General features: G+C 31.9%; 3 protein-coding genes across 4 annotated transcripts; 1 reads left to right on the plus strand and 2 right to left on the minus strand.

The window, feature by feature from the left end:
* Nucleotides 1-14,599: 14,599 nt before the first annotated feature.
* Nucleotides 14,600-91,547, plus strand: LOC125072488 (gamma-aminobutyric acid type B receptor subunit 1). The gene is made up of 14 exons (XM_047683145.1): nt 14,600-15,217; nt 19,197-19,331; nt 25,086-25,256; nt 37,398-37,614; nt 64,541-64,709; nt 65,772-65,887; nt 65,965-66,092; nt 67,225-67,366; nt 70,014-70,164; nt 71,021-71,261; nt 74,865-75,072; nt 82,868-83,133; nt 87,030-87,167; nt 91,350-91,547. Exons 1-14 carry the CDS (start codon nt 14,600-14,602, stop codon nt 91,545-91,547), a joined length of 2,898 nt encoding a protein of 965 aa, XP_047539101.1.
* Nucleotides 91,548-119,849: 28,302 nt separating this feature from the next.
* Nucleotides 119,850-127,376, minus strand: LOC125072833 (1-acyl-sn-glycerol-3-phosphate acyltransferase beta-like). 2 transcript variants are annotated; one of them, XM_047683558.1, is made up of 5 exons: nt 127,267-127,376; nt 121,140-121,273; nt 120,890-121,071; nt 120,231-120,399; nt 119,850-120,149 (listed from the first exon to the last, which is right to left on the minus strand). In XM_047683558.1, exons 2-5 carry the CDS (start codon nt 121,267-121,269, stop codon nt 119,977-119,979), a joined length of 654 nt encoding a protein of 217 aa, XP_047539514.1. In that variant the 5' UTR covers nt 121,270-121,273; nt 127,267-127,376; the 3' UTR covers nt 119,850-119,976. The 2 variants fall into 2 exon arrangements, with proteins under 2 accessions (XP_047539514.1, XP_047539506.1); XM_047683550.1 differs by lacking the exon at nt 127,267-127,376 and adding an exon at nt 124,923-125,297.
* Nucleotides 127,377-132,604: 5,228 nt separating this feature from the next.
* LOC125074872 (1-acyl-sn-glycerol-3-phosphate acyltransferase alpha-like) lies at nt 132,605-133,663 on the minus strand. The gene is made up of 4 exons (XM_047686334.1): nt 133,632-133,663; nt 133,374-133,555; nt 132,863-133,031; nt 132,605-132,779 (listed from the first exon to the last, which is right to left on the minus strand). The coding sequence occupies exons 2-4, from the start codon at nt 133,458-133,460 to the stop codon at nt 132,607-132,609; spliced, it is 429 nt and encodes a 142-aa protein (XP_047542290.1). The 5' UTR covers nt 133,461-133,555; nt 133,632-133,663; the 3' UTR covers nt 132,605-132,606.
* Nucleotides 133,664-144,179: the final 10,516 nt, after the last annotated feature.

Genomic DNA, 144,179 nt, shown 5'->3' on the forward strand with positions numbered 1-144,179 from the left:
TTACATTTATAACAATGTGACCGCCTTGTGTTCAACTTTTATTCTGTATTTTATGTGATTTTTATTTTTGTTTTCGAAGTCATACATAATAAATTAACTTATTTATCAGACACAGATGCTTTCTTGAATGATAAAGTAAGTTTATAACAAATTCAAATGTTCTCTGTCTCGCTGATCCACCAGTTAGCTTATAAGAAGATCCCGAAGTTCTAGGTTCAAACCTCGGGTGCGGATAAAAACAAGTAATAGGATTTTTAGCAAACAATTTTCAATAGCAGGCCGGAAATTGGACTTTAATGTTTACATATTGCCTCGGAAAGTAAATGAAACCGTTGGTTTCGCCCCTGAGTTCTTTCTCTTCGTGTCGAATTTGCCGACCCATAAGAGTGTTCTTGCGTTTGTAAACAGACTAGAACACTTTAATACGTATTGTGTAATTGAATAGTATAATTTAAGCATGGCCGCCATTGTCGAAATCGGTCGAGAGGACTATACCAATTACTTAACATGTTAATATATTTATGAAAATTGTCAATTAATATAATTAAAAATATATATTCATTGTATCTGTTTGTAATATTACATCGTTATGCTCTACAATAAGCAATGTGGTGAGGATAACGTAATGACGGCACCCTTATTCCCTCTGCTAACAGAGTATTGTGGTTGAGTCTCGGTTAAGCACTAACATTGAATTTTCAACACTGCTTCCGAACATAATCGAGTCGTAAATACAATTTTTACGACTAGGCTTACGACTTCTATACACATTTTATTTTATACTTTGTAACAGAAATACAAACTCAGCTTAGATGTTTTAAATTGATTATACAATTACACAAGAGATACAATGTTTTATAAACGATTACCAATTACGTTTAATAATTGATCTTAAGGCGGGAGGAAGAAGGCTTTTATGTTGCAGGATATTTATGGGTCGTTACTTATATTTATAATATTTTTTTTTATGATATCAGTAGGCGGACGAGCAAATGGGCCACCAGATGGTAAGTGTTCACCACCGCCCGTAGATAATGGCGCTGTAAGAAATATTAACCATTCCTTACATCACTAATGCGCCACCGACCTTGGAAACCAAGATGTTATGTCCCTTGTGACTGTAATTCAACCAGACGGGCTTGCACAAAGCCCTAACACCAAGTAAAATACTAAGTATTTGTACATATACATACTAATAAAGTAAAAATAAGGTATTGAAAATCTAATATTGCTTTCACTGGTAACTACTGTCTTGTTAAAATAATTATGGTATTGATCATTTATTAATATTGTTAGACATTATATGTTACATATCTGTACTAATATTGTAAATGCGAAAGTCTGTCTGTTGCACTTTCACGGCCAAACGACAGAACCGAATTTGATAAAACTATTTTGGAGCAAGATTGAATTTCAACAAAGGACATTGCTACTTTTTATACCTATTTACTTACTTGACCACCTTAAATGCGAGCTAAGCCGCGGACGACAACTAGTATAATATATATGACATACTTAATGTATAATTTGAAATTGCGTAACATTATGTAAGTAATGATTGAATACATATTATACTAGATATTAATCATATTTAAAAAAAAAACTTTTGTAATAGAGTTGTGGTCTCAAGCAAAATAAGAAATGAATTTAGTTCGAAACTTAACTAAACTTAGTCTTGGTACAACCGAAACTATTAAGAAATTACCACATCTGTCTTAAGTTATTATTAATACGACCGTTATTGAATACGTGAGTATATTAAACTTTCTAAGTTAGGGTAAGGGCCGCTCCTATGAGACTTAGAATTTTGCGGTTGTTGATTAATTTATTATACCTACTACGTAATATGTATTAAATTTGTAATTATTTGATTATATTTAACAATTGTGTATTGGCTTATAATACAAATTTCCTATCTTTATGAATATCTTCAGTGCGTTTTTTTAGAAACTTCTTCGATTTTGAGTTTACTTTGTCTTTAGTCCAGTTGCTATATTAAATAAATGATTCGTTTTGCTTACGTACAGTAGAATCGCCTTCGATACTTTATTCGAAAACTCGAAACAATTCGAAACCGTTATAATAAAAATAAAACAAGAAACGGCAACATATTAAAAAGCTAACTATTATAAAAAAAAAAAAAAAAACTAGTTACTCGGACACCTAGGCAATAGGTGCCCGCTTAAAATAAAAATTTCAATGACCTATCGATCTCAGTGCCACCTACTGGGTTTAATTTAAACCATCAAGAGACACATATGTATTGAAGATTTAAATACAAGTAGTTACAATCTGGACTCAATAATAGAGTAATATTTACTCTAAGTTTTTTTCAAGTTTCATTTACCCTGTACAAATAAAATAGCACGATATGAATTGGATAAAGTCTTTACAATGGAGAATATGATCAAAATTTATTCGTCTTCACAGCAGGCCACTGGCGTTGGCACCGCGAACTATTTCCTAGAACTCATTTTGTTTTTATTACAATTTTGTTCCGTCACTATTATATATTGGCAAAAATTCCATGGACACATCTTGGGTCATCCAACGATATATCCAGCGTAATGAGGAATGCATTCGTATATACATATATATATATATATGTATTAGATATACATTATAATCATGATCATAATGTTAAGGAACTGTTACATATTAGTTAAATTTAAACGTCACTAGCACCACGCTACTCTGTGCATCTTTTGTGTATAAAAATATACAATAAGTATAAGTTACTATATAAGCTCTATGCTTATAATATAGAGTAGATAGAGTAAAACAAGTAAGCCCGGCTTAACCTTTACGGTTACTTAGATACATAATGTAGAGGGTAATACGCACCTGTTAGCTGAGAAAAACGGATGAGAAAATTGGAAAATTGTTTCGTAGACACGAATATAATTATAGTGTCTTTCGTACACACAGATTATTTTTTTCATTTTTATGAGAAATATTTAACATATACGTATACGTAACTTGACTTACAGTTAAGAGTCGGATGCAGTTTTAGACTTTTAAATATTTTGACATTTTGATTACTTTCATTTTCATTATTTTAGTATTTTTATTGTCATTGATTTACTTGTGGGAAATTATAAGCAGATCAGTTAAAAAAACTGCTTTTGAAAAATCTATTTTACGATGTTTTTTTGTTTATGGCAATCGTTTTGTCAGAATTCAATTTTTATGGTTTCAATTTAATATAAAATTGAGTTTACTTGATCAAACTATTAAAACTATCTACAAAACAGTGTATAATATGATAACATTTGTTCGTTAAGGTAATATTAGCATAAACGATACACATTATAAGATTTCACGCAATACTTGTGATAATTGCGTAATTTAATAAACACATTCTCGAGCAGAAATGTAACGTAATGTGTAGTTAATTAGCGCTAATAAATTAACGCTTTACATGGAACGGTTTTCACTGAGATACTCATGTATGTTAGAAATAATTAATTAATGGAAAAAAATGGTTGACATGAGATAGGATCTGTCATCAGGCATGGTGAGCCGTAGCCTCAGTCATGGTCTAGAAAGCTAATCCTGACAAATGTTTCATCTTTGCCCTCCCACAGCCATGACGCCTGGGTTTCAAAAATAGGACGTAAGCCTTGGCCCATGGATGCTTGTAGCCTCACATCTCATATTTATGACGGCCCCGAAGAGGACAAAAGCTGGGTTGGCCTCAGAATAACGTATATACTAGCAAGGATTGCGGGAGGGTAAGATTACCCTCGACCCCAGAGGAGAGCTCCGCCGAGCGAGGAGCGGAGCGAAGCACGGGAGGGACCGCGGATGCTTTATATCAATTCGATCCCACAGCCTCTCCGATTTATGTCGATACTATTCGACTCTACTCACGTCACGCTTAAGATATATAACTATAATTAATTTATTGATTTTACTATTGCTTATGAAAAAAAAATGTTTACTTAACTTTTAGTTTGTTTACTTTTAATAGAGGCCTTGCGATTAGCAAGTTAATTCGAAGAATTATTTCTCCTTGAAGTTTTATTATCATTGCGCCTAATGTAGAATATCCGCACGTAAAAAATCCAACAGAATCTTGACGTACCTTTAAAAATAACGAACACATCTATTTTCATCGAAGTAACGGAACTGCGTTATTCGATCGTTAAAGGACATATTAATATTCAAACATCTTTTGAATATGTATACTAAAGTTATATGAATATCAAGCGTGCCCGCGCTAGTGTTATACTTGCACGTTGTTATAATATTAATATTGAAAATAGCAGTCAGTCTCGGATATGGTATAATTTATAGTATCATAATTTAATTCCCACTAAATATACTACTTTATGAAGTATATTATAAAGTATACTAATCTTATATTTATGGTGATTACGATGACGCTTTCATCTTGAGCCATCTTGAGCCAAGATGGCCCGTTGCTTAGAACGCGTGCATCTTAACCGATGATTGCGGGTTCAAACCCAGGCAAGCATCACTGAATTTTCATGTGTTTAATTTGTGTTTATAATTCATCTCGTGCTCGGCAGTGAAGAAAAACATCGTGAGGAAACCTGCATGTGTCTAATTTCAAAGAAATTATGCCACATGTGTATCCACCAACCCAAATGTGCTCCAAACCTTCTCCTCAAAAGTAGAGGAGGTCATAGCCCAGCAGTGGGAAATTTACAGACTGTTAATGTAAAAAATGTAATGTTTCATCTTGATAGATTTTGGTCGCCATCCTCAGCAGACTGAAATATAAGAGTGTGTATGTATATGTGCTTTCCGAGAAGACTGATGATGATGCTGAGGATTGACTGAGAATGTATTGTCAGAAAAATCAATGGTACTTTTTCAGTAGCCCGTCCCGTAGTTCCATACCAAAGGGACACTTAACAACTTAATTATTTTAATAATATAATATCTCCAGAAATAATAACAGAAAACCTTAAAAATATTAATTTGAAAATTAAAAACAGGTTATCAACGTTTTTAAGGTTAGCGATCTTGTCTATGGTAGCATTGTTGAAAAGGTTTTATTGAGCATGACAAGGCAGAAGATGATTTGATCGCCTTCAGGCTCTTTCATATAAAATCGAAAACACCTCTTCACCGCAACTTCAACTACAAGTCCTTTACCCAAAAATCGTCAGGAAGAGATCGCTATTTAATCGATAATACCGCCTTTTATACATACGTATGTAAAAAATATCTTAAGTTTATCGCTGTTTTATATATTTTAGTGAGAAATAAAACATATTTGTAATTGAAAACATCGCACTATATTAATTCTTACATTTCAGAAACGACATTGTGATTGAAGTCAAACTTCATACATTTTATGCTGAGCTAAATATGCTCTATTTTAAAATATGACTAGAAGTCTACACGTAATGTGTTGTCTCATAAAATGTGTTGTTTTTGCAACATATTGTTATTACTAACACGTACGTATTAAAGATACACTGTCGCGTGCATATTAAAGATAAATTTTTGATCTTGCACTTTAGGGACTCTTCAATTCCGACGGATTTTATTTTTTACTATAAGTTTAAACGTCGGTAATACATACATACTGAATATAATTGTTATATAGTGATATCAAAACGTTTCTGTCGTGATGTATGCTTTATGCTTAAACTAGATATACCATATATGTAAATAAACAATAAGTAAATTGGTCAATGCCATTTTTTTTAAACATATTCTTTTTGCCTTTTGTTCAAAACAAACTGAATGCTGAATATGGACATAATTTATATTTAAATGTTTAAAGTTAAGCCTTTATGAGCAGAACAATAAAAATACATTTAGGATTTCAACACAGAGGTGGAACGAATGTTCCTTTGTGTACTGAAAATAGACTTTAAAGTCGTCCTTATTGCTTTAGTCGTTGGATCTATCACCTAACCTTTGTATACTGAAAATAGCCTTAAAGTCGTCCTCAATGCATTAGTCCTTGGATCTTCAAGTGCTCGGAATCGACTTAATGTCCGATGTGACTTTTTACGGCGCTATTAAAGATTCTAGCTGAATGAACATTTAAAGGGTGATCTGAGTGAGAATGTTTGCTATCTTTTTATTTGATTTCTCCATTTTTGAGGTCCCTGAAGTTCGATTTTATAAAAGTAGCCCAATGCTTGTATGAATATAATAATTCTCGTGTTTTTAATTTCGTTAATGTCCTTTTGATAGATATGAGATCGGGTTCAATTATGTGTAAATATAAGTCTTCCTTTTCGGTCACATAGGAGTGTCATCAATATTAATAAGAAAATCTTATTTACAGAAATTACGTCTGCTACATTTCATGACGAGACTTGCAAAAAAAACAGATCCTGATTTTCTTTTATAAGATAGGTACATAGGTAGATAGGTTGGGACACATAATGGTAAATGGTCACCGTTGCTCATAGACATTGAAGCCTTTTGAAATTTTTACTAATCCTTACATCCTGAATGCTCTACACGGAACCCAATTAAAAAAATTATGAAACATACGACACAATTTTTTTTTTTTTTCAAAAAACCAAAGAACTTACGTTAATATTTTAAACGCATTGAGTTTATTTCTTAAAATAATTCACAGTTATGACATTATAATAAAGGAAAAACGTTTATATCAAAGGCAGTGATTTCATAAATAAAAAAGATAAACTAAATCGAATATTCATTGAAATTTATGAAGACAAAGTAACAGTAACGATGAGGATCTGTGACGGTCCTACGATCACGATTCATCATCCCCACCCCACGCTTTATCACGGAAAATTGAAACCTTTTGACCTTCTCTGAAATATTACCTCGAAGGAAACAAATATATTTTAGATACATTTATTTAAAATTACTGAAATTCAATTGATGCTCTGATAATTGATGTTATTGAAAATCTGTATCTGCAAAATCTGTAGACAATATTTGGTATCCGCTTTTTTAATTAAAATTATTTTATTTTAATGGTACGTAGTTTTAATATTATATAAGGTACGATCACCTAAACTATCTGCACTAAACTGTTCAAACTAAATTTTTAACCTTACCCGCACCTCAAACAAAAGTCAATAAAATACTTAACTAATATCGATTGTAATCACTTCATCGCAGAATTAGTTAACTTGTTCGTCTATTTACCATTTAAAATTGAAAAATTGAATTTATTTAAAGAAAATCGGCTTATTAATAAACATTTCAGATAACAGGAACTTCATTGATGTATATTTTGAGTAATTGGAAAACTTTTCATGTATTTTAATACGGTTTTGATATTGAAAATAATTTCGTGTATATTTGGAATTCTATTTAGTTTTCTTTATGATATAAGTAGGTGGACATCCTGATGGTATGTGGTCACCACCACTCATAAGTCCTACCACCGTTACATTAACTTACGTTATGTTAGCTAACTGGCTCGTTGGTCTAGTAAGTAGTCTTTAAGCTTATAAGTTTATAGGTTCTGAGTGCTTCGTTGGTCATTGATTCGAGTTTCAAACGAATAAGCTATTGAGTTTATTTGTTAAGAAATTCTTAGTTGCAATTAGGATAGTTGCTGTATTACACTCCCAGATGTAACGACTCCTGTGCTTATCTTTTTTTCTCGCTAGAAAAACATATTACGCGTTTCCCTCACGTGGAGCGAGGTATGTGGGACTTGCCGGTGTCCAGGACGCCTAGTGCGCCCTAGTACAACGGAATACCCACTAAAAAAACCAGCGGTATCCTCTTCGTCTCTTCGGCGGATGCCACGAGACCGCTTTCGCATGATACCTGCGCCTATCATCCTTCAACTCTGTAGATAATTTAAATTGCAGCTTGAACTTATTATTATAAATTATTAATTCTGAAACCGTTAAATCTACCTAAATTCAACTGAAAATTATATTTAACATATATAATATCTCCCTAGATTTAGGTTTCTGGATGCCATAAAGGCACAGTTTATAGAGATTATGAAGATCATCTGAAGGGTCACAGAAGGGTGTTATCATTCGCCTCGTTTTATTAGCCCGTTTGCTTAGGATTTACGCAGAGTTCTTTTCTATTTATTTACCTCATCTCTAATTATATCCTCAATTACTCCTTTCCAGCCCATTTCTTGTCTACGGCTTAATGTTAATATAAAGACGAAGATTTTTTTTTGTTTGTTTAAACGCGCTTATACAAACGACCAGTTAGTTCGTTTTTTTTTTGTTGGAGATAACTCTTTTATGATTAAACCTATACAGCATTACGTAATGCTGACGAAAACGAAACAACGCTGTAGCAGTAATGTTTGTCACAAGTGATACCAAGTGATTTCGTGTAATCCCATCTGGTTACCGCTCATCAGACATTTTATTCTTATTTAAGGAATTGTTAATTTTGAAGTGTAGCGCAATGGTTTACCGGTTTACCTAGAGATGTTATTGTCGTCCCCAATCCTAACACAAGTGATAAGCTTAAAAGTAGGGGTAAATAGGAATATTAGTAATTCTTCAATTAATTTGGGGATATTCTTTTAATTAATAAAAATTGATGATGATATTCTTTTTAAAAAATAAAATATTTACGGCGCAAATTTATATTGGTGGTAGATAATACTTACCAAAAAGTGGTCCATTTGCCCAACAATATTATAAAAAAATAAATTAAACACCGGTGTAATATACTCCCAAATACCCCCGAATACGCCCGACTGAAGGGTTGCTAAAACAATTTTGCAAACATTAAAAACTTCAAGAAGAACTTAATAAGTAAACCTTGCCATTAAATGTAATAAAATAAAGTTCACTTTCAATAATGAAAGTAAAAGAACAAACAGCCCTGTCTATGGAAAAGAGTATCGTAAGCTGATTTCTTTGAATTGAATAAGTCAAATTATGGACAAACCACGCTTGAACAGGTTTCTTTTATATATTTTTTACCCTTTCAATAAATTCGTTCGAAGAAACGGTTCTGGTGGTTTTTTTTATAATTTCCTTTTATTCCCATATTCTAGGGGCATAACTTGTCGTAAATTTCTTAAGCCCTTTGTGGTTTTAATGCTTTTTGTCTGATTCGAGTGGATGTTTCGGGTGAGTGAGCTAAGTGCCCTTTCGATAGTTGAGCCGCAATTGGTTCCTGATCGAGCTGTAAAGTGGTTTTGATGAACAAATTCAAGCAAAATGCAGTACGATACTATTATATTATAACCACCTATGTCTACATACATTCAAATTTAATATTTAAATTTAATCCGCAGTGTATAAAATAATACGCTTATTTTATACAGTTATGATAAACTATGATAAAGTCGAGATGGCCGAATTGTTCGAACACGAGAATCTTAATGGAAGACCGGAGATACAGTCCCAAACAAGCATCTCTGAATTATCATGTGCTTAGTTTGTGTTCTCGGTTCATCTTGTTCCTGATGCGCTCTACCACACCGGAATAGTCACTAAAAACCAGCGGTAAGCTGCTGTACTCCGTCACTTAGGTGGGCATTACGGGATCGCTTGTGCATACTTACTTACATATTCCCGGTGATGGGATTATGCTCTTGCACCACCTTGATATCCGAAAATCTTCAATAGCGCGATTTTTAAGCGCTCGCACAGCCACTCTTAGGGACCAGCTTTCGCCGGCGCCTTTTCCGAACTGATACGACTTGAAAACCTTCAAGAAAAGAGCTCTCATTTTTCATTTAGAGCAAGCCCCTCGGTGTTGCAGATATCCACTGGGCGGTGGTAGTCACTTTCCACCAGGCGAACCTCCCGCTCGCTATGCGACCTATATAATTAAAATTTAAAGTAAAAGTTTTTATAATGAAAATAACTTTTTATATTAATTTAGGTTATAATTATATTTGCTTTACTTAACGCAAACGTTTCATTGCTGAACAAAAACTATGTCAATTAATTAACATTAAATATTAAATTTACCATTATCATTAAATCAACTTCTGATGTTGGATTAATTTGCTATATTATTTTAAGAACCGCTATAATATTATTGAAAATTGCTTTGCTAATATTTCATTATGAACTGGCGCGATGTTTACTTTGCATAAATACGAGGGACCCTTAAAATTGATAGTAAACTAGTCGTTGCCCGCGGCCTCGCTACCGTTTCAGGGGTTCATTGTCAGCTTGGATTGTTCCTTGTTTTTCAAACTTGATTATACCAAATTTAATCAATTGCGATTCACTAGTTTGGTTGTGCAAGAGCAACAGAAACCTTATTAGATATTTTCACTTTTTTTTAAGATTCACCAACATTTGCTTCTACCAAATAATAATCTATTAGGCAAATTTAATTATACTTACTTACTTATAGGGAAACTTCGCAATCATATGAATCAATAAAAACAGATAAAACATTTCAAAACACACAGTATTTTTGTACAATATACGTAATAACAAAAATATAAATAAATATTTAAGAAGAATCAACAAAAAAATACAATACAAACAAACACAAAACAAATGAATATTAATTTATTCATCAATCTTCTGTGACGCATTTAGGAATGAATTTGTACAACGAAACCGGTAAATCAAAAAGTTAATACTTTCACTACAGGTATTGATGAATTTAGGAAATCCTCCATAATGAATCCTAGTATTCAACAGAATATTGAATAAAATATTTAATAAATAGTAAATATAATTTTTCTTTTATTTATAATCTGTGTAATTATTATTATTGGGCTATTGTTGTTTTAAAAAAAAAGCTATTATTATTATTAACAATATTCTTACTTTAAATAATTTAATTTATTTTTATAAAATAATAATATCACACTACATTAGGACTTAACAATTTAAAATATATCTATCGTAAAGACGAAACAGGAAGCTTTCAGAGAATTTGCGCCTATTACAATGCAATTTACCTGAATTTGCTGTCATTTTATTTTTCAACTTTATATCCGAAGCGAACTGCATAGTAGTAAAATATTTTCAAGATGAGTTGCATGGATATCTACTTTATTATAATATAGCAATATGACATATAAGTAAAGTAACTAACTGTAAAAGTCACACTGCTGGGCTAACGCCGCCTCTTTTATTGGAGACGTTTTGAATATCTCCACCACGCTGCTCCAATTTGGGTTGGAAGACAAGTGGCGGACTTTTATCTGACCCATGTGTATACAACCATATTGATAATGAATTATATACGCTAATTAAAAACATGAAAATTTGTTACGTGTTTGATCTAATACGTTTTGGTTTAGTACTGGGCCATATGTAACATAAATATATCTAGTTATAAATATTTTGAATACTAGCTTACAAATACAGTATCACCCACATTGTGATATTTTTTTTCCACTGGTTCGTTTTGAAGTCACATTAGCTCATAATTAAATAAGTAAAATTTATTCATTACCTTTGTTTTATAATATGTATATCACTTGGTACTTCATATTACAAATATATTATCCATATAACGAGTTAATTTATTTTCTATAAATTAAGAAAAAAATGTATAAATAAACTTACATTTCAAGTATGAAATGACAGTGTTTTTCAAAGGTTTTACATAAATAGTATTCCAAGGTTCCACATAATACAAAATTGTATTATGATAATTTTAATCGATTATAATATTATTAATTACTGTGAATCAATTACAATTAAACTAAATGTTATTTGATTATCTGATAAAAACAAAAACTATGTTTAAACTATGAAAATTTATAGTCATATTCTGAACTTGAATCACCCTGTCAATATTTTCTGCAACTATTGTTGTACAATTAACATTCTTTCGAATTGTCTCTCAATCAGTTAATAAACGTCTCGATATATTTATTACAACACGTGTAAATTGAATGCTAATATTTTATAATAATTCACTAAAATAAATCTCATTATCTAACTGAGCAATATTTGTAATGAAAACTTGCACAAGTTGTCATATAGTTTTAAGTAGTTGTTTATAGTTTGTTCTGTTCTAATTTATTTTTCTACTAAGGCTTTTTTTATATTAATATTGATTACATCATACAGTATAAAAATGTTTAAAAATATTACCATTATATTCAAATCCATTATATTTTTAGCCGCGTAATTATCAATACGTTATTAATAGAGTAAACTCGTTTTCATTTCATTAAGTAAAACCCTGAACAGGGATAAGTATTAAGGGATATAATCTACGAATCATTAGGCGCTCATTTCATTACAACCGATGCCCTAGAGGGACTATTATCGGCCCTTTGTTCTCGTTGGAAATTCCTTTTGATACTTCATTCTTCTTGTAGTATTTAATGTATTGATGTATTTTATTTGCACGAGTAAATACGATAAAGTCTTCAAAGATTTAGAAGAAAATTATTTTCTACGTAATGCTTTAATTAATAAGCAATCCATTAATACCGTTTCATATGTAGACCAATTATCCGAAAGAATTGAGGTTTCACTAGTTAAATTGTTTTAAATAATATTTTAACATTAACGAGACGAGTGGTCTATTCGCTCGTCACTGTGCTAAAATATTTTACTACCAGTTGGTATGTCTCTCTCAAAATTCGCTGCATCCCTGCCTTCTGTTTATGGCTTAATAAATCGATCATCAGTCAATTACAATCCATTACTAGAAGATCTCTTCAAGCCGCGCTAAAGCTTTCGGTCTCCGCCTCCCTCAAGCAATCCTAGCACCTCTTTAGGTCATCGGTCCACGCCGCTAAAGGGTTCAAAGCTGCGTTAACCGATCCACGGTCTCCAGTTTTGGACTCGTCTATTAATCGGGTCTTCAATTGTTTTTATTCATGTAGTACACCAGCAATCCTTATTTTCCAATCAATCATAAGTTGAGTTTCTTTACAAGACTTTAATATAATCGTAACACAAATTAATACACGTCTTTGATATAAAAAGAGATATATAAAACAAACGAACTTAACTCAAGGGGAAACTAAATGAGGAAAGAAATTGTGATGTAGATGCAGATATGCTTTGCAGCGTAAAAATATCTTATAAAATTGTACTTGAGGGACTTTTTAGTGATCGTTTTTCTTGTCTCAGTGAGAAATACTCGTAAGTTCAAAAGGCTTACGGCGTCACAGTCGAAGGACTTCGTAAGAAACCCAGTATTTCAAAGAGCCACGAATGAGCTATCAGCAGCACGGAGTTGGCAGTTATAGGAGCTAATTATGGTTAATCTAAATTTTTAGATAATTAGAGGCTGCTGGATCTTATAAAATAGAATGTAGTGTACTTAAGATTCGCAATTTTCTACGTTTTAATAAGAAGCCGGTATTATTATAATTCACCTTGCTTTAATATTATACTAAATAATTTTCTATTTTCTCATCACCGCACTTCGTTTTTAATTTATTACAGTAATATTATTTTACAATTTCCTATCAGACATACTCGTTAATTGTAGCAGATTTTTAATAACGCGTTCAGCAATTTTGGCGTTACCGAGTTGAACATTTAACTGAGATTATATTCGGGTTTTAACCTTGATCATACGTTTTAATATTATTTAGGTCGACATTTCGATAGTACCTGTCGTGATAACGTGTTGGGAAGATATAATCACGGTTCAAGATCTGCTATAATGTATTCAATGGATAATATATGTGCATTGTGAATGTTTTAAATATGCAAACATATAACAATATTGACATTATTGCAATTAAACTAAACTAATGTTGTCGTTTGTTTTGCCTCTTTTTTTTTTTAAACATAGAAATAGTTACTGAAACCTACTCATTCGTTACCCTATTGTAAACCATAAGTATTATGTGTGAAAAGGACAAACACCCGATGGTTTTCTTTCGCCGGTTATTCTCAGGCATTTCTTTAAGATTGATAGAAAAGTTTTTTATGCGAACATACATATTACTTATTATTTTTACCATTTCTACACAGACAACAATATAAAGATTAGCTAATATTACAAATTATATAGCGACTGGAATCCCTTATAGAACTAAGCTCTCTTTTGTAATACATTTTTTGTTACACATTTTTGAAACCATTATTTGTAAAAACAAAACATTAAAAATGATATATACTGTTTCTTTGTAATGTATGTTGACACGAAAACTAACAATAGAGTTGTTATCTAATAGCACATCTACGTTAAGCCCCTTTATTGCCGGAGTAGAATATCTTCAGACTTCTGTTTGACCAAATATCTTGTTATTGCCGAACATAGATATTATCGAAGTCGCTTCGTGATTGTTCTCTTTGACAATGGGTGAACTTTGTCAATATAGGGGGAATGTTAACTCAACTCAAATCCAGTTTCAGTTTGAACGAACATATATATCTATATTTGGTTTAAGCTAAAAGTACCGTGTTATTTTGAGACAGAACTTGCGGGCCGCCTGAATTATTTAAAGGGAAACCGAATGCGACTGGTACAAATACGTCAATTCACATGAACCCATTTCCGACACTCGACACATAAAGTTCATCTTCATGTTAAATTAAATATTAGTTTATTTTGAGGTGTGTTCGTATTAATTCTAAACCAAATAATAATTAACCTAACGCGGTGACTTTATTGGTGGTGGAGCTAGCTACCTATATTTAAGCTGAATATATTTGATAAAAGACAATGTTTGTTATAACAAAGTTTTAACTTTTAAAGTTATCAACGTCACTTGTTACAGGACAGAGGATGGAAAATGAGAAAGGTGAACAATGACAGCATGTCCCCGCCGCGAGCGATGACCCTGCAGGGCGCCGGGGGTCGCGAGCCGCCGGCGGGGCCCGCCCGGCACCACACGCCCCTCGACCCGCCCTCGATACCACGTTTTATAAAAAATTTCACGCTTATTAGGCTATATCTACTATTTCTACGGGTGATATCATATTTACACGAAGCCTCACTCCCGCGGGCGCGTGCGAACTTTAATTTTCCAAAGCGTCCGCTAGTCAAATTAAAAGCGACTGTGAATGTGTTTGAATTTCGAACTAGTAAATTGTTTCGCGATATTAAGTCGTTATTAGTAAATGCTGTAGTGCAATTATTCGTTGTTGCCAAGTGTGTTGTGAGCGTGACGCGTGTTCGAGGCTGCGGCTGTGCGGTCTTGCTGCTTCTATTGAGTGGACTCTGTAAATACAGCGAAGGGAAGCGTGATGATGACTTGCATATTGGAGGTATATTTCCCATGGAGGGCGAGGGGGGATGGCAGGGCGGGCAAGCGTGTAAGCCAGCCGCTGAATTGGCGTTAGCTGATGTCAACGCAAGATCGGACCTTCTGTCGGGCTTCAAATTACTTCTTCACAGCAACGATAGCAAGGTAAGCATAAAACTTATTCCCAAGAAAATTTATTATTGACGGTTCCGTTTTCAATTCCTCTCACAAATCTTTACTATAATTATAATCAACGTAACTCACGTCCACAGTCATGTCAGTCGTTTGAATGACGAGCCTAATCCATTAAACTTAACGATATCCTGGGATACGCCACTCAACAGATTGCTAAAACGGCGAATGTCGACCGTGTTTTAGACGAATTTATTTCACGCTAAAGAACTACAATATTGGTTCATGATATAGCAAGGGTGAGCTTGACATTCGATTTAATTATTGAAAATTTATGAATCGCTCGCGGAAGAAATTTTATTGGATAGAATTTCAGATCCGATTCGAAGTGATTTCCCAATTTATACATTTTAACTTCGGGACAAAATTGACGATTTCATTCGTTTAATATTGAATATCGAGGGTGAAATGCTAATAGGGGTAACGAGTACTTGAAGCTTCAATAGATTTGCCTCTTAATTTTCTTAATTTCAATTTTTAATTATAATGAATAAGAAATATATGTATGTTTTGTTAACACAGTTAACAAACATGTTGGGCCTTTTTATATACATAATCTAATTGTCCTAACTTCGCCTGGGAAAAATAATTTATATCCCAGTTCCAGCGACAGTTTCCAATTGAATCCATGTAGGGACCTACTAATACACACATAAAAAAATCGAAAAAGAAAAATAAAAATATTATTTTTTATGAATTACTTTCCAAAATTTTATTACGTTTTGTATAAACAGACTTATGTCGTCCGTCATTCTTTTATAATAAGCCTACATTAATTATTTAAGCCGGCCCTTTCAAAGGCTTGACGGCTCATTCTGACAAGCTAAACTGAATTTTTAATATCCAATTAATACAGGTTGAAGTAAAAAGGTTTTTTTAATTAAAACATCTTTTCAATTCCCTTACGACGTGGAATTAATTGAAGTGTGTTTTTTTTATAATTTATCAGTCGTTATAGCATAGATTGTGATTTGACAAAATATTCGTTTTTAAATGTGCGATCGATCTATCTTACCGAGGGCATTACATCATACTGTTTTTTTTTTCACTTGTTCCTTGGCTATTCCATCCTTCGGAATTTATATGGTCAATAAAAATTAATACATTTTATATTATTGTATGTTTCCTGAGCATTATAATCCAAATATTTTTAATACAAGAGTGAATAGGCACGTTCTTCTTTGACTGCATCACATCAGGCATGACTGTGGAGAAGAAATGGACGTGAGTTATAAAAAAGTGACCTTGACCACTTATTGACCAATTTTGGTCATCAGCCTTACTGAAATTTAAATTTAAATTTATACACAAACATATATGATCGATATAATTTTGTAGAACAAGGCTAATTAATCATCCGGATAATCCATCTTACTTCACGGTTAAGTCGCCAACCGAATTTAATATATGATGCGCAGACAGATGGATACCCTGGACACTGGAAACAAGCCAATAAAAAAAAAACAAAACAAAAGAGGAAAATATAAAATAACAATTCAAATTTTTAAACTAAACTAAACAAAAAACTAACAAGTATATTTATTACGCAGATCTAACATTTCAGAGTTGGAACTAAAATGAACTCCCCAATTTTTGGTTCTCATCCGCAGCGGAACCCCTTTAATAAAGCTCCATTGTCTGTTTTTTCGCTGTTCTGTGCAAAATTCGAAAACCATTCAATCTATCTAGGTCAGGCGATAAATAGTAGTTTAGTTTTTTTGAATACTTTAAAGTCTTTTGGAATCTTGTAAAAAAATAATAAGATATTAGCCGCCGTGATTATTATCATTCGTTGAATTTTAATAATTTTTTTATTGTGATTGTCTACGTCATTGGAACAAATCATTTCCATAACCATATGTTGTATAAACTATAGTTTATTATCGTTATTGGCATATGTCTTTAATATGACAAATATTTCGTACAAAAAGTCAGTAAGGATCATGATTAGAATGTTAATGAAATCTTCCTAATGATAAAAAGTATGTAAAACGGTCATGCACGTGATCTCTATGCCGAATTGCTGTTACATGATATTGTGAAAGTGTTGGAATTGAGAGTGTAGGTGTAGATACAGAATATATACACGCGCACACACTTGCGCACCTTAGTATCTTCAGCGCAGTTGGCTAGTCCTCGAGGATTGGACGTCGTGGCATGAATATTTACATTTATGTCGAACATGCAAGTTAACAAGATATTTTCGAGTATATTTTGTGAAGTTAAAATGAATCATTCATTCTTTCCTCGACGATAAATCGTTATTTTTATTTTAAAAAAATCCGATAAGTTTTGGTTTTATTTTTCCTAAGGCATTACATATATTAATCATTCGTATCAATAACGTATCTTTGACGTCTCCATTCAAAATCAAAATCAAAATAAAAAATTTACTTTATTCAAGTAGACTTTTACAAGCACTTTTGTATCGTCATTTAACAAACTATAGTAAGTCAAGATACCACCGGTTCGAAATGCAAATTCTACCGAGAAGAACCGGCAAGAAACTCTGTAGTTACTCTTTTTCAACATTTAAAAATACAAAGTCATCTTAGTTAATACAATTATACTATATTCGTTACACTGTAGTTTAATAAAGAATATTTATGAGTCTCTTTATTATATTTTATTTAAGAACTCAAATTACAGTAAAATTTCATAAATAATTATATATTTAGTTAGTCATTAAAAAAAGTCAAGTTATCACGCGAATAAAATTAGCAGAAAGTATATCGTGTAAGCAATTCGCTGACACCAGAATAAAAACTTCAAATGTGAGGATTAATCAACAGTTTTATCTCGAGTCAATTACTACTGACTAGTAAATTATTTATCCGATTATATAATTGGGAGAAAGAACAGTTTAAACACAAGATAACAGGAAAATTACATAGGATATGCCGAGAAATTCTGGTAACAGACCTTAATTCGTCATTTATTACGTATAGTATGTACTTAACATTATATTCAAAATAATATGTGATTATAGATTGTAATGGTAAAATATTGGATTTTTCATCTTAATATGAAATTATTGAGGGACTAAATGAAGGAAATATAAAACGGAAACGTTTCTAACATTCCATTTACATTACATATGAATATAAATGGAATGATACTGGACTGAGGAGCCGAGATGTGGTTAGAACGCGTGCATCTTAACTGATGTTTGCGGGTTCAAGCCCAGGCAAGCATGCCTGGGTTTGCCGTTGAATTTTCATGTGCTTAATTTGTGTTTAAAATTCATACCGTGCTCGGCAAAGAAGGAAAGCATCGTGAGGAAACCTGCAGGTGAATAGTCTGATTCGTCAGAAAACGAAATTCTGTCACATGTGTATCCATCAACCCGCATTGGAGCAGCGTGGTGGAATAAGCTAGAGGAGAGCTAACTACCTATAAGGGAGAGGAGATCTTAGCCCAGCAGTGGAAAATTTACAGACTGTATTACATACCTTTTTCTTTTCATGAACTCTATAAGAGTAATATACAACTAAAACATAGATAGGTATTTAATTTCGTCGAATCATTCAAAAGACTAGGCACCAAACGAAATATCTGCTCAATTATTTACAAATTGTAATTAGCAGTTAGTGTCTGTGTGGTGGCACTGGTGTGAATAATTAACAGGAATCGTGATCAACTGTGACTATCGCTAGAACGTCCTAACTACGCATTATTAATCAAAGCCATTTAACGCTGGACATGACATGAAGACGTGGACACATAAACATTATTAAATAAACAAATACACGCACACTGCGTTGTTACTAAATAATCGAATACATAATCCAACTGAAGTGTAATTTTTTTCAAGTTTATAAACATAAATTAATTAAAACTTAAAGTATACGTACATAATACACATGTGAGTCATATCAAAAGTTAATTTACAAAAGCAAATAAAATATGTGTATTAATTATATATTATGCTAATTTTAAACCTTTTCAACAGTGTGAACCCGGTCTCGGTGCGAGTGTTATGTACAATTTACTGTACAATCCGCCGCAGAAGTTGTTGCTACTCGCGGGATGTTCCACCGTCTGCACGACAGTTGCAGAGGCAGCCAAAATGTGGAACCTCATGGTTGTAAGTATTTTATTCATAGATAGTGAAAAAAAACTCTAATTTATTTATTTTTCTATCTGTACTCATTTCTATATACACTTACAGGAAATTAATTCTGAGTAATAACAATACAAATCATACTAAAAACAACTAAAAACGTCCAGTTGTATCCCTTTCCTGACTTCATCGTGTAATCAGTTCGATGGTAACAATTATAATATTGTCATTTGAATAAAGTACCTAAATACTTTGAACGCAGCAAGTCGATGTGCTAATAGAAGTAAATTAAAATCAAGGAGGTCAAGTACTTTTATAATTAAAGTACTAAATAATAATAAGCTGAACATACAAAAACAAAATACTGTGGGTCAATGAACTAATATTAAAAAATCCACCAAGAACTTTGGTGTTTATTATAATTGGACTACCAGTATTGAAATAAATTCAATCATCAACAATTATTTACAAAAAAATAATTACAAATTCGCTTTAAAAATTTCAATCGCGAATGATCTTTTTGTACTTAATAATGAAATAGATGAAAATAATAATTTCACTAAAATAGAATTACTTCCTCGAGTAATATTATTTTCAATACTCAAAAGCCAGCTATTATCTGGATGTCGAACAAAGAAAACTTGAAACTTTGTTGGATTTCACTCTACTTATTTGAATGACAATAGCTTTATAATTGCTTTCCAGACAGATATACCTCGATAAATATGTTTTAGAATTATTCAATGAAGTCTAAGAATTATTAATAATTAATTTATGCGGGAATGTTAAAATTGTTTGAAACTCATTTAACTTAAGCTGGGTTTTCTTTTCGTTCAATATTTTAAGTTATACCACGAAGTCGCCATCTGTAACGAATTTAATATTTTTTGAGAAAAACTCGTCTAGTAAACTGAAATGATAATAATATGAGAATAATAGCGACTTTTCTTTTCACTCTTTCGTAAATGAAATAACTTTTATTTATACTGTGCAGCGTGGAAGCTAAAGTGAAATAAAATTCTGCCTACCACCGACGAACTCCTATAAATAGATGTTCGAATTTTAAGCCTAACGTTTTTAATTATAAGCACGGGTTGTCAAAAAGTCGTAAATATTTATAATTATAGATATTTAAATTAACGAAATGTACTTTTTGTTAACAGTTTCGTTAGTACACTTTTTATTAACATAGCAGTGATAATCTTTACGTAAAATAATATAACTTTACATTTTTTTTTTTTTCTAAAATCTCTAACAAAATAAGTACCCGTTTTAACGTACGGACCCAAACCTCTTCGCTGAAATTGGTCGTTGCCAGAAAAGGTAAATAAGTATGGGCTATTAACGATACCTTTTTAGCTAAAATTGCGTCTTTGATGTTCTATTAAAGTATTAACCTTTATGAATATGTAATTATGGTCTTATATAAAATACGAAAGGAATATTATATAATTTACTTGTGAACGTGCACGCTAAGCTTGAATAACGTTTTAAAATATAACTACTGAAGTAACTGTAAATATTATACTTATAAGCTATTACGGTTTCGCTAACATTATTTTTCTAAGAATATAGTACTCTATATTTAAATATATCTTTAACATAATTCATAGATAACGAAGATTTATATAATTATAGCACATACTTCTATAATAACTAGGTAACATTTATAATTTATTTTTACACGCCTTAGAATTTCAAGTGTGTGTTATTTCAAAAAGTGGATTATTTATGCAGAGATCAAATAAACATGATTTTTATAAGGCTGTATGATACATTATTATTTAGTTAAATGTATTAAATAATTAGTATATATAAATATTATGTATGTATTTATTATTGATAAGTAGAATGTGACGTCATTAAACGATCAATCATAAGGAAACTTATAAAACACTGATACCAATCATCATCATTACACAGTATAGAACAAAGTCGCCTACCGCTGTCTGTCCCTATGTATGCTTAGATTACACAACGGATTTTGATGCGGTTTTTTTAACAGATAGATTGATTCAAGAGGAAGGTTTATATGTATAATAAATGCACAATATAGTAGAGAAACACTGATAATTCTAAAGGTTTCTGAAGTAATGTCATAAATAAACACATTTTTTAATAATAATAATAAACCCTGCGAGATAGATCAAAGTAATGTACTATTTGTATATATACTCTACACCTTAAAAGATCTTCAAAGAAGTACGCGATGGTATATGTCTATCTGTTAGGGATAACCCACACTAACCATTTTTTATCCCTTACTTTTTACGATAAATAATGGCTTATTTTCGATTTCAAGCAATACAGCATTAATTCTTATCCAATTAAGTGCTTTAAATTCACTGTGAATTTAATATAAATCAATATGGCCTTTTACAGCATGTAATTTAAATAAATATTTTCGAAGATATTACAGATTTAAAACGCAGGGACATAGCGGTTTGTATTGTCTAATGAGTGAAAAACTGTGAACATTCTGTAGTATAGAATATTCTGTAGTAGTATTAGCACTGCACACGTGCGAAGCCGGTGCGGGTCGCTAGTTTATAATAAACAAGCTGTCACCCGCGGCTTTACTTGCGTTTTAGGGATTGATTATCAAGTGTTAGATATAAAAGTCAAATATGTCTTTAATTGGGGTTCAACCTTGCTTAATACCAAATTTCATCAAAGTCTGTTCAGGGGTTTGGCCGTGATAGAGCAACAGATTTACTTTCACGATTATAACATTATTATAAATAATTTCTACACTAAAACTACTATTATTACTAATACTATTGGTCAGTTGTTTAATTGTTTTTAGATTGTATTCCTCTGATTGGATGATAGAGATTTTAAATTCTTAACATGTCTATGGTATAAAGAGCTCTGGATTTTTCACCAGACAAGTTATTTATAAGATTAGTTATAAGGGATTTGGTCGACGTACGCTTAATACCCTCCAGTCGTCTTAAATGAAGTGAGTATTTTACATACGAAGTTGCGGATGCTTAAACTTTACTAATATATAAAATAAAATACTCTGATAGTGTTGTTGAGTTCGGGTTTTGGCTCACTCACCCTGAGCCGGTGTAACTACAGACACACCGGATATAACACCTTAGCTGCCAAGGTTGATAACGCATTCGTGATGTCGGGAATGGTTAACATTTCTTACAACACCAATGTCCATAGGTTATGGTGACCATTTACCATCAGGTGGCCTATGTCCCGTCCGCCTACTGGTTACATAAAAAATACTAATATAATATAATTATTAGTTTATGTCTTTATTAAGACTAACCTCAGAACTAATTAATAGTCAAATTTTAATTATCAAACAATTTTAATCTTTTTATGTTGTAGCACGTGAAGGTACATTGAATTATAAAAATAAAATCTTTCAAATAACCCTCTCCCTGATAGCTCATTGGACAGACTACGGATATTAAACTAAGATAAAGGATTCATATCTGAGAAGTCACACAAATCTATATCAAGCTGAAGGTCAAGGGAAACCTCGTCAGGAAACCTGCAAGTTTTGCCTAAAAATCTAGCTCATATTTATCCAACAAACTTGCACAGGAACAGCTAGCTGGTAAGAGTTAAGTTATTCAGCAAAACAGCTTACTACTGAGTTGTTGCTTTAACTTTTGATCCCATTTTTCTGTGAATATTTTTAAAACTTGTACGTAAATAAGTTTCTAAGATATATTCTACAGAAACAACATTGGATCATCTGTCTTTATAAAGCCCGAAAAGATGTTCTGAAAATCTCCTTTCACAATATAAATATAAAAGACACAAGCGTTTCATTTATCAATGCCTAGTCTAAGCTTGTCCTTAAATAGTAAGCTGACAGAACTCACTTGTGACGTAGATGAAAGACAAGAATGGTTTTTAAAGTATTTTATAAGATTAATAAATACACTGTGAACTACAATTCGTGGACTTCTTATAGTAATCGTTGCCCAAATATAATTTAGCAAATCTTTACTGAAATTATTAGCAAAGATTATATTGTTAAATTGTCCGTTTGTTATGTAATAAAAATAATATAAATTAATTAAAACCACCGGATATAAAAGCAAGAAGAATGCTAAGAAAAAAAAAGGAAACTATTGTATTTATTTAAAAAAAAAAAATATTTTGTACGTAAGTTCCAACTCACTATAAAAACCCCCAATATAATATTATGCATTTCTATCTAGACAATACAAAAGTATTTTTAGTATAATATAAAATCTGGTCTCAGCAGAAACTACTTAATTGATAGCGTATACGTAGACTTTATCAATGATAACAATTATTAAACTAAAGTTAACTAGCCAAAAATCATTTTATATTTTATATTGAGAAAATTACTTACACTAACTTACTATAACTAATAACAGATATACACAACATGATAGTGTAACATACAATTATTTACAAAATATAAACTGTGCTTTATGACATAAATCCATATTAATATTATAAATGCGAAAGCAACTCTGACTGTCTGTTTCGCTTTCACGCCAAAACTACTGGACCGATTTTAATTAAATTTGGTACACAAATAGCCTAGGGCCTGAGAAAGGACATAGGCTATTTTATTTGGAAAAAAGGGCTGTAAAGAGTTGAAAAATGAGTCGATTCGCATTTAAGCGTTTCTGGATATTCTACCCTAAGGGCTGCAATACACACCAATGTGGTTCACCAAGAGGTCTTACATTAACGTAATATTTTAAGTTAATTTGTTAATATATTCATATTCTAGGCGAGCGAAGCCGCGGGTAAGAGCTAGTAATTATATAAACCAAAAAAGAACAACCAAATGTCAAACAATGTGTATATCGTAATAATTACTTTTTATACATATATATATGAGAAAAAATTAAGTTTCACAAAATACTGCAACAACTTTTAGCATAGCACGTTTCAAAAACTATCTCAAATAACGTGTAAATTTAACTTATATAAAATAATATTTTATAGATTTAAAGTGAGAAAAATGCTCTAAGCTGCTGATTTAACTACTTATGAAGTACCTTGAGCATCTGGGGGAGATTAACTCCACTTTACAAGTCAAGAGATAGTGGTTTAGACAGGATGAGTAATGTACATATACGTCCCACAATCCAGCAGACAAAGCGATCGTGGTGCACTTTCATTGAAATAAAATTCGCTCTAAATTAAATATAATCCTTATACCTGTTGTATTTCAATTAAAATTATATTTAACATATTACATAATACTTTTTTATTCTTCTACATGTTGTTAACAAATTATGCTAGATAATTTAATATTTAATCTAGCTAAGATTAGTTTGCATTTCTTTGTGTTTACCCTGTGGATAGAAAATGTAGACCTTTATCCAAGATCATAGTTTATAATCTTGGTAGAGTCAATGAGTTTTTATCTGCTTAGTTAAATGGCGAAGGAAGATATAGTTTGGTAACTTTCAGCGTGATAGAAATGTTGCCACGTGTAACCAATTCGCATTAAAGCAGCGTTTTGAAATAAGATCAAAATCTTTTCCTTAAGAAGACTGTATTGATGAATTTACACAGATGTGGGTGTCATTTAAAGGCTGAAACTTAAGCTTTTTTTTTTAATTTCTTCGAATAACGGTCGAAGGTGAAATGAGAAAGTTATATCAATAATATTATGTAATGATATAACAACAACCTCTATGAAAAATAATCTTGACCAAAATTAATTGAGTACAATACAATAAACTGTTTTGATTTCCACTTATAACCTTCGACCCTTTTATAATATCGAATTATTAATCGGTGCTCTTGTTTTCGCAGCTCTGTTACGGCGCGTCGTCGCCAGCTCTATCGGACCGTGCGCGTTTTCCTACGCTCTTCCGAACACATCCTTCTGCAACCGTTCATAACCCCACAAGGATTAAACTCATGCAGAAGTTCGGCTGGTCACGCATCGCTATATTGCAACAAGCTGAAGAGGTTTTCATATCGGTGAGTATTAAGTTAACGCTTTCAAATACATATTTTTACACACACACACACGCAATCTTAAATTTTTTCTATTATATTCAAATTCTAAAGGCAAACGTGTCACTGTCATAACTATTGTTATTTTTTAATAAATTGTTTATTTAAAATCCTCGTTTATTTATTTGACATTGCACAATTAGAAAGAGACATTCAAGTAGCGGGCTACCCAAAAAAAAATTTTTTTTTCTTTTAAAATAGGTAAAAATGTTTTTTAAAATCATTACAAAATTGAAAAAAAAATACCGATCAATTCACGGTTGTTCTTTCTTGTTTAACGGAAACAGGTGGTACACCAGAAATCGTACTATTAAGTCCTATTAGAAATATCCTATTCTATTAGCTAAGATTAGTTTTGCATTTCTTTGTAATTACTCTGTGGGTAGAAAATGTAGACCTTTATCCAAGATCACAGGTTATAATCTTAGTAACGTCAATGAGTTTTTATATGCTTAATTAACTCTATACGCATTAATTATAAATAAAATACACAAACTTTTAAAATAACCTTTAAGTTATGACTTATCTCTATAAAAACCATATTATAAATTATTCAATACATTGTTGTACCATAGGAAGCTAATTTTGAAACATTTGTTGAATCGAATATCATAAACATTTATTAACCTACAATTAATATAAAGTAAACATGAAAACTTCGTACAATGGAACGCACAGGGGATTGTACTTGAATAAACGTATTAAATTACGCGACGAGACTTCAATGAAAATGTTTAATATTAAAATAGACGTGAGTACATGCGAACGTATGTACAATTTTATAATTAATCATATGACCTTCAAAGATAGACTGCAATGTTATTAATTTTATTTGTCATTTATATATTATAGTTTATAATGTACATATCTATCAAGATGTGTAGTTATATTTTTTTAATTTTAATATACTTCTTACACATGTTTTTTTATTAAAATAGAAAATAATAATTTGAAATGCTCTTATTCAATGAGCCGAGATGGCCCAATGGTTAGAAGTACCACTGAAATTTCATGTGCTTAATTTGTGTTTATAATTCATCTAGTGCTCGGCGGTGAAGGAAAACAGCGTCAGGAAATCTGCATGTGTCTAATTTCAACGAAATTCTGTCACATGTGAATCCACCAACCTTATTAGAGCAGCGTATTGGAATATGCTCCTAACCTTCTCCTAAAAGGAAGGGGAGACCTTACCCCAGCAGCGGGAAATTTACATTTTGTACATGTTGTGAAATTATACGACTTTTGATATTTTAGTATTATGTGCGTCTATCCAATAAGAGCCAATAAAAGGCTAAACGTTTTCCACGAAACTTATATGCTCATTACATTTTAACTACGCCTACATCGATAAGGCGCTGAAACTAATAAAAACCCAATAATATTGTAGTATGGCAGCGTATATAGGTCGCACCGATCTTGCATGTCTCGTGTACTCGATTTGCCGTTAGATACTTATTTGTATCGACATCAAGTGGGATTTGACACGCTACGAACTTTACCTATAAATATTCTAACCTACATTTATCGAGTTAAATTATAGAGTGTGAACGGCTGTTTATATTTTTACTAGCTGCCAGTCGCGAACGGATAGAATAAGGATCGAGTACATTAAACACTCGTAATTCTTATTGGTAAATTTAGTAGTCGAGCCAGCACACGCCAGTAAAGCTTAGTTGACACGTTCATACTACAATAATCATCGTCATATTTCAGCCAATTTACACTAAACTGTAATTAATTATTCAGAAGCGTCAATGGCGCAATGGTTTACGGGCCACCCAGTGATGTAGAAAGTCGCAGACACAATTTATTCTTTAAAAAAATATTATACGCTTTAGTCTTCTCATTTCTCATGAATCACTTCGTCCATTAGTGAAAACTGTATGCGCATCCGTTCTATAGTTTTAATTATCGCTTTCAAAGAGATATAGACACAGACGCAACGGACTTTGATTCATAATATGTGGTACGAAATTGTTAATTGATATTGATACAAAAGAGGGAATTGGGAGAGAATAGTCGTATCTCCTGAGCAGTTGGAAGTCTCTGTAGGGATTAGTCATCATGGCCTCAATCGTTTAGGAAGTCTTCACATCATCAACTCGGTCTTACATTACTTTATTTATCGATTTATTTATCCAGCTATCCTCGTTATTTTATGAGAAGTCTGTAGTAATATCTGTATATCTATATCAAGCGAACTCATAGCAATCAACGATTGAACAATTGCGACACATTTGATTATAAAAGTATAAACATTTTTTTTATAATTATAACACTAACGTAAATATGAATATTAATATATTATAAAATTGAATAATAAACACAAAATCAAAATATTTTTTATTTATGTAGGAATAAAATCACTTTTGAATCGGTTCTGAAAGTAAGTTGTACCAAGAAAAACCGTTTCCACCATTTCAATTACATAACATGACAGTAAAGTACAATTATATTTTTATATATATCCTGCCTAGAAATAAATAAATACTAAGTCCACGCTTTTTTAGGGTACCGTAGCCAAATGGCAAAAAACGGAACCCTTATAGATTCGTCATGTCTGTTTGCTTTCTGTCTGTCTGTCTGTCTGTCCGTCCGTCCGTCCGTCCGTCCGTCCGTCTGTCTGTCTGCTATTGCAATGATCCTTTGGTTGCCGGTGCATTGACGTTTTAGAAATACAAGTTTATATCACTTATACTGTCTGTAGCTAATCAGTGCATGATTGTTAGCTTTCTCACAATAAAAAAAAACATATAACAGATTATCTCAATTGTAGAAAACATTGGAACATCAGTCACCTGCGTTTGTTTTTAATAAACTAAATTGCGAAATACACTAAATGGCTCACTAAGGATTACTGCGATAATTTTAATTGAAAAGTATGTTTGTTATATCTGCTATTACACGTTAATGTTGTGCCAGCCGAGTAGAATTTCATTAGGGACGCAGATATCTTGAAAGAGACGGATAGACATGCTCTTTACTGCGATTGTACAAACGCAATGAAAAGTGGTATTTATCTGTCACGTCAGAAACGTTTTACGTAAATGTTTTATGCTGTGTAAATAGAATTTTTATTTTTTGCTTAAAATTAGATAATATTGAAAAGTTAACGTTGCGTTTCAGTATTTAAAATAACGTTATTTGTAACAATTTAAAATGTATCTCTTTTTTGTAAAACAATTTCCGTTTTAAATTGTTTTATTTTACTTTTTTCTGACGCTACGCTAAACGTTTATTTGGTGGTAGGGCTTTGTGCAAGCCTGTCTGGATAGGATATTCTAACGCCACACAGCATTACTAAGTATTGTTGTGTTCAGATTTGAAGGATGAGTGAGCCAGTGTAAATGCAGGCACAAGGGATATAACATCTTAATTTCCAAGGTTGTTGGCGCATTAGCAATGTAAGGAATGGTTGATATTTCTCAAAGCGCCATTGTCTATGTCTACCATAAAAAAAAATACTTCTGTCACGTGTACTAATATACCTATGATATGTGTAATGAAATTTATAATATTTAATAAAAAAAAAATATTTCAATTGTGAAGGATTAATTTCTATATGATAAATCAGGCATTCTTGGGGCCAAGCGACCCCTCTCCCCCTCAACCGGATTATGTAGGAGCCCTTACTACTGTAGCCGCTGTGATGGCCGTCTCCAGCACGGATCGGATCAGAGAGGATATTTTAACGACGCAATTGATAAAAATCAATAAGACATAATTCCGTGCAAAATATAGGTATTAAAACAGTCACATGATACGAAAAGTATATTCACATTAGTAGCCCGCAATGAATGAGGCCTAAGTCCTTAACGCTAGCTACAATGTAATTAGTGGAGACACAGTTCTCTCTAAGAGGTTTTGAGATGCGACACTCTCATTTGTCTTGCGTTGATGTTACTACCAAATATTTTTACGCCTATTAAAACTGAAATGTGAAACTAAACCATGTTATAATAAGAATTGTTTGAATAATATTTAACGAATTTATTAAGATCTTAAAACACGATGAAGTTTTTGTCTTTGTGCTATTTAAAGCTATTTATAGACAGAAATATAAAGATAGAGCTATATTTCTGACTGTAAATAAATCATTTTTCTATACGTTTATGTATATATGTAGTTCTTCTGTATGTGTACCACTGAACTCCCCTAAATGGCTGGATCGATTTTGATGAAATTTTATGTATAGTTGGTTTCTAGTTGGCTTAGATTGTACTTTGAACGGGATTTCCTTAAAAAAAACTTTTGCCAATTGCAAAGTCAGCGTGGGCAGCTAGTTTTTTTTTATATAAAATCCTATGTAACTAATCGATACAATATACATGTTAAAAGAAAAACTCGATATTATCCCTGCTTAAAGGGTTTAAAAAATATATTTTCTCAAATTCTTTAAAAATCATGACTGGGTTTTGGGAATTAAAAACATCATTATTAAATTATTTCAAACCCAAGCCATGACTTGGGTTTTAAATCAGCTTAGAAATTTGACTTTACCACATATCTTTTTCCCTAACCAAATGACGTTGAATAAGTATGAAAATATAAGGTATGTATTTTCGAAATTATTAAATGATTTAAGAGGATATTCGGTAAGCGGATTATTCGACCTTCAGTTAATATTGACGTGTTCGCTCATTAAGAGCTTAAATAAAAATGTATTTAATTTGTTCATCATCAGGTCATACATTTTTAATAATGGAAAACAAAAACATTGAAATTGAACAAGTCTTTGAATCTTTGTGTATAAAATTATTGTTACGTAAAAGTACTCAAAGTTTTACGTTTCTCGTCTGTACCAGGATGTAAATTTAATGGTATATAAGTTTTAACTATAAGTAAATACATTTATTTCTATTAAAAAAATATTAAAAATGAGAACTTAAATAAATGTAAACAAATCATAATTTATTGTAGCTAAAGCGCGGAATTGTGGCAAGAATGCTGCCAACATTTCCCTGTTAAATCACAATTCCGATTCTCTGGACGAAAATTGAACCAACCTTACCGTCACGAGCTCTATAAGATGGGTTGTTATATATTTTAGTAATGGTTTTACACAATAATCCCAAGTGTAATGTAAACAAAAGTCAGTCGCTTTCAAAGCAATTACCTGAATTTTTCTGCTTCTACAATCGGGAACACGATATATTATAACGCTAAGAACGCATAAATTGAGGTAAGTTTACCCAGGAAAGTGCGCTGTCTGTGCACGGTGACAGAGTAGCCGCGCTTTGTCCCTTAAATTGTAGCGTTGCGACTATTCGTCTTACTTCTAGTCTTTGTGTAATTCTCTCTTACCTGAAATGTTATTTTTCTTGGATTTATCTCGAATTCTTACCCATAACATCGGTGTCCTCTTTTAATTTAATGAATCTTTAAGTTATAAGAGGAATTCATTATTTATAAATACAAGTATATATTTATAATACAATTTGTCTTATACTATATAAGACAAATTGTATTTTACAAGTAACGTTGGCGAAATTATAATATAATATGCTCTTTGAAAGTTATCAATAACTTCGTAGTGCTATGCTTGAGATTATTGAATATAAAAAATAAATATATAGACATCTAAAATTAACAAAGATTTAAATACAAATTTATTTTTATATAGTTTGGCGAATGGGAAAATTATCCACTTGATGGTTTACGGTCACCACCACTCATAGACATTAGCACCAATGCCAAGAATCATGGAAACTAAAATGTTATGTCACTTGTACCTCTATTTACACTCGCTCACTTAGCCTTCAAACGACCATAACTAAGTTTTGCTGTTTGGCGGAAAAACATCTGATGAGTGGGTGATTCCCAGGCGGGCCTACATAATGCCCTACCATCAAGTAAAATTAAACATTATTCTATTTACCAACAAATAACATACTTATTTCTAATATATATGATCTGTCAATATAATATGTTAAAGTCTAAATAAATACAATATAATTAGATGATAAAACTTCGTCTCGAGAAAACTCAAGTTGTGCGTCGTAATGTATATTTTAGCTTGAAATGTCCCTTGACGAATAATATATGGATAAAATAAACAGAGTTTCTTTTTAATAAACTCATATTTTATATTACGAGGAATGGAGTGGTAAAGGTCTCCCTAGATAAATCTAGTTACGAAATTGAAAACGCTAAGTTTTCAAAATATATTTCAGCGAGGAATTCCAATACATTAGTCCTTCACTTTAGTTCGCTGAGATTAAAATCTTAACTTTTTATTTTGAATAAAACTAATGTTACGTAGTTATATACCGATTTATAAAATATTAAGGGAGGATAAAAAAAATATTTCCATTATTGTTCATTAATATGCCAATAGTGTGTGAGGCGCTTAGATAAAATATAAGTTTACTAACGCCCAAGAACATGAGTGAACGTCAAATAACAGGCTGTCCTGTACCTCTCATAGGTCATGTCCACTTAAGGCAAAAGCTTTGAGAATATTCCACATATGAAAAAGCCGTGCTTGCCCGGATTTGAACCCGTTATCTTCAGTTAAAATTCACGTGTTCTAGCCATCTCGACATGGATTGGATAAATATTAATTATGTCTCAATGACAACGAGTGGAAATAAAATTAGCTGGTGATCTGTCTGCCTTTTTTCGTGTTGTACTATTTTATATCCTTTTATAATATTAATATCATCGTAGTCGTTATAATTACTAAGTTACCGAATGCTTGCACATTGTAAATTATCTCACAATACTGAAATACTGTATCTCCATTACACGCTATTTCGCACTAATTCAATTTGCTGCGTATTGAAGGGTAGTATTGAGGGATAATATTTGAAAACAATAATGCCAATTCAATAGAGAGGCTAGATAAGATCTTCAAAAGCCCGTCTGGGTAGGTACCACCCACTCCTCCAGATCTTCTACCGTTAAACAGCAGTATTCAGTATTGTTGTGTCCCGGTTTGAAGGGTGAGTGAGCCAGTGTAACTACAGGCACAAGGGACATAACATCGTAGTTCCCAAGGTTGGTGGCGCATTGGCGATGTAATGATTGGTTAATTTTTGTTCCAGCGCCATTGTCTATAGGCGATAGTGACCACTTACCATAAGGCCCATTGACCAATTCGTTCCTAATATAAATAAAATAGAAGGATAAATAAAAACAGGGTTACGTGTGGCAATGGTATGAAACATTACTTTCAAATTATATATAATGTTTAGCGTTTACTGATTTTTTTATTTTTTGTATCACTAGTTTCATATACGTATATATATAACGACAATTCATGGTTTAAACAAGAAACTAATATAATCAAAACTTTTACTCCATTCATCAAATTCGACATTGAAGTATGCTGAAAGTTTGATAAGGACGTACAAAAAAAATTAACACAGACAGAGGCGTCCGGTAATAAAACCGCATAAGTTTTGACTTGAAAAACTCTGAGACATTTAATTTTTTTTTTTGGAAGCAAATTCTTATATCAATGTAAGTTTTCCAATTTCAATTTCATGATAACTTCTGATCTACACTGAATATATTAACATCTGTAGGCCTGAACAAGACGAGTCTTTTAAAAATTTCAAAAAAAGGATTCGTCCTGCAATTTCGTAAGATTTATCTTATAGCATAGAACAAGATTAAGAAAGTTTATTTAAAAACAATACGAGCATACATTATAGTTTACTATATTTAAAAAAAAATATATTAAGGTTACTTTATTTGTTACGTTTTATTGACTTGGATTCACTAATCGTAAACGAAACATTACATACAAGGAAAAAATAAACTCCGCTTCTAGTATCTACTTCTATTTTTTTCGCAAATCTGAAGATAGCATCGCGTGACGAAATCCAGTCTATCGGTGCCCAAATACATGTCCTTATCAATATCGAGTAAAGTTCGACACGCTAAGAGCTATGTCTGCCGATTGACAAAGTTTTACGACTGACCTTTGGGAAACGATTTACATATTCATTCCCTTATAAACCATAGACACGACCTCATAAACTTAATCCGAATACGAACTTAATATTACAAAATTTCGATGACGCACAAACCTATAGGGACTTAGTTTTCTTTTAACATTTTTTTTTTTTTATCTGTGACATCTGATAATATGTAATGTATCTCAGTGAATGGAACATACAGCCTTAATTACCAATTTTTTCCAAACAAAATTTATAGAAAGTTAGTTTCATTTAAAAGAATGGTTAAGAGTGATGAAAGTCAAAAGTATATTTGACTGGAAACGATAATACATTTGTATAATATGACGTCAGTGGTAGTGTTTAATTCGAAAATCGATAAGTAAGAGTATCAATATCGAGTAAAGGAATTTGATTTGATAAAACTTGATTTAAAAATGTATCTTACATTCTGTAGACCTTTATTTGTACAATAACGAAACGGTTCATGTTGAACGTCATCCAACAGGATATCCTGTCCTGGCGGAAAACATTTTTAATACAAGCAAACAACCAGATCGCGACAAGCATCTGTATCGCGTGTACAAATATTTGCCGCGAATTGAATTCCACGGCGTTATTTTTTTGCAAAGCATAGTAAACATTACTATAATATTAAAAAAATACTTTAAAACAAAATCACTTACCCAAAATGACCGTGGCAATCTTGTCTTCAGTGATACCAACATTGAGGGTATATGTGTATTTTTATTTTTACTGCATTAACAATCTGTGTGCGTAGATAATATCTAGAAGTCAGACGTGCTCCTGGACACTGTACTGTGTGTAGATAACTTACTGTTAGCTGGTCCAGGTGCACGTCTGATATCCAGATACAAATAAAGTCAAAAAAAAATAATTTATTTTATCTTTTGCTTCACATGATATATTTGTTATACATAATATTGATTCCAATGATAATATTATATAATTTCAATTAGCTTTCTCGTTTCTCTTCTACGTCTGTATTGTAAGGACACAATTTTAATGGTACTGAATTCAATTTCCGCAAGTTGACTGAAGGACTTATTATCAAAAGGTACGAGCCTTTCAAATCGTAATTCCCTTTCAATTTTTATGTAACTTTCAATCAAAATTATTCTAATAAGTTACGAATACGATCAAATTCAATAATCGAATGTTTTTATTTAATATAATACTAGATGAAAACCCGACTAGGGTTAAATAAATACAAACTATACAAATACGGTTTAACATTTATTAATAATTTATTCCGGATAAATTTCCATTGAGCTGACCGTATCGCTGTACGAAATTATTATTTGGAATACACCTACTGAACGCACCCGTAAAAGACGAATTGTCAATGAATTTTATGGATAAAAAAAAGGCTTTTTTAACGATCGGGTCTATCGTAGACCTGCACGAAATTATTAAAATAGATAGTGATTACATACAAACAATCAGCGTTTTTATAAAATGATTAATAATTATATATTACCAAACATGACATGGGCAAAAATAAAATAATTTCCACAGAACACGTAATATTAATATGTATTATAGTAAAAAAACTGGATTTTGTCGGGTACCTCAATATAGTGAAACTTTATATTCCGTATACGATAAAGTATACTTTTGTCCAGGAAATGAACAAGCTCCCAAGGAGTCCCAAGGGAGAACCACAACTCAAAGATCAATACGCAATAAATTGCGGTCACAGCAGATGGCTGTTATAAGTATAAACATACATATATATTTGATATAACTATTTATACAAACAAAGGATAAATAAATCTAACATATATGGGTATATGTACAGATTTAAATTAAATAAAACCGAAAAGTATTATTATTATAATTAGTATAAAATGGGATTTATTGTAAAGAAAATAAACATTATATGTATAAATTGCATACGTAGGTATAGTGTGTATAACGAAAATGTAATTATGAAAATTTTCATTTCACTGGAGAACACTGGAAATTCGGAAACTAACAAACAAGTGAGTAATTGAAACTTGAACTTCTCGAAAACGTATTACGCGACTTTGCTAGCACCTTTCAACTTCATATATTACTGAGATTCAACGTGTTTAAAGCGTGGGATATACCTTTTCATATATTCCACATAGCTTTGTACTAAAGTTTTAACTTTCAGCGCTGATGTGAGTAAAAATCCATTTATCGTGAGGTGCATGCAATGAAAGTTTTTATAAGGTTATATATAGTGTATACTTGTCCGAGTTGAATAGAGGCTTTCACGCTAGCTCCAATGTAATTAGAGCGCCTCTGCTTTCCCACGTCGCCCGCACAGCCCTAAGTGGGTTGTGCGGGCGACTCAAACATTGTTTGAAGTAATGAAAGTGTCCAAAATCTTATAAATTTTCATCAACGATACGACATGTTTGGTAAATTAATTTACATTAAGATTGTGATATTATAAATGTAAAAAAACAGCTACGAACCACGTGCTGGAACACGTGAGTTGTGACCGAAGTTTGCAGTTACAAACTCGTGCACGCATGACTGAGTTTTCATATGTTTACTTTGTGTTTATCCTACATTTCATACTCGTGGCGGTGAAGGTAAACATCGTGAGGAAACCTACAAAAGTGTGATGAAATTCTGCCACATTTTTCCACCAACCCGCATTGAAATAATCTACAAACCGTCCTCTGAAATATAAATTTTAAGCTGATGATAAATTTCATCCCGTAAATTTTGATCCCATGGGTGGTATTTTTTTTTAATTTAAATGGAACTAAGCCGGAAATATGTATGTATATGTTTATAAATGTCGGAGTTCTGAGATAACAAAAATAAAAACAATACAACTAAATTGATTCGACGATTGATATAAAATATATATATATATATATATATATATATATATAATTATGGTTATACATAATGGTTAAGAAGAAAGTTATTAAGGAGAAAATCTGATAAAGATATTAAAAAATATGATTTTTGTTTTAATTAATTAATAACAGGGCCCGTGAATTGAGTTTTATCTTACAAAGGACTTAATGATCAGATTCTACGTATTTAAAACAGTTTAGTTTTAAAGGAGGAGAGGATATTCGTAAGTGAAAATTGCAAAGGGAATAACAAAAAGTATTATATTGCTACTTTTTACTTTATTTGTTTTTATACGTATTGAAGTTAAAATTTTTCCAACTGTAATTAACTCAATAATTTTATATACTTATCTTACTAATATATACTAATTACCGTTATAACATTTTTAATAATGATGTCGATATAAAACAAAGAAATTAAAGTAAACCGAAACTGTATTCGACGAATTTTTAAGGCAACAAAAACCACATATTACGAATCAGATAAATTTAATTAATTATATTGGACTTGAAAATCATATCATTTCGATTATACTGCAGAATTAATAACAATCAAATTGTAAGGAAGAAATCCTACAATACACGGAATACTGTGCACATATTTTCATCTAACAACCCATGTCATTTCAATAACCTGAAAAAACTTTAAAATAAAGCGAACGGTATGATAATACAAAACGTTTACGATTAAATTAAAAAAAAACTCGCTGAAATACATAGGTATATGTTATATTTTTAAAAGTATTACTTTAAACCAGACTGTGTATAACTTTATTTCAGATGAATATTGAAAATTATTCACAGCTAACATTGATATATATTACATCTGAATTAGTAATTATTATTTATAGAATCTCTTTAACGATTATTATTGTTATTTTCGTTTGTTGCCCTTTCGAAAATCGTAAAAAAAACAGTGTTATTTGGTGTCCACAATATCGATTAATGTAAAGTCTTTATACTTTGTGGAAGAGTTTTGTGCAAGCTCGTCTGTTTTGCCACATACTCATCAAATATTCTTCCGCCAAGCAGCAATACATTGTATCATTGCATTTCGGTTAAAAGGGTCAGTGAGCCAGTGTAACTACAGTCACAACAGTCATAATAAATTATTTCTCAAGGTTAGTGGCGCATTGGAGATATAAGAAATGATTAAAATATCTTACGACGCCAATGTCTTTGGGCGGTGGCGACCACATACTATCAGATAGATCACCTGCCGTCCGCCTACCTATTTTATATATAAAAATAAAATCGCAACTATACCCTTTTTTTTACAGCTCTAGTTTCAAATTGAACAAATACTTTAAATGTATTAAATAACAATTCCTTTACAGACTGTCGAAGATCTAGAAGCTCATTGCAAGAAATCTGGAATAGAGATAGTCACACGGCAATCATTCTTATCGGATCCCAGCGATGCTGTTCGTAATCTCCGAAGACAAGACGCGAGGGTGATTGTCGGTCTTTTCTACGTGGTCGCAGCCAGAAGAGTTCTCTGTGAAGTTTATAAGCACAAGCTGTATGGGAAGTCCTACGTCTGGTTCTTTATTGGTAAGTAAGATTTAAAATAATTATACATTAAATTGAGTAATGTTTGCCAAAGAGACTTCAAAGGATAATCTCGATAGCTCAACCGTAGTATTTGCAGAATTGATCCTGACTTCTTATAACCGTATAAAAATACAAAAAATAAAGTTATTAATTCAGTAGTATTATTTAAATGAGAATGTAATTTTGTTAAAATCTTGTATTATGTAATTGTTGTAGTCTATTCTAAAGATTTGCGCTTAACCGAAGAGGGAGATGGGAATATATCTTTCCTTTAATCACATTATTACACGGTAATAATAATTTTTAGTAAAAACATTCGTTATCATAAATATTTTTAAAATAACACCCTAATATAGAAACAACTCAAGCTCTCTTGTAAATATCATAAATTTAAATACCTTAAAATATCTTGGTAAGCAAAAGTTACGTGTACGATGAAAACGTGATTGATATGCAAAAAGCTATTTCCGCATATTCCATTTTCCGCACTGAAAACCGATTTTATATCGCTGTATAGCAAATAACACTCTGATAATACGTTCCCCGCGAGACTGAAGGCAAACGCGGCTAATCCTTTTATATTAGATAGCGTAGCGTAGAAAAACTCAAGGGCGCCTTTATTTCTATTATTTCTGTATCAAAATAAACACTACTATAAAACAATGTTAGATATAAAAATGTTATGTCATCCTCATTATTTCATTTCTGTGCCGCAATTGCAAAATGTCGTATGTAATATTGTGTATACTTTACAGCAGAGCTTGCGGCAAAGTAGAAATATTCATTATTAAATTAAGCAATTTTCTGTATGTTTTGCTTAATGTTCTTAGTTACTGTTACTTCTCCGTCTTCGTTGGTTATAGCGTAGTTTTATATAGACTATAATATTTTGCCTGCAACTTTGCCCTCGTGTTATGGGGGGCGATCTTTTGAGCTACGAAAATTTTAGGTATAAAAAAATAGCCTTTATCCTTCGTTGGAGTCCAAGCTCGCTTCAAATTCTTGCCAAATTACATCAAATTCGGTTCAATGTCTTGGCCGTGAAAGCCTAACAAACAGACAGACACAGTAATTTTGCATATATAATATTAGTATAAATAACCTTTAGTAGTAAATGGGCGTTGATGTAACGCAAGAATATTTTTGAAACGAAGTTTATTAACACACGTTGCACTTCAGACACTTCACACAAGTGAATGAAACCTAGGCGATAAGTGTAAGACGACTCCACGACACTTTTGGTATGTTATAAAGTGTGTAGGTTTGTATGAATGGCAAACATATTTTGTAGTATTTTAATTACCGTACACCAATCATTACTGAGATTGAAGGTACTAAGTTAGACATAATTTTCGCATACATAAATTAGCAGTACGATCATTATCCGTAAAATAACGTAACGCGTAACGTAACGAGTTTCAATATGTGATGTATTTCACATCCTTTATAATAAATATAATATTGGTAATTGCTTTTATTTGTCCGATATTTATCATATTGTGCAATAAAATAGCAAAATAAATGTATTAATAACGGACCTACATACGTTTTAATTAGCAGTTTCGCAATAAGCAACATAGTTCATATCTCCAACATCAATAATGAGGTAATAATTATTGTACCGAAACACAAATGGATATTTGTTGAAGGCACTGAAATTCTGAAAGAATTAAAAAACCGCGATGGCTCAGTGAATACAACGATTAGATCTTAACTTTAGATAGTGGGTTCAAATCCGAACCGATCACTGAGTTCTTATCTGATAAATTAGTATTTATAAGTCAACTGGTATTCAGCGATGCTCAGCGATGTTCCCCTGCCAAAATTAGGTATTCCTCTGGGCTGCTTTGAGGGTTGATAAAAACAGGTATGTCAGAAAGGCAAGTTTCATCACGATGTTTTACTTGAGCACCGAGCACGAAATAAATCATAAACGAAATAAATCATAAATATAACTATTATGTAGATATTTCTAGTTTGTTGTCGCCCGCGGCTTTGCTCGCGTTTTAGGGGTGGGTTAAAAAGTGTTAGGCATGGAAATGTAGCCTGTGTTCTTCCTTGAAGTACAAGCTTCGTTCATAATAAATTTCATTAATTTCCGTTCAGTTCAGAGGTGAACGAGTAACGGACGTACAGACAGAGATATTTTTGTATTTATCATATATAGTATAGATAGGATTTACGTATATTCTTCATCTTTATTGAAATAAATATCTTTGATTTACATAATATACCATATACAGTCGACATAAATAACTACAAAAGTATAACAATTTAATCATATTTTCCTTATTTATTTTCAATATTGAGAGCTGTACGAACAGAGGATATTGGAATGAATTGTGACCAATGGCATTTAAGTCAATAACAATTTAATAAATATTATAGCAAATCACGTTTTAGTAATAAATCAGTTAATATTCGATTTTACTAATTAATAACGTGGAAGGTCAACGATTGCCATCAGATATAAGTGATAATAACCAGGACCGACGCAATCATTAGATCCCCTTGATTTGATTGCGGTTGACGCTATTCGCTATATATTAATTGAACCTACAGACAATTAATATAATAGGATTACTGAAATATTTAGCCTAAGCTAAGCTATTTGTTTATTGAAATACAAGCTTGTCAATGACTGACTGACAACGTACAGATAAGCTAGGATGAAATTTTGGCCAAAAAATTCTTATGGAACGGTAATAGCACTAAGAAGGATTTATCAAAATTAATTTTACAAGGGATTGAATGATGATATTATGTATAAACATAACTAACTCACTAACTTATAATGTTTCCGATGTAGTGTCTTTTCAGGTACACGGCTAGTTAAAATATTTTCTTTCATTACAACCAATATCATTCCATACAAATGCTCCACTCCATTTGATATAGTATGTACTGAGTACATATACAGTACAATGTACTCCCACGCTACAAAAACTATTTCTGGCTGAAACTTCGTTACCATTAGTTTTCATTGAAATAAAAAAAAGTTACAAAAATGCCAGTTCTTTATTTGAAATATCGAGATCCATATACATTTCGAATAATATTATATTTTTACAACAACTGCATTTTCAGTGTTCGCTTGACTTTACGTTGACTAAAATATAGCATGTGTTAATTAAAAAAAATATTTCAAGACAATCCAAGAGCAGATAAAACAGAATTTCGCGTTTGGACGTAATCGAGTAACAAATACAAAACACATAACCTCCTTATTAATAATATTAGTAAAACGACTTTATTTCAGTGATATTTTATTTTACTTTTAATTAAACCCTTTTCATTATGAATGTTGTATAAAATTTATTTGAAATTATGCTTTTAAAAATAAAATGCAGAAAAATTTAATTAAACTTTTATGTCTCCTTGACACATCTTGACCGGAGTTTCTCTCTCAGCAATGAATGTTCGTTCACAAAGAATGCTTTCTGCTAAATGCGTTTCCACTCTGGCTATTAAACTTATTAATATAATGAGCTACTAGTGTCAATACTTGTAGACGTTTGTAACCGTTTTTTGGTTCGGGCCGACTGCTAACAGAGAGTTCCTGTCGTCTCTCAGTTAGTGATACGAGTACACATTATGAAACAAAAGGCAGATGGAACACGCGAAACATTATAGTGATCCAACAAAAGTGAATACACAGTCAAAAGCGAATACGAATTCCCGTTAGTATGTGCAATAATCAACGATTTTTAATACGTCATTAATAACTCGGACCAATTACTAAAAGGATGCGTCGCTTTCTAATTCCAGGATGTAGTACGGGATAGTTTTATCTGAGTTTCGATGTTTCATATCAGCCGAGCGGCCGGTGTCAGCCACACGTTTTTTGATATTTTCCACTACAAAGCAGACGGCTCATTAAAATATTCTTGTTAACATGAATATTGTTGAATTTTTTAAGCAAAAAATGGGCCAAAAAATCTTTCGTGTCCTCTGTTAAATCAGCGTAGTTTTAATTGTATCCGAAACAAATTTAATCAATATATATTGTCTATAAAAACACGTGTATAACGTAAACGACGTGCCTTTCGTGCGCTATCACTTCCACCCAATGAGATGTTTATCGCACATTCGGTTTTTAGCTTTCAATGCGGGTAAATCAAACACATCATTAAATAAAAAGTTTTAACTGGGAAGTTAAACGTGACGTCATTTGCGAACGTAATAAGATTTCTGTCTTGTAACATCGACTAATGAAAGGTGAGTTCCTTATTTTTCGTCTATTTAATAAAAAATATATCTTGACATGGAGATCTTACTGGTTTGTTAAATTCTTGTCACCGATTGATTATATCGGCCTTTTTTCAAAAACTAGCGAGTTTTTAATTAAACATTGATTTATCTGGCCAGTGGCTAGAACGCGTGCATCTTAACCGATGATTTCGGGTTCAAACCCAGGCAGGCACCACTGAATTTTCATGTGCTTAATTTGTTTTTATAATTCATCTCGTGCTCGGCGGTAAAGGAAAACATCGTGAGGAAACCTGCATGTGTCTAATTTCAACGAAATTCTGCCGCATATGTATTCCACCAACCCGCATTGGAGCAGCGTGGTGGAGTATGCTCCAAAGCCTTCTCTTCAAAGGGAGAGGAGACCTTAGCCCAGCAGTGGGAAATTTACAGGCTGTTAATGTAATGTAATGGTATCTCGTTCCATCGCCTATGATTTCCCATTCGAAAGAAAGAGATAGAGATCGTTTCACTAATCACCCCGTTAACAAAATTTATTATTAAAGCCGTAAATGTGTCAAATCTATACTTTGTCTCAAATAACCTACTGTTAGTTTATCTTTCTCCAATCTGTATGTCTGCTTCTTACCTTATCAAGATCAAACCATTGAACCGTAATGAAACCGTAATGAGATTGGAGGAAAGTCTTGGATCTGGATTAGGATATTAAATTACGATATTAACGGAAAATATTTGACGCTGGTAAAGCAACAAGTATCTTGGTCTTTTGTGCAGGCTCTAGGGAGGTACCACCCCATTCATAAGATATTCTTCCTCCAAACAGCAGTACTTATTGTTGTGTTCCGGTTTGAAGGTGTAGTGGACTAGTGTAACTATATGCACAAGAGACATAACGTAGTTCCCAAGGTTGGTGGTATTGACGATGTAAGGAATGTTTATTAACCACTAACCATTTTGCCGTCCGACTGTATATTCTATAAAAAAAAGAAACGTAATAATATATTGAAATAATAAAAGCACATTAATAATAATAATTTTTATTTTATACAATCAGCATTGATCTACCACGGGCCATGTCGTCAGCTTATCGTGCATTGCGTGTGCAAGGTCACGTGAAATCAATAAAGTGTTATTACTGCCACATTTCATAAAGTTCCATTTTATTTATATCACGGAGATAGTTATAAAATAATGTATAACTTAAATGGATGTCATGTTTAATCTGCATTAGAATTTATAAGTAATAAATACTTTTTGGTTATGTTTTAAGTCTAGGCACACTCTTCCTTATTTGACAATCTTGATTAAAGCACAAATTTTACTTAATATTATATTATTTTGCATAGATAGAATTTCTATGCAATATCTGAGAGATAATTATAGTCTGGAATAGCATATCCTTTACTTTTAATTTCGAACGATGTACCAAACATCAAACCTCACACGCCTGCGGGCTGAAACCATTTACTATGTATTTTTTATGATATCGGTAGGCGGGCGAGCGACTAACTTAATGGTAAGTGGTCACCACCGCCCATAGACAATGGCGCTGTAAGAAATATTAACCATTCCTTACATCACCAATTCGCCACCAACCTTGGGAACTAAGATGTTACGTCACTCACTCACCCTGCAAACCGGAACACAACAAAACTGAGTACTGCTGTTTGGCGGTAGAATATCTGATGAGTGGGTGGTACCTACCCAGACGGGCTTGCACAAACCCCTACCACCAAGTTAAATATTTAAATAATAACGCACACAAATACATAAGTTTATATTCATAGCATACATAAGTTTATATCCAAAACAACCCCAGTGTGATTTCTGTTTATGAAAAATGTTTAAAATTAGTGTGTAATTTATTTTGATAAGGATTAATATTGCGTGACATATGAATAGTGTTGAAGTTATATGAATGTGGTTACTGTGATAAATCTCCCGCAGAACAATTCAGTATATCATTTTTTGTTAACGCACGCCACAAAGGCGACCGGACTAACAATTTCTCTTCGACTATAGTGGCATAAAACCTATCTAAAAACAATGTCAAATCTCTATCGGTTCACACAGTGCCCGGCTTAAAGGGTGAGTGAGCCAGTGTAACTTCAGACACAAGGGACACAACATCTCGGTTCCCAAGGTTGGTGACGCATTTGCATTGGATATAGTAACCATTTCTTACAGCGTAATTGTATTTCGGCGATGGTGTCCACCATTAGGTGTACCATTTGGTCGTCCAACTACAATATCATAAAAACACACTAATAATATATGTTTACCTTAAATACTACAATGAGGGTTTTTTTTTTTTAAATACATACAATTTGCACTTAATAGTCGATTTTGTTTATATTTTTATCGATTCGATTTTTAAATTGAACGAATTCGAACACTTATTAGGTATTAATTATGTCTGAAGTCATAATTGTTTGTTAAACATACGAACATGAAAACATTTTTATATTATAATTTATTGTTCACCTAAACATATTTCGGCCATTCTAATCTAGACTAGGTAAGAGCACTCGAGGGTGTGTGAACAGACACAAGTGCCCCCTTACTCTCACATTTAAATGAGACGGCAATCGGAAACGACAGAGAGCAATCAGGGTCACAAATACGTACTTGCAGAGGCAGCAACGGTAATGGAAGATTCTTAGTGCCATCAACAATGAACTGTTCCTGAAAATTTCCGGCCATAATATCTATTAACTCTTACTAGTTGATTTTTTTGAACCGATACAGGACTTGAACCTTTCCTAGGTTAACCATTAAATTAATTACAAGACCAAAAAAAAGTAACATGTAAGTAAAATATAAGGATATATAATTAAAAAATATATATACTTTAATGTATATATGGCATACTAATTTTGTATATTGATTAGCGGGCCTCTTTGCACAGTTTAATTTGATTGTTGATGAATATTAACTACTTGATGGATTAATTAGTTAGTGGTAGGGGTTTGTGCAAGCCTAGATAGGTATCTTACTCATCGCATATTCTATCGGCTAACAACAATACTCGGTATAGTTATGTTCCAGTTTGAAGGATGAGTGAGCTAGAGTAACTACAAGCACAAGATATCTTAGTTCTCGAGGCTAGTGGCGCACTGGTGGCCAATATCTATGGACGATGGTGACCACTTTTCATAAAGTGGAAGTTATGCTCGTCCTTTTTTAACTATATAAAAATAATCTAATTTTTTGCCAGTTCTTCTCAGAATATAGATTCACATTTATTTTAACTTACCAAGTACGATTCAAAGTGCTTACTAGACACACTTGAATAAAGCATATTTTGATTTTAATTCCATAACATAAAAAGGGCTTAACTAAATATGATGAATCCTATAATATGTACGTTCCAGAATTAATCATTTTTTATTTCATTTACAGCTTTGTACAATTGTAAGTAATTATACGCACATTAGACATGCTTCTAAAAACTCAGAAACGAACTTTGTGAACAATAAGGTTTTCGGTAAAATTTAACTTGTAAAATCAGATCAACTCGAACTACGAGTGTGTACTACGAAATGGGAATTTCAAATTGCCATGTCTGAAATTGTACGTCGCTACTAAAATCTAATAGATTTTATTAAAACTCTGTATAAAAGCTATCACGGCTTGTAATCTGGGTCAACATATACTTTTAAACCGGAAAATAAAAAGGTTTCTATGAAATAATCAAAAACAAAATGGGTCCATATCTAAACTTCACGCAAACGTTATCGTGAACACGGCCGTATGTTGAACATTGTTCGAGTCGTTTAAAAATTGAAAATAAATCTAAGCAAATGAAACTCCAGCACCGCTTTTAGAATTAGAATATTTTGCGTCAGAATGGTTCTTTTCAATTTTAAAGCCTTGCAATGTTACACTTGCGTCCAAGAGTTGTATTAAAAAAAAAACACGCGTAACCTACAACCTATCTCTAATTAATTACAAAGCAAAAGTTTATACAATAATTACAGAACAACATTTACTTAATCCCGGTATTAAATTATTCACGAGCAGAGATTCACGTTTCAAACTCGCAGATGTCTGCTCCAATGTATTTTATCTTTGACTCCGCAGTCGCACATAAAATGTAGCATCAATAACACGGTTTGTTTATTCATGTATCTCGTTCCGCTGAACGATCGTGACGGTTGTTATGATTGCTTTTGTTATAGATTCGCGCGGATATTGATGCAATTTTCCTGCCGAAACGATTGAATTTTTTTTAAAACATTCTGAGAACATGTATAGAGATTTTAATATCTACTCGATTAATTTACAGGACCGGTTTGTATTAAAACTGCTTGCGTATTGATTTAGTGGATTATTAAACAGATTTTGATAAAATCGATGAAATTATTAATTACAATACATACCTATATCAAAGATAAAACGCTTCCCAAAGCATAAAAATTTAAGTTTATCGTGACTTTAGGTTAAAGTAGCACGCATACCAAGTATTCATAATAATGTTTTATTTAGTTAGAAATAATAATTATTATTTTATTATTAATAAGTAGATTATAAGAATCATTTCATTCAATCAATCATGACCAGAAATAGTGTAAGAATGCTATTAAAAAAATCAATAAAAAATATCAAGTAATAAAAACCGATCGATCGATGGTCATCAAAAATGATTAAAATCATTATCAAAATCTTCACTTAATATTCTCACTTGTCTATTGATAAAAATATATTTAAAAAAAAATACTCATAACGGAGAAAAGAATATAGAAATAAGTTATATCTTCTAAAACATTTGTATAATAAAACTAATAACTACGATTACATTTTATAAAAATAGGTATTATATAAATTTGCTGCTATAGATATTAAAAGTCTAAGGATAATGCATTTAATTATCTCGGATCTTAAATCCTATTTCCAATTGTGATCATCAATCGACGTTAGAGCGATTCAATGCTCTAGAGAGCATCAGACAAATGACTAGCAAAGATTGAATGCCATTTGATGCATTTACGCAGTAAACTTACTTCTTATAAACTATTTTACAAACCTCGTACCCGAACCTATTACGTGTAAATAACGAGTCGAGATTGTTCAAGATCTACGTTCATCTTAATTGAAGATCAGGGTACAAATCCGGGCACAACTTTGCGATTATATATCACGGAGAAATAGCACTTGATGTTGAATATATCGTGAATAACATTTCCTATCAAATAGATAATTTTTTCAAAGATATTGTTTTTATAATTTATCTCTTGCTCGACGGTTTAAGAGAACATCATGAGGACACCTGTATCTGTTTAATTTCAATTAAATTCTGCCACATAGGTATGTGGCACCAACCCGCGTTGCAGCAGCGTGGTGGAATAAGCCTTAAACCTTCTTCGTAAAAGGAGAACATTGGGACATTTACAGGTTATTACTAGCAAATTCTAATATTTGAATATCTATCATACCTTGAAATGGCGTACCTTAACTATTTTCCCAAAGAGAGGAGGATTTCTTAGCTCTTTCTTTGTTATAATGAAGTTTTAAACGTTACCTATTTAACTATAAAAAATACATACGTTACAACACAAAAACAATGGAAATGTTTGTAATTACTTAACGTGTTTGTTACAAACGACATAAAAACTTGCGTTGGGGCGAAGTTAATACCTTACAGCCAAATGTTTATATCGTGATTTACGGTACCACGGTCACCGTAAAAACCCCATACATGACTAAGGAAATAAATGAATAGTTTATTCGGTCCAGTACAGACATGCAACAACTATTGATTGATTTACCCTCGCCTAACTATTTTACTCTCTTAAAGCATGCGATTTTAGAGTTTATAAGAGTACAGCTAAATTTAATTTCATTACGCCTTTATAAAAAACCTTATCACTATGAATTTTAAATTGCGCGTTATTTAGTTTGAATTTGAATCAACGTTTAAATCAATCAATAATGAACGCGATAAAATAAAAATATGCCATTTTTTTTTTTTGGCCACCTGATTGTTAGTGGTCACCACCACCCATAGACAATGCGACAATGCGCTACCAACCTTGGGAACTAAGATGTTATGTCCCTTATGCCTGTAGTTACACTGACTCACTCACCCTTCAAACCGGAACAACAACATTACTGAGTGTTGCTGTTTGGCGGTAGAATATCTGATGAGTGGGTGGTACCTACCCAGACGGGCTTGCACAAAGCCCTACCACCAAGTAGATCTATATATAGTAAGTAAGCCTATCTGTACCAATAGAAAGACGGACAGACGAACAACGAAGTGATCTTGGGTTCCCTTTTTTCCTTTAGAGGTTTACGGTACCCTAAAAATCATGGGATATTAATAATTATTACGAAACTGACACAGTCTGTAGTCGCAACTTCAAATTGACTCTATTTTAAAAATATAACAATCAATCATATTAATTTTCATCTATACTAATATTATAAAGTTGAACATAATTCTGTCTATCATCATCATCCTCCTGCCCTTATCCCAATTTTACTTGGGGTCGGCGCAGAATGTCTTCCTCTTCCATACTTCTCTGTCGGACTTCGTCTCACAAGTAACATTGTTTCTAATCGTATCATCTTTATTTGTAATTCTGTCTATCTGTCCCTTTATTTACCTCTGCCTGTCTGTCGTTTTTATGGCCAAACTACTAAACCAAATTTGGTGTGATCCAGCTTGAACTCTAAGGAAAAAACAAAGGCCTATATTCATGCCTTACACCCGAGGACCAATGTCTTGTACGTTGCCCCGCAACAGTATTCAATCATATAATTCCTGGAAGAGTTTAGACATTGTATATTTCCTGACCTAATAAAACAAAGATACATTAATACAAATTATCCTGGAGACGCTCAACAATAGACGAGGGTATTGATCTTATTAATTTATTATGAAGCCTAGAATAAGTCCTATGATTGGAATATTATGTTACTTATATATGTATATATATCTTTGCAAAATATGAAACATTAAGATTACACCACTATGTAATTAAAATTACTTGTACTATACATATATGATCAAAATAATAGAACGAGTCAATTTGTAAAGTAAGATATCTCCATGGGTTTCAGTTAATGCGGATTCCTACAACGATCAACCCTTCGACATTTTCTCCCTCTCATTCTTATGAATGACTTACCCTATCTTATACGGAACACACATGAATTCATCGTACATGGATTAAGGTCAAAATAACTTACTGTTATAGGATAAGAAAATAATAAATAAATTAATAAAATTTAATAAATAAAAACTGTATATCATCATTTGAATCACACAATTTTGTGGTATCACTTAGTGCTAAATTGTAATCGGGTACCACACTACTAATAATTTGTAAAAAGACTTAGCATTTATGGTATAAAGTTGACTATTTGCTGATATTTTTACTATAATTCAGTTACTTTCACGATGTAGTATAGTCACTCATTTTATATATTTAACTAATATTATTATTATTTATTTTTCCGTAACATAATTTGACAAATGATAAGAAATAATCAGTATCAGTCTTATATCAAAACTGACATATACATATTTGGAAATATATAAAGGACTTAGTGGACAGACGGGACAAAAGGGACAAAAAGAAACTTATCACGTCTGTCACTCGACTGCGTAGAGTCAGAGGCTCTTTTGTAAAGCAGCGTTTTCAGTTTCACAGGTTCCTAAACATTCAAACTATCTCTCCCACTAAATATAAAAGGTGTTAGGAGACGTTGTTTTACTTAACGTTTAAGCTATTTAATGTATTGATATACGACCACGGAGTTTATACATGTTAGCGAAACTTAGGACTGAAGCGATCGCCTCCGGATTATTTATGGCAAAAAAATAAAAAAATTTAAGCGGTAACGAAAAACATTCTCGCTTAGAAATTGATATTTTATTTTCGGAATCGAAACCTAAGGGTTTTATTTTGATTTGGAGTGTAATGAGATTTAGAGAACATTTTTATATCGAGTAAAAAATGTATACATGACCATATTCAATGTCAGAAAAGAAAAAAATAAGAATAATTTCATTGTATAACAATAAGACAAAAGTACTTTTAAATGGAAAGAGAATTGAACTTCACCTCTACCTCCGTACCTTGATACGTTAGGGAAAATAAAATTTTAACTTACCAAATACATTCCTAAATGGTTTATTAAATTTATTAACATAAGAATTAAAAACATTAAATGCTTAAATATAATTTTGCGATTTAACGGGGAAATGCTGTTAGCATTCTTGCCACCGTTCCACGCGGTCAAGATGTATACAGTAACTATTTTTAATTTATATTTGTATATATTCCAAATGGGTTGTTAAAAAATAAAATTTTAAGATAAATACTATGCACAAACTTTCTAAAAAATTAAGAACACGTAAATCGAACCTAAATATTCAATTTATTACGTTGTGTTGTGTGACTACCAAGACTACATAGTCAGTCACGTAAGTCAGTGTAATGAAACAGACGCATCAGACCCAGTAAAAAAACATATTAAGTAGTCACCGAACATGATAAGCATTTTTGATGAACAGCATAAGTGAAGTAAAGCCACGTTGCTCATATAGAGTCCCTCCACGAGCTCGTTGCAAGACGATGCAAGTTAACAACGATGTGTGCAGTAAGGCAATCTGCCGTAAGTAATCACAGCGCGCGTTTAACAAGAGGCAGACGGTTAAGCGATTCATTGTATTATTGTTCTGGAGTATAGTCTGTGTAATTATAGGATCCAACTACTAAGGATCTATACTTAGCAACGTAACAAGCAATCCTAGTTTCAAAAAATAGTAGAGCGTGAATAATTTACGTTCCCTATCTTTTGAAGTAACTTCTAAATACGTTTTTTAACTAAATTGTCAACGGTCAGCAAAAAAATTGGTCTAATTTCGTAAGTAATGACGAACAAATGAATTTTTACATTTCACTATTTTTTATTAAGAGTCGAAGCAAATCATTTACATGAACGGCTTCCAAAAAGCCAAGTTATTCCTAAGATTTTACTTCGCGACGTAAGGATTGATGACAATTTCCTATTGAGACAATGTATTGTCTGTAGGTGGTGGTAAACATTAGATATTTACCACAGGGCAGCCCATTCATTAGTCTAGTTCCAGTATATTATAAAAGGTATAAAAGGTATTGAATAAAGCTTAATATTGGTTTTCATACGTCCCTTTATTTAAAATCAAAAATTTTGAAATAAACAAAGGAATATATATTTCATTAAAAAAAAACGGTTCGAAAGACAAATAAATGAAAAAGAAAACATTTGTTACGGCAATTTCCTCTTATTGAGTGGAACAAATACAATAGTCGCTTTGAACTCAAAGAATTCTACATGGTTGCACTCCACACTCGTCAATTGCAATGCGACGTGGACAAAGGTATCATCGCCTTGCCTAACTGCGTTATACGTGAGTTTTATGTCTACTTTTATAATATACTAGCTACCCGTCCTGGCTTCACACGGGTACCATAAAGGTTTATATACAACTTTAAGAACAAACATAAAAATAAAAATTCTCGTTTTTTTCGTCTAAGAAAGTCGAAGTTATTCACTTTTCTCTACTATAATGTACCTTTATAATACATATATGTATAACTTCCTCTATAATAATTCTGTTTATTAGTGAAAACCGTATTAAAATCCGTGGCATGGATTAAAAGATCTAAGCATAGACAGGAAGCTACATTCACAGACAAGTTTACATATAGGCAGACACGTTAAACTTATAACCCCTTTCTGTTTGAGTCGAAGGTCAAAAATACAATTGAAAAATTGAGTTTCAAGTCGTTCATACAAGATGATAACTTGAAATAGGATTTCCTTTAAATTTTCTACAAAAGTAAGGACTCTTATGATATAACCACCAGCTCTCCGACTCCATTAGGTACATATATACATTTATAGGCTTCTCCATAAACAATATATTATATCCTATATAATATTTTGTTAATACTTAGATTATTTTTATATTTGGTGACACTACAAAAAAACAGGCCCATTTTATTATCTTAGTGTGCGTGTGACACTCACTAAACGTCATACTACTTTAGTATTGTGCATGTTATGACACATTCAGTTTTGAGATTCTATCTAAATATAAAATAATTAAAGTATATACTCATACTAGAAATTTACGATCAAAATAGATAAATTCAGGAATACGCTTAAGATGCTTAAACAGTACAATATAATGAATTTCTTAGTTTAATGGCTTTTAGTTGTGCCGACAGATGCCAAACCTTATAATCTTCACAAGGAAAAGATAATGTGGCTGTCAAAATTCATCTCGTGACAAGTTTTTTCATTGACGCTCAGTCCGCAGATAAACATTAACACTATGTAATATTGATCCAACGACCCAACGTATAATGTTTGTATTGTGACACAATGCCAAGCTTTATTAAATAGAGAGATATATTCACAGCGAATGTTTTAAATTATTTTATATATATTTATAATGATAAGGAAAATATTATTAGGTCCTTACATATGAAATTGGAGTTTTGTACGGGAGGAATTTAAAGTTACTTTTTTTTATAAAATTTAATTAATCGAGAGTATGCACCGTTGTTATCTATGCAATTTTGCCATCTCATATGTAGTTCACTGATCCATTTACTAAAAAACATTGGAGGCGAGATCAATAAACTCTTTGTTTTCCTTGTATGAAGTGGTCCAAATGCCGGAAAAATGTGGAAAAATGGTAATCTGTTGGAGCAAGGTCCGGGGAGTACGGTGGATGTCGCAGATATTGCAATTGTAGCTCATCTAACTTAGTGGTTGTTTGTTGTGCAGTGTGTGTTCTTGCGTTGTCGTAAGCAGCAGTGGCCCAGAGCGATTGACTAATTTTTATTGTTTAGCAGCTAGTTTTTCCTTCATGTCATTGTTTGGCCAGATTTGGCAGCTGTAGTGAATGACACCAGCGCTAGTCCGTGGTAGAACTCGTACTCGTAAATATACCGATATTTCATGTTTTACACTTTGCGATAATAAGCGACGCCAATGAAAAAGATAATGAGGAAAAAACAAATGAATGACTGTTTTCAAAACTCAAATGTAATTGTGTAATTCTTAAACAAAGAGGAGATATTTCAGATCAAAGTGGTCAGTGCAACGAAACGCTAATTTCAAAAGATTGGTTATACAACAAAACATACAATTACGGGGCAAAAGCTTGTCTTGTGATAAATTTGCCATTACAAACTGAGACTAATACTTTAAAGGTGAAATATGTTTTTTTATCGACCGATTATTAACATTGAATCAAATAAAAACCCTAGATTTTAACAAGTAAAATAAATGTTCTTGATAATTTTAATTGAACTTTGTTTGTTCAGCATAATTGAGGATCGAGTCAAATATCCCCAGAGCGTTCCGTGTATATTCTCGTTTGTTAATTAAACAGTATTTACAAGATTTAACAGAACTAATGAAAAGTTTTTAAAAAAAGTTTTTTTTTTTTATTTATCTGTTGTTTTACTAAAGTACTCGCTGCTTCGCGCGATTTCAGCTGCGTATAACATTTCTGGTCCATCGTTCACCGTAACGTAGTTCACAAGAATTAGGTTACAAGTTGAAGTTGCACACTAAACCGCCAATTAAATGTCAAGCAGCTTGAAATAGACAACTTCACACCTTATGTTTCCATCTTACTTACTTATGCATAAAAAAGGAGAGACAATTATTTTCAGCCATTTTTATTGTATTGGAAATCTATATTTGATATGACCTAAAATGTATTATTTTTCGTGTAAGTTATATCTTATTTTCAAAACTGGTAGTTGTAGGATTAAGCGGGTTAAGAAAAGAATCACTTCAGTTTCACTATCGAATTACTATATATTTATCTAAAGAGTTTGAAATAAAATATTTTTTTTGACATCTCTGATATATATAACGTTTTTTATGTTAAATAAAATCTGCAGCAAATATTAAACTATATTTGTGAAATTCTACATGAAGCATTTAAATTTATTTAACAAAATGTTATATTTGATTATTAATTTTTTCTCGTATGAAGTTGTAGTTCTTTTTTTTGATAAATTAAAGAGGTTTGACGTGGAAAATTCTCTATTTTAAAGTTAGTTTGATTTTATTTTAAAATCATATATTTCAATAGTTTCCAAATAAAGGTTAGATTGAAATTCCAATAACTTCATCAGCTATAAAACTATATTCTGTATCTGTTAAAAAAGTACTTTATTACAATATAGAATTGTATGTAGTCCATCAATATTTATTTTTATACCAAAATAATACTATTACAAATAGAAAATGAAAATGATAATTTGAAAAAATATTGTAATGGCGGCCAACGGACATTTTCCTTCTATGACAGGCCGTCGCTAGATATTCGGGCAACTAAGCGGATAGACGAGTACCACCAACCGTCATCCTTATATATCCGGTCGCAGTGTTGCTATTTGTGACTTTAATTTTCTTCTAACAATACATATATCTGTTGTTTTTTTTATCAGCAATTAGCACTGCTAAACAAAATTCTTTTTACTTCCAACAACATCTTAATTTTTGACAAATAAGAACATCCTTTATATCAAATCATCTCTATTCTCATCAGATATTTTGACCCACTATGGAAAATGCATTTGACTGTTATTTTGATCCGAAGATTATAACTACAAATAATATACTTTAAAATTGCTTCATTATAAAACGGTAAATATAATAACCATTCCATAACATACACTTATTATTGAAGCGTTAGGAATTTTATCAGTGTGTCTATTTTTAACTAAAATAAGACACGTTCAATTAACATGGTACATGGATTAGCTTAACGAAACGCCAATTTGGTTACGGAAGAGCAAAGCCCATTCTCCGATAACTAGCCGTGCGAGGTGTTCTAGGATGGCCACAAAATTTACTTCCAGTATTTGGAAATCCAATCTACAATTTAGCAATGGCTAAATCTGCGATGAAGTAAATTGCGACACATAAAACTTTAAAATTATATCACATTCCTGTTTAACAAGCGTAATATGTTGACATAATGATTAAATTAAAATTAAGTGTGCAGCACGCGTTTCACCGTTTCTACATTTTTTTTTGAGATGATCCCACACCACCAACAATATTTTATGTTATATACATATATGTATGTGTAGTAGAGCTTTGTACAAGTCTATAGCAGTACTTAGTATTATTGTGTTTCGGTTTGAAGGGTGACTGAAACAATGTAACTACAGGTATAATGGACGTAACATCTCAGTTCCCAAGGTTGGCAGCGCATTGGTGGTGTAAGGAATGGCTTAATAATTTTTACGGTGCCAATGTTTATGGGTAGTGGTGACCACTTACCGTAAGGTGACCCATTTACCCATCCTATGGCACAAATATATAGCAACATTTATATATATAAGTAACAACAACTAAACCAAGGGTCAACGAAACGAATTCGATCGAAAACGTCAAGTAATGTTTTTGTTTTTTACATACACGATTTTGTATCAGTTTTTTTAGCATTTCTATAAAAAATAAATAACATTAAGTCATTTATGATAAAAAGCAAACATTTACTTCACAGAATAAATAAATCGTTCGTTCGTTCGTCGAAATAAACATATTTTCGTTTCTTGCGCTTCCATTGAATAAAGCAAGCTATTTTTCCATTCCGTCGCTGAAGTAACGCGATTAATAATACATTAATCTTCAGCAGCTATTCTTTACCGTATCTCCTCACATTTTATTGAAATCAAATTGAATGACATTTACTCATTCTAAAATTCTTATATAGGAGACGAACCATGTACCTAATTTATTTTCCTAGTAATCTCTCTCTTTTCTATTCATATGTACAAGTATCTAATTCATATATTATTCTAAAATCGACCTTCTTAGACAGGTGTGTCGCACTTGAGAGTCGATTGGAAGTGAGTGGAGTGAAAAGCATAGAAATCATGTTTGAGCACCGAGTTTACGTACTTGAGGGATGAGAATGTAACACAACCAACATCCTCATTCTGATTAAAAAGTCATTAACTCTTATTGAGTAAACTTAACATTGGTTAATTAAAAATCTTTCTTTCTTTCGGTGATACACCCAAAACCTTTTATTTTATAATAATTGCATTTATTTATGTTCAACTAAACCCTCGAGATAAATTTTTCTAGATGTCGTGCTGAATCGGATGAACTTACGCGTGTATTATTGCATACAGAAGTATTATGTATACATATGTACATAATATGTATAAATAAATCATCTGTATGCGTGTATGTCACTGGAGTCCTCCTAAATGGCTGGGCCGATTTTGATGAAATGTTTGGTGTGTGTTTGAGTGAGTCCTGGGATGGGTTAAATGGAACTAGAGGGTAGTTGGGGGATCGAGCTGAAATGAAGCGTAGGTTTAAAAAAAAAATATAAATAAATACATTTATTTCACCCTGTTGGACTACCCGAGGAAAGATATTTATTTATTATGTGAAATATGCTTCTAATAAATCATCTATAAAATATAATTTATTTATTATTCATTGCTTTTAATTAAATTGTACCCGAGTTGGGGCATTCCATATTCTGATCACAACTAAGTCCCTTAGTTCCTATGTTCGTGAGTAATATATCAAATTTATGAACACGGTCCACAAGACGTGATTGTCGGTACATAAATAAATAAGGCATAGCTCACTACGCTTGAACTGAAATCACATTTCAATTGATAGTAATAACTGCTAGTTATCTACGTTTAAATAAATGTCTTAATTCATGACGAAACACTTAACTTCAATAAGCTGTTAAAATCGAAAAAATTATGATTCAAAAAAACCTGAAAAAACATTTTAACTCGTTACCCAAACGTCGAAGTGCATTTGAAATAAAAACTAATGAAATATCGTTAATTATTATGTAATGCGATGACATTCATATTATATATTAGGCAATAATATTATATTAATGTTTTTCAGAAAATGAGTGTCTTATTTTTAATGTTTAATTACAATCATTTAATTATTTTTTGCTTGGTGGTATTGTTAATTGTCATTATAAACACCACACACACTTAAATAAACAAAGCAAGCATAAAAGCATAAGCACCCTGTAAATTTTCCCACTGCTGGGATAAAGGCCTCCTCTCCCTTTGAGGAGAAGGTTTTGGAGCATATTCCACCACGCTGCTCCAATGCGGGTTGGCGGAATACACATGTGGCAAAATTTCGTTGAAATTAGACACATGCAGGTTTCCTTACGATGTTTTCCTTCACCGCCGAGCACGAGATGAATTATAAACACAAATTAAGCACATGAAAATTCAGTGGTGCCTGCCTGGATTTGAACCCGAAATCATCGGTTAAGATGTACGCGTTCTAACCACTGGGCCATCTCGGCTCAAACATATATGAAAACGTGTTAAAAATAATGTAGTTACGTCATCGTAAAAACTTATCGTGTTAAAATAACCCATTGAAAATAAAAGCTTTCATTGAAACAATATACTAGTACGAATACAAATTGCTACGATAGATAGTATTGTCACTAGTACCAAAATTATAGCTCAATCGATTGGCAAAAACTGATTTAAAACTCAATCGCGAGATTTGATCCACAAATTCCAGAGCAAAAATAGATCTTTGTGAAAAGAGTTGTAAGTAACTTTTAGGTAGTTTTTCTCGAGCAGCCAGCATATGATAAAATGATCTATCTTGCTTATTTTAAGTTCTAACTAATGGAGTGAAAGATTATTTTCATTTGTTATTTTTTATATAAATATTTTACTGCCATCCCGTCATTAATTACAAAATTTTTGAAAAAGGAACGTCTCATTCACGCTTGTCACTTCGATATACATGACTTATTTAAACTTATTTAATCATCATATCTGTATCTTCTGGTAAAGGTTTTACTCATTCCAAAAACGAATCCTCTTTAGTATGGATTATATAAATAACTAACTAAATGCAGGATGAAACAAGAATTTTATATATTTCCCAATCGTAGCGCTACCGGGTCTAATCTGAGCTATCCAAATACCAACTCGTAAAAATTACATGAGAAGTTCGTCCAACCGTGTAGGAGTTAAGTTACATACACACTCACATAAAATTTATCTATACATATAATAAAATTGGAGTGTCTTTGTTTTTGTTTTTACTGTCTGTCTGTTTGTTCCGACTTATCTCTGGAACGGCTGGACTGATTTTGATGAGATTTCACTGGCATAGTTGATGTAATAAGGAGTAACTTAGGCTACTTTTATTTTAGAATTATATATAAAATAATAATAAGGCACAGCTAGTATTTATATAAAGATATCAAGAACATATGAGTAGCAAGCGAATGAATGTGATATATTAATTGTGTTAATTTATAATTAACCTTAATTCACATACGCTCCATGTACAACAATGACAACATTTGCTTGATATATGCCTACGTGCTTCACAGTTCTCATAGGAAATTGGTTGGATAGTCTTCATGTTATTATTTGTAAAATCGTATTATAATAGTGTCTTATCGAAATTAAATCTCAATGGAAAGTGGAAGCCGTTAAAACTACCCATAATAATCAGATCAATTGGAGTCATTCTTCACTCACTATTCTCTAGTTGATAGGTATAGCATTCTCAAACTCATGGTAAGTGGTGACCATTACCCGTACACATTGGCACCGTAAGAAATATTAACCATTTAGTCCAACACCAATGCGCCACCAACCCTGAATTAAGAGACACTGGTAGTTGTTGTTTGGCGGTAGACTACATATGTGATGAGTAGGTGGAACCTACCCAGAGGAGATAGCACTTTTGTGCAATCCCTATCATCGAGTAAAAAAATGAAAATGAATAAAATCCTCTTCATATTTAATGGACCTTTATATACTGGAGCTTTTAGTCGTGACCGAAAAACTAAAGCGAAGTAATCAACCGATAAATGTCCTTCCACTAACCAAGGCGTCTTTCCTGCGAAAGCATTTAATTTAATTACGCTGCATCATTGCGCAATAGACGACTCAGAACATCTACGAAATATGCAGGTTTTCTCACGATTTTTTACTGATTATCGTGTTTAGTGGAAAAACTAAACATTTTACTGTAAGCATACTGTAAATCATACGCGGGTATGAGATTATTCATTTTACGATTTCAAACTCGCCACCGTCAGACCAATTTCACTCGTTGAGTCTGCTGCATCTCGGGACCTTAATTCTGTGTTTATAAGTATCATGATATAATAAAATTAAATAGTTAATTTAACGTACGTACATTTTAAGTGCTTCCAAGCGGATTTCTGCGGTTACTTCCGCTATCAAATTAGCTCTCTGTCCAGTGAAATAACCAAAATACTAAATTTATCTTAATATTATAAAAACTAAATTATATGTGACTGTAAGTATAAAACAGTTCTTACAATAAATTATAATATACAAGTCTCGACCGCATTTTATTCTATTTCCATTTTTAAACATACTAATAAATAAAATATTATGCATCGGCAAACAACGGAAACAATAATATTGCTCTTTACAAAATTGATTAGCGGAAGTCCGAATCCTAAAAAAAAATGTAGAATTTTTAAGAACAGCTTTCTAAGTTGCAAGCATTTCGATTGGACAGCTAATAAATAAGCCATTAACGACTAAGATTTTAATTTTATGGAATCATACGGAGCAAATATAATTAATTTATTTAAGAGCAGCTATCATATACCTTCTCGATGCGGTCGGTCATGTTCGTAAATACGATGTTAGTCGATACACACAATTTATTCTGAAGTACTGTAATAACTTGTAAGCACTGCTAAGTCAAATTCTCCCCTCCAGGAATGAATCGAAGCTTATTCTACCAAGCTTAATTGAGGGGGTGTATAATAAGTTTTACATGCGGAAGAATATCAACCACAGGTTTCCTTATGAAATTCCGCTGAGAACGAGATGAATCATTACAAAATGTATTTATTCGAACAAATATAATACGTTCAAATATTATGCTTACATAAATAAAGATATAATCGTAAGTCTATAAATACTAGTTTAATCTCAACATCAGAAATGTTAATTTACGTCTGGCAATACTACAAAGGATACAAAGCCGACTATAATTTCAGATAGTGTTTATATAATAGTCAAGTATTATTTACTAAACTGGGTTGTTATTACAGCGAAGGTATTATTGACGTCAAACGTAGTTGGAGAGGTAATTTGGCTTCCGTCCAAGAACCAGTGTGTCAAGTCAACTTCGCCAGGTTATCAGCGTCCGGCCGACCCGAATATAGGCCTGAAAATCCTTGCTCCTCCCTCATAAAACTTTATTACCCCTATAAAATTTCCCGCTAAGAGATCACTCCATATAAATATAATCGACACATTTCCTAAGTTCAATACGATGTATTTTTTTTGCGATTTACCGATTTTTACGAGTTCTACGTTTCGTGGTAAAATTTCATATATTAAACTATGACGTCGAATCGAAATATTCCCTTAACGAATATTTGAGGGACCAAAAATTCTTTAAAACTTTTTTGTTTTTTGTAGATTTTACAACTTTTCGTACACGAGTATACTAGGTAGTTTCATAACATTTTTAAACAACGCGAAAGATTTTCTTTCTAAAGAAACTCAGTCTCGACTACGAACAAAGACTCGTCAAGCTTTGCTAAAATGTTAGACAAAAATTAGTGAAGGATGAATATACTCGTATAATTGTTAGACGAAGTGTAAATTCGCCAAAAATTACACTTAAACCATCCACCACAATTACAAGCCGCGTATCTGTGTATGACAACTTGTTTTAACTCGTGAACCGAGTTTCGGTTGCCAACTGAGCTGGAATTACCGACAAGTCAAGTACAAATAAAGAACCACGAACACTTGTTCGAACGCTTTTATAAATGTTGAAATATTTTCATTCCATTAAATAAAATTTCTAGTCAAGAGGAATGTTTTCCTCTTCGAGTGGGTAAATTATTTGTATCCATGAATAATCCGTCGAAATAAAATTATTACTTTGCATTTTTATAAATTGAATAAGTGAAATTGATTTAATGCTGTTATATATAAAAGGCAACAATTCTATCGTATCGTATCGTAATTTTCGATATTCTTTCATGACTTGCGTTATACTAACGAACTGTATTGCCTTGACATCGTTACGTGATTGTTGGGAGTCAATGCACCATTTAACAGATTTTATTATCGATCTTTTTTGGCCTCATTTTTCTTATAAATGTTTTTGGTTAGTTAAACAATTACTGTAAAATTATTTTAGATAGTCTATTTGTAGTTATTGATACTGAACATATAAATTATAAAAAATATCTTTCTAAACTATGTGCTTTCGCACGTATCAACGCGGAATGACTTAGTCGTAAATCATCATTTTATTACATTATTTTGTATAATATACATAAAAAATAAAGTTCAAAAAGTCTTGAATTCTTATTCAAAATATATAAGCCCTTTTAAAAATAAATCAATAACCAAGTATCACAAGATACTAATAAACAAAAACATAAAAAGTTTACAAAGAAACATAGATAGAAAACCAACCGTAACAGAATTTAATTAAAAAAACAAAAAAAGTTTAAAAGACAAAAAAATATAAATGTCAATTTCCTACAAAAAAGGGTCTCCACTGTTTAGGCAATTTTGTTATTTATATTTACGATGATTATGTATGTAACATTCTAAATGAACAATGATGGCTCGTTCAAGCCAGTTCGTTATAATTTTGTTACTCTCCTCTGTAACGGAATAAAGATTTTGTGTTGAATCCGGTCACAAGGATCGCCGACATTCATTAAAATCATACAGTTTCTGGGTATTACGTTCGCAAATAAAAGTTGTTAAAATGAAAACAGAATTTTGGAAGTAAAATATAAACAAATTTTCCGTCTTTCGAAAGTTCAATGTAGACAAATATTTGTACGTATGACGTCTCTCACCTTCCATATTTATCTTGACGAAAATGTACGATATATATACATTAAACGATATTAATAACATCTAGTTATTTCTTTAATGCTAAAATATTTATTATGCTGTAAAATATTATAGTCATATGTTTTGAGATATCGAAAGAAGCAATCATATAGCAGTACACCCCAAATTCGGTGTAGTTATCATTCGCTAAGTATATGCAATCTGACTTGCGATATGGATTTCATTCCAATAAAATATGTCTTTATACAGAAAACCCCAGAAATCAAATGCAAGCCGGCAATGGGCGATAGGCCAATTGATAGAGGTTATCAGAAAAAAAAAATTAAAATATATAAAAAAAATATGTCAATTGGTCTATCGCCCATTGCCGGCTTGACATTGATTTCTGTGACACCCTAACCAATAATTTTTTTTTTGCATCTTAAAGCCGAAGCAAGTTTTCACATTCACCGAGCCGTGGTTGCAGGCCAGTCACCGAGCCGTGGAAGGTAGACGAGTAATCCTTGAAGTAATATCGTCTATTTCCCGTACGCGTCTGTAACAAATACACCTTGTGTGCGATGGCCTTTATGCTACCTAATGTGTAAGTGTAATCGTGTTCATAAAAACATGATTGTAACACGTCACAGCGAGCGAAAGTCGTTGCCATTTCACCGCTGACGTCACAGGAAACGGACGTTGCCGTAGAATTTCTAACGAAAATGAGATTGATGTGGTAACTTCACTAGAAGAAGCACCGCCTTCCTCGGAACAAACCCTTATCATATAAACATAACAGAGATCATAGAAAAAATAACAATTCCGATGAATTCGAACAGATTAAATCAAAATTCGAACATTCGATCAGTACCAGGTAAACGTAAATCCTATGCAACCCGTTTAATATGTATGTGGAAGACTTACAGTTTAAATATTTAAATATATTCGTAAACTAACCCAAAATATTCTGATGTGTTTTGAAAATCGTACAATGAACTAAAAGCTGACAATTTTCTCACTGCAAAACATTATTACATTTGCTCACCGACCTGGAACCTAATTTGCATAAACTTAAAGGATATCGAGCAATTACATTACATTACATTAACAGTATTTTTACATTACATTATCAGTAGTAATTTATACATATTAATATAATGAACCAACGTATTTTCTTGATGGTAAGTCTTTGTGCAAGCCCGTCTGGGTAGGTACCACCCACTCATCAGATATTCTACCGCCAAACCGCAGTACTCAGTATTGTTGTGTTCCGGTTTGAAGGGTGATTGAGCCAGTGTACCAATTTTTCGGTGCGCAGAATGAGAATACCAACTGTATTCTGGCCATGATCGTGGCTGCTGGCGAGCTTGACTGACAATTTATGAATCATTGCTGAACCGCAACGGAATGATGCGGTAATGATTTACCAATTTAAACGAATCTGTTTTACTATATGACAAAGGATTACCGCATTAATGAACCATTTGTTACTTAAATAAAAAAAATATTCAATTTGTTCTACTTTAAACACACACTCACAACCTGCTTAAATGCTTACTGAACTTACCAAATCTTCTATTAAATTATTTACTACTAGTTAAGTCCGACGTCATTCTGACTATGCTATGTATATGCTATGTTTTTAATAGTACATGAGTTGAGTGCTGCGTTACGACAAAGTTCATATTTTAAAAGCCTTTTCGAAATTAATGTACACTGTATAAAAGTATAATATCAAACATAAAAGTATAATATAAACAACAATTTTTACATAGATATGAAACATAAATATATTCTTAAATAGCCTTATTTAACGGAAATATAAAATAAAGCTCTTCAATCACAATCGTTCTCATTTTCCACTCCAACTAAGCATAGCACTATTGTAAGGATGTACGAACTTCGACAAAGAAATCTGAACCCAGCTCACTGTTAACAGACTTTGCATTTATCTTTGAATTGTAATGATACGTGTATTGGAAATCGCTGTATTTTATTCCCTTGGATTGTAAAGTTTTTATACAGTTCATTCGTCTTGAAACATTTATTATTAACTATTAGTCGCCAGCGGCTTTGCTCGCGTTTTTGGGGTTGGTCGTCGGATGTCTCACCCGAAAAAGTACCCTATATCCTTTCTTGGAGATGGAGCTTGTTTCAAACCAAATTGTGACAAATTCGGCTCGATGGTATGGACGTGAAAGAGCAACAGATATGTAGATTAATTTAAATCATAAAGTGCAACAAAAAGATCCAACAAAAATCCTTTTCTTCCATAAAAAGGAAAATAGATATAACATTTTATTCTTTGTTTTACTTACCAATGAATTATTACCAGAACGTAAAGAGTCCACAGACCAACTCGAAATACGAAATTTACTTAAAATACGAAATTCAAACGAGATTATATCAATCCGTTTCACGAGACAAAGAGAATCGTAGATACTGAGAGAAAGCATAAAAAACCAAACAAATACCCTTTTACTGGACGAAACCCTCAGGTCATAGTGGCATGCATCACCGGACGACTCATGCTAATTACTTTCAAGCAAAATTTAATTTAAAGCGAGTCATTAGTAAGAATCTAAATAAAGTTTAAGCAAGTCTTACATAAATTTCTAATTCAGAATTCAAACAACAAAAGTAAAAATCAGATAATTTATACGGTTGTAAAGGATACGATTTTGTTTTACTAATTTATTTTTTATTAGAATAAAAAAAACAACGAATACTAATTTATAGAATTTCTCTTCAGAAAATTAATATTAACGATAGTGCGTCTCTTGACTTGTTTATTTATTTATACATTTGTAATACTATGATAGATTAAAAGTTATTTTTATTTTCAGGTTGGTACGAAGATAACTGGTTCGAGACGAACCTGGAACGGGAAGGTTTAGAATGCACAGCGGATCAAATGCGAGAGGCAGCTGAGGGCCACCTCACAACAGAGGCGCTCATGTGGAATCAGAATGCCAATCAAACAACTATCTCTGGCATGACGTCGGAAGATTTTCGGTATGAATATTTTTGCTACCAATAAAAGGCGAGATAGCTAAGCGAATACAAATTACTGAATGCTTTGATTCAAATACTTTATGTTAAATATAATAATTATACGTTTGACATACATGTGAGAACCTGACAGAAAATTTATAAAACTATTCGAAAGTCATATGACTACTCCACAAAGTCTTTCCAAAGTCGTCATGATTATGAGTTTTTGACTTTTAGTGAAATCTAAAATTTCAATAGTTTTTACCGATTCTGAATTCCCATTATATCGATGCAGGTTTTTAATAATCTCGCTCGAAAAATCACAAGTATTATATTAACCCCTCATTATAGGTTAGATCACGAAACTTTGTTATCATATAGTAGCACTAAATAATCAAAGAATAAAAAAGATGAATAAACCAGTTTATCCACGAATGACTTCTGTTGACCTTCAATCTGTGTCGTAACTGTTTTTATTTATTTGAGAAATGTCACAAAAACCCTATTTTATATGACAGCGATTTCTTTTGTACGCGTTCAGAGAGGGAGGCGTAAGACATTTATGCGGTGAGATCCCGAATAAAACCGCTTGTCACAACTTTTACGCGTCGAGAGATAATATTCCATTCTTTCGACGAGCGACATTCAATTGAAAATGCCTAGCTAGACGATACCTCGATTCGCGACGTGACTCTATTGCTACGTTACTGTATCAAATAAGAATTCTCATGGAGTGTCCTTTTGTGTACGTTATGTTTCACCAAACGTCAAAATGTAGAAAATTCCTTTTGCGCACGTTTTTCCAACCGCCCCGAATGCCGGGTAAAGTTTACAAAGCCTTTATATATGATAACATACACTTCTGTTGAAAATGACAAAATAAAATGTTTCTACTTCGCTTCGTTTTAATAACTCTGTTTTATTTATATATTATACTTGACAAATATTCTTCTAATTACAGTATGAGATTAATTAATAATTAACAAACATAGCGTTACATAGTCTAGATAATTATCTTAAAAGTAATCATTTAATAGTCAGTCAGGTCAGAGAATTTAATATGGTTGATTATATAACACACAGGTCACGTTTGAACGAAGCACTTCGTGAAGCCGGGTATAACATCGACGGCGAAAGATTTCCAGAAGGATATCAAGAAGCGCCTTTAGCGTACGACGCAGTTTGGGCCGTGGCGCTCGGTATGCAGACATGAAACGAATGTGAAATCTTCTTTACAATTGAAACCGGAATATTCTAATCTAAAATAATTTTACAGCATTCAATAAAACGATGGAGAAACTCGAAAAGAACGGGTTAAGTTTAAAGAATTTTACTTACACTAACAAGAAAATTGCTGATGATATTTACGAAGCTATAAACTCGACGTCATTCCTAGGCGTTTCGGTAAGTTGTCGCGTGTCATGAGTCTTATATACATAAATATGTATATTATATATTTATGTATATAAGATAGATTAACACGTCAAAATTTTATATGGATTAAAAATGGGTTATATTTCGCTCGTTAGCCTAATGACTTCGCAGATTGTATTTCATGAGGTTTTGCCGGAATTAAATCGGAGAATTCTTTGATAGTACAAACAATCATAAGTGTATAATAACGGTTGACCTACCTAGAACGAACCGTGGAAACAATTATTTTATTTTCTTTCGATAAAAGTTAAACTTTGGATTGTTTTAAAAAAACATAAATAAAGACATTATAAAAAAAATCTGCTTTCTATAATATAATTTTTTATATTATATCCAATTAATTTGAAATTATATTGCTACTTTTTTATAAAATATCACATAAAGACCGTTATAATATTGCAATTCAAAGTCAAAATCATAATATGTATTAATGTAAAAAAAAAAGCTAGAAATAATTCGTAATACCGACTTTACCAATAAGAATTAATTATCGACTTTAGCAAAAAGTTATTCAACTTTTTCTTTTAGTAATTAATACTATTATAATATACACCTTCTCCTCAAAAAGGAGAGGAGTCCATAGCCCAGCAGCAGGAAATTTACAAGCTGTTAATGTTAATAAACAAAAATGTATGTATTCCGATGAATGTATGAAATTGAACCAATACTTGGTCTCCTGTACAATATTGTAAAATAAACATTGCTGAATATAATTCATGTTTCCAAAGTACAATTTATTTCAGAATCAAATCAAAAGTTAGCGGTAGTTACCACGCCAATCTAATATAAGACTAATAAAAGCATCCATGTAACTTTCTTGTTATAATCTAGACACGTTAATGTAACCATTGTGACAGTCGTAACAGTGGGAGAAACTTTACAATACCAACTAACCATTCAAAGATTTTTCAATCGCTTTCAACAACGAACATTTATTACAAAAATCTTAACTTCAATTTTTCTATAAAATAATTAAATAATTAGAGGAAAATATATTTTTTCGAAACAATCGACAAACCAATTAAAAATATCAAAATAGAACGATCACGTAACTGTCTGCTATTCGTCGATGTTCGCTCGTTTCTACTGTGACTTATTACAGGGATTGGTAGCGTTCTCCTCTCAAGGCGATCGCATAGCGCTGACACAGATTGAGCAGTTAACCGACAACCACTACGTGAAGCTCGGATACTATGACACTCAAGAAGACAACCTCACGTGGCTGGACCGGGAACGATGGGTCGGTAAGTGGAATCTGGATGATTTTTTTTCAATATTACAAGTCACTATGGTGTTTTCAATATTACTATCACTATGGTCACGTGCCGACTAAAATAAGGGTCGTCTTAAAACATTTATATCGTAATTCGTATAACTCTATCGATTTACGAGCGCCTGTGAACTCTCAGTCGCGATGATATTTTCCAACATCTCCAACATTCACAGATGTATTCAAGGCAATATACACAAGATCTTAATTAATTATGCACCTAAACTTTCCTTACTAATCACTATGTTTATTTGTGGAAACCGTGTGAAAATCCGCCTAGTAGATTTTGAGTTTAGATCGGCAGACTCAGCGAGCGGACTTTATTTTATAATGTGTAGTGACCCTTTACTTGACGTATCATGTTCACTTTTTATTTATATCACCTTTTATCTTCTTCTTTTGCTTCTTATATTTAAGTATGGCAAATACTGACTAAATCAAATATATGGTTCCTATCACTTAGCAGTTTTTATTACATCAAAGCAATTCTCACATAAAAGGAATCAATTAACATTTGCGTTGACCTTTCGCACTTGATTCTATTGGTCTTGGTTTATACGCTAGTATGTGGAAGTTATTTGAGGATTTCATCGTGTTTATGATATCTGTCACTACACTACGATATCGCTACGGGAACAAGGTCCAACGAGTAAAGTGTTAACTAAACACTAAATTTATAGTATTTATGTTATTATACTGGAAATGAAACGAGCCTCTTGGCTATTTCTTTTTGATATTGAACATATGTAACCAATAACAATGTGAAAAAAGAAAAAACTATCGTTGAGTTTTTTGGCCGATTCTTCTCAGGTCAGGGTATTTTCTGGATGTAACTTTAAAAATACCAAAAAGGTTTATAAGAAGGAAGAGAAGGAATATAAGGAAATAAGAAGTTTAAATTATAGTATAAAATAACAGACCCAAAAAATATTTCGACTTGACTTTATACACCTACTACTAAATAAGCTTGATTTTTTAACTTGGGACGATTTAATCGTATAGAACAATCTGTATTTATTTTCGTTCGTATTCGATTGAAAACTTGTACAGTTATTGTTAACTCTTGCGTGAAAGTTTATTGCATTCTTAACGGTCAAATTAAGTTACAGTGATTATTGCTAAGACAAAATAAACACACGAATAGCAATGCGTGCGAAACAATAGCTAATATTATAAAAATACCATGATCATAAAATAACCAACACAATGGACAGGAACTACGATCAAAGTTAAGCGAACCATGAGATGTATCCATCTGCGGTTACCACAACGTCCGCAAAACCAGTTCGACACTAATAACGGAGGTTTCGAATTAAAGTTTAATGAAACAAATTGGAAACAAACCTTAAATAAATTAAAACGAGAAAGAGGGGTCGTCGAGCGTTTTTAATTCACTTACGTGTTGGCATCCCAAGATTTTATCTTTCGTTTAAACTGCACGACTCTGCCGAGACACTAGGAAGAGTAATTACATCTCTCCCCACTTCGAAAATTCTCTGTGAAGTTTTGGTGGATATTAGCCAAATGGCTCAAAGAACATTTTAATTTCTATCTCTTTCCTTCTATTAACATTGCGTAAGATAAATGAGGAAATATATCTCTGTTTTCAAAAGTATTATTTAATTTTCGAATAACACGAAAAAAAAAATTAGCATTTCGTATTTTTATATTTCTTGGGAATATTCATTCAATTAATTTTACCATAAATAACTCCTGTGTTGCTTAATTACCTTTTCAGCTTTTTAATTTTTATAAACACAACATGAAAGTAAATGAAATGTTTTTATGAATATAAATGTTATTCGATTTATTAAAAAAAATAAAATTATAATTAAAGAAATGATTTTATTGCAAAACATTTTATCCGATCTTAATCTCGAATTGCCATTAACGTGAATATGTACGATTAAAAAACTGGGTAAATAAAACTTACGATATACTGTAATAGCATGCTTATATTAAAAAAAGAGAAGTAACGCTTTATGTACAAAAATCGCGAGATTTAAACTAAAACGTATGAAAAATGGAAATTTCGTGAAAACAAACGGGTACAATGTTACAAAGCAGCTTAGCTTGTTTTTTAACAGTCTGTCTGTACCTTCGAATGGCATGGTTTAATTCATAAATAAAAAATAGCGAAATTTTTCATTAATATTCTTAGAAGCAAGAAAAACTGGTGACTGTAATAAAATAAAGGAATGCTCCATTTTCTCTACTGGTGCAATAGTTTTACGACTAAACTTTTACGATCGGCGGACATGGGGGATTTTTTTATGGACAGTGTCACTTCGAAACTTACAGAGTAATAGTCGTGTGTGATACGTATATTTTTAAGTTCAAATAAGAAATGAAAACAGAAGCTAAAAATTTAATGAAATTTATCAAAATAATAACCGTATTTTACTTGCTCGTATTTACCTACTAACTGCCACAGATCCCGAGGTTCTCGGTTCAAACCCGAGGACGGGCCGCAAAAAGTTATTTGGTTTTTCTGTCTAAAAATTCTCAGAAACAGCCCGAATCTGAATATTAGAAGTATTGAAATAACGTAAGCGTGTTCTTTGATCCTGCGACTGAACTCTGTTTGCTTACTGCAAATTTCAGCAAATTAATTTTTTTAGGTGGTAAGGTACCTCCCGACCGTACCGTGGTGGTTAACGAGCTGCGTACAGTATCGCTGTCATTATTCGCCTGTATGACGGCGCTTTGCATCGCAGGCATTCTAGCCGCTATCGGCTTAATAGTCTTCAACATCTTTCACAGACACAGAAGGTAAGCTTTGATTTTTCCAACTGTACTTATTCATTGCAATAAAGATAATAACGCTTCTACGGTTCTATGATATTCTTTAATTAACTAACAACTTTGTAACTGATTAGATATTATACTAAATTCAAAGTGCTTTTACTTAGAATGTCAACAAATGATTAGAATTGGAATATACTACATTTCATCATTTAAACAAAAAACATCGTTATTTTTAATTTAAAATTTTTTATATTTCATTTTTTATAATTACGATAATTATCATCGTAATTACTATCGCTATTTCTACCCTCATCCTATTTACTTAATGGCGGCAGTAACTAAACTCCATTGCCTGTGGAAATCTTGAAAATGTTTTTTTCATAATCATCATCATACAATATAAATTACAAACTAAAAAATATATCAGAAGTCTGAACAGAAATTTTATGATTCCCTCGAAGTTCTCAAGTATCCAATTATTATCAAAGTTTAAACTTCTTTACAAAACAAAGATAAGAAAAGTGCTAGCTCTGCGAACATATTTCAGTTTTATATCTATGTAGTTGTTTGCTGCTACAATTTTGCCGTCAAAATGATCTTCAAATAGTCTTCTTTTATAAATTATGATCTATGAAAAACAGACAAAATAAAAATAGATTAACTTTATTACAAAATAACTGTTGACGCTTCAACATTGTGAAACAATGTATTCTATATACTCGCAAGTAAAAAGCAAAAAGCCTTAACTTTTGTTTAAATTATGAAAGTTTAATGAAAATTAGCCTTTCTTTTTTTAAATTATTTTGAATTTATAGTTTTGAAAAAACAATAACAATATTTATACTAAATACAATTATTATATAAGATTTTTTTCTTATAGAGTGATCCAATGGTCACATCCAGCATGCAACACTGTTATGCTCTGTGGTTGCTGTGTCTGCTTCGGCGCCGCCATCGCACTCGGAGTCGATGGCCGATGGGTCCAGCCGCAACACTTCCCTGGTCTATGCGCTGCCAGAGCTTGGCTTCTCGCAATCGGCTTTTCCATGGCCTATGGTGCAATGTTTACAAAAGTGTGGCGCGTCCATCGACACACAACTAAACCTAAACCGGAAACCAAGGTAACATATAAGAAAATACTAAAAACTTTTTAAAGGTTTAAAAAAATATAATATACATATTTTCAGCAACAATATTCGATCGATTCAAAAATGGAAAACAAATAATACTTATATAATAAAAGGTATAGTTAAGTTACTCTTTTTTTTTTCATACAAAAATTGCTTATTTAAATGATATTTATTTTAATTTATCGTTATTTTATTTATGGACATAAATGTAGTTTGTTATGTCTACGTAGTCGGCGAGAACATTATAGGACCGGACGTCGCCAGACATATTGAACAATATCCAAAGTGTGCCTAGATAATTCGTAGATTCTCAAAAATTACTACTTCTAGAAAGACAATATCATATGTACGTATTGGCACTTTTAAGAACCGAAGTATCTATAACACGAATATCCTAACCGATGATTCAAGACTGCAATAATGATTAAACTAGTAGTAGTGCTTGAGAAATTCTGCCACATATTATGTATCCATAAAAACTCACTGGAAAATCGTGATTAAATAAGTTCTTATCTTTAAAAGGAGACGAAGATTCAGCTCAGCAGAAAAATTAAAACAGTTATTTGTTTTACACAATTTTACAAGCTTATAATTTGACCCAACCGTGCAGTAACAAATATCTATTTCAAAGAAAACTTATAAAGTATACCATCGGAACAGATAAATATATAAATAACCTTAGAACGAACTTTTTAGCCTCTCACTAATTGCTTATTATATATAATGGCATCAACATTTTACAAAAAAACTGTTAACTGAACCCGTCAAAAGTCAGTTCTTTATCTACCTACTCGTATAAAATTTTTGGTGATATATATATGTATACATTTTATATCGTTTAGTTTGGTTTCAACCGCCATCTTGTCACCTTATTTTGCAAGATGTTTCGCGAGACTTGTATAAGCCTCGTTCAAGGACTGACTGCTCTGAATACATAAGTGTAAACACATAGAGCCGAGATGGCCCAGTAGTTAGAACGCGTGCATCTTAACCGATGATTACGGGTTCAAACCAGACAAGCACCACTGAATTTTCATGTGCTTAATATATGTTTATAATTTCATCTCATGCTCGGCGGTGCAGGAAATCATGGTGAGGATACCTGCATGTGTCTAATTTCAATTAAATTCTACCACATGTTTATCTACCAACCCACATTGGAGCAGTGTAGTGGAATATGCTCCAAATCTTCTCCTCAAAAGGAGAGGATGGCTTAGCCCAGCAGTGGGAAATTAACAGGCTGTTAATGTACTCGTATGTATACATTGCTGGGTAAACATGTCAATAAAACTGTCGAGTAAAAAACAAATCTTAGCTAACATCAATCGTTAAGTCTAATTTTTAGTATTGTTTTAAAATATTTTCACACAAACTTTAAACGCACACAAACGTAACTTCCTCGCCGGAAAAAATAAACTCTTTATCAGATCACAAAGGACAGACAAATTGTCGCTTGTTTTGCATTAAATCTATGGAATGGAAGGACTCGAAACGTTTACAAGGCCCTGTTTCCTGTTACAGCGCTTTACTTTATTTAAGGCGCGTTTGTAAATTCTTATCAATTTATTCAGTATAATGTATATGAGTCGTTCCTAAGTAAAACAACTGTTTAAAACATGGTATTTTTTGAAGTATTTAAATGATTTAACTTTAATTTTTGATCGAACTTTCTGCATTCAACTAAAATTCTCTTAAGTTTTATTTGTTTCTTTCTCAATTCGTAACCTTGTACCTCAAGATGCATAAACAATAGTAACAAAAATATTCGTAACAAAATAAATTCAACGTTAGTAAATTCGTGGTTTTCCTCGTGTCAATACAACCCCATAAATTCAGAAGTGAATATCCGTTTCACATTATTTATACGATAGATACTGTTACCGCATAGAATTTCAAATGGATAAAAGTCACACATTTATGCAAACAACTGTGCGGGATCGGCCTATAAAGGTTTATAGTAATTACACTTTCCTCTTCCGAAGCGTGTCCCTCGAGTCGCTCATTAAAATCACTGGATCGGAAAGGCTATTCTTCTCGAAACTAATAAACAACGTTTAATATTAACGACGGCATTGAGCTTTAAACGTAAACTCCTTTGCATTGTCTAATTTACGTATTATAAAAAAAAAAACAGGACTAAGAATTATTACGTCTTAAAATATTTAAAGACGTCTTTAATTATTACTTCTGCGAATGTGTTTTATTAAAAACATTGTTTATTTTTTTTTTGTTTTTTCATATGAATTTTTGATGTTCACTAACTGACAATAATATTTGTATCTGATTACATAATCTTGTGACAAAAAAAAAAACAGCAGACATAATGTTATAAAATTATATATATTAGCTTTTTTCGTATTTGTGTACGTAACTATACTAAGAAGTCGCTTTTAACTTACCAGTACTTGTCGGGTTGATTTGACCGTTTCCCATATGTGTTTTAGATGACAATATAATTAGATATAGTCAGGTCAAGATGACGGTGGATATAACAAAACGGTAATAGTCATATCGTATATATTCAAGTAACCTCTTTATTTTAGCAACTCAAAACATAGAAATATAAATTGATTATTAAAACTAAAATGAATTTAAATAAGTTTTTATCTTAACATTAAATATAATAACACAGAAACTGCATCAAGTAGGAATATGATTCTGCTAAACTAATTGGATTATGAGCAGCAAAATTTCAATTAATTTACACAGGCTTATAGTAAATTTTATAAATATATTCATTGGATACTATTAAAAGGTTAAATTGGGTAGTTAAATGTATAAAAGGGCACAGTCGTAATAGGAAATATAATGGCTTCATTACTTATACTTGGTCCGGTATAAGCCGAATGGCGCTATTCTGGGTAGCGAGTTCTTTTCTTAAAAGCCTTAATGACCAAAGGATGACAGGCCTTAAAAAATCCTTAAAAAATATATGAAACAAATGATAATGTTATGGACTTAGACAAAAGAGAGATTAGCTTTTGTTTTGTTTTGATTGGGTTAACCAGAATAATCAGGATATCTTGTATGACCTAGTATGTCAATCTTATATATTAATAGCGTATGCCGATTTTTGTTCCTGTGATTATGGGACGATAGCTGCGCATAAAAAACAGTTATGGTCTAATTTCGAAGACCTCTAGCCGTAGATGTACAGAAAATTAAAGAGGATTCTTGATAGCAATTTACTAAATTGTTACAATTTAACAAATAAATAATTTTAGAGAGAGGAAGAAAGGTACTAACCGGTTAGAGAGCGATACTACGGCTGTATAATAAAAACGTAAAAAAAAAATTATAATTCTACTTCGTCAAATTCTAATTCTAACTGAATGTATTTGACATGAAAAATATATATATATAAAAGTTTTATATATATATATTATTTTTTAATGTCAAATACATACACATTACAATACATCATTTTCGCACCAAATGTAGATGAGTTACTTGCAGTTAACATAAAAATGAAATCAAAACAAAACCTGTTATAGGTTTCAAAATTCCAATAAAAATCTTTTGATTTAACGTGCGTTTCACGGGAGATCCACCGGTTATTAATTATATTTTGCTTATATTTAAAACTTCCTACAGAAACGCATGCATGGATGGAAACTGTACACCATGGTCGGCGGCTTACTCGTCGTCGACGTGGCTCTTTTGACCGCGTGGCAGCTACGTGACCCATTACAGAGACGGGTGGAAATATTCCCTCTGGAAGCGCCAAGGCACCACGACGATGACGTGCACATCAGACCCGAACTGGAGCACTGTGAGAGCGAACACAATACTGTTTGGCTAGGTAAGTTGAATATATATATATCAATTTAGCTCAATATATAATGTAAGGCAACACTGCCCGAAGGTTGCCTGGAAGAGATCGCTGCTTAGCGATAAGGCCGCCTGTTGCACCTCATGCAACTTTTGTGTAATAAAATTGTAACGTTTAGTTTTAAGTTTGGGTGCAATAAAGAGTTAATAAATAAATGAATAAAATCAGGCAACACACATTGTTAAGTAAAATCTACACGTATCAATCGACGTCGACGCAATGTTATCAGTTGCTTGATCGAATAAGATATAGGCACCATGAACATAAAGACTGGTTTTTGTAGATACGATCGCGTTTCAATTCATTTTGTGAGTACCAAAGAGTTCTACCAAACGGCATGAAGCCATTCCCATTCGGGTTTCCTCACGATGTTAAATTGAACAGTGAACACAGATTAATTACTGAAAATTAAGTGGTTATCTGAATTCGAACCCGCAATCATCGGATAGGTTAGGTTTTGGCTCGATATATATGTACTGATCATGTTTGAACCATATTACTATCAAAACAGCGAATGCTATTGTGGCTTATCAAATAACCGTTGTCAACATGTAAATAGGTCACAGAAATTTTGTTTTATATGAAATTGTTCAAAATAATTTCTTATCTCACATCGTAATATTCGTTTGACTCGTTAATTATATCCTCGCCAATGAAATTAGATAAAATGTGTTAACTAATTTGCTATTAGCCAATCAGTAAATATAAATAAATAAATATTGTACAACTTCACATACATTACTGATTGCAATGTAAGTAGTACCACAAACACCTAGACCCAAGAAAACATAGAAAACTAATGAACTTTTTCTACATCGACTCGGTCGGGAATCGAACCCCAGGGGTTCGATTCCCGGCCGAGACTCGGAGTGGCGTACCCATGAAAACAGATACACACTACTCGACCACAGAGGTCGTCAAAAAGTCGTCAGTGTCTGGTATAAAAATGTTATACAAAGTGTACCATTCGATTATATGAAATTTAGACATAAATCAGGCTCGCGGGCAAGCTAACATTTTTTCGAAACAAAAACATCGAGAACGTGACACTACGTGGGACGATAACTTTTTCAATCACAGGAGCGCCCATGTGCATTCGCTACGGGTATTGTTCTAAAAGCTATACAAATATTTTTATAGTACAATCCAATGAACTATAACCCAACCCGGTAAAAAATACACCTTTTCTTTCTGCTTATTGTACATTTAACTGATATTGCAAATCCAAGACTTAATTTCAACCCTTGTTATGTTAAGTTTTTCTCCGATTTATTTCATCTCCTGTTTTACGAGGGAAATTCTATTACAAGTAAATCCATTGACAAGGACAGAGAAGTGAATTAAGATTTATTTGCCTTATTGAGGATTTACAGGCGAATTCTAAAGTCGATACAGGATTTTAAATACATTGAAAAGCATTATTTTTTCTTTTATCTGACATGTCCAAAATGTCCAATAAAACTATTTTTTTAATTGCATCAAGATGAAATATATCTATATTTTTAACCAAAATCTCAACAGATTTAAGAAACTTTTAATGAGAATCCTAAGTGAACAGCTTTATTAAAGTTTTATTTATTACTAGCTGTGCCCGCGACTTCTTGGATATTATAGCGTGATTTTATTTTTATTCTATATATAATTCTGAAGTAAAAGTAGCCTTAGTTACTCCTTATTACATCCGCTATCTGTCAGTGAAAGTCCCGTCGAAATCGGTTCAGCCGTTCCAGAGATTAGCCGGAACAAACAGACAGACAAAAATTTAAAAAAATATTATTTTGGTACAAGAACCGTGTATACATACATATGCGTTTATTAAAAATGGGTTATTTTAATATTACAAACAGACACTCCAATTTTATTGTATGTATAGATTTTTTAAATGAGTTTCTCATATGTCCTTTTTGTTTTACTTTTGTTATTTCTTCTACGTGTATTAATTTATGTTTATGGTAATGTATTTTAATTATAATGTTGCCTATCCCAAGGTCCTGTTTTCAAACCCCAGATCGGTAAGATAAAAAGTTATTTTTCCATTGAAAATATTCTCAGTTACCTATTTTAATACATTATATTTTGATTTATTCGACTTATAAATCAGACAGATCAATAAATTCCATTAAAATATTGGTATTATAACACTTTATTTGGTAATGTATATTTTATGTGCTATACAATACTAACTACTAAATAAACTTTGAGGACTCTACATATAGCTAAGGGCGTTTTTTTGCCAAGCTGAAAAATACTATTAAAAAAATATACATGAAACTTATATCGAAGCTGAAGCTTGATTACTTTCGAATAACATTAAATTCCTTATATATTTATAAATGGCGGCCGCTTTTGTTACTCATAAGACGTAAAACTTAAACTCTTTTAACCTAATGGTAAAACTCTGGCGCAAGTTCGGATAGGTCGTTGCAATAAAATTTCAAGACAAACTACAAGACTTGAGAGTTGACTAAACAAATGTTTAAATGAAATTTTAAATTCTCTTAAAAGTTCGATGAAAAGATTTTAATTACAGCAGTTACTCTCCCAACTTGATTAATAAAAAGAAATCATTACGAGTTTCTATTGAGTTGTAAAACTAATTCAATTTGAGTGAGGTAAGTTTTTAAATGGTAAGTATAGAGTCGTATTTTTTAAATTTAAATTTGGAAATAATTCGAGTGAATGATCTACCTTATGGTAGGAATTGGAAACTGAGACCTGGTACTAATTCTATATTTAAGTAACGTATTTGGTAGTATAATAGAATTGTGTACGAACTCTCATACAGCAGTTATTATTGGCACATACGGGTCAAAAGGCAAGGTAATAACGAATGGTTGACTAAATGTGCTAAATGGTTAACTAAATGTGTAAATATCAGATACTTTTATTTAAAGAAAAAAATTAATATCATATAGGTAGGTGAACTTGCAAATAGCTACCTAATAGTAAGTGGTCACCACTACTTGTAAGAAATATAAATCCTTCCTCATATTACCAACGCCCCACCAACCTTGGGAACTAAGAAGTTATTTTCCTTGTGCCTGTAGTTACACTGGCTCACTCACCATTAAACTAGAACACCAAAATAATGCAAAACACAAGGGCTTCCACGAAGCCCTACCATCAAGTAAATGAACAATTCATAACGTCGATAAAACAATTCTACTATCCGTTAACAAAACGAATAGTTTTTTTGAATATAGTAACTGGGCTCCAACCGTAAATCAAAAAGTTAATAAAGACTACTATATTTTACAATACTAATAAAGCAACAGACAGCGCTTACTAGTTCATAATGAAAATTGAATAAATACAACATCATTAAAATAAATAACGTTGTCTTAAATTATTGTGTGTATACTAGATGACTTTTTTTATGGTATCGGTAGGCGGACAAGCAAATTGGCCACCTGATGGTAAGTGGTCACTACCGCCCATAGACAATGGCGCTGTAAGAAATATTAACCATTCCTTACATCACTAATGCGCCATCAACCTAGGGAACTAAAATGTTAAATCCCTTGTGTCTGTAGTTACCTAGCTCACTCGCCCTTCGAACCGGAATACAACAATACTGATGACTGCTGAATATCTGATGAGTGGGTGGTAGCTACCCAGACGGGCTTGCACAAAGCCTACCATCAAGTAGACTTCTTTGTAGTTTTTAAAATTGTACACTCTTTCTGTATTTTATATATGTCCATTGTCCACGTGACGTCATATCACGATAGCGTTTCGGTACAATATTCAATGGAACTAGCTCTGTTCGAACGATTCAAGATTTGATACGTAGAAGTCTATCTCTAGTTTTCGGTCTAGTGACTGCCTTAAGGATACAGATACCGAGTTCATTGGATAAAATTCTGATTATAATATTATTGTAAATACCTCTTTATAGATCGCCATTTGCATTATACCGTTGAAATAGATTTTGGCTGAATAAAATATACCGTAGAAAAAATATATTTTGTACTGTGATTGTAAATAAAAAAATCATAACTATTTTTTATTTCATACATAGGAAGTTAGTTTAAGTAATGGTCCATAAATATTTTCGGTTGAAGATTTATTCGGAGTTCATTCAACCATACTCCTCTACGAGTCGGCCTCGATAAATAGTATTATCATTTATTCTGACAAATCTATGTTTTCTTAGTGATTACTTTCGCTACTTTGATTGATATCACAGTATGAACACAAAAACATAAAACGTCACTCGACCTCGACGTTTAAGGAAGTGATTTTTTGATCATTTTGTCTGATGTTTAAAACATTACTAATGTTTGTCATACTTATGTTGTTACATGAGTTTGTGTTTTATTTATATTAAATCAAAATTAAAATAAACTTTATTCAAGTAAGCTCGGCTCATAAAGGCACTTTTGAATCACGACACAGTGTTGAATTAAATTTAAAGCTACCACTGGTTCGGAAAGTATATTTAACCGAAAAAACCGGCAAAAAACTCGGTAGACTGTTTCACCATTTAAATTTCAGAGTATATCAATAAAGTAACCTGCCTAAAAATAATAATCAACATAATTTTGTATTGCGTAATATTCATCAATGTTTTTTGACATGATCTTTAAATGTTTTAATTGGCCAAGGTAAAAAATAACTACGAATACAAATATGCTTCATTGTTTACCAAATATAAAATCACACCCGATGATAAATGTTACAGAATAATGTACAATAGGCGGTCTTATCGCTTTAAAAGCTATCTCTTCCAGACGACTTTCGGGTAGGACTTGTGGTTAAAGTTGCGGTGAGGAAGTGCACGAAAGTTCACATGAACTAATTAAAATATATATTACTTTTAACTATACATGCACTACTTTTATAAATATAAAATATAATATTCTATTCATATCAACAGTCTTTTTTATGACATATTTAATGAAAAGAAATTGATGAATTAGTGATAATGATGAATGAAAAATTAATTTAAACTCCGATCTCAACTATCAATATGAACTCTCCATTTATTAGTCAATGTAAAATAACTGTTAAAAATGATTAATTACTGTTGCTTGATGTATCCCTGTGTACAAAACCAGATACCGCGATAAGGTCACATATCCGCGTTGAGTGCTCAATTTATCAATCGTCTTGTCAAATATTTTTTCTCCATATAAATTACAAGGCTTATAAGTTTTTTTAAATAATCGTCTACTTATATCAAACCTCTTTACATTTTATATTGAATGTTAAAAACGGTAAAATCTTTTTTTCTATATATGTACAAAAATAAAGCAAAATAAAATAAACAAAATTACTGTACAGTTAAATATTACAGCTGTAATAAAATTCTGTTCTGATTTTGGTAGTATAAATGCGACTCAAATAAAGTTCGTTGAACTTTAAGATTAATATATGGAATAAGCTACATTCTGTCTATCTGAATAAGATAAATATAATTTGTTTGCTCGTAAACAATAGGGAACATTTATAAATCCACGTCAAGTCCACCGCGTCTCATTTGCGTCCCAAACTCGAAACGAAATTTAAACTTTAAGTTGTTAATCACATCTGCGTCTTCATTACACTGTTTTACATTTATATTTAACAAACATTTACATATTCTATAACATTTCCAATCTAAGAGAAGGAAAAGCATAACTTGAATCTTAGAAATCTTGTTTTGAAGTAGATTTTTTAAATGAATACGTCTGAATAATTGCACTGTTAGTAGAATTATTATCACCTTTCCCTGGCATGCTTTCGAGTGCATTCGATTCGAAAACTTTTCAATTGAATAACTCGATTGCGGTTTCAATAGGTAGAAACGCTATTAAATATTAGATATATTCATTTATTTTTTAGAACTCATTATATTATGGCTGTTGATTACTTAGTTTAAGAAGAACAAAGTGACAGCAACTATTTTGAGGAAAGCAAGAATTTGAACCACACATTCAATCAAACGAGTTAAAAAAAGCTTGTAAAATCTTTAACTCAGATAACCTATTGATCGAAAATTCGTCACTATATTTTCAGATTAAAGCGCTATGCCGTTTCTAATTTCGTATCTACACTTACCGTGAGATTTGGTGACACTATATGAAAGGGATTCATATGAATTCCTTCTGCTAACAAGACATAGATCAAGATATCTCATCTGAATGGCTTATTGTGTTAACACAGATTGTGAACTTACAAAATTAATTTAAAAAAAACACACATATATTATAACGACCACAGATAATATATAAAATATCTAAAATAATACATATTTGAACAAAAGCAAGCGTCACACATCTGAATAAGTTTGAAAGTACACTTAGAAACAAGTTACTGTAGTGTTTTCATGTTAATAATTTATTTATTAATACATTTTCTAAGTAACTTCTTTTAGTTTATTTTTGTTTTAATGCTTAATATAAGTTCTTAAAGTTGTGTAATTAGTGTGTCATTAGTCTACGTCGGCTTGTGTTTGGTTTTTGTGATAATATGTGGAGACTCGACTGGTTTTTGTGTCAACATTAAGCAATTATTTATAAACTTACTAAGGGAAACTGTTGCTTTAACCTCGCGAAATTTATAAAACACAAACGCACAAACCGCCACCCCCATTTTTACGCTTCGAGGGGTGAATTAGTTTCGTATTAATAATTTCAGTAGTAGATATTCATGTCTAGTGGCTAATTAATATGCCTTAAAAAAAACTGCAGGTACCAAAGTCAATTCAAAACCCAATTAGTGCGGTTTTGTTATTGTGATTTCCTTTGAAAGATTCTTAGTAGCATTCCGAAGTTGGCATTTCCCCCCCATGCTTCGAAACGTAAATATATCTGTATAATAAATAATTATAATGTACATTATTTAAATCCATGACTCATTGTAATGTACCCTATATGCAGTACACTATCCTCGGAAGTACATAACCATTTATCTTAGCGATTGTATGATATTAAAATTAACTTCGCTTCATATAAAACATTTTGAATATATTAACTTCATATTTTGTATAATATAATATATTATACAAAATGAAATGCAATGTCATCAAGATTGTAAGTAGTGACACCGGTCACTACTTACAATCATGGTTTTGTTCAGGCCCGCATTTCTACCACCAAGTGAGCGAATAGTGAGTGAGCCAATGTAAATACAAGAACAAGGGATATTACATATTAAATATTTTAGCCTTTGATTGACGGCTTGATTAAATATTACAAGAATATATACATTTCATTGTATTTATTTTACTTTAATTTGTAATTTAATTGGTGAATAGCAGTGACTACTGTATCTAAATTCCAAACGTATTGTAACTTTGTATTGAAAATAATCCGGTAATATGGCTCAAAACTAAATATATTAATTTATAATTAAAAAACGATTTATATTACTGAAGTCACCATCATCACAAACATAATACTTGGTAGGGCTTTATGCGAGTCCGTCTGGGTCGGTACCATCCTTTCATTATACGTATATTCTGCCGAACAGCAATACTGAGTCTTGTTGAGTTTAGGTTTGATGGGTGAGTCATACAGTGTAACTACAGGCACGTAATATTTTAGTTCTCGAGGTTGGTGGCGTGGTAATATGTGAAACTATTAATACTTCTTACAGTATCAAAGTCTATTATAAGCAGTAGTGACCACTTACCGTCAGGCCATTCCACCTATCTATGTATATGACATAAAAAATCAAAAAGTTTGGTTAAACTCCTAATATCAAATTCATTCATTAGCTTGAGTCTTATAAATTAATATATATCTTTAAAGTTCGTGTCTAATCTTTGTCTTTGTTTCAGGAGTTATGTACGGATACAAAGGATTGGTGTTAGTTTTTGGACTGTTTCTTGCGTACGAGACTCGCTCGGTTAAAGTGCGACAAATCAACGATTCTCGTTACGTCGGCATGAGTATCTACAATGTGGTTGTGCTATGCCTCATCACAGCGCCCGTGACGCTGGTGATAGCTAGCCAGCAGGACGCAGCGTTCGCCTTCGTCTCACTTGCGATCGTGTTTTGTTGTTTTCTGAGCATGGCGCTTATATTTATACCCAAGGTAAGTGAAGTGAGATATCTGTGTGTGAACTAGAAAAATAATTTATACAATTAAAGAAGTCAACCATCTTTCCTAGGTATCATACTATACGTCGTGTTTTGTTATGAATTTATTTATGTGAATCATGTTAATATGTATCTTTGAGATGGCAACATATTTCCAAAGTAATTAATTCGTTTTCGTTAAAATAATTACAAATAAATATTCAATAAAAATTCAAATTTTAAATATTATTTAACAAAAATGTATATAAAATACATACATAAATAAAATGTTTTCTCTGAATTGACATGCATACTAACATGTAATTAATAATGATCATGTCACTGGAGGAGTCGCTGGATTATGTAACTATTATATATATATTATAAGACAGACAGACGCGATATATGTATATACATATGTCTTATGCAAATGAACTGTGTTTATAATATTATTAAGTTGCGTGTGTTACGTTATCCTGTGAAAGCAAACGTTCTTACAGGAGAGATAAGTAGGTACATCCTTACATCGTCGACACTCAACCTTAACGTTAGAAAATAACTTATTTAAGCAGCCATGTCATGTTTCGTCGTGAATATGATGAACGGAGTACCCTTAAAAGGTTTTAAATTTAAAACGTGGAAATACATGTAAAAGTTTTTCCAGAGATGTATAATATGGCAATATGAATATTTAAATTGCGTTTTAAATAAAATTTTAGGAGCTAAGATTATTATTGAAGGAAATGTTATATATTTAATATTATTATCCTTATATAGGGGACATTGACCAGACCTGCTGTTCTATATGGATCAGAGTGTTGGGCTATAAAAGGTATGACTGAAAGACAATTGCATGTGGCGGAGATGAGAATGCTGAGAGGAATGTGTGGTGTTACGCGAATGAATAGAGTTAGGAATGAGTACATAAGAGGAAGTTTGAAAGTGACACCGGTAACCGAGATGCTATCTGGAAACCGGCTGTCTTGGGCATGTTATGAAGACCATGTTGTGAGAAAGGTTTTGAGAATGGATGTGGATGGATATAGAGGTAGGGGACGACCCAAGAAACGATGGATGGATTGTGTGAAAGACGATATGGTTAGAAAGAATGTTACTTGTGAGATGACGTCCGACGGAGAAGTATGGAAGAAGAAGACATGCTGCGCCGACCCCAAGTAAAATTGGGAGGAGAATGATGATGATGATGATATAGGGGACATTGACCTTATTCATTAATAAAGTTATTGGGAATAAATTTGACAGCACAATTTATAAAACTATGGAGCGTAGTTATATAATACTTTTATTTACTATATAAAAAGCTTTCGTTGAAACGCGCGGCATCTTCTGAACTTTATTTATGTCATATAACATCTACCTTTATTCTTTTTTCTCCTGTCCTTTCTTCTGTTTTCTTCATATACCTTTAACTTAAAGGAAAATACATCTTCCTTTTCAACAAACTTTTGAAACAAATTCTAGTTATGAATCGTCGTCATGTAAGATTTTCAATGCCGATTCCTTGAACTTATGTATTTTTCTTTTCAATAATTTGACAAAAACAATTTGTTTACTTTCCATAAATCGCATCGAAGTAACAAATTGCGATTGTTTAATTTATCAGTGTACCAACCACAAGTGACCTGAAATTTGCTTTCGAGTACCAATCATTTCAAACTGAAACCAGACAGAATCACTAAGATTCTAGAATGCTACTCAACCATACTGTGAGAATTTTTACCTTGAAAATTCGAGGTATATTCTCGTAAAAGATTAACATTTCTTTTTTCTATTAGAAAATGTATTATTCGGACACAATAGTTCTAACCCTATCTGATCCTTGTTATCTTCTCGTTAATTCAAGTACGGTTTTTTCCATTGTTACCAAACAATGTCGGTTTTGTTAATGACATAAAAGGAGCTGAATTTCTTTGAAAACTCTTTTGTTTCAGCGCTGACTTGTCAATATCAAGTAATATATTTTAAGCGAAAAAAAATAGAAAGGTCGAAAGGGATAAATTTCGACTTCATCAGAATCTAATTTAAAAAACATTTTGTCATATTATGGGTGTGGAAAAATCATTAAAGCTACGAACTCGTCGATGGTTGTAATAAATCTTAGGATGTTTGGCAAACGATTTGATTGGCACTTACCGCCAAATTTTCCGCAACGATCCTAATCATCGTCGCCTGCATTTATATCGTCTTTTATGACCTTCTATCGGGTTACATTAACCTGAAAACTGGAGTAATAACAGTTCACACTTTGCAAAATTCGAGCCATCTCCAATATAGCTCGCGTAGTTAAGAAACTTGGTGCGTCTTACTTGGTTCTATTCTACATCTATATTATGATATGATTGTAATGGGATTTTACAATTCAATGCTCATTCACTTTAAACTTTCGTCGTATTTTTACGTCTATTGTAAAAAAACACACACATACAAAAAACGCCAAAAATGTGGATTGTTTTAAAAATTAATTGAGTAGTTATTCTTAAAAGAAGTATGTTTACTACTTTTATTTTTATTTCTGAAAAGCTACCACTTAAAAATTAAGATAGATGGCATCGATCGCCCTATTCTAGTTTTATTTCAATTAAATCAAAACAATATATTAATTGTTAATAATTAATATCCTTATATAATATAAGGATATTTGTTTTTTAAAAATATTTTCTTATCCATTAAAGCAAAAATCTGATCCATTTTTTCCTTGACACCAAACAAAATTGAATTTTCCTATTCCTAATATTTCGTTACCTACAATTTGCGTTTATTATACGCCATATTAAATTTATGATGACGTAATGTAGCGTATGAGTTTCCCTAAACCACCCTCGAAATATGAAACCTACGCGTCCGTAGACGTGAGAAAAGTAGGTAAAACGTTGTAAATAAAATTATGTTAAATTTCTTTATCGTTCGATATATAATATAATAATAAATATAAGATATGGTCATGGACATAAATAAGAGCTACTGATTTAAATTTATAAAACTTTAAAGTTAGAAGAATTAAATAAAAACCATCTGTATTTACATTACACTATATCTACTTTTTAAAAAAATATAGCTTATAAACGATGACATCATATGATCATGATGTCGTATATAAATTTAAACAATAAAATTCAGATAAGAATTTACATACTAACTCATCCAAACCAACGACATTATCGAGTAGAACTTTTTATTATATTTTTTTAACACATATGCAGGCTCTAAAAATATATTTTTTATATTATTAAATAGGAAGCCAACACAATCTGCAATGTATATGTATATCTGTCCTAAAAAATAACAATTTGAAATATTGAGATATTTACTATCATCATATATCGCAAATATAGGATAACTCATCAATGCAATTTGTATGTATAAATAAATATAATAATACATTTATATATTGTAAAGTATTATTTATCATCTAAATTTTTTTCCGATACTTGAGCTAGTCATATTCGACTGATCCTATTTATATAACCTTTATTATTATTCCTTCTTATTACATATGTTGGCGGAGGATCAAATGAGCCACCTAATGGTAAGTGGTCACCACTGCCCAGAGATATTGGTGCCGAAAGAAGCTAACCATTCATTTCATTACAAATGAGCCACAACAATGTAAACTGTATTATTATATCCCTTGTGACTCTTGTACCTTTGAACAGGAACACAACAATACTAAGTATTTATCTTTGGTGATAGTAAATATGATGAGCGGGTGATAGACAGAGTCCTACCACCAATTAAATAGCTATAAATACTAATATGTTTATTCGTATTGTCGTAACTGTCAAAAGAAAGAGATTATTTATATAATGTAGGTACCCTTTTAGGCTGTCTAACCGTAAACGACACTTATATTACATGAAGATGAACGTATCAAGATAAAATAACTACTTTTTTTTTATACAGGTGATAGAGGTTATACGGCACCCGACGGAGCGCGCGGAAAGTGGTCGGGGATCGGGTTCGGGCTCCGCCCCCGCTGACGAGGAGAGATACCGAGAACTCGTCAAGGAAAATGAGGAATTGCAGAAACTTATCGCACAGGTGATATTTTTAAAACTAGCAATTGTATTAATATCTTCAATACAGAATAAAATGATGACAAAACAGTTGAGAACAAAATACTTTTAAGCATTTTGTCTGATCATCATGTTGATACATATATGTTTAGTGAATTTTATATTATATATAACATTTAATGGCACAGCAGCACATCAAGATATAGACTGTTCAACCGATCGCCATAACAATCTGTGCAAATACACAGACAGGATAACGATTGCCTGCCTTATATTCTTCTTCTTTTTTCTTCTAAAAACTCAAGATTCAAATACATCTTATTTATCTTCGCTTTTTTTCCTCATAGACAAATAAATCAACACATTAACAGTCAGTAGTATTTGAACAGTCAATAACGTTTCATGGGCTGTCTAGCTATTTGAAAATCGCAGGTTCAATCCTGTCCCCTCGGGCTATTGTCGTCCCCCATTCCTAGCACGGGCTTTATGTTTAACGGGAGTTAGTAGGAATATTAGTAAACCATTACTGAAATTATTTTCACTGTCATGAATTATTATTATTAAAATATCTAGACTGGATATCTGATCTTTGTGAATGCAAAATTATAATTCATATCATTACATAATTGTTAGATAAAAGTGTATTCATAGAATGTTCTGATCCTGAACAAAAGCTTCCTTACCGCTTGTGAAGGCTTTGGAGCGTATGATGTATATATTACAAGTGGCATAATTTCATTCAACTGCAACAACATAACATTAACAGCCTGTAAATTTGCCACTGCTGGGCCAAGGCCTTCTCTCCCTGTGAAGAGAAGGTTTGGAGCATATTCCACCACGCTGCTCCAATGCGGATTGGTGGATACACATATGACAGAATTTAGTTGAAATTAGACACATGCAGGTTACCTCACTTCACCACCGAGCTCAAGATGAATTATAAACACAAATTAAGCACATGAAAATTCAGTGGTGCTTGCCTGGGTTTGAACCCGTAATCATCGGTTAAGATGCACGCGTTCTAACCATTGGGCCATCTAGGCTCTCATCTGCAAGTTACGTCACAATGCTTTCGATTACTTCATAATATCAGTATATAATATTTTTATATCAGACATTATACATATTTTTTCAGAATTTTCCATAGATTAACAAAACAAATATTTGGCGTAGGAGTAAATGTGACCGCTACGAGTCTGGATATTAAAGAAAACGTCAGATACGATTTAAGTAAAAACGTTTTTCGTTTATTATTTTAGATGTAATTCTGATGGATAATCAAGAGCTACAATAAGTTTATTACAAATTGCAAGCAAATTATTTAAAAACTAATAACCTTTATGCTATTATTAAAATTTTTCGTATCATAGAGCTGAGACTCATTGGAGCATAGAGTTTTGGTGACTAAAATGGTAAATAACATGGTCTTGTGACGTCTAATGTTTTAAAAATGATGTAAGGAAAAACAAAAAACATTGACCCTCTCTATCAATCTAATAAAATTAGCAAAACAATAAGGAAATTTTGTAACTTATATTTCAAAGTTGTTGTTCTTTTGGGTTTTGGTAAATATTTCTGTATAAGATTTTTACTCACACAACTGGAAACATCATAAAAACATGAAGTATATTAAATACAAATTTAACTTCAATAATCAGATTGACTATTACTAATTTGGACCCACGACCAATAATAAAGATCCATGGTCCATCTTCGCTCTCAACGAAAATAATATTAGCAACGACGACTCTTTAAAAATATTTAATAAACAGACGTGACTCAACGAGAAACGACAAGATTGAACGTTTATTTTCGACACAAAATTCAACATGTACTCAAAGCATTTCTAACTTGAGTTTAATGGTTAATATTTATTTAATAATAACTGGCTTTTTTAAGCTGGTACGGCTGAAGATCGCGAGGTCTTGGGCTAGTATTCTGAGTTTACCCAATAAAGATTAGCGGAGACTGAAAATTAATAAATGCCATCAAATTGGACTAAAAAGGAGAATAGTGAGTACTGATATCTTCTGCGTTGTCAGCTAAAACCTTGAATCGCAGTTATCGATATTAGGTCAAATTACCATTAGTACTATACGTATGTCTAAGTAGAAAAAATTGTAATCCGCTGACACCGCAATGGCCTCTTATGTCATCATTCATTTATGCATGCAATTCACATAAATTTGTCCATAACGTATAGTTACTGTTGGCTGGCTCTTGGTCGTCGTTTTTCAGATATTAGATAACATGTTTTAACCGAGTTTATAGGATTTTAGCGCAAGCGGTGTTGGTGGCTGCCGTAAAATATAACCTCTTCTGGGCATAAGCCAACAGTTTTAGGACAAGGTCTCAGACTTGTAATCAATATGTATTTCTCTTTCAAGTAATCTTGTATCATGTTTATATTTATTACTTCGATTGATCAGTCTTGATCATTACGATCAATTTTGATAACAAGCTGAATAAATTGTAGCTTTACGTTTATATTTTATTATAATGACGATAAGTACTCATACGATTAGGCCACATAACAATAAATACTCTGAATAATTGAAGAGAGATAGTAATGAGAAATTCGCTAACCAAAAAGTATTAATAATTCATTTGTCAAATGGATTGCAACAGTTTTAAATATCATGTTTCTGGGTGTAAGAATAATAAAACCTTTTCCATAATATGTCATATCACAAAAAAAAAAATATTTAAATCATATCTCGTAAATTCTGAAAATTATTGAAAAATATTTGAAATAAAAGTCGATTTTTTATTTGTACGATGCGATGCTCTATTCATAATTAATTTAAATTAATTAAATACTCGATTTTCAAGATGGCGGCAAACTTTCGCCTCCCTCCTATTTAGAAGGATATCCTATAATATTCCAATAATCGCCTATATTACTTATATTATATTCGAAAAATTACAATAATGAATTTTGAAATAATATATATTATATTCCATTTCAAAATTCATTATGGGAATTTTTAGATTAAACCAAAGGAAAACAAAATAGTTTATCGATCAAAAAGTAATAGCTTAGCAATAATTCATTACTAACCAATAGAATATTCTTTTGTTCAAATTATTATTTATACTCGTATTTAATGTTTAAATCAAACGATTTTATTTAGAAGGATTCGATATCAGACATAATATATATTTTTTCAGAATTTCAATAGACTAACAAAGCTATTATTTAATGTTTAAACGTTACATGTATTCGACATTTTTATCATTACAAATTTCATTTCATTAAACAGAAGCACGTTGATAGGCAAGTTTATAACGTCACAATGTTTACTTGAAACGACTTTGATGCGAGCTATTACGAACATTAAGAGCTTTATAATAACTCATTAGAGTAAATGGGTGTAAATTGATAAGAATTCATTCTAAATGTAAATTCGCCGCTCACAATTTAATTTCAAGCACCTTGCTATTGAAATAGACCTCAATGAGTTACATTATCTTGAGATTAATAACTGATAAATTATATTAAGGCTTCTATGTCGAAAACACAAATAATCACTGATAATTAAATTGAAATTACATATTTAGTATTCGCTAAGCAGTTATCCTTATTAATAAGCCCGCAGGCACCGAGATCCTAGGTTAAAACCTTGAGTCACCCGGATAAAAAAATACTGAGTCTACTGGGTCAGTCAAAAAATTCTCAGTAACCGCCTGTAATCTGAAAAATTACCAATGTTTGCACTTCTCCTCAATCTGAATTCGGATCGATTTTATTACCGTCTATTATTAATAATAATAAATTATAAAATTAGACAATGTTTTAAATATGTGAATATGAACTGATGCTCAAATCCAGCCAAGCACTAGTAAATCATGTGCTTAATTTGAGTTTATAGTTCATCTCGCGCTCGACGATAAATTTCCTTGTTCGAAAGGAAATCTCTCACATTTTTATCCAACAAAGCGCATTGGAGAAGCATGATGTATAAGCTTCGAGCCTTCTCACTAGAAGCGATACTTTTAGCTATGTAGTAGAACATTTAAAATGTGTAGAAACTAATTAAAAAAGAAAGCCTAATGTAATTAAAGTTCATTCTCTAAATATTTTTGGGTATTGTTTGAAATTCTTCGTTATATTTAGACGTAAGACGAATTTAGGTGACAAATATTTAGACTTGACATCTTATGGTATACTATTACGATTTGTATAACATTCAAGTCTTGTCTTCAGAAGGAGGAACGGATCCGCGTGCTGAAGCAGAAACTAGCAGAACGCGAGGCCGCAGCAGCGGATGGAGTAACGCAAGGTACGGGGGCGGTAATAGCTGACCTCGCCACCGCCACATCTGACTACGGCACATCCACCAACTACACAAGATCCTCCCGTGCCTCTGTATCTGACTTAGACTTCTCAGAAAGCTACCTCTAAACGCACGTACCTCTGAATGCTGAGTAAGGGAATAAGCGCACGTTGTTGAAATATACGAAAGGTTGATTTTTTTATATCTTAATTTAACCCGAAACTATTTGTCATCTGTATTGTGAGTAACGGTTCTTGAATGTATGTTAAGTGTATTTTCTGTAGAGTTGAATGCCTCTTCATTTACCAGATATATTTTTTCTATCACTACCACTTGTCAGCACTGTGCAGGTGTGTGTGTGTGTGTGTGAAAATACGTGTTTAACAATTACGCACATTTATGCAAATTTTGAAGGATATTTGCTTTAACAAAAATAACAACCTTGACACAAAAAATTAAAAAAAAATAACATTATCATATTATGGACATTATCTAATTATTTATACTATAACAATGTAAAGGCAATATACATTTATAATAATTATTACGTCCGCTTATTTCCGACTTTATAAATCGACTTCACCATTCATTCTTCTCAATCATCTCGTATACCATAATAAATTTCCCGCATCAAACGAAGCTGTCCTTAACGTTTTTTTTTAGTTTATTCCACGGAATAAATTATTACTGCGTTAATTTAATTAAAACCCGACTTTATTCATTTACATAATCTCCATTCCGTTTAACGAAGTTTACACATATTTTAAAATTATCAGTTTAAATCATAGTTACTTAAAATTTAATTGAAAGACTATGTTCTCAATGACGTTAGTATATTTATTTTAAATATAGAACTCTAAACTGATACATAAAATATATACCATTTTTGACAATTTCTCGTGCTTATCTACGTGATAAGTTTATAAGTACCGCAGTAAAAGATTGGCAATAAGATTTGTTTTATCCATAGGAATATTACTTAATAAATTTAACTTTTTTTTTTTATTTACACGAATACTGGACGTTAAGTCGTTCATTTAAAGTGAAACAGAAACGATTGAATTCTCATCAAAGTATTCGGACGTTAAATCTAAATGTTATAATTCTTTTAAATTTTAGTATGTGAAGAATTTACAAACGCAAATTATACTAACACAAAGTACATACATTGAATTCTTACTTAATTTGATAGACATAAAAAATCTAGTACTAATCAAATGCCAAAAAAAACTAATCGATATTTTTTTTTCCAGTCAAAATTAAAACATAATCTTATAACATTTAAAATTAAACTTTAAATTAAAACTGATAAATCTAAACAGCATATTTTTTTTAGAAAAAAAAATAAAATTTTAAATAGATTGCTAAGAGAACAACAACTAATTACATTTTTAATTAAATAAGCTATATAACATAGTCGTAAGATATTTTATTCTTCTTTATTGTAATATTCTATTTTCAATATCTTTTCCTTCCTTATCCGGACTCTACCTCACAAATCGTGACAACTGCACGTGTTGCTTTATAATATACCCTACCTTGAACTATCACTAGACTGACTTAGATTTATTACTAGATAACGATACTACACGAAATACTGATCGTTTATAAGGAAATCTTTTCTAGCTATTGTTACTGTCACCATTCTTGTGGTATTATTAAGTATAATTTGTCTAAACGACGAAATAAATAGAGATAAGTCACTACAACGATGTCTTCATGCTTTTTAAATGTTTGATAAATTATTACACGAATATCTTCGAATTCGACACTTTAATATTTAATTGGCACAATATAGATATAATTAGATTAGAAAAAAAAAAGTCGCTTATGACAAAATTTTATGTAAAATGTTATTTATTTATAGATTATAAATGAATCACATTTCATTGAAACTTTATAATTTAAAGCCTCCACTTTTATTTTATTTTTAGATGCGTAGTTTAAAATTCATGCAGTCAAATCTCGTTAAATGCATTTATAAAAATTATTTTTTAAAAAAAATGTTGTAAATATCATTTTATGTTGAAATAAAATATACATAACTAAATTAATTGGTAATGTTTTCTTTTCAAAATTGACTTGTAATGAGGAGAAAGATAGTTGCAATGGAGTTTGCGACTAGAGATCTATCGAAGTTATTTAAGCTGATAGTGTGTAAGTACCTAGTTGGAGATGTTGTTCCGTATCCCGTAGCAATCTGTTACCTGTACGTTTATTGTACCCTCGCATGGCACCCCAATGCACTGCCCTAGCGCCACTGACACTTATTATAATTATATACATTATTATCGCTTCCCTTGATTTAATCATCATTGAAATCACACAAATGGTGGTGAGTTAAAATTTTTAACAAATAAATCTATAATAATTAATCCAATATATTTTTTTTTATGATTTATAGGTATTAAAACATGGTAGTATATGATTGACATTTTGTTTTGTGTTATTTTTTTTTTAACTTTTATTGTTTTAATTCCAAAACGTAATAATCGTAACTGAAAGGTATTTCAATTTCGTATGAAAAACAAAGACTAGGTATGTACTTGTTACAATCTTGGCAAGATTCCAGTTTAGCTTTCACTGATGCTAAGCACTAACATTCAACTATACCTACAACACATCGCTCTACATTTTTTATTGGAAAAATATACAAAAAAGGCTATACGTTCTTATGCAAAAATATGTCCTCCTATTTATTGTTAGCAATAATCTAAGATGCTGTGTAACGAGATTTCCTTGCATGAATGTTACCGGTTGTAAATAATTTATTGGCTTATTACGTTGGAGATTTCGCAAGATGTACAAAAAAAAAAAAACTTTTTTAACAGCGCTTGTAAATATATGAATATACCTAATTTCGCTTAAATGGTGAAATACTGCTTTAATTTACTATGTTGCTCGTAGCTTAAATATATGCTTTTTATGTTGAATTCATCGTGCCATCAATTACAAATGTATTTTATTAAATGTTCCGTTTTCTCCTTGACAGATGTTCAAGATGAACAGATATGAACGTCGCCGTCTTCTGCGATTGGTTAAAATATTGATTAGTATAATTGTTTAGTTCATAAAAATAGCAATATATAAATATTATAAACACACCGAATACATTAAATATGTTTGTATTTTATAATTGAAAATACAATTCTACGAAATTTCATAATTATTAGAAATCTTTGTATTCAACAAACAACTATTAAAATTATATAAACTCAATTTATACTTTTTGACACTCACGCACTTAGTTACAGTTTATCAAAGTGCTACTTTTAAAACTTAAAAAGAGTTACTTAATCTATTAAAATATAAAACATCGTGATATATATAGTAACCCTTTTTACGAAACGAAACAGTTTTAAAAAAATTGTTCATTGAAAGTGTTATGTTTATGTTAAATTGTCATTAGCTTTTCAATGTACTATTAATATACTAAGGTTATTATTTTACCAATATGACACAATTAATTACCGAAAAAAATAGGTAATATGATATGTTCAATTAATATTAAAAAAAAATCTTGAAATTGATTCACAGTTGAAACTATATAATTTAATTTAGAACAAAGAGCTGTTTCTTTAAACCATCATCAATGTACCATCGGTCAAAGATCTTATCTTCCATTACAGAATTGCTGTTTGGAAGCTTGTAGATAAATGTGTGTCATAATTCCCTTTCAGACGTGCAAGTTTCCTCAAGACGGTGTTTTCTTTCACAGTTGAGAACGATATAACTTATAACTATTACTGTAAATCAAAACTTGAAAACTCTTAGTTGCCCGATCGAATCAGAGACCCGCTTTCTTTAACTCATAATATAATAAATCCAACGGTTTCTATCTAATGTTCCACTACACAAAGTAAATTAAAAACTTGATTCGAAGTTCGAAATATGAGTTCAAATTTTTTTTTTAAATCTTTGTATTATTATTTTTAATCTATAAAACGGTGTGTTCGTTATATTTATATTCGCATAAAAATAACTGTCGTAGAATTTTCATTTACGAAAATGATACTTAAAGATATGAAATTAAAGTGTTCTTATAAAAATAGATTTATTGATTAATGTAGTTAAAATACAATGATGGCTATTGTACTTATATTAGAAGAGGATTTAAGATTGAATGTTAAGTGAATATGTTAAAATATTATTTATAAACATTGCACATACAATATAGTATGAACAGATATCAACTAGTTGTATTCGGGTTGTAAATTATTATTGAACATTGCTCACTATAAGTTAAACAATTTTCATCATTGATATTTTATAATAAAAAAAAAAAACCATCACGATGTATGTGTTATATTTTTAGAAGTGTTACATATTTTATTACCTCACGATATATTAAATTTTCATTTAAATACCGAAATAATATAAAAATTACTAACTAATATTTAATTTGTTTTTTATAGACGTTCGCAATTAATATTTGACAGTTAGCTTATAAAGGTGGTACTTCGCTTTCTCAAAACATTCAGTACGAGTGCGGTGCAATACGACTAAACAAAGAAGTCACTGATGATCAACGCCAATAATTGCCGAATTTTTTTTTTTATAACAAACAGTCAAGCGCCAACATGTGTTAAAAGTACCTTTGCGCAAATGAATCGGATAAAATCAAATACTCATATATACAGATCGTCATGTGAAGTACCACCATTAAATGCAATAATAGCAGCATATTTAATTATACGAGTGACAGGACCTTCAGTTTCAGAGACGGTAAATGATAACGTGACGACTGTCTTTTTAGTTTCAATTTTAAAACAATACAAAATACATATTTAATAAAAATACGTAAACAGTTTTGAAATAATATTAAAATAATAGTATTGTCACTTGTAGATATTATTTTTAGGATTTACATCGGAATTGATACATTTAATGACTGGGATGATTTTTCACACCATTAAACGGTATTTAAAAACATTTTTAAAATAATAAAATTATAGTCCAAACTCGATCTGACATTACATATCAAAGTAAATAAGAAGTCCACTAGATTATATTAGATTTTTACGTGATCGCCTCACTCGTTACTGTTGTCTTAATTCAACTTATAGTTGATTATGATTAAAGCCGTAACTACAATAATATATAAAAACTTTTTTATTAAGGAAAAATAGGATTCCAAATATAAAATCATTATTAGTACCGCTGTATGTAATACCAAAATATCATCAGCTAGCGGGCTTCTGAATTTACTAAGAGTGCGTTCGAGTTCCATCGTAATACGTAAGTACATATATTAAAATCTAATGGCTGTCTCTAAGTGATAACAGATGCCAAAAGAAATGAAAGCCTGTAAATAATATATCTCTAAATTATTCTTGAATTCATTTTATCGTGTAGACAAAATAAGAAAACATTATTGAAAGTTACCTGGTATTAAAAAATATATGTAATTTAGATAATGTCACAGTTTACAGCACTGCCAAGTAAGTCGAGTTAAAGAGTTACTATATTAGAAATAGCTTAGTATAGCTCATTTGTCTTGATTCAAAAGCGCTTGATTATTCAAAAACAGTCAAATTACTAAATTAAGTAGTCGTTGGCACAACCAGATGCTACAATATGTGAACGAGATTCGAAAATAATTAAAAAAAAAACGTAGGAACGTATAATTTTAAAGTCTGGTTCCAGTTTAAAAAATACATTCTATTATTAATTTCAGCAACAATTTGTGAATAAAATTTGAATGATTTCGTTAGAATGATTTTTCTAGAAGGTTTTTTTTTAATTTTAACGAAGTTATAATAGTTCAAACATGTTATTTAATATGGCCTTAGTCAAAGATTTGACTGCATAGAATTCTATTTATAGTTATTTTGTATTGAATTAACTCGTTATCGTCGTTAATATTGTTTTAAATTACAAATGATATAAAAATTAATGTTGTTATTACAAAAAATATAATAAAAGTTTCGTTGAAGATGTTTTAAATATAATTTTTAAAGTTATTTATTAGAATTATTATGTTAATTTAATCAGAGATAATATATTTTCTTTATTTATTTAGATAGAATCGTAAGTTAGTATTTATGTGTAAGCTATGTAAATTTGTTAATTTATTTTTCTGTGATCTGTACGTTTAGTTGTAAATTTCAACACCTGTAAATAAAGAGTCATTGGATGATCTAAATGTATGGAATTGTTTCAATGAATGCACCAATACTAAAATAGCATACATTTCGAAATAGAAGCTGAAAAATACAGACTGAAAAGGGTTGTGATTTTTTTTTCGAATATAGGATATTAGTAGTAAAGTATTCTATCACCAACACTGGATCCTAAAATTATATTCCAGTATCGCAATTTTTCAAAACGAGAACGAGTGTCGCTGTTTATAAGCTCTGACATTACTGTATATCCGATTATGCTAACTTTTATTGTAAGCCTAACAGTACTTTTTCTTTTAACATTAAAAACTTTTTGCTTAGATTTCATCACGAGATATTCTTAAGTCAATCGCAAGTATTTCACTCTGAACTCTGAAGTCAAAACAGCAACATTCATTGTAGAAAAATATATAAAACTGTTCTATATCCCCAGTGGTTAGAACGCGTGCATCTTAACCGATGATTTCGGGTTCAAACCCAGGCAGGCACCACTGAAATTTCATGTGCTTAATTTGTGTTTATAATGCATCTCGTGCTCGGCGGTGAAGGAAAACATCCTGAGGAAACCTGCATGTGTCTAATTTCAACGAAATTCTGCCACATGTGTATTCCGCCAACCCGCATTGGAGCCGCGTGGTGGAATATGCTCCAAACCTTCTCCTCAAAGGAGATGAGGCCTTTATCCCAGCAGTGGGACATTTACGGGCTGCTAATGTAATGTAAATGTTCTATATTTTTTTTATTTAGTCTGTCGTTAAAATAAAGTGAATTAAAATTGACGTGCCATTCTTCTTTTGAAATTATAAATATATCTTGTGAATTATTTATGCAAGTTATAAATTTTCGTTAAATTCGAATTCATGCCTTATTGTGAAGACATTTATCAAGACTTAGACTCGTGTTCGCCTCAGAAGTACCCAAACTAACAATTTCGTCTCCAACTACACAGATCAACATAGAATATAACCAGTTTCTATCTTGAAACTAAAAGTTCCATTTCAAGTGGTGTTATTAGCCTACAACTGGTGTTCTGGTGTAACTAGCTCACGATATTTAGACTGTCTTAAATGTATTTAGTGTGGCCGAGTAAATTAGTTTGTTTTGAATTTGTCTTATACAAGCTAAGTGTTAGAAATTAAAGAATAGCTTTACCTGTCAAATAAAAGGAAATGATGATATCAAATCAATGATGGTAGAAAGAGATAAATCTGTGTTTAACTATACAACTTTTAGTAAGGATATTAATGTATTAACAAAAGGCGATCTCATCGCTATCACACCGATAGACTGACAGATCTCTTCGAGACAACACTCGTATAAAGGAAATGACATTTATGAAGCGTTAAAGTATAAATGATTGAATAATACTACCTAATACTAATTAACACTTAAAATTTTAGTACTCTTTTAAAATTTACGTGAAATAAAATATACATAAAGATCAATATTTTCATTCAAAAAGTTACATTTTAAAAAGGTTTTATTTGATATTGTGTGTTATATAGAATTTACAAACAAAGTTCTTTCACATTATACGTGATAGCTATTACGGTTATAGTATATATGACGACCTCTGTGGTCAGGTAGTCTGTACACCGGTGTTCATTGGTCCCGGTCCCGGGTTCGATTCCCGGCCGAGTCGATGTAGAAAAAGTTCATTAATTTTATATGTTGTCTTGGGTCTGGGTGTATGTGGTACCGTCGTTACTTCTGATTTTCCATAACACATTAGCTACTTACATTGGGATCATAGTAATGTATGTGATGTTGTCCAATATTTATTATTTATTTATAGTATATATCTCGCTGGTATAATTTAAACTGCACATCCCGATGGTTTCTATTCATTATAGAAAAAAGAATCATTTAGTCCTACGTCTGGTCTCTGCGATCGTACCAGATTGCCATCCAATGGGAATATGATAGGGAGGAAACAGAAAGTGTTACAATTGATGTGTGCGCAAACCACTTACATACACACGATTTGCAAACTAATATATCTCCTTCGCTAGTTCTTATCTTTTTATATACGATACATTGATACAGTTGGTATAACGAATGTAAATAGTTTTAACCTTTATTTTATAAATACTTTTACAGGCAGTTTATTTACAATGCCTTTGTTTAATCCAAAAAGGTTTAATACTTACAAAAAGATTTTATACTTTAAAATCGATATAAAGATGAAGAAATGGTTTGTTTATTTGTATCTGGTAATATATAACATATCAGGGCGATTCGTATAGTATATTTACTATATAGGCTACTAGTTTTCAACGGCAGCTTCGCTCGCGTTATAAAGGGTAATAAAATAGCCTCTGTCCTTGCTTTAATTTCAAGATTGCTTCATACAAAATTAAATCAAATTCGGTTAAGTCGTTTAGCTATGAAAGAGCAACAGACTAGCAGATACAGTTAATTCCGCGTTTATAATATTAGTATGGATATAATATATAAAATCATCTTTCACCGTTATATAGTATCAAACTGGTCTTCGCTAATATATTAATTAATATGTATATAAAGAATAAATACGATTTTCAGTATGAATATCTTGGTTTGGTTTTACTTATTAAGTGTATATAATGTGACGTATATATGTGTTTTGGAATGCGACTATAATTGAACTAATTAATAAATGAATTAAAATACATAAGCTTATTTAAACCTAGTACTTTAAAGAGTAAGAAGATCTATCTATCAGTAAATTACTTTCTACAGACATCTTAATCTAACGCAATGACAAGCATTTATTAAGGACCCGAGAATAGCGTTTATGTTCGTAGCTTTACGCTGATAGGCTATTTCGTCCGCAAATTCCCTAGTCATGCCTTTAACTAAATAATAGCTTATGTACGAGGCTGTGCGCCGACACCAGAGCCCTCTATACAAAGCCCGGGCTTCAATGCGGATCCCAACAAAGGGTATCTTTGAATTATTATTGTTACCTTATCGTCCACATAATTTTCCTAGCAATAATTTGACGTGATATCTCTTATCGATAGTAAACAAACAATGTAAAGAAAACTAAAAATGTATTTTTTTTCTATAAAACTTTAAATTTTTAATGACATTATAAGCAAAAATACGAACGCTTTCAAACACATTACTACAAACATAAGTCGCATTTAATTTAACTACTTATTTGGTACTTTATTGCATAACGTGAAATATATCTTGTATAAAAGAGGAATTTTATGCTAAAAGCATTTCCCACTAGCAAACCTCAGGAAATAGAGGTAAGAAAGTAAAACTGGGAAATAAACCTACAGAGGAATACAATTTAGTCAAATATATGAGAGTTTATAAATGAAAACACGTTTAATGAAATGATTGCTATGAACCAATCAGTGCTAAGTATAATATTTCTTAAATTGTCTTATATTGCCGCCGTGAAGAAGCTTTACTTAATTCTAAAAGCGAATGGCTGTCACAAAGAAAGTGTAATAAAATACTGCACTAATGAAGAGAGGTAAGAGAGGAGTTACTACTTTCGACGAAGTACTTTGTCATACGAATTAGATCAAAAATAGAATTAGCATATGAAGCACGTTCGAGTAAAAGTATTCAACACGAGTGTGAAAAGTAAGCAAAGAGTTCTTAATTGTATACGCTGTCGATTCCGCGCACATTTTAATTGAGATCTCTAGCACGAGACGTGATCAAATTTAATATTGGAAAAGTCTCTAAAGTATAATTAATTCGTGTTTGCTGAGATGGTCCAATAGTTGTAACGCGTGAATCTTAACGAAAACTCAGGGTTCAAGCCATCACTTCATTTACATGCAATTTATTGTGTTTATAATTATCTCATCTTGAGCGATAAGAAACACATAGACAATAATCTACACAATTGTGTTGGGGGAAATCTATTTACTTATTTTATGTATTAGGTTTAGTTACAATCACACTTATACATTCACAAAATAGTGCAGAGATTACTTGCAAGTGAACATAGCATGTGAATAGAAAATGAAAGAAACCGAGCTAAAATATTAAATCTTAAAAATAGTTCTATCGTCTTGTTCATGAATTTACAGTCTCTGTTAATTAGCTCCTAAAACACTACGTACAATCCGCAAAAGTGTGCAAAATTGTTATCAAAGATTGTAAATATGTATTACGAACTCTGAATTGTTTTTTTTAGCAGTTGCGGACAGTCTATTTTGTTATTGATAAGTTACCTACCATGTGTATACACAAACACGCATTGCAGCTGTGTGGTGTAGCCCCAAACATTGTCCGTAAAAGGATATGAGGCTTTAGCCCGCTATGAGGCATTTGTAACCTATCATTATAAAACATATTATAATTTATGCGGTTATACGAAATATGCATAATTTGTTCAACACACCAATGTCTAACCTCTATTAAAATTACAATCACATTCGCTCAAAGGCGTAGCCTTTTGGCATTTCAAATTTTTAAGCCCCCGTTCGCTTTAACTGTTAGAATAAACTTGACGATTGTTTTTCAAGCGTACCCAGCAATTAGCCGACTGGTTCATTAACTTACACAAACAAGAGTTTTAAAAAAAAAGATTAAAATAAAAAAGCTGACGAGATAAAACAACAAAAACCTTGTGAAATAGCCTCCATGATTTCATTGTTCCGAATGAAACTTTGACGTGAAACTCCAAAACCGCAGGCACAGTTTGATGATGTTACTCACATACTTTATAATTTTTTTTCATATTAATTATAACAAATATCTATAGATATGTCAAACATAATGTGACATAATTTAAGAATCAATATTACATTAAGTATATAAACGATCACACAAGAAGCTTTGATTCAGGAGCCAAAAGAGAGTAGTTGGTAGGCCAACAATATCACGCCGGGGCTTCGAGTGCCTAGTTCCTCGAGATCGAGAAGGTAGATGTCATGAACAGACTGCTGTCTAATCTTGAGGAACCAGGGAGAAAGTTCACCGTGTCTATAACAGAATCGTGGCGGCTTTCGATGGCTGGTTGAGACGAAAGAGAGACCATCTAACTTACACAGATAATGACCAGTCTTGGTCTATGTTTGTTTTGGAGAATACCTGTGTAAAATCGGACTTGAAGCAACAACGGTATGTCACCACTGTGTCGTGGACTGGGACTCTGCCCAGCATACACTAGACGCGTGTTCCACGTGGAATGGAGAGAGGTTGACCTTGGTCCATTAGGTGGGACCGCTCTGCGAGCAATCGTGTTAAAGCAATGCTCCATGTTCCACTAGGAATCGGCGTGGAGTGTCGTAGCTTCCTTCTATAATGATCGCCATGGTCCAGAGAGACCATGACCCTGACTATGACCATCACCCTCTCAGTAGGACTCTACCAAGCTACTATAAGAGCAAAGCACGGGTCGCGGGTACGTCATATTGACACAGATCTCGCAGGCCTCTTATCTGTAATGAAGACAACCGACACAGCGATTTTTGTGAGTAAAAATCCCACAGTTCCTGAAGGCCACCTGAAGGTTTCCTCTGAAAAAGTCAATAAAATAAAAACCCGTGAGTGGTGTAAGAGCTAACTAAGTTTTTTTTTGTTAAGCCTATAAATTAATAAAATTTAGTGACGAGAAAGAAAAGTAAAAAGTAAAGTGTGGTAAATCTTCCTCCTCCTCATTTTGAGAAGGAGGTATGGATCTAATTGCCTATTCCACCACTGTTTGCGGATTAACATGTAACAGAATTTCAAACAAACAACCCCGCAATCAAAAGTATTCCCGCGGTGGGTTGGCATCAGGCGGACCGCTAGCCGTTAAAGTCTACCAAATCCGTTTTGTAATGTTATAAAATAAAATATAATCCCACTGAGTATCGCCGGTTCTTCTTAGGTCAGAGATATTTCCTTCCGAGTTGATTGTAAATTTTTGACAATCATTTTAGCTGGCCACATCCCCTAATGAAAATAAGAATACACTCGTAGCCTCTTTAGTAATGCTTCCACATTTCCGAATGGTGGATATTTAATGTACATTTAATGTATATATCATTTATTATATAGATGATAAAAAAACATGAAGCTATTACAGGTTGACTTCTAGGATATATTTATTTATTTGTATTCCAAATGTAAAAATACTACCTACTGAGCTTCTTACCGGTTCTACTCGGCAGAACCTACATTCCATACCTGTGGTAGTATTACGTTCAATACAGTTCTGTAAAATGCTGATTCAAAAGTGCTTGTAAAAGCCTACTTGAATAGAGTATCTTTTGATTTAGAGTTCATTTCAAGTTCATTCGGAAAATATGCAGTTTACAATTTCCGATTTTACGATGTTTTTCTTCACATCTGTCTGTGCACGGATTGAATTATTTACAAAAAATTAAGCATAAATCAAATTTTATTAGTGCTGCTTGTCCATTGAAGCAGCTTTTAGTTAAAAAGGAAGTGTTCTAAAAAAATGAAACAAATGATAAATCTACTATTACAAATGTCCGTTTACGTTTTATACCTAATGTAACTAAGAATTGAGTACATAATCGAGTACTTGGAGCAAATTACCTTGATTCGCGCATAACAAGATTTCATTTTGTCATATCATCTTCTCAGATCTTGAAAGCTTTGAAGCATTATCATTCCACTTTTATATTATGAGGTTCATGAGATTGAGGTTTCGCTTAATGTAATACCATTGATACAAATTCGAGTTCATAATACTATTACTCTATTTAACAAATATTTTCGTAAGTTGTTTACAAATCATATATAAACGGAGAATATTAAATAATATAACAATAAATGCAAAATGGTATCTATGCGCTTGCAGTGCAGCCGAGGTCCTTGGTTGAAATTCCGGATCGGACTGATGTAAAAGTATTTCGGTTTTTCTGTCAAGAATTTATCGGTAGCAGTATATAGACTGGGAGAAGGAACTGTGAATACTCCCTTGAATAAGCATATAAAGCCGTTGGACATGCACCTGAACTCTTCCCGGCCCCGAATTATAAAAGTAGAGAAGGAAGTGATCTTGTGTTTAAGCTTGCACTACAATGAGACAGATGGCAGGCCTCCGTTTAGGAATGATGAAGTGATCAAACGTTCAAGGCATATCACATATCCTACCTCATGTTGCAGATTTATTTATTAACAATAAATGTTTAGCGAAGTATTTAAAAAAGTACCTTTTGAAAACACTGTTTACTGACAAAACAATTACAGTAAAGACAGTCGGAGCGAGGTATGTTTAAGGCATGAAGATTGGCAACAGGCATGCAGTAGCGCGCCTGAACTTTTGAATCTGACTCACAGATGAGGCTTCGGTCTGCCCTCATTTGAAGGAGCTCGAAGCTTTTATAGTTCACAGTATATAGCATATTTTTATATAATAAAACTGCAGAATTGTGTATGATCAAACTCGCCAATCTCAAACTAATAGTTTTCTTAAATTAATAATTTTTACTGTATCGTCAGCATAATTAAAAATTGTAAGCTATATAAATTCAGTAACACCTAATGTCTAGTGAAAAGTATGTTTGAAACATGCTCGCTTTCCATGGCACAAGAGTGAACACTACCAAAATTCTAAATTCCGGGCGGATATGTAAAATTTATTGGCAGAAAAACCCAAACACTTTTTATTGACCCGACCCAGAGTTACCAAGACTAATATATAAAGAGGCTTTCTTAAAATTTAAGGGGTTATATTTTTCTATTTGATAATAATGATAAATAGTTGACTTCAATGTCGAGAACTAGATTAAAAAACGTGTAACACAAGAACTTTAGTATGTATAGCGTTAATTTATATTAACATATTCTTTTAAAACAATTATTTTTAATGATATCAGATTGCATATGCATTGCCCTATTTGCACAGAACGTGCTAAAAATCTCTAGAATCACAACGAATTAAAGCTAGATAAGTACTGACCCTAATTGCTACTTGCATACCAATTAGGGCGCGTTGGTACCTCAAGACTCCTGTGTTGAATTTTACATGATACTAAAACCTGTACAACAATTAAAATATAAACGCTAACGAGGCAAAAAATGAAAAATATGAATTTATGCTCCGAAAATGAGTGTATTATTTAGTGGAACGAATAAAGTATAACAAAATACACCAACGTCATAGCAGTCGTAAAAATAGCTTCACTCTTCAAATGAACTGTGGTGTTTTAAGTGAGATTCGAAGTAATTTTTTTTTTATATATATCGGTATCGTTTTGTTTCTGATCACAATATGACTTTACGTATAGGTATTAGGTGTCTTCTTTAAGACGCTTCGTAACAAATAAACGTATGCGCAAATATGCATTTTTCAAAATTCAGTCTTTTTTGTTTGTATTTTGACAGATACAGATAATATATGTCGTCAACTAAAAAATCATTATAGATTGTTAAAATCATTTTAACAATCTATGAATGTGGACAGGCTACGATCGGATCTATCATAGACCTGCACGAATTTTTTTCTTATATATATATAATACAAGCTGTGTCCGCGACTTCGTGAGCGTTTTTAATTTAACAAAAAAGTTATTGTTTTAACCTAAGTTACTCCTTATTACATCAGCTATCTGCCAGTGAAAGTCTTGTCAAAATAGGAATAATCGCTTGCTTGCTCCGTCCAATCTCTGAAACGGCTGGACCGTTCCAAAGATTAGTCGGAACAAACAGACAGACAGACAAAAATTCAAAAAAATGTTACATTGGTACACGTACCGTGTATACATATGCAATGCAAATGCAATGCAATGCTTTTTACAAAATACATATGCATTTTGTAAAAAGTGGTTCCTTTTAATATTACAAACAGACACTCCAATTTTATTATATGCATAGATCTATATAACGTATTTCATTCATGGTGTAAGTTTTTTATAACTTTCGACGAGATTGCACTGCAGCACATAAACATCTGGTACACAACCGACAGCCAATTAATGGCTTACACAAAACCCTACTACCAAATAAAGAATAGATACACCTCATAAAATAAATAAACAATCAAGACTAGTTACACAAGTGTAATAATCTTAATACATGTACAAAAAAGGTCTTAAGAAACAAAAGTTCATAACTACTTGCAAAGATTAAATAACATAGAAATAGAAGTACATGACATGCAGCAACCAATAGTCATTATACTGTCATGGTATAAAATACTAAAGTTATTATTATTTCATATATAAATATACTAAATGTCCTATTAATGTTCCTTCTCAAATAAGAAAGGAGGCCTAAGTCCAGTAGTACATTTATAGGCTGTAATTTCTGCTAATACGCTATACTAAACTCATAACCTGGACCTACTGTTTTTCATGTGTGAGGCGGGTAAATGGAGAAATAATAGACACGTAAGTACTCCCGCCCATAGACATTAGTCCTGTAAGAAATATTAACCATACCTTATATTGGCAAAGCGTCACCAACTTGGGAACTAAGAAGATATGTCTCTTTTTACGCGTAAGTCTTACTGTTTGGCGGTATAATATACTATGATGAGTGGGTATCTTACCAGACGAACTTGCACAAACACTTTTATCAATGATTACCTAAAAACATCTTGTTTTATGAGCATAATAAAGTTTTCAGTACTAAACGTGCACTGTCATTGTTGATACATTTTACAAATATCGTATAACCCACACCACTGCCTACTTCAAAAGAGTTAACTTGCGACCTGGGTAAGTGGGTTAAATACAAAGAAAGTAAAATAAGAAGTGACGCCACGAATGTTCGAAATTTGAAAATCAAATATAAAGGCTGCGCAAATACTCGCAGGTGATTCCAATATGGGCTTTGTTTGCGCTGGCCGGCGATGTAAGAACTGTAATACATTTATCTGATTTTATTGACGTGTTTGCTGAATTTAAGGTCGAGGAAAGGTTTCCAAGGCTTTATTTATATTGTAACCCTCTCAATTTAACTTTTCCATAATTTTGATTAAAATATTGTATTTACCTTCATGTAAATTTATCCGTTTATTAACAAAACTTCAATTTTTGAATCGTCATTGCCTTAAAATTAATTATCTGTTTCTTTTGTGAGAAGGCATCACTGCGTTGTCTACGTCGTTAACTTTTCGTGGTGCAGGCACGATAAAATCATATTTAATTTATTATGTATAAAATATATGTAACGGACGGTTTCCGATTCCGTTTTGAGAGGTTCAGGATACCATACCTCTTTATAGAAAAACCGGTCACGTGCAATGTGTCATTTTGATTTATTTGAACATTTGTAAGGTAGTTTTTTTTATACTTTGAAAATTATATTATCAAGTAATAAAACAGCTCGGTGGACTCAACTGAGGAGTTGTTGCTGAGTTGGCGCTTTCGGAGGCTTTGCTACTTTGTGGAGGCATTGCTGCTTGTCCAGTGCTCTGCTGTTGCTGCTGCTGGTGTGTTTGCCGCTTTGCACTGCTTTTGTTTTTGCGTTGAAACAATGGTTTCGTTTAATTTCTGGACGGTACGTTCAGGATTTGCACTACCTAAATAATAAATTCAAAATTTTAAACTCATGCCAACTCATACTCTCATTTAGCTCATATTTTCTAAATCTATAATTAATTAAATTTTAACAATTCTAGAGATATATCAACCGATATACATTTTGCTATGTGTTGATGCTATACTTTAATCCACACTAAACCAGATAGCTGCAACGATCACACCCCTAATTTTTTTGCTGAATTTTGATTTTATAACTTAATCTTTTATTGATACAAAGCGTTTATGGTTAAGCAAAAAGGTTTTGGTCTTAGTGACAATATAAACGATCGATCAGTTTATTCCTCAGCATATCATGGGCCAATATAATATGCCACATTAAATCGATACGGCCGCTCAAGTACTGCTGTTGCACGGTTTTAGTTGCAAGAGTGAGTAAATAGAAACTTGTGCATTATACTACAAGTTTCTCGAGAATTGCCACCGTTACCGAAAACTGTTAAAACATCAACCAAAATATTTGAAGACAAAATACCAAAAAGATAAAATACTTTTAAAGACTTCAATAATAAATTCTCAATACAAATAAAATATAAAGGTTTCACAAAACAATAAACATTTATTTTTGACAATCGTCTCCATATTAAACACTTTACACAGACACCGAATACAACTTCGTTTTCAACGATAACAAGAGACAAAAGTTCAGCAATGTTTGTTCGAAACAGACCCTGAGATATTAGTTTCGTATCGAACGTCGAGCTGTGATCTTTATTGCTTTGTAATAAAACCTATATTCCAAGTATACTTCGAGTACTAGACTGTGATATGTGAATTGTTCTTTAGAATAGTGATCACGAAGTTAAAACAGAGTTTTAATAGAAAAAAAAACAGGTAAATTTTCAACAATTTCTTTAAATATTATTTGTCAACTGGGTTACAATTCATTTAGTTCATTTATTCCTTCATTCCTTAAAGGCCGACGACGCACCTGCAATCCCCCCGGTGTTGCAGATGTCCATGGGCGGTGGTAATCACTTTCCATTAGGTGAACCTCCTGCTCGTTTGCCCACTATAGGTAATATAAAAATAAATAAAAAATTAGTGTTCGATAATGAAAGAATATAATATCGTGAATATATACATGAATTCACAATAAATATGATTTAATTGATCTCTGTATGCAAATAATTAACAAAGCCCAAGGGACATTTATAGAATGTTACCTCTGCTTCTCTTAAACAATTATTCATAATCTTTTGGCCATGAACAACAACAGGTGTCAAATATTTAAATCAAATCATATAGTATGATATGATAAATCAGACAAATTGAAGAATAAAATATCAATAAAAGTCGTTTGTAAGCAAAAATGGTTGAGAGGAAATCACGATGCAAATCGAGCCTCTGAATATAGCAGGTGCAAAACCATACGTAATGCAAATTACGGCTTATTCATTTTAATATAAACCATATAAAATATTATTATTGCCGACGATGATAGTCTTTTTATATTCAACGGTTATGAGTTCAAAGCTTACAAAACGAAAAAGTAATAAATATTTTATTAATTTTTCATTTTATTTCAAGTCAGACTGTAGAGCGACTCTGTTAGATGAAACTCGAAACTCACCGCAAAATACAGAGTAAAAATATGATATGCGACTTGTACTATAATAATTATACAATTTATACAATACACATATCAAAATAGTGTCGCCGTAAGTCGGTTGTCAACATTTCACAAATAAGAATGGAATTCATAGAGAATCACAATGCTAAGCTCGTTTTTAGACAATACGAATTTGGCTTGAAAAAAGCATAGATTTGTCTTATATCGTAACACTCACGTTTAACATAGGAGCTTGTAAATTTACTAATTAGAAAATTTATTATTAAGGAGAAACTTGAAAAAAGTGTAGTGTCAAGCAGCCTCATTTTTCTTTTGTAGATATAAATATCTTGAGGTTCGGCACATTTTTGCCGCAAATAACGAAACACAAATATTTGAAGTGCACCTCTGAATTCGAATCTGCTGGCTCTCGTTTTAATCCACTCGTCTGAGTTGTCTCAGCTTTGAAATTATAACAGCAACTCTTTTTGGTAGACATTAAAAACTATATCAATAATATTTTTTATTTTTGAACAATTAGTTATCCTCTTATATTGACCCTGTTAAACAGTGACGATGAAATGTTATTAGAAATATATTATTTTTGACAGTGCAAGCTGTGCCAAGTTCCGAATAAATAACCCGTTGACCTAATATAAGTCTAGTCAAGGATATGTGGCGCTCGAACATTTGCGTCACATAGCATTTATTGACTTTTAGATTTGAGAGATCCACATTTTCATGTATTAACCATGTTTTTAATAAGGGATAACTAAAATTATTTAACAGAGATGATTTGAGGCCTTTATGTCTAATATTACAAGCAAATGTCCTAAAACACGTTACAGTAACAGCCTGTAAATTTCCCACTGCTGGGCGAAGGCCTCCTCTCCCTTTGAGGAGAAGGTTTGAGCATATTCCACCAAGCTGCTCCAATGCAGGTTCGAGAATACACATATGGTACAATTTCGTTGAAATTAGACACATGCAGGTTTCCTAACGATGTTTCCCTTCACCGCCGAGCACCTGATAAATTATAAACACAAATTAAGCACATGAAAATTCAGTGGTGCCTGTCTGTATTTGAACCCGCAATCATCGGTTGAGATGTACGCATTCTAACCACTGGGCCATCTCGGCTATATAACACGTGTGTCATGTACAAATTTAGAATAATATTGTACCCAAGCTGCTGCTCTAAGTGTTTTCGTTTGCGTTAAGCGTTATTGCTCCGGTCCCGTAGTAGTGTGATGTTATATATTATATAACCTTTTCGAGTGCGTTATCTAACACAATGTTATTCTTTCGAATAGAGATAAAACCCGAGATTACCTCGTTTAAACCAACAAACAAACTTTAATGCTTAGGTAAGAGTATATACATTTATTTTGATCTTAATTTGTAGAGCCAAACATTGTGTGATTAATAGTGAGCACATTAGGTAAATATTCAGCTTATGCTATCGAAATACGTAAGAAAAGATAAAACTTGATACTGAGCCAAGATTTTTACAAATGATACATTTGATCTGCCTCTTATATACTAACGAATACGAGAAATAATCAACATACCTGTTAGGTTTATATAAAAGTTTTATATAACACATATATGTAGGAATGTTTGGTGTGACAGTGAGAAGTACGATTTAAAGGCGGATCACAATGGCGGCAAGACGGATTTAACTGAAATGTTCTCTTTTATAAAAGCGAAATAAATAACGCAAATCGTGGAGATTTTGCGGTTCCCTTGAACCCTACACAGCCCGCTAATGTAAATAACAATTAAGCAAGCAATAAAATGTATATAAACAGGTTTTTTGGAGATTAATTAAAATATATATTCACTTATGTATTCTTATGTGTGTGTACGTAGATTCATATATAGGTAAAAATATAAGCAAAGAGTTCTTCTTTTAAATACTTTTTTGTTCTTGGAACACCTACGCACATTTTTTTTGCACTTCCTGGGGATAGATTCTATTTGTGTAAGTGTTCAATAAATAAGAAACCTAATAACCTAGTAGTCAATAATACATACGTGTTGCTTCGTTAATCTAGGAGAAAGATATTTAGAGGTTCAAGTCCCAGGTCCGGCCAATATATAATAATTGTGTTTTCCGTCGAAATGTTCTCAGTAACAGCCTTTAGTCTGGAAGTTGGAAGTGTGTACATTGCCGTGCCTCAGAAAGCACGCTAAGCCGTTGCTCCTGCGCCTGATCTCTTTACAGTCGTGCCGGATTTGCCGTCCTGTTAGATTATTAGAGAGAGGGATTTGAAAATGCAGCTGTATTCGCGCGCACGTTGGCAGTTGGCTGGTCTCCCTATAGATTAGCTGCCGTGATCTGTCAGATCGACATCATCATGATTATACGTGTCACTCAACAATGGCAATTTAATTACCTGTGCAAATCTAGCAAAGCGTAACAAAGTAATTGATATTTCTCATTAATAAAAAACATAATTTGTTCAATAAAATGAACGATTGATTCTTTAAAATTATAACGTATTGAGGCTAAAAAAATAGCACAAAAATCGCACAGGTATTAATTAATTTGATAATCAATAAATGTAAAACTTCTATATAATATAAAGATTTTCACTTTGACTGAATGTAAATTTGACTACTGACTTTAATCTAAACAACTGATAATTTTCTATAATATTTTTTAATATTAAATCATAATCACTCTCATCATGATAATACATTCTACACCTCCAAAGATTATTGATATTTATTATATCATAACTAATTCAGCCTATAATTATTACATTATAAGATAAAATATTTATAATATTAAAAAACTTTTATTATATAAATAATTTAAAAGTAATAAATAAATGACTACGAATAAAATAACGTGCAATGATTGAAGCTCAGTAAGAATTTAAGTCGTAAAATAAACCAGCCACAGTTCTGTAAATGAGTTTACTTGGTCTTATCGGCACCAAACAGACTCCCTAAACAAATCTGAGCCAATTGGAAAATCTACACTCCAAACTTCACTTTAAAAAGATGTTCCTATTGACAGAGGCCTCGTGGCGTATACTTTTACCTTTAATAAACTAACCTTAAGTAGGATGAAACTCTTATACTGGAATTTGAAATGAGGTCGATTGTTCTGAGTTTTTTAACAAAAATAGTTTATTTTTAAAGTGAAGCAACTTTGGCCGCAATGCAAGAAAAAAAATTTAAGGTGAACTATTAGTGCAACGTAAATGTTACGTTTTAAGGAAACGAATCTGATGCAAAAAGACTTCACTTAAAAAAAATACACGAACGCAACACGTAAGTGTTGCATGTATGCATGATGTATATACTATTTTTTATTTAAATAAATAAATAAATAATATTTAATAAATTACAAAATAAATTATTATGTATAATAATTTAAGTATTAATCTGATTCATTACGCAAAACCAATACAATGTCAATCTTTTTAATTTTAAATCAAATAAAAAAACTTTTGATTTTCCGAAGAATGGAATAAAATATTATTAAAAAAAAATCAAAATCAAAATATACTTTTTTAAAGTAGGCTTTTGAATCGTCATTTTACAATCTACATATATTAAGTGAAGCTACCACATTGCGGTTAAATCTTAAATTGTTTTATTTGTATATAGTACCGCTACATTCCAGAGTTATTCAATCGATTTAAAAAGAAAAAGCTTATTATGACACCTTATTCCTGGGTGCTAAAGGGTATAATTTATATTTATATCATGCATATTAGCCGAGCTATCACAAATTTTGTCGGAAGTCGGAGAGGAATACGTCTTAAAACGGAAAGTCTATTGAAGCAGTGGTTCCAAATTATTTGCAACCAGAAAATCAAATAAGCGACCGGTACGCTGAAAAATTAAAATGTTGATCGTTCCTTATAAATAAATTGTACCGTGCGAATTCAGGGTAGATCGCTATAATAATACATAATATATGATTACATTAATTAATTATTAGCAATCCTCTCAATGCCGTATTAACTTCCCAAAATACTTTTGTTGCAACGTCAAACTCAATAATTGTTTGCATTCGTGTTATCTATTTTCCAGCTGACGCCGTTCAACAAATTGAAAACATAATATACATTACCTTAATTCTAAATAACAAAATATTATCTAAATATTTAGTCTATCCTTTTCAATATATTAAGTAATTATATTATAAATTATACATCAAAGCTTCACCAAGTTTCACTAAGAAGTAAATTTAAGGAAATAAAAGTATCGATTTGTTGCTTCTCAACATACCTACATATACTTGGTAACAAAACGTATTTTCACTGTGGAAAATTATTTCATAAAAGTACTAATGAATATTCTAGAAGGTGTCATGTATTCGCAATAAACAAACAAAAACTTGTTACTCCTGTTACCTGATTACACAGGCTTAGCAATCCTTTTGTGAGAAAATTTAGACCCTTTTTAACAGGATCAGAAAACGTTCAAAATTGTTCTGTTGTAAGTTTGAAAAAAACCGTTAAGAAACATTTGTTTGCTAAAGGTAACATTAACGACTTCATAAAATAAACGATCGTCTCCAGACCGTTTCAAATATCATTACAAAGTATAAAACAAAGACGCTTATCGCTGTCTGTCCCTATGAATGCTAAGCCCTTTAAAATTAAACAACGGATTTTAATGCGTTTTTTTATAATAGATAGATTGATTCAACAGGAAGGTTAATATGTGCAATGCCTGCACAATATAATAGAGAAACACTGTCAATTTTAGAGGTTTTTGAAGTGATGTCGGAAATATACACATTTTTTGCGCTTACCAATATACCAAACATATTTTGCAAACGCTGGCTGAACCCTACGAGATAGATCAAAATAATGTACTACAGAATTGTACACCTTAAAAAGGTCTTAATAAAAGTCCGCGATGGTATATATCTATCTCTTAGGGACAACCCACAATAACCATTTTTATCCTTTACTTTTTAAGAGAAATAATGGCTTATTTTTTTAATCGATTTTAAGCAATACAGCATTAATCCTTATCTAATTAAGTACCATAAACACATTGTGTATTTAATATAGGTTAATATGGCCCTTTGCAGCATGTCATTTAAATGAAAATTTTCGAAGATATTACAGATTTAAAACAGAAGGGGATATAGCGGTTTGTATTGTCTAACGACTGAAAAACTGTGAACGTTGTAAGACATTCTGTAGTATATATAGTATCAGCATTGCACCCGTGCGAAGCCGGGGCTAGTAAATAATATATCATTGTAATCATAAATATCTGACAAAAAAAATATTCTGCTGAGTTTCTTCGCAGCTTTTTCTCAGGTCTCAGGTTTTTTTTTCCGAACCGGTGGTAGAATATTGACAATCAATGAAAAGGTCAAAGTGAAATGAAATTAAAGTATTTGAATATAACCAAGATTAAAAAAAAACAGTAATTGTTACGTAGAATTACGACGAAATAAATCTACGCTGTACATTTAATAAAAGTGATTTAGTAAATAAGGTAAATAGCTCAAACCATTCTCGATCTCTGGAAAGATAAGAACTCCAAACCGTAAACTTAATACACACGTTTCTTATTTTACAAAGGTATCCAATAAGAATGGATTTTACGGAAACCAACTCCCAAGAAAATAGGGCGGAATAGAGACTAAGTAGGTCACATTCTCACAGGAACTATAAGACCTATTTACTTGAAATTTGACATATATGTTCTTTATGCGTCATAAACAATCAGTATAGAAAAACTTATTTTACCAAAATCATATCTAAAAGGGTGAACATGACAGGATCCAAAGTTGTTTGGATTTTCCATCTCTAACAGACATTCTTATTCCACCGTCCATGTCAAGGCTTTCTTCGTGTATCGCCGTTTGAAGGGTACTGGAGCTGAACCAACATATGATAATTACAGATACGAAGGCCAAAACATCATAGTTGCCATGAACCTTTATTGATTATAGATTGCGTTGGACTGTGGTGTTATCAATTTAATACTATTTCTTATAGTGTCCATTTTAGCTACTTACCATTAGACGGCCTACTATGGATAAACTGTGATATTGTCTGGAATTGAATAGTCTTTTTACAGTTCCGTATCTCTAAAGGAAAAAGAAACCCTTGTAATATCACATCGTAATCCGTCTGGCCGTCTGTATATCTACTGGCAAGACCCTTGTTCTCAGAAACACATAGGAATCTTAGTTCCCAGGGTTGGTGGTACGTTGGCGATGTAATGAATTGTTAATATTTCTTTCAGCACCATTTTCCATGGGCGGTGGTGAGGGTGGTGACCACTTACTATCAGTAGTCCATTTGTCGTCCGTCTACCTATACCATAAAAACACACTTTCATCCACCAAACTTTGGATTGTAGCTGAGAATTTTTTCAACAAAAAAATCTAATAACTTTTTATAAGCCTGACCTGCGATTTGAACCCAAAATCTCGATATCTGTGGCATATTCTATATCTAGCCCGTCTACACTAACGAGGCTGTCAAATACATACATAACACTATATCTGACTGATAAAGTATAAGTAAAAATAAATTGAATAATCCACTCTAAGCCTTAGCAACCATTTTCTCAAAGGCTCTAGCGAGGCAAGTTATAAGGTTTTTGCTCTAGAGATGCACCTAGAGTCCGTGCATTAAACTTCGGGCTCGATGTAGAAGTTCGAATTACACGTGCAGCTAAACTTTAAATTTATGAAGTTACTGATATTATATGCTTGAAATGTATGTTTAAAAAGTGAAGCGTATAGTTGGTCAAGCAGATGATTTATTAGCGTTAGGGTGGCCCAATAACTTAAATTAATCCGAGAATTTAATATATAAATGCAATATATGGTCTTTTTTTTTCTTTTTCGCATTTTCGCAGAGTGATGCAATGTTACTGGCCAGTACGCGAGTACAACAACAGTAACAACAGTTGCAAATTATGTTCACAAAAAAGAATTGTAAATGTTTTAAGTGAGAGTAATGTCGTATCTTTACCAGTATAACAACAGCAACAACTTTGATTAATATCTTAACATATATCTTATTCTTCCCTGGACTCCAATCGCAGTGCCACTTAGCGGGTCCTGTCTAAACCTCCGACAGATCTACTTAAATATACGAATAATCAAAATTGATCCAGCCGTATAGGAGGAGTTCAGTCATGAACGAACAAAAAGTTATATACATATATATAAAAAATACTTTGAGGGTAAATCAAACGCATTATTTTATATGTCGAGAAGTTTTATTGTCCTTGATATTTGATTAATTCTATTTTAGATATAATTTGTCTAGAGACCGGGCTGCTTCTGAAGACATTTCACCAAAAAAAAGTGACTCGGTGATACACCTAGCTAGTCTAGGTAGGTACCACCCACTCATCCGATATTCTACCGCCAAATAGCAGTACTCAGTATTACTGTGTTCCGGTTTGAAGGGTGGGTGAGCCAGTATTAGTTACACTTTCGTCAGTGTCAGTAACAAACACAAGGGACATAACATCTTGGTTCTTACAGCGCCATTGTTTATGGGCGGTCGTGACCACATACCATTAGATAGCCCATTTACCCGACTGCAATATCATTAAGATGTCCTCTGAAAAATTTTCCCGGCCCACAGTGAATCATAGACCTCCAGATCTGTGGCTTTATAAGATAGTCACTGGAACAACGGGGCGGTATTATATTCAAAATATTATTCTATTTTTATTATCAGAATCATCAATTATGAATATCATCAAGCAATAACAATTACGAATATGAGATCGATTAATAACGCTCTCTCCAGAGAAATATTCCGATACCGATGTTTATACAGCATACAAACAAACCTCAAACAGGATGTGATATTTAGCAAGTCATTTAAAAAGCGGATATGACAACAATTTTGCTTTGATTTTATTAACAAAAAAACATGTGCCGACAAAACTAATAAAAATGTTGCGAGATAAGTTTTCCATTAATGTCTGCCAAGCTCGAGTCGGAAGTCGCTCGGAAACATGCACTAGAGACCAATAGCATCTGCCTCCGAGTATTTGCTGAACAGATTTAATTCAAATATATAATTATTATTTTCTTTATCTAAATACTGCCTTCAAAGAGTTTTCATAAGAGTCAGAAATATTAGCCGGGCGTAGTAAAATCAAAGTCATAGTTTATATGGCTAGATTAAGTGAATTTTATGAAGGTTACTACTTCAAAGCCGGCTTAGCTCCACTTTTCAATTGCTAAATTTGTATTTACATTTGATATCGTGCTTGACGGTTAAGAAAACATATTGAGGAGTCGAAAGAAAGTCCAAACCTCATTTAAAGACCTTTTTCCTAGTCTTTATTTATAGTAATAGATACAAGCTACCCGTCCCGGCTTCACACGGGTACAATAACGGTATAGATACAAATTCTAGATTGAAGACACATAAAAAAAAACACACATAAAAAAAACAATCGACCTTGTCTGATGAATCTCTGGGTTTATTAATTGATGAAAGCTGCCATAAAATTCACTTGTGTTTTAATTTACGTTCCCTAGTTTAAGCAATCTAAGCGCACGGGCGGCGGTAGGTGACTTTGTTGTATACGTTGTAGAGTTTAACGATTTGCACGGGCGAAATTTATTAATATCAAAAACGATTTGATATTAATTTATAATCTCACTCAGGAATAATGTAGTTTTCCCTTACGACATTACCCCCTACATATAAATAAACATTTTTTCTTTATATTACATATAATATGATGTAGTAGTTTAATTAAACACATTTATGATGTTTTTGAAATAAAGTAAAATAAGATCTAAATGAACTAAGGTAGCAAAATCATCCCTTCAAAAGTTTGACATCAATTCAGATGAATTGCGTGAAGCCCGAGAAGAACTCTGCAAAGCCACAAGCGGAGCACAGCACGGGATCGAACAGGGATGCATCATATCGACACGAGTAAGACGACCATCGTAGTGATTTTAGTTGGTAAGAAATCCACATAACCCAGGATAACTATATTATCTTAAAGTTGAATTGAGGAAAGAATAAGCTATTATATAAAGGCGAAGGTTAGTTACCATAAAGCTAACCATTAACCCCTCTGTCTTTCTTCCATAATAATAACAATAAATCTCCATTCTAATCCACAGGGATCGTGCGAAAGGTTTGTGTTAAGTACAATTATCTTAACCTAGTTACCTAATAGTCAGGGTCGCCTTGGGCTCTGAAGGACAGAGACTTTAGGGCAAAAAATGCCACAGATTTTTTCATACTGAGGACCTTACTGGATCAAACGCACCGAGGCACTGATGATGAATTTATGCACATTTAATTACACTGGCCAAACATCATTGCTAAACCATATACATTTGGATATAATACCAATAAAACTATTAAAAAATACTTTTAGACTTTGAACTACATAATTTTAATAAGATGCTGAAACAAGTGCTCCCTCTTCGGCTTGTTAAGCAGACGTTAGCTGTTAGGTCATAATAAGCCATACGTACCTATGTATACGTATGTATATCTTAAGCCGCTGTACTAACTTCACTAAGCCGTGCAACAGTAATCCTTCTTTAGAGAACCGGTACGCTAACATAAACCGACCAAATTCGGTAATGTTTAATTATTCATGTGTAGATTAGTCTTCATAATACAAAAATAGTATTTCGATAACTTATAATACAATAAAATAAATGCATTTTATAAACGGTGCTCAAAACATCACAAAGTATTTATTATCACGTGACTTCCAAATTTAATTCCAAATTTTGGTCTTTTTACATAGCCAATATTGTCAAATAATTGCTAGTACATACTAAATGAAATAAATGTACAAAAAATAATGACAGAAAAATATATTATTAAGGTAATACTTTATTTAAAACTAGTTGCTGCCAGTGCCTTCGCTCGCTTGTAGGTGTGAGTTTTGTTAGGTATGTCCTTTTCTATACACATGACAATATATACTCGAAAGTGTATGTTCAATTTAATAATAATCTGATAAGTAAATAAGGCATGAAAGCGTAACAAACCAAATAACAAATTTTTGTATTCGTAATATTAGTTAAGATTTTATTTCCAAATTTAAATATCGACGGGAATCGAATCTTGCGACTAAACTAAGTTACATCCCAACAAATATTAAAGAAGGCCTTTTAGCAATCCATTTAAACTAAACAGATAATTTATATATTATTATTATTTTTAAAAGAATATTCTATAAGCGTATTATTTTCATCTCTACCAAGAAAAGGCGGAATTACTTTTAGAGAAAAATTGTTAATTATAGTCGTTCAGTCTTCGTAAGCGTTGGAAGGTTATTTAAGGAAACAAAAAATAAATTACTTATATCTTTTATTTCTAACAGTGATTGTTAACAAATCACATACTGTCTATTTTAACAATGTTCTCTATATTATATGAGAAAAAAAAGCCTTGCTTACTTTTTTTGGTGCAGTTATTATTCAGTTCAGTGTTTCCAGCGAGTAGTCTGGAGGTAAGGAGCTTATTACCTCGTTTGACAATTCCTTGAAAACTCTCTCCATTTGACTGTGAACCCTATCTATAAGGTCCGGCACATCATCCATAGTCAATCCCTTCGTCGACACTGGTTCCAGACATTGCGCTATTGCATGGCCTAAACACAAGATTAAAAAAATGTAAACAATATTAACTATAAATTTTAATAAAATAAATGAATAAAGAAATATATTCTTACCCCCATTAAAAATATGCTTTTTGTTATTTATGAAATAATACCGCGAAATCACAACCGGAATGATGGGAACTTGAGCTCCTACAGCAATGTTAAAGGCACCTTTCTTAAATGGGAGTAACTTCGTGAAATCGCTACTTCTTCTTCCTTCGGGAAAGATTAATATTTTTATCTGTAAATTAAATAAACAGTTCGTTAGTTGTTACTATGTTCAAGCTCAATGTAGCCCACATTAGCTAAAAGGATCAACATTTCACTGACTGAATAATTACTTGGTGTTAAGGCTTTGGGCAAGCCCGTCTGGGTAGGTTACAACCCACTCATCTTAAGTTCTACCGCCAAGCTACAACACTTTGTATTGTTAAGTTCCGATTTGAAGAGTGAGTGAGCCAGTGTACCTACAGGCACAAAGGACATAATAATACAGTTCGCATTAGAGATGTAAGGAATTATTAAAATTTCTTACGACGGCAAATTTCTATGGACGGTGGTGACCACTTACCTTTAGTCCATTTGCCCGCCCGCCTACCTATATATTATTACCATTCCATTCAAATAAAAATGAATAAAAATTTGCAGAAATGTCATCATCGCCATCAATTTGCTTTTCAGGTGGAAATATATTTTTAGGGCTCTCAATATAAATATAATTTGTTATATACCTTCTCCTGAAGTCTGCTTTTAGATTTCTCCTGCAAAATCCTATGCGCATCCTTAGGGTTTCTCCTGTCGACGAAAATCGCATCCATCAGATACAATCCCAATCCGAATGGAAAATAATATATAAATTCTTTCTTAATAACACATGATACTTTTTGCCAGGCGTACCAAAAATTGCACAATCCTGCAAATTACAATAGTTTTTATTGGTCATAAAACTAAAACTGATCACACATACACAGTTGTACACACCTAGTAGATCTAATGAAGACTGATGGTTTAATATAATGACAGCCGCCCTGTCTTCGGAAACGATCTCAGGGTTTCTTAGTTCCCATGTAACATTTAACAACTTTGTTACGTATTTCGATACCTCTGACATAAGGCTGAGGACAAAGAGATGAATCAATCATTAGTAAAGTACCAATTCTCATTATATTATATACTAATAAAAGAGGAAACTTTCTTTGTCATGCCTAACCGAAGATACGACGAGATTCGGAGGTTTTTAGCTTAAGATAATTCAATGACCTCTGCCTCGTCTGTCTGTATGTCTGTCTGTCTTAACGCTATAATCTGAAGAACCATGGCTGGATTTAGGGGAGAACAAGCTTGGCACTAGCCCGTGGCTCCTACAAGAAAGAGGCCAATACAATAGATATTTAAGAAAACATAGGTATTTAAGTATGGAATATATTTTGAAGTTTATGAATTGCTATTTTAAAAGTTACTGACACTTACAAAAAGAAGAACAAAAAGAAACGTCATAATATGTAAATTATTGAAAAACCTATCTGACAGAAAGAAAATTGTAAAATAATGTTCAAATCTTTTTTGTAAAATAATATAATGGCCCTCCGCTCCTTTGTTACTTCAGGGCCTCCAGACCTCTAAATCCAGCCCTGTCAAAAACTACGAGACGAAATTTCAGGTTTTATGTAAATTACCTGAAATATGACGTTATCCGTTGAAGATATCAGTAAAAATCATAGCGAGTGATATAAAAATGGAACTGCTCTAACAATAAAAAAAATAAACTCTTACACTAAAACATCAGACTGTTAACTTAAAACGTTGGAATAACACATTTGACATTTATAAGATATAAAAACTTGTCGCAAGATTTACTTGTGTAGATAAATAGGTAAATTAAATAATTTGATGTGGATAATTTTATGTATTCGAATTTTCAAACTAAGTAATTACGAAGAATTCCGAGAAATTACGTTGCAAGTTAACAGTAAAAGATTTAGTGTACAAGTTCATTTATTTTTATTTTTAGCGCAGTTCCCTTTTTATACCAGTCGTCATGGCTTTTTTTTTACTTTCAATTTATTTTAACTTTTTAGTAATTAAACATTAAAGATATCTGCTTCTAAATTGAGTTGCAAGATTTCACCCGGTACATACTTACATTGCATGTTTAAATATAAGTTTTTAAAATATATACAAGTTGATAGCAGTTACACTTGATGAATTAAATAATTCAACAATTATGTATCCAGGAAAGATTGTACAAGGGAAATGTAAATTTACGTAATTTAATAATTTATTACGTAATTAAATTTTTAAATTTACATGTTCGTAATTCCATAATTACCTATTTGATTGTATCCAAGGTTACGTATAATTATTATTATATAATTATAATTATATTTATATTAATTTTATAATGAAATATTATAAATGAACTATATTTAAGAGCCAAGACGACCCGGTGGTTAGAACGCGTGCATCTTAACCGATGATTGCGGATTCGAACCCAAGCAAGCACCGCTGAATTTTCATGTGCTTAATTTGTGTTTATAATTCATCTCAGCTCGACTGTGAAGAAAAACATCGTGAGGAAACCTGCATGTGTCTAATTTGAACGAAATGCTGCCACATGTGTATCCACCAAACCGCATTGGAGCAGCGTGGTGGAATATGCTCCAAAAATTCTAAAAGAGAGAGGAGGCCTTAGCCCAGCAGTGGGAAATTTCGGGCTGTTAATATTATTGAAACTATACTTATGAGTATAACCTTTTTTTTATATTTTTGTGAATGAAAAGTATATTTGAATTCATTTCAATTAAGATATTTAAAAAAAAAAACTTAGTATTGTGACATATGACAGTGTTTCATAAAAGAAAATAAAACGACAATATTATTGTATTTTCCACACATATACACCTATACTATCTAAATGTGTATAACTTAATACGCGCCAACTATATGTTCCATTGCGTATGTTTTGTTATAATTAATATGTACATGACTTAGTTACATACATACTATCGATAATAATGAGTCTATTTTTTTTAATGCTTCAGAGTTGTGCCTACTACCCTATCCATTTTATATGAGGGCTGGATTGAAATTTACCATCAATAGTGATACTAAATAATTCAGTTGATTCTAGTAGATCTATTACCTTTCAGTTGATATTTACCTAAGTTCGTACATTTTCAACATTCTATGTATAATATTTATTATTTATATAATTTAGTTCTCTTATTGTTATTCGTTTTTTTAAAATCTCTCAATAAATTTAGTGTCACATAAAACATAGTTTCGCTATATATTCTATTCGCTGTATATTCGTATAATGACTGGACTATATCCAGTCATTATACGAATATACTTATATATACATTTCATACGAATGAAAATGTATATAAATGACAAAATTCAAGTTAAGTTTTTCTAAGTCCTCCCTTGTAGGTTCATTTGCATTTTTTGGCCATTTTTGTTTGTATAATGACTGGACTATTCCTTTGTCTAAAATAATAAATAAATCAATGAGCATCTTCCATGTGATGATATTATTTAATTAATTATTGGGATTCTTTTTTGACTACTCCTACTGCGAATACTATCACAATAAAGATACGCGGAAAATACAATAAATAAATAAAATCCAACCGTCTTTTTCTATACTATATTTAATAAATAAAGATAAAAAATATTGCACAAATTAGACCGCTTGGAATGTTTACAAGAATGCAGTATTTCCCCTATGAATCGCAATTCCAATTCATTGCATAAAGAGTAAGCCAGCCCTGTCACTAGTGAGCCAATAAAACAGGGCTTTAAACCTCTTAATTTTCTTATTAAATTTATTAATTGAATATGCTGCGTGGTAACCTACCCAGACAGGCTTGCACAAAACTCTAACACTAAGTAAAAGAGTTAGAGCTCCGTCCTCACGGGTCAAAGCGTGATATACACGTAATATCTATCCAGAGATGAGCACGTTCAAACAACCTCTTCAGCTTCATTGTATTAATGTGGATTTAGTATAACTTTGCATGGTAATAATATGTGTGTGCTATACATTATGGTACATATCGTAACGCTTTTTTTAACTCGAAAAGGATCTTAATTTATGTGTAACTTTGGTTTTAGTAAATTCAAATCTTTGAAATTACTAATTTATGTTTATGTTTTTGTGGTCACGGGAAATGATACAGTCGTCATTATCCAGTGCAATGTTTTTTTTAATGACCTGACTTCTATTTTCAGTTGTATTTGCCCACGGGACAAGTTTTCAAAGAATATTTTTAAGTAATATTGTCGTGTTACGTGACGATTATTTATGTTAAGAATTGATATTTCTAGCTTGTTATACTACATCTCAGATTCAATTCATAGAATACATTCTGCTCCTTAAACACGAGCGTGATTAAAATTTTCGCATTTATCTTTATTCTTTTATTATTTTCTTATAAAATTAAGCTGTCAATAATAAGTTTTTAAATTATTTATAAATATTGTTGTTAAATGTTTTTATTCATTTTTAAATCATGATGGATTTTTGTGATACAATTTCTTATAAATAATAAATATTATAGTATTTTCTTATTTCCTTCACATTAGTGGAGAAAGCGACATGTTTGGGTTATACTTGATATATATATACACTATGGAACTACCATTTTTACATTTATTATTCTTCTTTCAAGATTATTTCTTTATAGTAAATGTGCGTAATTTCTCTTTAAATTTTAAATGTTGTCGTCGAATTGGTGAGATAAATAAAATACAAGTACTTACAGGGCGTTTTTCACGTGTTTTCCGTTCCACATAAATAATGGCATTAGAATCAATGAATTGAAAAACATAAAGAAAAAATTAACATAATGTTTATAATAATACTGAACGACTTTTGCCGGTTTGTATAATTTATCTTTAAAAACAAACGCTATAACCATAATAACGAAACTAGAAATAATTTTATCCCACATTTTATACACTTCTAAAGTTGAATTTAAAATTAAAATTTTAGAAAATAATTACTTTAGAAATTTAAAAGACTGCTTCTTGTGAACACTGATTTTAGAATGAGTTGATAGATAAGCGTTATTGCCACACTAAAATAAAATAGAATTCGTTTGTAGGTATGTTACAGCTGAAGTTTAAATCAAGGGATCAAGTAAACTAGCTTAGGCGAAAAGTCAAGTTGTTTAATTTTTGTGTACCCACAACATTTTAAGAACTCCTTAAGATTTTTTTTAAGGTTACCTGTCCTAAGAAAATTTAGATTGAGTAAGTTATCTATATAATATATAGTATCTTGTGCTCAAAATATACAAAAATATTACAAGGAAAAAGAAATGTTTACTCATCTAAAATTATGTTAACTAAACGGCTTAAATACAATATTTTTAATAAGACATGTAATACCAAATTATTATTATTGTACTAAAGTTTGTAAGAAAAATAGGCTCTTTTTTTTAACTATTCATTCTCGCGCCCTTAAATTTGATTTGGAATTAGCAATGTGAAAATTATTTTCCAGTTATATATCCAAGTCCAGTCGATATATCTAATTTGAAAACGATTAAGAACTCGTTACGATAAATTAGATTAATATCAGCTATGTTTAATTATCAATCATAACATATATACCTACATACTCAACTGATTTGTCGTCATCGACAAAACAATAATCACTATTACCAATTGTTTGTCCGATAAAAAATGTTTGAGAAATATACTCATTTGACATATTTTATACAGTGTTGTATCACGAACGTACTTTATCGACGAAAGCGTACATCGTATCGTATCGTATACACGAGGCAACCAAAACATGTTTTTTTTAGATTGTATGAACACTGATAATAATTATGTCCATCTAACCGGTTCTGACTTCGGCGGCCATTTTTAAGAGCGAGTAACCAATTAAAATATATTATTGTGCACAAGTATGTGCTCAATCTCACGTGGAGTCTATGTTCCCTTACTCAATAAACCGGAATAGATATATCCGGGGAGGACGTTATATCTGACACAAACGGAAATAGTCTAGGCGCAGAAGCAACGGCTTTCCAAAACACGAGAATGTTAACATAACCGATTTCTAATATATAATATCCCACTAAGAATTTCTTACGATACTACAACTGTACACATACATATGTAAAAACACACACACGTATACTCACGCAATCACTTCATTACACCTATTACATCCAATGCATATTGCTTGTATAATATGGTAACGGTCTGTCTTTGAAGACGATTTCAGGTTTGCTTAACTGCCATTAAATATTTAACAACGTGTCTTGATGTTTTATGTTGCTGAGTTATAGAGAAATATTCAACTACTATCGACTTGTCCCGACTTTGTCCTCCACTTTCAAGTACCAAAAAACCAGTTTTAGTGAGATTCTACGTCAGAAATGGAGTAATTAATTTAAATCTCAATCGGACCTATAGTTTCAATGTTCTCTTGATAAGTGATATTTCTCTTATTTGTAAATTATGAAGCAGAACCAATTAAATATAACAACTTTAGTTACCATATTTAAATATTAATACGCAACCTTAAAAAAAATTCAACTGTACTCATTAATTTTGTTTGCGTAATAAAATAGTTAATTTGAATGTAATGTTCATAAGTCCGTAGCTATCTGTTTGATCTCCTAATTAAATCCAACGCTACGCATAATTATGTATAATCACATTGCAATGGGAAAAATATTTAACAAAATAATCATAACTAATGTAATAATGAATAATTAATTATTTGACAGTTAATATTTTTCAATCTGGCAATATTATAAAATTAAACAACGAATTCTTATTATTGCTGTGGTATTCGCGGTTCTGTATATACAATACTATAGTACGATTCTTAAAAATAACACTTGAATATTGTTAAAAATTATTAGTGCCGTGCAATACGAACTTGGTTACGGATACAAGTTTACGTACGCCACAATTCGCATTGAGTTCGGAACTGCTTATTGCTAACAAGGTATAGCCATACCAACATGCCATCATCATGGAAGAGGAGGTAAAGAATGGCAAACACTACCTAACTCTCGGATTGATGGATCAAATGCCGTTAAGGATGAGTTTTGGCCGTTAACTACAGTGAAGATATTTTCACCTTGTTCTTCGAATATTCGACACTAGTAAATAGCTACTCCGATGTGGCGTTCGACCGAAAACAACACCTTTCGGCACACAAATCTTGGCTGATTGTTTCTATTAAACGCCGAAATTGAACGAACTAAAACGAACGAATTGCGCGACAGCCCAATGGCAAAGGCAATGTGCGGGTGACGAGGGTTATACTAAGTAACGGCCGCCATCATCATTTCCTTTTCCATTAATAAATCAAAACAAACAAGTTTGAACGCGTATTTAATTATCTAATCTATTATCAATATACTCGTATACATTAATTAGAAGTTCTTGAGAGAACTAAGGACAACAATACATTGTTGCTAACTTTGCGTGATGTGATCTAATAATAAATTAAATTATTGTAACGCGTTTTTGGTAAAACAGTGATTACTTGTAATATTTTCTTTACTCTCTAAATTCGTTTAAAATGTGAATTGAATTGATCATAATTTATCTAGAACGTGTTTGAAAGAGTTTACTGCCCAGTAGATTCATATAATATTCTAAATTCACTCTGCCAGAGAATAGCTGAAACGAAGTATACTAAATTACATTATTTCGGGTTATTATTTTAGATGTGTTATAATATGGAAACTAGTAAAGTAAAGTAGAATTACGTTGAACTTATTACGTCATAGTAGCATGCGAAAGGGATCCCGTGGTGGCCGCCGAATAGACTAAGAGGGTACAGCTGGTTTTTTAGTGGGTATTCTGGTGATCCGTGGCGCACGGCGGCCTGGCGGCCTAGCGGCTCGGCGACCTGGGCGCCGTTGAGTCACACATACTCCCCCACTTTCTCTCTCTACTCTCTTCTACTCTCGTTTTTCCAGTGAGATAAAATAAAAATAGTTGAATTTATTTAATAACTATTAAATAATTCTATCATTTACTTCAATTTATATGTATGTATATATGTACATTTATAATATATGTGTATATATATATATAGATATATATATTCCCATTAAATATTGTTGTTGTTAATTAGCGTAAAATAAATAAAGTCGTATAAATAATACACACACAGTACATAACTAGTTTAAATATACAAGTAATAAGAAATACGTCAATGGGGTTTTAAACCTTATGTGTAATAATTTCGAGTATACTTAAATATTTTTTTGAATACCGATTATTTCAAAAAAACCTATACATAAATTTACGCGTCTCTTAAAATATGTATATAATATGGAAAAAAAAATTCAGTCGAATAAGTTATATTACTAATAAATTAATTTTCATATACAAACATCAACACTTTCTAGGGATATTTTGAATTTACTCAATTATTTCAAAATTTATTAAAGATAACGTGCAACATGTTTACATTTTTATAAAGCCCATTTATCTGACTATACTCCAGAATAAAAAAAAACCTTATTATTTTGCCTAAACAATTTTATACTTAAATAAAGAAAAAACGTAAAATAATGGTAAAACTAACAATTAATGTTTGACTCAAGAAAATGTGAAAAATATAGAAAAGTTATTGTTTTTAACAGTTATATGAAAAATCAGTAGTCTGAAAAACCACCCATCACATTTACAACGGTCCTGCAACGATTTTTCATACTTTGGATTAAGTTATCCAAGTCTTGCTGCGGTATATTGTCCCAGGTCCGACTAAGATGCCAAAAAAGTTGCTCTTCCGTCACAATATTTGCAGGGAAATTCCTCAAAGCCCTTCTTTGGAGCATGTCCCACGCGTGCTCTATGGGGTTTAGGTCAGGTGATTGAGCGGGCCAGCCTAAGACCGATACGTCTTGTTCCTGCAACCATCTCGTCACCACTCTCGCTGTGTGCGGACGGGCGTTATCGTGCATGAGCGTGAATTCTTGGCCCATTTGTAGTCTATGGGGGTAAATTATCAGCACTAGCACCTCGTTACGGTATTTTTCAGCCGTCATGGTGTTTCTGATCCAAACGAGGTCTGTTCTTCCACCATGACGAATTCCCGCCAAAACCATAATTATCCCGCCGTGGTATGAATGGACTTCCCTAAGATGTTGCAGACGGCTATAACGACCAGGGACACGCCAAACACGTACTCTACGTGTATCGGGATGAAAACCGAACCGGGACTCATCGGTAAACAGTACTACAGACCACTGGTTAGCTTCCCAGAGCAAATGTACACGAGCCCACTCTAGTCGTCGCCCACGATTTCCTAGGCGTAGTGCTGGAGTACGAAGCGGTCTGCGAGCATGAAGGTTAGCTTCATGCAGCCTTCTCCTTACAGTTTGGTCACTCACGAACAACTGGTCCTCTGACTGGAGCCTCTGAACCAACTGCAATGCCGTAACATTTGGTTCTCTTTTCGCGGCAACTTGCAAATATCGGTCTTTACATTGAGTGGTTATGCGCTTCCCACCTGGATGTCTTTTGGCCACTTCACCAGTAGCACGGTAGCGTGACCATAACCTAGATATAACGTTTTGTCTTGTTCCAATCTCCTCAGCAATACTCCGTTGAGTAGCCCCAGCTTGGAGCATGCCTACTGCCCTTAACATTTCTTCTCTCGTTAAATGGCGCCGCTGCATGATGCACACAATAGGTTTAACTCGAAATTAATCGATAAATTGTTATAAAACTTAAATTTTACACAAAAAAATATCTCAAAATTACAATACGTAAACGAAACTTTCGGATTTCGCTACCATTATGCCGCGTAAATATTTTGTTTTTATTTATTTTTTTCAAATTCAAATTTAGAATCGTCCAAAAAGGTTTACAAAGTAGTCTTGCATTAAAATATTTTAAAACTGGCCAGGATTTTTTGAGTTTAAGAACTTTATACAAAATATCCCTAGACGATGTTGATGTGTATACATTCCGTTCCTACGAGGAGTGCAGTATTCCATCTACATTTATAAAATTACTAAAGTTAAGCTTTGTGTTATAATTGAAATGTCATTATATTTGTATAACAGCGTATCATTTTTTATCTATTCTTGAACTAGACCGGCCGGATGCTGTTTAACTTCGGTGATCGGTCACGAACCGGTGTCTTCAACTTGATATGCATATTTTACAAGTGGCACAAATAAAAACAGAAAAAGAAAATATACGATTGGTGGTGGTTTCTTAACATAATCCGTCTGAACGATGTCCGATAATTTGAAATCAATTGTGGCGCAAGCAATCTCCCTCTTCATAGACTTGAACGAACCTGTTTTGATTAGTCTCTGTAGATGCACGTCAATTGCACACTTGCATTTCGATGTCGATTGACGTCCCGCATTAATGACCTTTCCGACGCACTAATTCTACAGGACGCACTATTAGCATTAGCATTAGCAGCCCGTAAATGTCCCACTGCTGGGATAAAGGCCTCCTCTCCTTTGAGGAGAAGGGTTTTGGAGCATATACCACCACGCTGCTCCAATGCGGGTTGGCGGAATACACATGTGGCAGATTTTCGTTGAAATTAGACACATGCAGGTTTCCTCACGATGTTTTCCTTCACCGCCGAGCACGAGATGAATTATAAACACAAATTAAGCACATGAAATTTCAGTGGTGCCTGCCTTGATTTGAACCCGAAATCATCGGTTAAGATGCACGCGTTCTAACCACTGGGCTATCTCGACTCTACATAGACATAGGACGCACTATGTTAACCAAAATTAATCGTAAATTATCATGTAGCTCGGTTAAATAAGCCTCACCATAAAATTTAAAACCAGTGGTCGACTTTTTTTTGCAATTTAATCATAGTTATCCAAATTTCCATTTTGTTTCATTAAAATACTCTTAAAACTATCATCGTGGAGATTTACAGGACTATAAAAAAATTAATAATTTTTTATATGTTCTCATCATAAAATAAATAATTATTATTTTATACTTATAATTTACATATTTTAATATTATTACATATATTAATAGCAAAAGCCCATTTTTGTCCCAGTGATTATGGGACGATGGCTATATATAAAAAATCGGCTATAGTCTCATTTTGAAGAGCTCCAGCTTTTAAAAGCGCAAAAAATTAAAGAGGAATCTGAATAGTAATTTACTAAATTATTACGATTTAACAAAAACTGGCAGCTTAGAGAGCGGTACTACGGCTGTATAAGAAAAAAAATGAAAACGTAAACATTCTAACTGAACTATTACTACTATATGATATTAAAAATTTCATTTAAAATAGGTTTTATCGCCAAAATGGCGCCAAATTCAGATGAATAACTAGCTTACAATGAAATTAAATCAAACTAAAACCTGTCATAAGTTGTAGTCATTCCTAAAAAATCTTTTAAAATATATAAAAAAAAAAAAGAATATTTTTCTTATAAAGTTACTCTTAACTTAAGCAACGTATTCCACGTTGCTTTGTCAGTGATACTACTACTGCATAGTTGTCTGCAACTGATAGCCCAGTTCGGGCACTGATGTCGTCACTTTTAAACTTGCAGCTTCTGGGTGGAATTATGTTTCTCTGTGATAAAATTGGGATAAAAGATGTGTGTAAATAGATAAATCCGAAACTATAAAAAAATAAAATAAAAAGAAGATCAATAAACAAGAGAATCAAATCCGTTTATTTAAACAGAGAAACTTTCCGTATAATTTAATCGTCCAATAAATACTCATTTTTATCATGCTAAGATTAACTCTATTGATTAAGTTTCTGAGTGTAAGGGATATATCTTCTCGGATCATGGGATCCCAAAGTCGGTAATACATAGGTTGAAATCAGTGGTTCTTGCAGTCTGTGTATTTAAAAGCGAAAGGCACTACTTATCAGGCAGCATAAATGTTCGCCCGCCACACTACTTAATTTTGTTTAGTTCCTTTTCTTTTAAGTAAGGCCTTATTTTATGATAGATCATGGAAAGTCAAGATATGTAGCAATTTTTGCGCTCAGCATGAAGTCAATTATCAATAGATAGTAGAATTGTAGAAACGTTGTAAGGATACATTAAAAACATTATTTTGATATAAAGTTTATTAAGACCATCTAAATTATGTTCAATATGTTATAATCTCGACCAAGAGACAGAATAAGTTTCTAACAAAAAAATATATGGAATATTACCGTTCAACGATCTACCATATAAGCATCGGTATCCGTTTATTGATTAAAAAATGAAACTAAAAGAAATAAAACGACGTTTGTAAGTAACCATTGAACATTTATTCATTGAAATTATTCTTTTCAGAATGTTTCCTTTTTATAAATACTTTTCACAAAGAAACAAGCAAATGTTTTTTTCAAACAATACCTAAAATTGATATGAATTGAAAGACAAGGAATACAATTATTTTCTTATTATCAACGATTTTAGATTTAATTAATCTTTGTCCTCTGGATACTTCAGTTCAATGTTTCTAAAGGGTAGTCTGAAGGTAAGGTACTCATTAACTCCTCCGATATTTCCTTGAAAACTCTCTCCATATTACTGTGAACCCGATCTATAAGGTCCGGCACATCATCCTTTGTCAAACCCTCGGTGGACACTGGCTCCAGACATTGCACTATGACATGACCTAATCACAAGAGGTAAAGAGATCTTTAATTTATATTGTCACACTTATGTTATTATTATAAATATTACATATACATTTCTTACCACGATTGAAAATATACTTTTTGTTATTTATAAAATAATACCGCGAAATCACGATTGGAATTATGGGTACTTGATTTTCTACAGCCATGTTAAAGGCGCCTTTCTTAAATGGCAGGAGCTTTGTGAAATTGTTATTTCTTTTACCTTCTGGAAAGATTACAATTTTAGTCTGAAAAAAACAAGATTTTTATTATTTAGGAAAAACTCGCTTTTTACAAGTTAATTAAATTGTTGGTATTTTTGTTTTATTTATCATATTATTTGTAGAAAACAACCTCTATATAGTTTTATTTATCCAGACCATAATCAAATTTCAAATAAATAATAATTCTTTTGTAGAATTTATGGCCTTATGCTAGTAAGGTACAATAGGTCGAAAGAATAGGATCATAACTATGCTTTTAAAGTAATTAAAAAAAAAAAATTGAATTTCCAGAACATTCAATACTGCCATCAGTCATGACTATTATTTTCATGTCATCTTTATCACAATGTGTCACCTGGAATATACCTTATTCTGAAAAAACTTTTTCGCCTTCATCTGTAAAATTTTTACCGCATCCGTAGGTTTTCTTCTGTCTATGAAGATAATATCCATCCAATACAAGGCCAACCCTAATGGAAAATAATACAAAACTTCCTTTTTTGAAACACACGTTGCTTTACCCCAAGCTTGCCATATAATTTCCAAGCCTGTAAATCAAAGATATATATTTTTTTAAGTCTACGATATCACACACATCCACACATGCAGATAAACATAACGTACATAATAAGTCCACCACAGATTGGTGGTTTAATAAAACGACAGCTTCTTTGTCTTCGGAAACGAATTCAAAGTTCCTTAGGTGCCATTTAATATTTATGAAATCTGTTATGAACCAAGATGCGCGTGCCAGTATACTGAGGACAAGCGAATTAAATAATTAATAAGTATTAAAACTTAAAATTACAAAAAAACCCATTCCTATACTAAATATATAAACAAAGTTAAAACTGTTTAGTTACTGTTGTCTTAGATTTTCGCGATTATTACACATTGAAATAAAACTAGTTTTTAACGGATTTAATCGCGTATATTAATTATTTTAATATTCCGACGTTTCGAGCACTTTGCAGTGTTCGTGGTCACGGGCAGACTGTTAAAATAATTAATATACGCGATTAAATCCGTTAAAAACTAGTTTTATTTCAATGTTTAGTTACTGTTTATATATACACTAAATAGTTACATATATATCGTAACAATTTATCGTAGACATTTTTTTTTCTAATTCCGTTGATCTTTCCCCCTTTTTCCAGCAAAGTGGACGGGTAACGTATTATAAAGAGGTAAGTTTTGTTTATTTGTTTTTCCTACTTTCACGCTACTATATTCACTACTATATAATGTGGTTTCAGCACGAATATAGACTATGTAGTATGTTTGTAATATATACCAAAAGATACAACTGCTGCCAAAACTACAATAGATACCCAATATATTAAAGCGGACTGTATGTGGTTTTGTTTGTCTTTTATAAAAGACCTACATTAACACATTTTATGTTTGGAAAGGGGGAATACTAGTGGGAAGAGTTTAATTATCCCAAAGTTTAATCCTTATCAAAATAACAACCATTTTATTTTTAAACGGTTTTTTTATGTAGATAATTAGTGCTTTGATAAAATATAAGCGGGGCGTGTTGTACAATGTAGAGCGAGCTCACGAGATAGAGCGACATTTATAGCTAAATATTTTAACTACTAGTAACAATATTTGGCTCAAGCAAATCAATTAATTTGGCTCAATTTTATAATTATGAACAAATTTGCCCAAAAGTTTCATTCGACACGTGATTATATTTGGTGAGAAAATTTCGTTAAGCTTAATTGTTCTTAAATCCGTAGTATTCCGTTTGGACTCCGTATCACACGCAAGGTTAAGTATAAATGAAAACATACTTAAAAATTACGCATGTGAATATTACAAAATATATATTATAATTATAATTAAACCTTTAAGCTCGTGTGAATATTGAGTAAAAAATTATCCATAATTGTTTATGACAAAAAACTGATTTATAAAATTGATATACATAGTTTTCGGATTGTTGTTTGTTGTCCTCAAACGTCAATCCACTTAATTAGGATTAGTATGTTTGTCCGTCTGCTCTTATTTTATGTCACCTGGATGTATTTATGTTAAATAGATAATAATTTCTCCCAATCGTACCTCTTTCTCAAATGGAGAAGAGGCCCACAGTTGTGAGGCATTTACAGACTCTTACTTTATTGTACTTTTACAAATCAATTATATTTAGTGTACATTAGAAATGCTTGGAAAGGAAAAAGATGCTAGGAGTGTATGATGCTATGAAATCATTACATGATTAATGAATATCATTGGGACCCTTATTAATGAAAACGATAACTTTATAATGAAAACCATAACTTTATTATTAAGTAAAGCTAATTTTTATATTTGCCTATAATTTTATTATTTTTTGTTTATATGAATAGTATTCTAAAAAAAAAATTGTTGTTTTTCTGACCCTACATAATGACTGCGTAACTCAATGTTGAAGTATTTTATATCCTAACAGCTTTCGAAACGGATAACACAATTTTACTCAAATTCACTCACTCACTTGCAATGTCAACGCGCGACAATTAACAACCCTGTTCGCCGTATCGTGGTTTCATCAACGCTTTTCTTAATTACTTCAACGCATTGTGGTTTATTACAATGAAATCCACGACACGAATTCTGTATTGGTCTTTATCAGTTTATTTCAATGATGACAAAAATTAATTCGTTTTTGGCCGTTCAGTAGAATACCATTTCATGCATTGTGGATAATTAAAAAAAAAATAGATAAACAAATTCAAAACAAACAGATAAACAAATTCAAAACAAACAGATAAACAAATTCACTTTCGCATATAAGTATATGCTCTAAGTTACAATTTTACTAGTTCTATCGTAGCGAGAAGAACGGCAAGATATCTTGATTTAAATTTGTTTATTGACAAAGCTACAAGTATCTGCGGGACTTTAGAAGTGAATACCTTGTCCAAGGAAAGATGTTTGGACGTTGCGAAGAGGGCAACTGGCAAATTATTTGGTGTTTAAAGATACTTTAATTCTGTGTTTATACAATGTGCGAAATAATACATAGGATACTATTATAAATAGAATATGCCGCCGCTGTGCTGCTAATTTATTAAAAACATACTGAAGAGAGTCCTGTTCTGAAATATTTCAAATAGCAAGAAAAGCTCTTTTTATACTAACCAACCAATAAGAAGTCACAACTCTAAACTATCGTTCTGATCAGAATCATAATCGTTATCGGTTAAGTGTCAAGAATACTTCACAAGAATTTCTGGACATAGATAATTAAAGAAAATTAAATACGTGTCAAATATTACTTAATTAATAATCATATATTGTAAATGTTAAAGTGTATCGAGTGTTTTTTTTTGTCTTTCATCCACCGCTTTGACCGAGAGTCATTTTATATATGTATGTTGCTCTAGAGTTATATTGTACCCACGTAGTTGTTACTTTAAGTCAGACTGTGTTCGTTTAAGTCAGATTAACAAAGGCTACTTTTTTTATAATAGATCTTTGGTTTGATTCTAACATTTTCAAGCAAATACTAACACATACTCAGGTTTGGGGGAGCTATTAAGTTAAAATGTTCCTATAAATTCAACATAAAAACGATTAATTGTACATCATTCGAAGTCATATCTTCAACTTTAGATTCTGAACATTCCTTCTATTACAAATACGATACATATAAGATGACATATATGACTAAAATAAAATTTTTAAAAACATAAATTCGTTAAATTTTAATGGCATTGAATACTGTCTTTTTTATCAACTTATTTTAGAGGTATGCACTGATTGATGCATTTCTAATTCTTTTGAAAACTCCTACACAGTTATTTACAAACAATAAATTATAGTCTAGGCGTTAAATCATGTAAAATTTGCTCGATAATTATTATTAAGTTACGCATAGCAAAGCGAGAACTTATCGAACAAGAATCGGTCAAGTCGAAAACAAAGGTTCTACCATTATAAAAACAAAATAGCCCAAAAAAATAACAAAGAAATTATATGTGATGTAATTTGTACCATTTTGAAACATTCTTAAATAACGATTTGTACGGCAAATATTCAAAATACAATTTTAAAACAATAAAAAAATAAATACAATGTTTGAAATAGCCAAGTAATAAATTACACAATACAAATACTTACTTTGTGTTCTTCACATTTTTCCCGTTCCACAAAAATAATGGCAATAAAATGAATGAATTAAACAACAAAACTGAAAAGCTAATAATATATTTAAAATAATATTCCACGACTTTTGCCGATTTGTAAAATATACCTATAAAAACATACACTATAATTAAAATTATTAAAATAGGAGTAATAATATACCACATGATCAATATCTTTTAATACTTTTTATATATTAAAATAAACTATTTCAATAAGGCTAGCCACCACTATGTTTGGCATAAGATACAACTAAGTGCAAATCAGACCTTAATACAAAAATAAAACAAATGAATAGTGGGAAGTGTTAACTTAACTATATGTAAAAACGTGTGGATGTATTCAATTGTTTTTTATATGTTCATATTTTTTTTATAATATCCGAATCGGTTACATAATGATTAATTTAAAATAATTTAGACAGACCTTGATGTTCATTATGTAAAGACACATCCAACTATTAATTTAGAAGCGGCAATTTCTAAGGCACTTGGTATTTAAGCTCGGACCACTTCAGAAAGTTCTAGATGGCGACTTGAAATTCAATTACTTTTGTTGTTTGTTTTACGTTGCGATAAAACGTTCCGTTAAATCGAGCTTTGAATATTGACGAATAGTCGTGAAGAGAAAGGTTTTAAGCGTTCGAGCCTTGTTTTTCGAAGTATTTTATATATATATAAGTTGGAAGCATTGTTATATTAGAATGTTATTACATGTTTTGATAATATTATTAATTATGTAAATTATTTCTACTGACATATAACGATTATGTTACGTTACCGATTCTATTCCGATCCAACTTCGACTATTGGTCAAATAAGCACTTTTTGGTAGGGGAAAATCCTATAGGTTCGCGTCACCGACATGCTCATTACAGGCGCATGTGCAACGGCTGTCTCCTATGCGCGTTAGACGCTTTTTGGATTAATGAAATATCATGTGTTAGCGTCACCGACATGCTTAATAACAGTACTTCTGAAGCTATACATCTGACGTATAATAAAACATTACGTATTTTATGTTTTAATTTGATTATTATTTAAATTTTTTTATTATAGAATCACTGTGTAGTACAATAGTTAATACACAATAAATATACCAATATTTTTAAGATGAAAAATAAATAACAGAAAATTATTTTAAGATTTCGTATTTAGTTTGACGTTTGAAAATTTTATATTATTTATTTTCTAATATTTTAAAACATGAAATGCATCACGAAATTAGTATTTAACAGTGGCTGGGACGTTTTCTTACTACTGCGGTAAAACATATTTCTAGTTGTATTTTTATCGTGGATTTTGAAATTAAAAAGTTATAACGTCTAACAGTAATTTAAGATTAATGTGTTGAAGTTTAAAATATGTTTATTAGTGCAAAATTATAGGTCATTACCTTATATTATTAAAATATTTATCTTAAAATTTTGAAAAAGACCAATTAAATTAAAAAATATATATATTTTATTTAAAAATTTAATATTTTGAAATCAGTAGTTATTAAATTAAATTGTGAAAAATAAAATTTGTACTTTGCTATTACAACATAAACAAAAATGATTATAACTATAATTTTATATCATTCGATTTTATTAGTACGGGCGTACACAAAGCCCTACCACAAAGTAAATTCGACTTATTTATATAAAATATGATACGATTTCGATCATATATCGATCTTACTTCGACTGAACCGCAACTGGATCGTCGTGTTCGTAGAATAGGAAAACAGCTGAACCGCAAGGATGTTTTGATTCGAAAAAGTTATATTTTGTTCGTGGAATTGACGCCCAGTTCATATTTGCGAATCAATTTTGTAGAAATGATAAATGTTTGTACCCCTTTTAGAATCATGTTCCTATTACTCTATGTAGGTAAAACATATTTGTATGAACACACGCAAACTGCTTCTATGTAACCGAAGAACTGAAGTTCTCCCACTTACAAATATTGTGTGATAGAACAACTTCGTGAGCTAGCAAAGTTTCTTAATACATGTCTTATGTCAGTTAAATTACAAAAGCGATATTTCAAATAAAGAACGTCAAAAATGTTCCTTATTTTTTGTGTATTAAGTAGGCAGACGGGCAAATGAGCCACCTGATGGTAAGTAGCCACCAACCTTGGGAGCTAAGATGTTAAGTTCCTGATGACTCTTGTTACATTGGCTCCCTCACCCTTCAAACCAGAACAAATAGTAGTACACAGTACAGCAGAATTAGTAGTAACAGTAGCAGTAGAATTATTCAGTAAGAACCTTAAAATTTCACGTTTCTTAAACATGAAATACTGAAAACTGACTTAAAGGTATACTTGTTTTTGATGCACGTACCATTTAGATATTATTTTAACTATCAAAGTCAGCATTATACAATCGTATTCTGCGGTGTGCTATGAATTTGCTTTTACATAATAGCTCTATAGAGTTAAATTATGCTGTCATTATTATCTTAAAATGATGTTACCGTTTACCGTTCATCAAATTTTATTTTGACGTGATTATGGGACTTATCTGTGGTCATTTCGATATATATGCTCCTTAACAATATAGGATATTCAGCTGTTAGGCAAATATTGTCGAAAAAGTGCAAAACAGGTAAAGCAATTGTATAGTTATCATTACATACCTTTTTTGAGGCTGGGGAAATCTTCGTAAAGATACCCGAACCACTTGGGAGCAACCGAGTTTAGCGCATGTACTAAAAACCCTCGACACGGATTGGAGAGTCCACGAGAGATATCGGAGGGTAACAAAATAACAACTTCACTGGCTCAACGTCATTCTAAACTTGGGTAGACCGGGTAAACGTCCGACATCCCAAACGTGTCGTTTACCACGGACCTATTGCCTTTTGAAATAGTTTGTATGAGACACTCTAAGTTCTATCTTTTTAAGTTTTTACGAATAGCAGGATTGTATTTGTATATTACTTCCGCTGCGCCCTCCGTATAAGTGGTATTTTCGAGGATTTAAACGTACAATTTATAAATAAGGTCCTACTGGTTTATTTACTAAACCGAATCGACCCATTAAAGAAACATGATTTTAGCAACAATCAGTTCTATCTATAAGTAAGCAGTACCATTCTTAGAAGCCTCTCTTTCTAATAAATATTATACAAGACGAAACGTAATCAAAACAAACATAATGTACGTATCAATAGTTTTACTATATACAATTTAATACATTATATATTTCATTAATTGTGATAGCTGTGAATGAAGAACTCACTCCAACATTCGAACATTCCGTGTTGCTCTTTATCAAACGAGATCTTCGGTCAGTACTTGAAAGCCGCATAAGTCGGCTTGTAACTTTGCCAAATTCTTGAAAGTAGTTATTTACTTGAATTCGAATCTGTTGTAGAATGTCACGTAAAGTTGTATTTGGACAAGCGGTTACGAAGTATCATTTCAATTATAAAAAAACAATCGATCTAGAACAAGTATAAACAATTATAATTTTATTATTGCTTATTTTAACGCTCAACAGCTCAAAGGGTCATTTCGGGCTATTTAAAAAAAACACATTTATAACTGATGACTACGAATTACTTACAGACCTATTTTAAGGTTTTTCGGTGCCAAGAAAGCTTGTAACTAATATATGGGTTAACGGTTAACAATTTTATCATACAAAATGATGATATGAGTTTAAGTAACATTTACCTTATTTAATTCACATTTGCAACAGAACATTTTCTTTGATAATAACTGCTTTATTACTCTGAAGCTACTGCAAGGCAAACTTAGTAACAGTCATGTCCAGTTTGTTGTTCCCGCAGGAGGCAACTTTATGTCAGGCAATTTCACACGACGCAGTGTAAACAGAACTGCAGCGATATATTATATTTATGTTAATAACTAGTGTAAGACAAGAGTAATATCACACACACTTGACAATTTCCACGGTGTCTTTGATTTCGAAATAACAACTCAAAACATTTGTTTTGAAATTTTAATTATACTCACATTATATTATTATTATAATACCGCGAATTTTTAATTGAATATTTATTTAAATAGCGTCTGTCTGTGCACGCTATCACGTGGTAATAAATGAATGAAGTTTAAGTTTAATTAGTGAAATACATGCCGATTGATAATTTATATCAGGTATCCTTCGGAAAGCCCGTAAAGCCATTGGTCCAGCGTCTGAACCCTCTCCGGTCGGGTTGTATTGCCGTCCCATCCAATTATGAGAGTAAGGTAATATAGCGAGCATCTGTTTGCGCCCACAATTGTTATAATATGTCCTGTCTAACTAGGATGAATATAGTATTATTATTTATTACTATACTATATTGAAAATGGCCGCCGTTAACGAAATCGGTCAAATCGACATCATCATCGTCAAATAATTAAAAACATTATAATCAATATATTCTAATAATAACAAATAATACAATTATAAAATATGTATTCACAACAAATATAAAATAAATTAACAATATTATATTTATTATGTATATAAAAATAGACAAAGACGGATACATTTATCAATAAAAAATTTTTTTTTAGCATTAGCAGCCCGTAAATGTCCCACTGCTGGGATGAAGGCCTCCTCTCCTTTGAGGAGAAGGTTTGGAGCATATTCCACCACGCTGCTCCAATGCGGGTTGGCGGAATACACATGTGGCAGAATTTCGTTGAAATTAGACACATGCAGGTTTCCTCACGATGTTTTCCTTCACCGCCGAGCACGAGATGAATTATAAACACAAATTAAGCACATGAAATTTCAGTGGTGCCTGCCTGGGTTTGAACCCGAAATCATCGGTTAAGATGCACGCGTTCTAACCACTGGGCCATCTCGGCCAATAAAAAAATAGATTGATGAATAATTTTCAACAAATTATCAACAACTAGCGAAACAACAAAATTTATTTTCTTTATTGCCATACCAAGTTTTTTTTAACAAGCAATAAATATAGTGTCCTTTTTAGAAAATAGAGTCTCCTAATACATGAAACATGTATTAGGAGACTCTGCTTTTCAATTCATAGTTATATTTTTATTAGGACGCAGGCGAAACGTATTAAACACATTATATGATAAAATTTAATTTTCAGACTAACTATTATATAATTATATAAAATAAATATTTTTGCTTTAAAAATAAACAATATTAATATTGCAACTACATTAAACTTGTGTTTATGAAAAGAAAAAAAAACAGGAATTAATAGAGATAAGATACAGCGTACATATATAATTGTATTTAACTAACATGACTTTGAATTTTTAAATGTTGAAAAAAGTAACTACTGTTTTTTTTGCCGGTTGTTGTTGGTATAATCTGAATTCCGAACCGGTGCTTAAAGCCAACTTGAATAAAGTTTATTTAGATTTTTTTACGTAAAATAAATAATAATAAAAATACATAACGACGATCTCCGTGGTCGAGTAGTGTGTACGCCGGTTTTCATGGGTACGCCACTCCGAGGTCCCGGGTTCGATTCCCGGCCGAGTGGATGTAGAAAAAGTTTATTCGTTGTGTATGTTGTCTTGGGTCTGGGTGTTTGTGGTACCGTCGTTACTTCTGATTTTCACTAACACAAGTGCTTTAGCTACTTACATTGGGATCAGAGTAATGTATGTGATATTGTCTAATAGTTATTTATTTATTTATAACGGAAATATAATATCTACTTTTGAAATAAATAAATTTCGATACACAATAACGTAGCCTATAAAAATCAACAATGGATAATTGTCCTCAAGCTGAGCTTTGTTTTAATGCATCACTGTTATATTGTGCAGTCCCGGCACTCGCAAAAAGAGAATATAATTACAGTACCTCGTGTTGCAGGTGCCATTTATACAATTACGGAGCTCTTATTCTCTTATAAACTAACACGGACTAAATTTACAAAAGATAACTGTTCTTTTCATTTAACGCATCTGACGTCATTTGTCATACAATCAAAGGTGTATGAAGAGTTTGGTATTATTGCGTTATTTTTAATAGCACACCATAAAACTTATCATCAATCAAATAATTATTAAATTAAATACATTATTTTACTTTAAATAAACCAATTGATTAACAAAAGTAGTACTAGAAATAATTCCAAAACAGGAACTCCGTATTCCGTCACTTAAAGTTGAATCTACTTTTCAAACTGGTGTCAGCTTTACATTTAATTCCACACTGTAACATGACGATTCAAAGGTGCCTTTATGAGCGTAACGAATAGAATAAAGATTAGATTTTGATTTTTTCAATAAACAAAATGAACTTCTTGATAAAATTGTATGTAATTTTACGAAGTGATTCAACGCATATGTACAAAGTACTTATATGATACTTAAACCCATAACGAAATAACTATTCCTGTGCATACTTTCTATCAAGCATCTTAAAAGTTACTCTAGCATCTTACGTCATCAAGAAAATAAGTTACGCTAGGCTTAAAGATTTTTTACGTTATAAAATATTTATGATGCGTTTATAAAAAAAGATGTCATATGTTTTTGCGTGATAATTAATATAAGATATGAGTTCAGTGAAACTGAACTTTTATATCAAGTGATGCACCATGAAATTGAATCGTAAATTTTTTGGTAAATACTGTATAATAATAATTTAGGCGAGATTTTTTTTACTATACAATAAGTAGATTTTTTTGAATCGCACTTTTATTATATCCATTATTATTACGCAATTTGACAACGTATCTACCTTGTTTGTTTGTATGATATCTAGATCAGTAGTTTGAATTGACTAGGACAGGTTCACGAAGAGCTTGCAAGATGTAAATATCGTCATACATTTTAAGTACTACTATGTAAAATTTCTTTGTATTGAAATCCAGTTTGGTCAATATTTAATATGCTCGATGTGGTCTCCTATAAATGAAGGAACACATGCATTTAAAACCATTATTGTACGATGACAATATACTCGTGCGTATCCTTTTTTGGAGATCCTTAATAAACAAATAAATATACTCAAATAAAAAATGTTTCAATCCTCATTCGCTTTGCTATTAGTAATATGAGAGGGGAAATAGATTTATCCATAAATTTAATA

The sequence above is a fragment of the Vanessa atalanta genome, chromosome 2, assembly GCF_905147765.1.
Source record: "Vanessa atalanta chromosome 2, ilVanAtal1.2, whole genome shotgun sequence".
NCBI lineage: Eukaryota > Metazoa > Arthropoda > Insecta > Lepidoptera > Nymphalidae > Vanessa > Vanessa atalanta.

What these genes read in the sequence shown, in the direction of transcription:
- LOC125072488 (XM_047683145.1), top strand. Translation starts at nt 14,600, where the DNA reads ATGAGAAAGGTGAACAATGACAGCATGTCCCCGCCGCGAGCGATGACC. An exon ending in CTACGTCTGGTTCTTTATTG is followed by an intron (nt 37,615 to 64,540) that starts GTAAGTAAGATT and finishes TTTTATTTTCAG; the next exon opens with GTTGGTACGAAGATAACTGG. An exon ending in TGCAGAAACTTATCGCACAG is followed by an intron (nt 87,168 to 91,349) that starts GTGATATTTTTA and finishes TCTTGTCTTCAG; the next exon opens with AAGGAGGAACGGATCCGCGT.
- LOC125072833 (XM_047683550.1), bottom strand. Translation starts at nt 125,113, where the DNA reads ATGTGGGATAAAATTATTTCTAGTTTCGTTATTATGGTTATAGCGTTT. An exon ending in GTCTTCATTAGATCTACTAG is followed by an intron (nt 121,072 to 121,139) that starts GTGTGTACAACT and finishes TGTAATTTGCAG; the next exon opens with GATTGTGCAATTTTTGGTAC. An exon ending in AAAGCAGACTTCAGGAGAAG is followed by an intron (nt 120,400 to 120,889) that starts GTATATAACAAA and finishes TTTAATTTACAG; the next exon opens with ATAAAAATATTAATCTTTCC.
- LOC125074872 (XM_047686334.1), bottom strand. Translation starts at nt 133,460, where the DNA reads ATGGATATTATCTTCATAGACAGAAGAAAACCTACGGATGCGGTAAAA. An exon ending in AAAAGTTTTTTCAGAATAAG is followed by an intron (nt 133,032 to 133,373) that starts GTATATTCCAGG and finishes TGTTTTTTTCAG; the next exon opens with ACTAAAATTGTAATCTTTCC. An exon ending in AAAGTATATTTTCAATCGTG is followed by an intron (nt 132,780 to 132,862) that starts GTAAGAAATGTA and finishes TCTTGTGATTAG; the next exon opens with GTCATGTCATAGTGCAATGT.